The 141,671-nt window shown below is 47.4% G+C and overlaps 4 protein-coding genes and 2 pseudogenes across 9 annotated transcripts; 4 read left to right on the top strand and 2 right to left on the bottom strand.

Annotated features, from left to right (window-relative positions):
- Nucleotides 1-11,478: 11,478 nt before the first annotated feature.
- Nucleotides 11,479-15,061, top strand: KRT18 (keratin 18). Its single transcript, XM_070410176.1, has 7 exons — nucleotides 11,479-11,958; nucleotides 12,690-12,772; nucleotides 13,087-13,243; nucleotides 13,750-13,914; nucleotides 14,019-14,144; nucleotides 14,282-14,505; nucleotides 14,866-15,061. Exons 1-7 carry the CDS (start codon nucleotides 11,542-11,544, stop codon nucleotides 14,984-14,986), a joined length of 1,293 nt encoding a protein of 430 aa, XP_070266277.1. The 5' UTR covers nucleotides 11,479-11,541; the 3' UTR covers nucleotides 14,987-15,061.
- Nucleotides 15,062-28,418: 13,357 nt separating this feature from the next.
- Nucleotides 28,419-30,583, bottom strand: LOC139006420 (eukaryotic translation initiation factor 2 subunit 3 pseudogene; annotated as a pseudogene).
- A 7,357-nt stretch (nucleotides 30,584-37,940) lies between these two features.
- On the top strand, nucleotides 37,941-38,371 carry LOC139005503 (protein mago nashi homolog pseudogene; annotated as a pseudogene).
- Nucleotides 38,372-73,616: 35,245 nt separating this feature from the next.
- Nucleotides 73,617-105,636, top strand: EIF4B (eukaryotic translation initiation factor 4B). Of its 4 annotated transcripts, none has more exons than XM_070410173.1 (15): nucleotides 73,617-73,773; nucleotides 85,355-85,492; nucleotides 86,735-86,943; nucleotides 90,214-90,330; nucleotides 92,279-92,333; nucleotides 92,942-93,076; nucleotides 94,495-94,638; nucleotides 94,736-94,909; nucleotides 97,859-98,087; nucleotides 98,966-99,078; nucleotides 100,931-101,144; nucleotides 101,918-101,973; nucleotides 102,532-102,637; nucleotides 102,922-102,994; nucleotides 103,570-105,636. In XM_070410173.1, the coding sequence occupies exons 1-15, from the start codon at nucleotides 73,761-73,763 to the stop codon at nucleotides 103,648-103,650; spliced, it is 1,857 nt and encodes a 618-aa protein (XP_070266274.1). In that variant the 5' UTR covers nucleotides 73,617-73,760; the 3' UTR covers nucleotides 103,651-105,636. The 4 variants fall into 4 exon arrangements, with proteins under 4 accessions (XP_070266274.1, XP_070266273.1, XP_070266276.1 ...); XM_070410172.1 differs by having other exon boundaries at nucleotides 102,529-102,637; XM_070410175.1 differs by having other exon boundaries at nucleotides 73,619-73,773; nucleotides 98,966-99,063.
- Nucleotides 105,637-109,737: 4,101 nt separating this feature from the next.
- Nucleotides 109,738-126,076, top strand: TNS2 (tensin 2). 2 transcript variants are annotated; one of them, XM_070410170.1, is made up of 30 exons: nucleotides 111,698-111,725; nucleotides 112,517-112,735; nucleotides 114,395-114,503; nucleotides 114,927-114,964; nucleotides 115,838-115,876; nucleotides 116,187-116,225; nucleotides 116,388-116,437; nucleotides 116,669-116,840; nucleotides 117,076-117,126; nucleotides 117,440-117,562; nucleotides 117,648-117,712; nucleotides 118,508-118,591; nucleotides 119,338-119,450; nucleotides 119,538-119,598; nucleotides 119,867-119,942; nucleotides 120,192-120,321; nucleotides 120,419-120,484; nucleotides 120,554-120,667; nucleotides 120,847-122,055; nucleotides 122,193-122,343; nucleotides 122,449-123,038; nucleotides 123,161-123,250; nucleotides 123,554-123,679; nucleotides 123,878-123,970; nucleotides 124,097-124,174; nucleotides 124,308-124,385; nucleotides 124,825-124,993; nucleotides 125,088-125,156; nucleotides 125,298-125,327; nucleotides 125,456-126,076. In XM_070410170.1, exons 1-30 carry the CDS (start codon nucleotides 111,720-111,722, stop codon nucleotides 125,592-125,594), a joined length of 4,377 nt encoding a protein of 1,458 aa, XP_070266271.1. In that variant the 5' UTR covers nucleotides 111,698-111,719; the 3' UTR covers nucleotides 125,595-126,076. The 2 variants fall into 2 exon arrangements, with proteins under 2 accessions (XP_070266272.1, XP_070266271.1); XM_070410171.1 differs by lacking the exons at nucleotides 111,698-111,725; nucleotides 112,517-112,735 and adding an exon at nucleotides 109,738-109,882.
- A 224-nt stretch (nucleotides 126,077-126,300) lies between these two features.
- Nucleotides 126,301-141,354, bottom strand: SPRYD3 (SPRY domain containing 3). Of its 2 annotated transcripts, none has more exons than XM_070410168.1 (11): nucleotides 141,270-141,354; nucleotides 139,839-139,985; nucleotides 138,752-138,827; nucleotides 138,136-138,260; nucleotides 137,401-137,536; nucleotides 136,166-136,351; nucleotides 129,649-129,798; nucleotides 129,154-129,211; nucleotides 128,184-128,303; nucleotides 127,929-128,101; nucleotides 126,301-127,585 (listed from the first exon to the last, which is right to left on the bottom strand). In XM_070410168.1, exons 1-11 carry the CDS (start codon nucleotides 141,344-141,346, stop codon nucleotides 127,451-127,453), a joined length of 1,383 nt encoding a protein of 460 aa, XP_070266269.1. In that variant the 5' UTR covers nucleotides 141,347-141,354; the 3' UTR covers nucleotides 126,301-127,450. The 2 variants fall into 2 exon arrangements, with proteins under 2 accessions (XP_070266269.1, XP_070266270.1); XM_070410169.1 differs by lacking the exon at nucleotides 141,270-141,354 and adding an exon at nucleotides 139,117-139,223 and having other exon boundaries at nucleotides 138,136-138,659; nucleotides 139,839-139,916.
- Between the last annotated feature and the right edge of the window lie 317 nt (nucleotides 141,355-141,671).

Raw genomic sequence — 141,671 nt, 5'->3', positions numbered from 1 at the left:
CTTATTAAGCCTGATGCTTGTTTTGTTCATTGATATATTCCAAGCACCTAGAAAAGTATTTATCACATTGCAAGTACTCAATAAATTATTTGTCAAATGAATACATGATGAGTGTGGTCAATGGAAAATTGACATGTGAATGGGAACTGACTTAGCAGAGCAGAGAAATCCAGAGATGCCTATGATAGAAGGACTAACAAAAAAAATCTGTCCAGTAAAACCCGGAGTTGGAGGCACCAAGCACCTCTATAGGTGGGGCCATAAAGCAGGGGTTGTTAACAGATTATAGAATCCTTTCCCCACCCTGGCAACCAGGTAACTGCTTCTTTCCCACCTTTACCACCGACTCTGGCAGAAGATCAGAGAGAAAGACCTCTCTTTTGGGAAATTAACTGGCCCAAGATAAAGACCCACAGACTGACTTTGCAGGATTAATAAGCAATGTCTAAAGGTGAAAAGTCAAGGAAAAGAGCAGGGTAGGTTTTGTGGCACTGTCTGATATTTAAACCATGTACGCGTATCACCTTGACTAAAATAAAATTAGACCGAAAAAAGAAACAACTTGGGGACACTTACTTTGTTTGGCATCATCAAACAATTAACTCTCTTTCCCAGATAACCGAAAATTTTCTCTGAAAGCCATACTTTTTCCTTCACTTTTTATTATTGAAATATTTGAATGTACATAAAAGAGAATAATATAATCCCCAAGTACCAATCATATAGTTTTAAGTTATTTTTTAAATTTCTAATATTGCTTCTTTGTTTTACTAGAGAATTTTAAAACAAATTCCAGATATCATGCAATTTCTCCCCAAAATACTTCATATATATCTTAACAAATAAAAAAAATTAAAAAAAGAATAAGAGCAGATCCTAAGAAACCTGAAACACTCATCAAAAAGACTATATGCACCCCTATATTTATAGCAACGCAATTTACAATAGCTAAGACTTGGAAACAGCCTAACTGCCCATCAGCGGATGAGTGAGTAAAAAAATAATGGTACATTCACACAATGGAATACTATGCAGCTATAATAAAGAAAGAACTCTTACCATTTGCAACCGCATGGATGGACCTAGAGAGTACTATGCTGAGCGAAATAAGCCAGTCATAGAAAGACAAATATCGCATGATCTCACTCATAGGTGGAGTCTAATGAACCAAATAAACTGATGGTCAAAAATAGACACAAAGTCACAGAAGCATGAACAGATCATTGAACCTCAGAGGGAAGGCTGGGGAGGGTGGGTGGGAAGAGATCAACCAATGAACTTGTATGCATAACCTGTGGACACAAACAATAGGGTGGGGGGGTGTGAAGGACAGAAGCAGGGTTGGAAGAGTTTCATGGGGGGAAAAGGAGAACCTTTGTAATACTTTCAACAATAAAGATTTTTTTTGAAAAGAATAAGAGCAGAAATCAATAACCTTCAAAACAGAAAAACAGTAGAAGAAACCAATGAAACCAAAAGCTAATTCTTTGAAAAGATAAAAAATAAATTCCAAGGAAAAAAGAGACAGAGAGAAGACACAAACCGCCTATATCATCAACGAAAGAGGGATATCGTTATAGATCCTATAGACATTAAAAGGATAAGGGCTGCCCTAGCTGGTTTGGCTCAGTGGATGAAGCGTGGGCCTGTGGACTAAAGGGTCCTGGGTTCGATTCCAGAAACGGTCACATGCCTGCGTTGTGGGCTCGATCCCCTGTAGGGGACATGCAGGAGGCAGCTGATTCTCTCTCATCATTGTTTTTATCTCTCTCTCCCTCTACCTTCCTCTCTGAAATCAATAAAAATATTTTTAAATAAATAAATAAATATAAAATAAAAGGATAAGGGCTGCCGGGTGGTGTGCCTCAGTGGTTAAGCATTGCCCTATGAACCAGGAGGTCGAAGTTTGATTCTGTCTCATCTTCAGTAGGGGGTATGCAAGAAGCAGCAATCAAATGATTCTTTCTCATCATTGATGTTTCTATCTCTCTCTCCCTCTCCCTTCCTTTTTGAAATCAATAAAAAAAATACATTTTTAAAAAAGGATAAGGGAATATTATGAACAACTTGCTAACTATAAATTAGACAACTTAGATGAAATGGACAAATTCTTTAAAAACCACTAACTACCAAAGCTCATCAAAAAATAATTAGGTAACCTAAATTGTTCCATATTTATTTAAAAAATTGAATTCTTAGTTTAAAAACTTTCAACAAAGAAAATTCCAGATCCAGATTGCTTCATTGGTGAATTCTACTGAACATTTAAGGAAGTAATAATATCAAATCTGCATAAATTCCTTCAGAATATAGAAGAGGAGAAAACAGTTTATAACTCATTTTATAAGGTCAGCATTATCCTGATACCAATGGGAGACAAAAACAATACAAGAAAAAATATTGTAGACTAATATCCTCCATGAATATCAATGCAAAATCTTTACCAAAACATTAACAAATCAAATCTAGCAATAAATAAGAAAATACATCATAATTAAATGCGGTTTCTCCCAGGAATAGAAGGTCAGTTCAATATTTGAAATCAATTAATGTAATTCATTTTATTAATAGGCTAAGAAAAATCATGTTCATCTCAATCGATGCAGAAAAACTATTGACATAATTCAACATCCATTCATGATTAAGAACTCTCAGAAAACTATGAATAGAAAGGAATTTCCTTGATCTAATATATAGCATCTATTAAAAACCTATAATTAGCACACAAAAAACTATAACTAACATCATTTTTAATAGTGAAAGAAAGAATGCTTTCCCCTCAAGGTTAAGAACAAAACAAACATATTTCATCTTACCATTTCTATTCAACACTATATTGGTGGTGTTAGCCAGTGCAATAAGTCAAGAAAAATAAATAGAAGGCATACAGATTGAAAAAGAGGAAATAAAGCTGTCTCTATTTACAAATAAAATTATATTCTACGTAGCAAATCCCAAAGAATCAACAAAACAGCTACCATAAAATAAGAGAGTTTAGCACAGTTGCAGGATAAAATGATCAATATACAAAAATAAATTATATTTCTACTAGCAATGGAAAATTATAAATTGAAATTGAATACACAATATCATTTACAATCAGATTTAAAACATAAAATACCATACAATCAAGCAAAATATGTGCAAGATTTATGTACTAAAAACCACAAAACATTAATGAGAGAAATTAAAGAAGACCTATATGAATGGAGAGATGTATCAAGTTCATGGATTGTAAAATTCAATATTATTAAGATGATAATTTTCTCTCTGAATTGATCTATAAATTAAATTCTGTCCCAGTCAAAATTCCTGTAAGCTTTTTCTTAGAAATTGAGAAACTGATTCTAAAAGTGTATATGAAAAAGGGCCTAGAATAGCCAAAACAACTTTGAAAAAGAGGAAAGTTGGGCTCACACCATCTGGTTTTATAAAGCTACAGTAACCAAGACAGTGAGGTATCAACATAAGGATAGATATATACATTAATGGAACATAATCAAGTTCAGAAATGAACTCACATGCCAACATAGACCACTGGAGAAAGAATAGTCTTTTTAACAAATAGTGCTGCAACATTTGGAATCCTCATGAAAAAAAAAATTAACCTCAGTCCATACTTCATATCATAGACAAAATTAACTCAAAATGTAAAACCTAAAACTATACAACTTCTAGAGGAAAACAGAGAAAAAATCTTATTGATCTTGGGTTAGATAAAGATTATTTAGATTGAAATCGAACAGAAAAAAAAACAGAAAACTTAAAGACAAAAATTGATGCCCTGGCTGCATGGCTCTGTTGGCTGGAGGATCATCTAGTACACAGAAAGGTCACAGGTTCAATTCCCAGTCAGGGCACATACCCAGGTTGCAGATTCAATCACCGGTTGGGGTGCATACAGGAGACAACCAATCTATGTTTCTCTCTCACAATGACATTTCTCTCTTTCCTTCTTTCTTTCTTTCTCTCTCTCTCTCTCTCTCTCTCTCTCTCTCTCTCTCTCTCCATCCCCATCCCTTCCTCTCTCTCAGAAAATCAATAAAAAGAAAAGAAACTTATCCTCAGGTGAGGGTTAAAAAAATGATATGGAATTTTTTCAAATTTTAAAACTTCATCTCTTCTAATAATATTGTTAAGAAAATACAAAGAGCTGAAACCGGTTTGGCTCAGTGGATAGAGCGTCGGCCTGTGGACTGAAAGGTCCCAGGTTCGATTCCGGTCAAGGGCATGTACCTTGGTTGCGGACATATCCCCAGTAGGAGATGTACAAGAGGCAGCTGATTGATGTTTCTCTCTCATCGATGTTTCTAACTCTCTATCTCTCTCCCTTCCTCTCTGTGAAAAATCAATAAAATATATTAAAAAAAGAAAATACAAAGATAAGCCACGGATGGGGAGAAAATATTTGCCAAACACATTAACTCAAATGAATCATAGGACAAAATATAAAGCCTAAGACCATACAATTTCTAGAAGAAAATACACAAAAAAATCTTTATGACTTTCAGATTAGGAGACTTCTTAAATGCAGCACCAAAGCATGACCCATAAAATAAAAACTTGATAAATTGAACTTCTTCAGAATTAATAACCTCTCTTCAAGAGACACTGTTTAGAGAATGGAAAGACAACCAGAGACTGGTAGAAAATAGTTATAAATCTAGATGCATAAAAACTCTAAATTTCTAATAACTTTTTTAAATGTATTTTTGCCCTGGCCTGTGGCTCAGTTGGTTAGTGTTGGGGTCCAACCCCAGCGGGTCCAGGGGTCCCCAAAGGTGTGGACGGAGTCGGCGAAGAATGAATGACATGGAATCTGGGTTCAGTTCATCAGCAGAGTTGGGTTCTCTAGCCAGGATCTCCAGCCAAGTTCTGTAGCCATGTTCTCTTGCTAGGTTCTCCAGCCAGCGTTTCCAAATTCTCCAGCCAGGTTCGGTCGCCAGGTTCTGTCGCCAGGTTATTTTGCCATGTTCTGTCTAGGTTCTCCAGTGAAGTTCTGTAGCCAGGTTCTGTCCAGGATCTTTTGCCATGTTCTCTGGCTAGGTTCTGGTTAGGATCTGACGAGGTTCTGATAAGGAGCTGATGAGGAGCTGATGAGGAGCTGATGAGGAGCTGATGAGGTTCTGATGATTATTGTCTTGTTACATCCATATTTATACCAGCCAATTTTAATCCTGTCAATTTCTATTACAAAGGTTAGGGCGTTTCTAATCTCCATTCCAGGGAGTAAAGATTATGTAGCTTAACTACCCGCCTGGCACTTAATTAAGGGGTTGTATCCCCTCCCTAACCTCAGGGAAAAATCCCCACCTGTCAGAGAGGTGACCTTGGTTAAAACACATAGCGCTAAAGGGAGCAAACATATTAAGAACTGTATGCCATATACGCCAGGTCCCTTGAAACATATGCTGTGCAGATGTTTCTTCTCTGCAGCGACTGTGTCAAGCAGCAAGGATGGACCGGCTCCCGGCAGGTTAGATCATGTCTCATACACTGAAAGGTCACAGGTTCAAATCCCGGTCAGGGCACATACCTAGGTTGCAGGTTCAATCCCCTGTCAGGACATATACAGGAGGCAACCCTTGGCTGTTTCTCTCTCTCTCTCTCTCTCTCTCTCTCTCTCTCTCCCTCTCTCTTCCTTCTTCTCTCTCTAAAATCAATAAAAAACACATCTTCGGGTGAAGATTTTTTAAAAAACCAAAACCAATGTTTTTAAATGAGCAAAAGATTTGGATACTTCATCAAAGAGGTACAGATGGCAACAAAAGCACATGAAAAGATGCTCAACATCATTAGTCATTAGGAAAATATAAATTAAAACCACAATGAAATACTACTACACACCACCAGAAAAGCCATAATTAAAAGAGAGAGAGAGAGAGAGAGAGAATATACAAAGTGCTGGTGAGGATGCAGAGCCACTGGAACTCTCTCGTACATACTGGTGGAAATACAAAACGGTACACCTACTTTAGAAAACACATTGGCAGTTTCTCATAAAGTTAAACATAACTACAGGGACAGATCAGTGGTCATCAGAGCTGGGAGTGTGTGAGGGAGATTGACTATAAAGGAACACAGTGGAACTTTTGAGGTGATTAAAATGTTTTATATCTTGATTTATGGGAGCAGTTCTACAACTGTATCCATTTATCAAAACCTATCGAACTATATACCTAAAAAGGGAGAATGTTACTGTATGCCAATTGTAGCACAAAATCTGAATTTTAAAAAGCAGAAAAATAAATAAATGCAGGAAGATTATACATTCAGCCTTAGATTTTTTAAAAATATATTTTTATTGATTTCAGAGAGGAAGGGAGGAGAGAGTGATAGAAACATCAATGATGAGAGAAAATCACTGGTCGGCTACCTCCCGCACACCCCTACTGGGGATTGAGCCCGCAACCTGGGCATGTGCCCTTGACCAGAATCTAACTCAGGACGCTTCAATCCACGGGCTGACACTGAGCCACCAGCAAGATTTGATAAATGTATGATTTCTTTGACTCCTCCAATTGGGGATAATATCCAGTGACCAGCAGGAGACACAGGTCTGAAACTCAGAGGAGGGGACTCTGTTGGAGGCTGTAACAGGTCCCAATGCTGATCGTTTTATCTGGTAAGCCTTCTCCTTGACCCCCTTGCCTCCCTAGTAAATTCTTATTCGTTTTTTTGTGTGTGTGGTTTTTTTTAAAGCTCTGCCTAAGCATTCCCTTCTCCATGAGGTTCTCCATGATCCCAATTCTTCAACACCTAAAATATAAGCTTCATGAGAGCAAGCTACCTTATCTGGCTTTTCTTTATATCCCTAGAGCCTAGAACATGGCTGGCATATGGTAGGTGTTTTACAAATAGTGAATGAGTGGATGAATTATTCCCTCCTTTTCATAGCACGTACACACTTTATTTTGTTTGCCCAATTATCTGTGCCTTCTAATGATCACCTATTTCATTATTAATTTTTAAATGTATCTTTGTATTTCCCAGCTCACTGTGGAACTGAACCAAACTGAGAGACTCAAGCCTCCAGGCTGATGGTTCTTCCAGAAGGAGGCAGGTGAGCACTCTGGAACAGCGCCTGCGGTGCTCCAATTCCTGTCATGCACATTTAATTCCTATAAAAGCAGATAAGGAAACTGAAACTCACTAACTTGGTCACCTGAATTGACCAAGGTCACTCAGCAAGCAAACAGCAGAGTTCAGATACAAACTCAGATCTTTCAAACTCCAAAAAAGTCTATGCTCTTGTGCCATCCTCTCTTCCTTGAATCCTTAACGTCATGATTTTCAGCACCTTCAGCCACCCTCAGATGACATCATCTGCTCTGATCCCAAAGTCTGATAATCCTTCTCTGTGCCCTATACAGCTGCTATCATCCATCATGTCAATTCCCAACTCCCAAATTCTTTTCCACTGATGTCTTCTGGTTTCCTTTGCTCTCCACTCAACCCATCCCAAGAGTCTGTCATTTCAGTAATGTTTTAAGCCTGGATTCCTTTGCTCCTGAGTTTCCACCACTCCTATCCTCTCATCTCTCAGTGAGAGATGCCCCAAGATACAGAGAGCTTCTTGTGTAGTTGGTCTCATCATAGAACCATGCTGTGCAACCTCCTCTGGGACCTCAAAATCACTCATTTAACCTTTCATGCTTCCTGGTAGACCAAGTGTCTCAGCACGTATGCGGCAGTCTCCCCCGCCTCTATTCACTCTTCCCATTGGTAGAGAGAGTTGTACAGGGAATAGAGGAGGCTCCTAGAAGAGCCAGATTTTGGGGAGTCCTCTCTGAGCTTTAGCACCGAAGATTCCTGGGCAGCCACATGCTCCTCAGCATTGATCTTTTCTTCCTTTTTCCCTGGGGAATAACCCTTGGGTACAAACCCAATTGAAGTATATAAAAGTGTCACAGCCTTTTTTGACTTTCCCAACCTGGCCTGAGCCCTCAGAACCCTTTCCCCACTCAACACTCGACAGTCCTCCCCAGGGCCTCCAAACGGGGCAGGAGCACCGACAGATAAATTCCCAAAGTCTTGAGAGATTCAGACTGGGTCCTGCACCCAACCCAACTGCAACCCACATCATCGCACCTGCCTCTCCCAGCTCACCCAGTACTCCCTTTACATTAATTGTTTGACTCAAAATCATTCCCAGTAGCCCTTAGGGTCCTTCTGTGGGAGGCCCACTGGCATGTGCTGGGCTCTCCACTGAGGGGTCCTGGGGAGCCTCCCAGGCCACCCTCTCACCCACCTGGCTGCCTCCAACCCTCCCCAGTATAGGGCTTTCCAACACATCTTTGGAGAAAAGGATGGGAATCAGCCCCTTCCAATTTAGGCTCTAAGCCCCTCCCCTCCCTCTTACCTCAGTTGCTATTCTAAACTATTCTCCCTCAGTTGTTCTCTCTCCTCAAGGGTGAGCAAGACATTTCCAGTCTAATGATAAAGCAAAACCTGAAGGTCTCTAGGCCTCATGATTCTGCCTAATCCCCTAATCTTCTACCATCTAGTTTCCACGGAGCTCTGGCTCCTGCCCTCTAAGAGAGAATGTGGGGAGGGGGAGGAATGAGCTGACCCGCCCTTATCAGGATCATCTGTCAGTTTACTTAGTAGTTAAACCTGCCTCTCAAGTTCCCCACTGTCCCTGAGCAGGACATCGGAATGCAGAATGCGGGACAGCATCCCCACCCCCTTCCTTCAGATCTCCCCTCGGCTGGGTCTCTTTAAGTGCCTTTTAACTTTGTTCTGGGAACCTCTCACCAGGGCCCCTCCTGCTCCACCTTCTCCCTGGACCAGCCTCCCAATCACCTCTTCCCTCTTTCACCGTGCCTTCCACCCCCTGCCTCCCACCCCCCACTCTGTCTGAGAGGCCCAGTGCTGGGAATCTGGGGACCGAAACTCCTTCCTAATGCCCCCCTCCCCAGCTGTCTGTCAGAATGACAAAGACCTGAACTACAGAGGAATCTGGAAGTGGTAGAAAAGGGCAGGTTGGTGCTGGAACCAGAGGTTGGTATTTGCCCCATGCTGCAAGAGGTCAGGAATGCAGCCACTGACATCAGCTATGAGAGATAAGATCCATTGGCAGCTCTCCCCCTCCGGCCCCTGGACTGAGCCTCCACAGACCCCAAAAGGTCCTGAGCAGTTGGAGTGAAGAATCAGAGAAGGAGCTGGAAAAGAGCTTGGATAAGAATCTGGACTCTGGGTCTGATCCCCAGTGGAATTCAAAATCCCCCAGGGGTCTTAAGTGACCTAGAGAGAGCCCTTACATTGTTGAGCTATCTTTACAATTAAATTGATCCCCTGCTTCTCTGCCCTCCAGGATGTGTGGAGACTTACTCTGCAATAAGTAATTAGTGTTTGTTTAATAAATGAGAGGGTGATAATTAACATTTACACCCAGTGCCATCCAAAGAGATAGGCTTTATTATTCCCCCTTTAAAGTGAAGAAACAGAAGTTCAGAGTTGTGACTTCCCCAAGGTCACACAGCGAGCAAAGCACCCAAATTGGCTGACTTCAAACAGCGAAAAACAGCAAAGGCAATCAACCCCATGTGTAACATATACCCTTTACCATGCAATTCTGCACAACACGACAATTCTGGAACCTGGAGGTGACAGCGGGAGAAACTCCTTTGTCTGGTACCTCCAATCTCCCAGAAACCTTCCATGTAAAAGGAGTGGCATTCATTTGTATACTGTTCTGCATTCCATTTGCCTTTTGGCCTTCAGCAGGCCCTGACCCTCCCCTGGCCAACTCAGCTCCCACTGAGTATTATGGGGCTTTCTCCACTAGAAGGTGGCAGAGCTGGGACAATCCAGGGCCAAGCCCCCCACATGTGAGATGCCTTGCCCCCAGGCCCCTTTCCCTTCCAGGCCTACACTCCTCCCAGTTCCCACCTCTTCAGGTCAGCTGGCAGCTCAATAAGAATCAATATGCCCTAACCGGTTTGGCTCAGTGGATAGAGCGTCGGCCTGCAGACTGAAGGGTCCCAAGTTCGATTCCGGTCAAGGGCATGTACCTCTGTTGCAGGCACATCCCCAGTGGGGGGTGTGCAGGAGGCAGCTGATCCTGATCGATGTTTCTCTCTGATAGATGTTTCTAACTCTCTATCCCTCTCCCTTCCTCTCTGTTAAAAAATCAATAAAATATATTAAAAAAAAAAAAAAAAAGAATCAATAGGCGTACTCCAGAGCAAAGAGCACAAACAAGTGTGTAATGCCAGGCCATGTCGGACAAACAAGCTGCTAGTGGGGACAGACTTGAAGGCCCAGTACCTCAGGACTCCCCCCCACCCCACCCCCAGATCACTCAGCAGGGGCTGGCCATCTAGTCAGGGTCACAGGAAGCAGTGGGAACTTCCCTACCTCCATCCTTTTCACCATATCCTGACCTAAGCTTCCTGGAGGAGTCAGCCCCCTGGGGAGAGACTTGGGCTCCAGGGAGCCTTTTGAGAAGGGGCACAGGAAGGAGGAGGCCTGCAGAAAAGTCCTAGTAAGGGGGCCTGGCCACCAGGCCGAGTCTCAACTAGACTGTCTCTAGGTGTGTGTGTTTGTCCTCTTAGACCCCACACCATGTGAGATACATTACAATCTTCATGAGGGAGTTTAGTCTGTTAGTCCTGCTGTTCTCCCAGCAACTAGAACAGGGCCTGATGCACAGTAAGTGCCCCAAAACTATTTGTGGAACTGTAAGTGTTCAGGAAGTATTTGTTTACCCAAGGGTGTAGGCCAGGCTGATTCAAAAGTGTGCAGAAGTGCCAACGTGTCCCCTGTTCCAATCGCAAAGTATTCCACGGGTCCAGGCCTCCATGGGAGCGAGCTGAGGGGAGAGGGAGTGGGTCGGGTAGTGAGTATGTCTTCAGGAGTCTGAACATACTCAGTGAGTGACATACACGTGTATGATCTGGGCAGGAGTGTGTGCTAGTGAACATGTGCAGGTGGGCGTGTTTGGGACCCAAGTGTGGTGGGGGTCGAGTGTGTAAACCAGCACATTTGAGGCTCAAGATTGAGTCTCTCTTCCTCTTCCACAGCCCCCACCTTTTCTTCCTCATGGCTTCTGGGGCTCCAGGATCCCCCCAAGATCTCATCAACGGGTGGGGCTTGGACTGCCGGGCCCAGAACATCCGTGGAGACTCACACCCCACTCAACTCGCTCATTCCCCCAAACTCCCAAATTCTCAACCGGTCAGGAGCTCCTCTACCTGGGAAGGGGTATAATTACGTCATTTCCTGCCCTTAAATCACAGCTGCAGGGCCAACACCACCTGCTGCCCTTGTCCTTCCCGATTGTCACCTCCTTTCTAGGGGATCGCGGGTGGCCTTGGCAGGGCTGTGCTGAGGGGGCTTAGGCAGGGTCTGAAGCCGATAAGCTGTGTGTCCCCCGCGGCGGGCCACCTGTGGCTGGCCCGCAGCGACGGGGCAGGGGCGGGGCCCCGCCGGGTCCCACCTCCTCCCTGGGCCATAAAACTTGAGTCGCGGATCTGGCACTCACTGCCGCTGGAACGTGAGTCTCGGCTTCTCTTCTCGCCTTTCTCCCTGGACAACATGAGCTTCAGCACCCGCTCCAGCTTCTCCTCCAACTACCGGACCCTGGGCTCCGTGCAGGCGCCCAGCTACCGGGTCCGGCCGACCAGCAGCGCGGCCAGCGTCTATGCAGGTGCGGGGGGCTCAGGCTCCCGGATCTCCGTGTCCCACTCCACCAGTGTGCGGAGTGGCTGGGGGGCCGGGGGCCTGGCTGCGGGGATGGCCGGGGGTCTGGCGGGCATAGGAGGCATCCAGAGCGAGAAGGAGACGATGCAATGCCTGAATGACCGCCTGGCCTCCTACCTGGAGAGGGTGAGAAGCCTGGAGGCTGATAATCGGAGACTGGAGATCAAAATCCGGGAACACCTGGAGAAGAAGGGGCCCCAGGTCAGAGACTGGGGGCATTATTTCAAGACCATCGAGGACCTGAGGGCTCAGGTAAGGGCGCATGGAGGGAGCAACCCAACTCCCAGCCATGTTTTTCCTCCACTTAGTACCGTACTTCCTCCCCCTCTCCCAGGGATAGGAATTTTAATTCCCCCTTTCTATTTCCACCCAGCCTCCTATTGTCCAGCCAGGGTGGTAGGAATGCCCTAGATTTCCATACATGCCCCTAGCCACAGGGACCCCAAGGGTGGTAATTGCATGGGTGGGTCCTTTCCCTGGAGATTGTGGGAAGGGGAGACCAGAGCTTGAGAAGTGAACAGCATCGAGGGAGGTGAGACTAGGCCCATACAGAGGACCAGACACTGACTGCTGGCCAAGTGGGGACAGTTGGAGGGTTAAGCGGATGTGGTTAAGGCTGAGTCATCTTAAGAGTAAACTAGAGGCCTACCTGGGGGGGGGGGGGGGGGGGGGGAGGACAGGGAGTAGAGCAGGTACACTAGGAAAAAAAGTGCCAGCAGAGGGCTAGAGGACTTGTATAGTAGCTGCTCACTTCAAGCAAGCCAGCCACCAGAGGCCCCAAAGGAGGAGCAGCAGGAGGCGGGTGGGAGCCCTGGGATTTGAGACTCTAGGAAAGGAGAAAGGAGTGTGAGGGGCACAGGTGGAAGGGGATAGTCTCTGGCTATTCTTGGGACCAGGAAGTTTTCACTGAGCCATATAACACACTCAGCCCAGCCCATCATTGACTCCGCATTCACGGAGCTATCTTTCTCATCAATCCCCAGATCTTTGCAAGTTCTGTGGACAATGCCCGCATCGTTCTACAGATTGACAATGCCCGTCTTGCTGCTGATGACTTCAGAGTCAAGTAAGGCTGGGGGGACTAGGGAGCTAGGGCTGGAGCTAGGAATGGTCTGCTTCCTGATCTGGGTCAGCTAAGGGCTCACAGTGGGATCTTGTTCAACTGTGGGTGGGACTGGGTGGATGAGAGTTAGGTTCCATCAGTTTATTCATTCATGTAACTCAGTTTAAGAACACTGTCCCCCAAGGGCCAGGAATGGCATTCAGAGGATTACCATCTGATTCCTGACTCAGTTTCTGGTTTGCAGTGGGCACAATGCTGCTCTTAGGAGGTGGCATGGGTTGAGAAGTTTCTGGATCTGATCCCCTGCACTCCCACAGGTATGAGACAGAGCTAGCCATGCGCCAGTCTGTGGAGAGTGACATCAATGGGCTCCGAAAGGTCATTGATGACACCAATATCACTCGGCTGCAGCTGGAGACAGAGATCGAGGCTCTCAAGGAGGAGCTGATCTTCATGAAGAAGAACCACGAGGAGGCAAGCAAGGGCCACTGGCCAGGCCAGGAACCAGGGGTCAAAACGAGTCCCGGGGAATGATGGGCAAGCAGCCTTGCAGGGAAGTTTAGAACTACCAGCCTGGGCTCTTCTAAATCAGACTATTGCCATCTGAGTTACAACATGATGAGGTCAAGAGGCCATGGGTGAGAGAATGAGAGGAGGATAAAGGCAGAAGCAGCTAGCACCAGGAGTGAGGGGTGATGGAGGAGTGAGAGCAGGTGGGGCTGGAAGGGCTTCCCAGAAAGAAGTATAAGGAGCAAGTTTGTAGAAGGAGGCAGAGAGTGAAGTGAGGAGAGAGAAATCACTTGTGAGTGCATGGGCAGGGAGTGGGTGGCGTTTTACCTATCCAGCGTAGAAAGCCAGGAGAGATTCCCCTTTTCTCTTCTCCAACTGATCCTGTCGGCCTGGGAGAGGCAGTCACAGCTGAAGAGCCTTACTAGAACTCAACCCTGAGCCCCTCCTCACTTTTCCTCTCTCTCCTCTAGGAAGTAAATGGTCTACAAAACCAGATTGCCAACTCTGGCTTGACTGTGGAGTTGGATGCCCCCAAATCTCAGGACCTCAGCAAGATCATGGCAGACATCCGGGCCCAGTATGACGAGCTGGCTCGGAAGAACAGAGAGGAGCTAGACAAGTACTGGTCCCAACAGGTACAAGAGGGAAAGAGTTGGATGCCAGCTGGGCACAGAGGCCCAAGGGGTGGGAGGGAGGCAGACAGAGACTGAAGGACCTGAGGATCGTACCCACCCTGCAGATTGAAGAGAGCACGACAGTAGTCACCTCGCAGTCCGCTGAGGTACGAGATGCTGAGACGGCGCTCACAGAGCTGAGACGTACGGTCCAGTCCTTGGAGATCGACCTGGAATCCATGAAAAATCTGGTAAGAGCCCTCGTTTCACCTGCCCCAACTCCTCCAAGAGTGAAGTCCTGAGTTCTGAACTCTCTGCGGAAAGTTGTAGACACTCCCTCCACTGTACCTCAAGGCTCACCAGACCCTTTCCCCTGTGGCCCCTGCAGAGGGCCAGCTTGGAGAACAGCCTGCGGGAGGTGGAGACGCGCTATGCCATGCAGATGGAGCAGCTCAACGGGATCCTACTGCACCTGGAGTCAGAGCTGACCCAGGCCCGGGCTGAGGGGCAGCGGCAGACACAGGAGTATGAGACCCTGCTGAACATCAAGGTCAAGCTGGAGTCTGAGATCGCCACCTACCGCCGCCTGCTGGAAGAGGGAGAGGACTTCAGGTAAGTGGGGCTCTCCTCCCACCCACACAAATTAGGGTCAAGATAACACCTCTCCCCAGATCCTGAGCTTTTGAAAGCCCCACTGGGCACTGAGCTGGTGCTCTGTGAGTGCCCCTCTGTCTGCAAAGGAGTTAACAGTTACAGAGGTTCCCTCCTGGAGAAGAGAATGGACTAAGTATTGCTCCTAGCCATACTTAGAGCACAGATGGAATTTGACCTTGGGTGTCCCTTTTATGGAGGAAGTGGCCCAGGGGAATTTTAAGATAAAGGCACAGGGGTAGGAGGGTTTTTTTCCTCCACTTTCCTTGTCTCCCTTCTCTGTGGGGCTGTTTATGACTGGGGTTTGGTCTTCTGTTACAGCCTTAGTGATGCCCTGGACAGCAGCCTCTCCATGCAATCCATTCAAAAGACCACCACTCGCAGAATTGTGGACGGCAAAGTAGTGTCTGAGGTCAACGACACCAAAGTTATAAGACGTTAACTGTTAAAGGTAGCAGAAGTGGGGTGCCCCTTGGGGAGGGGCAGGAGGCCAATAAAAAGTCCAGAGATCATTGAACATTGCTTTGTGTCTTCCTTGGCTATTTTCATACCGTGTGCAGATCCCCTTACCTAATAGTCCCATCTCTGAGGCAGGAATCACCTCTGACTCCAGGGGTTTTATACAGGTGGGGGAGTGGGCAGAGGAAGGGTGTGGGTTATTAGAAACACCTTCTCAGTGTAAGAGGGGGGAATGGGCCAATAGAATTGCGGAATCTTAGCCTTGAAGAGACCTGGTAATCATAGGGTCCCTGCTGTTAGGTGCTCCTTAGCAGAAATCAGCCAGAGAAGGAAGTGGAGCCAAGGACTAAGAGCAAAGGAAGGGAAAGGCAGGATCAGACCACACAGCTGGGTCTCCCCACCCTTGCCACTCTGCCTCCTTGACCCCCTGCCCAGTGCTTCCCACCCACGGCTTCACCTACCCTTCTTACATTCAGCCCCCAAACCTATGGTCTTCTGTGTTCTGCTCCTTCTGGTATATGACTTTTAGCCCACTGGAGGTCTGGCTAGAACAGGCGTAAATGCAATCATTTCAGGTGAAAGACTATTTCAGTGATCCCCATCTAGGTAGGTAGTGCCCCTAAATAAGCACCCACTTAGGTAATTAAAAGCACCTTAAAGCTAACTGAAATGTCACAGCTCGGCTTTTCATTGGAAGTGTCATCTAGTAGTGAAAACAATGGATGTTTAAAACTAATCACATGCTTTGATTGGGATGATAGTTTACCTTTTTAAATTAGCATACTGTATAGAAAAGTAACATACCAAATCCAGGGGAAATAAGATTAAATACTTCCCATCCCACTCCCCAGGGATAACTATTGCAAAATAGTTTCTTAAACTGGACATACTAACACATTTTACTTTACACTTGTGGGGTCACACTGTTCTGTGCCTAGATGTCTTAAACTCGGCCGTCCTATTTCACAAAATATCATGGACGCCTTTCTGAAACAGTATGTGTAAATCTACCTTTTTTTTTTTAACCCAAGTTATTAGTCCAATATTGGCGGGGGTGGGGGTGGGGGGGCGAGGGAGGGAGGTATGGAATTGCAGTGATTACACATTCTGTCACCTGTTTTGGTGGCATTTTTTATGACTTTTTTTCCTACCCATTGTCCAGTTGAATGTTTATATCACACAAATATGCTCTCAATCTGCAATAAAGATTACTATGTTCCAAATTTTTTCCTAAATCAGGACCGTGATCAATTAATATCCAATCACGGTCACCAAACCAATTTGACAGGTGATATCTAGGTCTTTCTTGACCCTTGCCTTAGTAATTTTGTCATCCATCTAGTTTGAGAGACATCATACAAAAAATCTAACATCATTTTACATAAAACATTGCAACTGCATAGTAATGATGTTGTGGTCATTATTTTAGAAGTGCCCTCAGAATAATTTTCTCTCAGGTCTCAGCAACCAAAATTTGGTGGTGAAGGGGCATTATATTTAATCTCCTGTACATCAAACACCTTTTTTTTTTATTGTTGTCTAGTACTCCTGCATGTAGAGTACAAATGTGCTTAACCCAAGTCTTCTAGTAATGGGTGTCTTGGTCTTCAGTAGTTTTCATTTATGCAAAAATGCTGCAATTAATGTTAATTAATATGCAATTAATATTTGTGATTAATAGGTATGCTCTCTGAGCATACCCACAGGATAAATTCCTAGAAATGGTATGCTGGCCTACCATATTAACAAATATTTATGAAGTGCCTATATTGTGCCAAGCCCTGTGCTAGGCATTGAGTGTGCGGTGGTAAACAAAATGGGTATTGTCCCTACCTCACGGAGCTCACAACCTAACAGCCCAAAAGTATGTGCATTTTTATTGTCTTTCAACAAATACTGGCTGAGGACCTACTATGTACCAGCCAGTCTTCTAGGCACTAGGGGTACATCAGTGAACATAGCAGACAAAATCCTTCTCCTTGTGAAGCTTATATTCTGGTGGCAGGAGATAGATAATAAACAATAAGAATAATATCACATGCTAGCAGGTAGCAAGTGTTATAGGCCTGGACAGAGCAAGCAAAGAGGGTTGTAGAGGGGAGAGGCAGGAAAATAAAAGGGGGATGCATGATGATCCAAGGTAATGAATTTTTTACTAAAACAGAAATCTCAGTGTTTACTGAGAAATACAATATGCATACTCTGCGGTCTCTAGCAATATGGGGGTCCTTGGTGGAGAAAAGTAAAGACTGTTTGAGGCCCAGAGGACAATGCCAGGACAGGCAGCCCCTATGAGTGGCGGAGAAGCCCCCAGAGGGACAGGTAGGAATCTTTATTACTGTAGGGACCTGAGAGAAGGTGGGTCAGGAGAGCCTGCGAAGTGAACAGAGCAAGGGCCGCTCTTCCTGAGGGAGGGCTGAGCTGCGTTACATAAGAGATTATCTTGGAAATTCTGCGAGCAGGGACCCCTGTGGCCTCTGGGTGCCTGGCTTCTACCACCTGGAGGAAATCATCCAGCCAAAAGCACGGTGCCCTGGTGAAGTATTACTCGCCCTTCTGAAAACATAACCACCTGCCTCACTTGCTTCTGTTCCCTCTCCAGCCCCTACATTCTCCACCCCGCACTCCAATCTTTGCAGGAATCTACAGGAGATGAGTCTCTGGGGAAGACAGTTGAGCTTTACTTTCTGAGATTTGTTTTAGGGAAGCATTTGGAGTTTTCCTGTCCCGCCCACCCCTCCGTTTTCCAAATGTGTAAGTATAACATAGAATGTGCTTGCTCAGACACACAGAGGCCCCAGAGGTCTGCTGAGCACCCCCAAAGGGTTGCACCGGCCTGGCTGGCCATGACTGAAATTTAGTCAGGAGGAATCCAGCCTTCCTCGGGGCCCCTAAAAAGGAGAAACTGATGGATGTCTCAGCAGCCAGATGTGGGACAGGGAGCACACAGGCCCGAAAATAGACTGACCCCAGCAAAGGTGATGGGATAAGGACCTGCCTAAGGGTGAAGCAGAAAGTCCCTGGCAGAGCCTGAGCAGGGCTTGCAGCTGAGTCAGGCTGATTGAAGTAACCCGAGACGACACACCTGACATAACTATCCCTCCATCAGACAATGTCCCACAATTCCCAGGGCGCTTATGCATTTGATCCTCATTACAATCCTGTGAGGTATGCAGGGCAGTGGGTATTACTGGCTCTGGCTCAGAGGTAGACGCTGAGATTCACAGAGATCATGTGACTTGTCTGAGGCCGCTGCACTAGAAGCTTAAAGCAGAAAACCATATCCCCAGGTTCCCAGGCCCAAGCTCTGTCCTCCATTTATTATAACTTAACCCAGGGTTTCTCAGCCCTGGCTGCAATTCAAGTCACCAGGGTTTTATAAATAATACCAAGGCCCACACCCCATCTCCAGAGATTCTGATTGAATTGTCCTGGGGTGAGGGTCCAGGCTCCCAGCTAATGTTAAAAGAGTTCCCTACGTGGTTCCGATAGGCTGACAAGGTTGAGAGTCAGACTCAAACTGTACCTCAAGTCAACACCATGGCCTGCTCTCCTGATGCAGGCCATGGACAGGCCTGTTTTTACTTTGTTTTATTTGTTTTGTTGTGGGTTTTTTGTTTTTGTTTTGTTTTTTAATATATTTTTATTGACTTCAAAGTGAATATGAGAGGGAGAGAGAGATAGAAACATCAATGATGAGAAAGAATCATTGATTGGCTGCCTCCTGCACACCCCACAGTGGGGATGGAGCCCACAACCCAGGCATATGCCCTAACCAGGAATCGAACCATGACCCCCCTGGTTCATAGGTCGGTGCTCAACCACTGAGCCACGCCAGTTGGACGACACCCCTGTTTTAAACAGCACACTGCCCAATGCCTTTGGGGAAATCTTCCTCATCCCATGGGAAGATGACTGTGTGGGAAGGGACCCATTTTGTCCCTCAAATGCCAAATGGGAAAATTAGCAATTCCAAGATTATAACATGGAATTGTCTGTCCCCTTTCACTCATCTCCTGTCTAGGTGCAATCCAGACCAGATACTAAGCTAATAAATGGTACTGCAGAGGCCAAATGGCTCATATACTGCCATTTGTGGGGGGTTTTAAGGCAAAAACAAGTACATACATAATATATATATATATATATATATATATGCACATACATATATATCTAGATAATATTCATATGTATATATCCTTGTATATGCAAAGATCTCTGGAAAGATACACAGGAAATTGGAAATTATGGTTGTCTCTAAAGAGAGAAGCTGATGTTGGGGAAATCAAGATGGGAGGGAGACTTACTTTTCTTTGCATATTCTTTTGTTTAAAATATATTTTATTGATTTTTTTACAGAGAGCAAGGGAGAGGGATAGAGTTAGAAACATCGATGAGAGAGAAGCATCGATCAGCTGCCTCCTGCACACCCCCTACCATGGATGTGCCCGCAACCAAGGTATATGCCCTTGACCGGAATCGAACCTGGGACCCTTCAGTCTACAGGCCGACGCTCTATCCAGTGAGCCAAACCAGCTAGGGCTCCTTTGCATATTCTTTGCACCTTTTGAATCACACATTGCTAATTCAAATACAAAAAAAGTTTTGTTAACTTTTATAATGTACGTACAGGAACCTACAGACCCCAGGGAAGAATTGTTGTACCCATCTTTGTTTCTGTCCTACTCCATTCATTCAATGAGTCATTCAACAAATATTTTTTGAGCAGCTACTCTGTGTCAAGAACTGTTCTAAGGAGCTGGGGATACAGGGATAAATAAAACAGACCATCCTTGCTCTTGTGGAGCTTACATTCTAGCAGAGGGAGTCAGATAATAAATGATAAATATCATAAGTAAATTATATAATTGTTAGAAGAGGTATTATGGGGGAAAATAGAGCAGGATATGGGGAATCAGAAGTTGGGGGATGTATTAGTTTCCTATTATTGCTGAAACAAATAACCATAAACTCAGTGGCTTAAAACAACACACATTTGCTACCCTACAGTTAAGGAGTTCTGAAATCCTAAAATCAGTGTGCGGGCAGGGCAAAAGCTCTAGGGAAGAATTGGTTTCCCTTGCTTGTCCAAATTTCTAGAGGCCATCTGCATTCCTTAACGTCTGCTCCACCTGTTATCTTCAAACTCAACTGCATACCTTCTTCAAGTCTCTTTCTTTCTCCAACATCTGCTTCCATGCCATCACGTCTCCTTCTCTGACTCAGACTCCAGCTTCCCGCTTATAAGAATGCCCTTTGAATTGCATTGGGTCCACCCAGACAATTCATGACAATCTCCCATCTCAAGATCCTTACCCGTCATCATGGCTGCAAGGTCCCATTGCCGTATAAGGTAAAATATTCACAGGCTCTGGGGGTTAGGCCTGGACATTTTTGAGAGAGGGGTAATTGTTTTGCCTATTACCCCTAGGGGAGAGGGGAGAGGGGAGAGGCAGGTTGCAATTTTAAGTTGGGCAGTCTGGACAGAAAGTGGCATTTGAGTCAAAACAGAAGGAGATAATGGAATTAGCCTTGCATAACTGGGGAAGCAGGAGTAAGGAGAGAATCTGCCCGGGGTGTGTAAACAGCATCCCTCTGCCCTTGACCCTCACATTTAGTCTCCACTTGTGTGTGCCTTTAGGTCCCCTGGGAACCCAGAGGAGACTGAAAAAGGGTGGCCTGTCAACTACATCACTGCAAAGTTCTCCCCACTTCTCTCTTGCACACCACACTGCCACTAAAGCCCCTCAGAGGCCCCAGTCCGAGTCCAACTGCTTCCTACCTGCTCATCTTTTCAGCCCATGGCACCTGACCCTGAAGCCCGGTGCTTTTGGAATCCATGCCACTGTACTCCCCTGGTCCTGTCTCTGCCTAGCTGCATCCTTTAAAAAAAAAAAAATTATATATATAATTGATTTCAGAGAGGAAGAGAGAGATAGAAACATCAATGATGAGAGAGAATAATTGATCGGCTGTCTCCTGTACGACTCACACTGGGGATTGAGCCCGCAACCCAGGCATATACCCTAACCGGGAATCGAATTGTGACGGTGAAAAGCCACGGCCAGCGTGGCTTTCAGGTTCAAAGGCTTGGAGAGAGAGCTGATGCACAAATTCACACACAAGACAAGAAATGTTAATTTTGAAATTATGGGGGGAAGCCAGTTCCACTGAGTCTTCCTTCCTGTCTGCTTTTATTCACTAGAATACACAATTGCCTTTTAGGAATACAAACAGACATATCAATGGTAATGTTTAGTAAACAGTAAGATTATCAGGTGTTGGGGGAGTTTGCTTTAGGCCACTGAGTCAGCAGTAGGTACTAAAATGCAAATTCAGCCGAGACCGGTTTGGCTCAGTGGATAGAGCGTCGGCCTGCGGACTCAAGGGTCCCAGGTTCGATTCCGGTCAAGGGCATGTACCTGGGTTGCGGGCACATCCCCAGTGGGAGATGTGCAGGAGGCAGCTGGTCGATGTTTCTCTCTCATTGATGTTTCTAACTATCTATCTCTCTCCCTTCCTCTCTGTGAAAAATCAATAAAATATATTTTAAATAAAATAAAATAAAATGCAAATTCACCCTGTGAATATCAAAGGAGTCCAGGTCAGCCTTCTGCGGACTTCTCGCATTTATATTAATTACTGTTGTTCTTGGTTTCCAGCAGTAACCTCCAGCTTCATAGGTCGACACTCAACCACTGAGCCACGCTGACTGGGCTGCCTGTCTGCATCCTTGGCTGGCCCTCTGACATAGGCATTTCAGCCATCCTCAGCCCTTCCTCTCCCTGAGCAATCTTATTTTTATTCCTTGACTCTACTGTTATCTCTGAGCAGATAGCTTAATATTTATCTCCAGCCCTAGTCTCTCTGGAGCTTCAGAACTATATTTTCCAGCTGCCTCTGTTTCATTTTGCCACACAGCATACTTAAATATTTATTTCTCACCTCCTTCATGAGGTTGTAAATTCCTTGAAGGCAGGTACCTTGTTTTATTCCATTTTGTTTCATCCTGAATTAATTATAACAGCACAGGCAATTTTAATAACAATAACATTGAATGTTTTTATGTGTCAGGCACTATGCTAAGTACTTTACACATATTGATTTAATTCATTTTAACAACCACCCTATGCGAAGAGTAGTATTATAAGCCTCATTTAACAGATGAAAAAACTGAGGCTCAGAATTCAAACCAAGGCAATCTGGCTGCAAAGTCCAAATGCAGGGATCAGGATGGATTGTCACTCAGTTCATTCCAAATCCATGCCTTTCTGCTCCAGAGGTCATAAAGCTAACACGTACCATTCTCAGACACCCTTGCAGCTAGGATGTGAATTGTGTTCTGCTGGTTAGATGGAATTCAGTCATATTTGGAAGGTGTAAGTGAGACAAAGACCCTCTCCTGCTGCTCTGGCTGTTTCTGCTGGCAAGCGTGGTCATGGGGTTGCTGGCTTTGTCTGGAGCCATGTCCAGTGTCCAGTCATTTGTTTTGGGAGTACCAAGAGGCAGCTGTATCAGGAGAAAGCAGTCGCTTCCTGACTATGGGTCACACGGCAGGAGTATGTCTATAGGGTCAGACTATGCTAGGGTGCTTTCTGTTTCCTGCGACTAGAGTCAGGTCTGAGACCTTCAAGAAGGAGATCTGGGAGCAGTTATCTGATTTGACTGGGTTTGAAGGCAGTGAAGTCCCAGGTACCACATGTAATGGCAAAACCAGTAACTTCACTTACCACCTGGGGCTACCTGGAAGGCAAGTCGTTGGCAGACACAGCTGTTACAAGAGACCATAATGGCAAGGAAAAGGAAACAGAGGGCTCTGCTGTGGTCTGGCAGCTTCGGCTGCACTGGTGAGCTCAAAGAAAGGAAATGGAAAGCTCAAAGTTCTAAATTCTTGGCTCAAGAGGACCAGGCTGTTTCTAAAACTTCCTAAATGGATTTTCAACTCCTGCAGTCACAGGCAGATGCACTGGAAACCAGATGCTGCAGGTTGTTGAACTACATAGAAAGTTGAAATCACAAGCACGTCTTACATAAAAGCCAAGGCCTTGAGGAGGATCCTAAGAATGGGCAAAGGGGCTTTGGGATATATTTCAGGATGCTAACTACCCAGGCCTCCCTAAATCTCACTGGCTGGCAAAGGCAGCCTCTCCTTCTCTGTCCAATGAGGCTGGTCCTGTCTTGCTTGAAGACTGTACGGGCCTCACCTATGGTAGCTAATGTTCAATGGGATGTCTTGAGTGCATAGGCAGGGAAACAAGCACAAAATCTGACTCTAGAGGAGAAGACACACAAACCAAAAGATTTTGCTAATTTATGTACACACAAACTTGAGGAATATGTGTGGGGTTGGATCCTAAGGGTGCTAAACCAGAGAGGAAGAAACACAGATTTACTGGTAGATTGGACTGAATTTAGGGATAGGATTTATTTATATGAGCTCAAAGATTCCAAACTCAGTGTTCTGACTCCAGCAACTCGGACTGATTTAACCTCTTTCTTTCATTGACTGACTAAAACCTGGACTCAGTAGTGGCATACAATAAATGAAGCTGAGTTACCAGAAGCCTGACAGCATGATTCAGAGGAAGGAATCCAAAGAATGAGGGAGAGGGATGTGTTGGAGCATATTTATCACATACAATCCACTCACTTGCTCCTAAATAATTTCTCTAAGAGTCCCTAGGGAATGTTCCCTTCACTGCGATATTGAGAAATACACATGTAAGAGATGTTTTCTTAGTTATTGTTTTTCTTTGTTTGATTTTTGGTTTTTTAACCCTCACTGGAGGATATGTTTTTATTATTATTATCATTATTGATTTTGAGAGAGAGAGAGAGAGAGAGAAACATTACCATGAGAGAAACATTGATGTGAGAGAAACATTGATCGGTTGCCCGCTCCCCCCTCCCCGACGTATGTGCCCCAACCAGGTATCGAACCCACAACCTAGATATGTGCCTTGACCAGGAATCAAAGCTGCAACCTTTTCTTTTCTTTTTTTTAAAATCCTCACCAGAGGAGTGAGAATATTTTTCCATTGGTTTTAGACGGAGGGAAAGGGAGGAGGAAGGGGAGAGGGAGAGAGAAGGAAGAGAGAGAGAAATATCAATTGGTTTCTTCCACACACAAACTGACTGGGGGTGGGGATCAGATCTGCAACCCAGATACATGCCCTTGACTGGGAATCAAAACTGAGACCCTTCGGGGCATAGGCCAACACTCTGAGCCACCTGGCCAGGGCTTTTATCCTTTTGTTTTGTTTTTGTTTGCACGCTCTAAAGGATAATTTTAGTAGAATACATTAATTTCTATTCACTCAAAATTGCAAAGGAAAAGCAACATAAAATATAAGGCAAAGGGAAGCTGGTCTTCAAGAAATTGTGTCTTCAAGTTTTTACTGATATAACAACACTTTCAAGTCTAGAGCTACTCAAAGATGAATCATGAAGATAAAAGGGGAAAAAAACTTATTTTCAAACAGGTTAGGTGATATGTGTGCTACAGCAAAAGCTGGTTGTAGCAAATAGTTTTATTTCAAACCTGCCTTGATATGTATAGTAGACATTATTGGAGAATGATTAATTTCTGGTAGATTCAATCCAACATTATGCCAATTTTTGCATTTATTATAGATCTTATTTTAGTATTAGAGGTTAAATTTTCCTCACCAAAAAATGAGAATAGCAACTACTACTAAAGTTATGAGCTACGAAATCCATTCCCCAGTATTGCTTTGAAAATACACCTGTAGAGAACCAAGATGGCGGCGTAGGGAGCGGACCTGTGTGTGCTGCTCTCTCACAGCATCATTGAAACTATCAACTATGAAGTAAACAACCGCCACTCAGAACCATGGGGAAGTTGGCCCAGTGGGAGATCTACAACTGGAGGAAAAGAAAGAAGCGCAGTGAGACTGAGTGGGAGCTACGGAGGCACCAAAACCAGAGGTACGCAGTCACACGCCACGCGGGCTGCAAATGGATTCTCGGTTTTTTACGAACCCTCGAATCCTCTGGGCTTGCTCGGGGCGGGTCTCTGAGGCCCCAGATCCCACAGGGAGAGGCGGCCACGGCCTTGCAGTGGTCGGAGAGCGAGGGAAGCTCTGACGCGCGGCTGCTCGCCGGCACCGAGGGACAAGAAGTCCTGGTGTCCCGGGGAGGTGAGGGGCGCGGAGACGCCGCCATTGCTATTTCCTCCACGCTGGCGACTCCCTGTGACCCCGCCCTACCCTCAGGGCTGTGCCAGAGGCACAAGAGGGAATGACTGTGCTTTTACAAACTCTCAAATCCACTGAGCTGGTTCGGGCGGGTCTCTGAGGCCCCAGGCCCCAAGGCAAGAGACTGCACGGCCTTCCAGCGGTCAGAAAGCAAGGGAGGCTCTGGCGCTCAGCTGCTCGCCGGCACTGGGGGACGCAAAGTCCTGGAGTCCTGGATAGGCAAGGGGCCGCTGAGTCTCTGCCCCGGCGACTCCCTGTGACCCCGCCCTACGCAATTTACATTCCCATCTGGGCTGTGCTAGACTCACAAGTAGAAACGCCTTTGCTTCTGCAAACTTTCAAATCCACTGAGCTGGTTCAGGCGGGATCATGAAGCACCAGACCCTACGGGGAGAGGCAGCACGGCCTTGCAGCCATCAGAAAGCGAGGGAGACTCTGTTGCACAGCTGCTCGCCGGCACTGGGGGACACAAAGCCCTGGCAGAGAGTCAAGGGGCCACGGAGACTCAGCCAGTGCTATTTGCTCCGCCATGGCGACTCCCTGAGTCTCAGCCCTAATCAATTTACATCCCCATCCAAGCTGTGCCAGGTGCACAAAAAGACCCACCTGCGCTTTTGCAGCCTATCCCAACAAATTGCAGACTTCAACTGCTCGCAGCCATGAGAGACACACTCAAGAAGCAGACCCAGGAGAACCAGGATGGCGGCATAAGGAAGAGACCTGTGCGTGCTACCTCACACAACATCGAAACTACCAAATATCAGACAAACACCTACCATACAGAACCATGGGAAAGTTGGCCCAGTGGAAGCTCTACAACTGGAAGGAGAGAAAGAACATTGAGACTGAGTAGGATGTGACACCAAGTACAGAGCCCAACCCAACAAACTGCAGATTTCAACTCCTCGCATAGAAAGAAGCGCATTGAGACTGAGTAGGATGTGCAGAGGCACCAAGTACAGAGCCCATCCCAGCAGGCTGCAGATTTCAGCTCCTTGCATCTGGGAGGGACCCAATCGGGGGGCAGAGTCCGGTCCCGGGCCGGCCAGGGCTGGGCCTGACTCGGCTGGCACTGTGGAACTGCTGTACCAGCAAGCGCACAAACATGCCCACTGGTCCCAGTCTCTTGTGGGGCGCTGGGGGACAGCAGACAGGCAGTCTGTGCACTTGGTGGAGGGCAAGAGTGCTGGATGTTCAACCACCAGGAACGCCTGGAGATTTTGTCTAGTGGGGAGCCGCCGGCAGGGGACAGAGGGCCAAACTTCCTGTTTCCCCGGTAAGGCTGGGATGGCCCCGGTGAGGTTGGGATGGCCCCGGTGAGGTTGAAACAGCCCCCGTGAGGTAGGGACGACCCCAGTCAGGTCGAAACGGCCCCGGTGTGGTAGGGACGACCCTGGTGAGGTTGAAACGGCCCCCGTGAGGTAGGGACGACCCCAGTCAGGTCGAAACGGCCCCGGTGTGGTAGGGACGACCCCGGTGAGGTTGAAACGGCCCCCGTGAGGTAGGGACGACCCCAGTCAGGTCGAAATGGCCCCGGTGTGGTAGGGACGACCCCGGTGAGGTTGAAACAGCCCCGATGTGGTAGGGACAACCCCGGTCAGGTTGAAACAGCCCCGATGTGGTAGGGACAACCCCGGTGAGGTTGAAACGGCCCCCGTGAGGTAGGGACGACCCCGGTCAGGTCGAAACGGCCCCGGTGTGGTAGGGACAACCCCGGTCAGGTTGAAAAGGTCCCGGTGTGGTAGGAACGACCCCAGTGAGGTTGAAACAGCCCCCGTGAGGTAGGGACGACCCTGGTCAGGTCGAAACGGCCCCGGTGTGGTAGGGATAACCCCGGTCAGGTTGAAACAGCCCCCGTGAGGTAGGGACGACCCCAGTCAGGTCGAAATGGCCCCGGTGTGGTAGGGACGACCCCGGTGAGGTTGAAACAGCCCCCGTGAGGTAGGGACGACCCCAGTCAGGTCGAAATGGCCCCGGTGTGGTAGGGACGACCCCGGTGAGGTTGAAACGGCCCCCGTGAGGTAGGGACGACCCCAGTCAGGTCGAAACGGCCCCGGTGTGGTAGGGACGACCCCGGTGAGGTTGAAACAGCCCCCGTGAGGTAGGGACGACCCTGGTCAGGTCGAAACGGCCCCCGTGAGGTAGGGACGACCCCGGTGAGGTTGAAACGGCCCCCGTGAGGTAGGGACGACCCCGGTGAGGTTGAAATGGCCCCCGTGAGGTAGGGACGACCCCGGTCAGGTCGAAACGGCCCCAGTGTGGTAAGGACAACCCCGGTCAGGTTGAAACGGCTCCGGTGTGGTAGGGACGACCCCAGTGAGGTTGAAACAGCCCCCGTGAGGTAGGGACGACCCCGGTGAGGTTGAAACGGCCCCCGTGAGGTAGGGACGACCCCGGTGAGGTTGAAACGGCCCCCGTGAGGTAGGGACGAGTCCCCGGTCAGGTCGAAACGGCCCCGGTGTGGTAGGGACAACCCCGGTCAGGTTGAAACAGCCCCGGTGTGGTAGGGACAACCCCAGTGAGGTTGAAACGGCCCCCGCGAGGTAGGGACGACCCTGGTCAGGTCGAAAAGGCCCCGGTGTGGTAGGGACAACCCCGGTCATGTTGAAACGGCCCCCGTGAGGTAGGGACGACCCCGGTGAGGTTGAAACAGCCCCGGTGTGGTAGGGACAACCCCGGTCAGGTTGAAACGGCCCCCGTGAGGTAGGGACGACCCCGGTGAGGTTGAAACGGCCCCCGTGAGGTAGGGACGGCCCCGGTGAGGTTGAAACGGCCCTGGTGAGGCTCAGACGGCCCTGGTGAGGTTGAGACTACTCCAGTGAGGTTGGGACAAATAAGGGGGACCAGTATGGACTGATGAACAGGGGTAGATACAGAAGCAGAGCAACATTGAACAGAATGTTAAACTACAGTGGGAAGCCTGGGGAAGGTTGGGGGGGGGATTAAGAGACCAACTGAAGGACTTATATGCATGCATATAAGATTAACCAATGGACACAAGACACGGGGCCGGGGGGGGCGGGGGGTAGGGGCCGGGGGAATGTCAAAGGGGGGAAAAAAAGAGACATATGTAATACTCTTTGTAATACTTTAAGAAATAAAAATTATTAAAATAATAAAAAAAAAAAAGAAAATACACCTGTAGGTTACTAAGGGAAAAGCTGCCTTTATCCAAATATATTATTTCACTGAAATTCTTTAGTCATGGTCTGCTGTTGGCTTGATTGTTACCCCTCTTCTTATTTTTTACCCCAACCAATTAAACACCAGTGTTCCTCAACTCTTTAGCTAATGATAATTTTTTCTCCTACTTCTGTGCCCACAGGATTCACCAAAATGATTTTGCCCAATCGGCTTTGACTGCACTAACTCTTCCTCCAGTAGCCAGGGATCCTTTGTTCACCATGGGCACTTCATTCTTGGATAACGCTTGCACCTTTTCTGCTTTCTTCTCTCCTTCAGTGCATACACCTACAAGCCGTCTAAGCAGGAAATAGGAGATTGCCAATTCTGTGAAGACCTCAGGTAAAGCTCCAACTGCACATGGACCTGCCCCACCATTCTATCAGCCCCTCACAAAGTGGGGTCAATTTTTGTTCCAACTCCAATAAGACCTCCTGGAGCAGCATACTGAAGATCATTATGTTCCACAAACAGTGATACAATTTTGGAAAAGATCAGTTTACATGAGTTTTCTTTCCTTCACTATCTTTGGAAATAATACCAGGTCTGAATTCTATCTCCTGGCCCATCTTTGACACTTCTTTTAGAATACTGCCACCAGCCACACACCCCCTCAAGGTCATCAACTTCACAGACAGGTTTGTTGACTCCTAAGGATCTAATAACAATAAGTCGGGGTTCTGAAATAGACTCTTGGTGGTACTAGAGTTCTTTACAGCTCTACTAGTAACAACTCACATAGATTTTTGAGTTTTCAACTTCACAGACAACTTCAATATTATATTTCAGCTGAGCAGAAATTGGAATAACAGGAGCTCCTTCTGCTACTGTACTTTGTACAAACGCAAGGATCTGTTGTTCATAGTGTTCTTTAGCCTGGCTTTCTTTTACCACATCAATTTTATTTTGTAGAATTAAAATATGCTTCATTTTCATGATTTCTATAGCAACCAGGTGTTCAGAAGTCTGAGGCTGAGGACATTTCCAGTTACCAAGAGGAGAGTTGCAGCCGTCACTGCTGCACCGTTCAGCATCATAGCCATCAAAATACCATGGCCAGGACAGTCAACAAAGGAGACGTGTCTGAATAATTTGAAGTTTCCTTTGGTCTCTGGAATGTCTGTAGGAAACTCATTCCGTGCACTACTTCCAGAGGATCTATAACGGTGATGGCGAATCTATGTCACCTCTGACACTTGAACTCATTTTTTTGGTTGATTTTTCTTTGTTAAATGGCATTTAAATATATAAAATAAATATCAAAAATGTAAGTCTTTGTTTTATTATGGTTGCAAATATCAAAAAATGTCTATATGTAACACGGCACCAGAGTTAAGTTAGGGTTTTTCAAAATGCTGTAACGCCAAGCTCAAAAGGTTCGCCATCACTGTTCTAGTGTAATGCTGGATTCGATTTCCTAAAAGTAACCACTAAGGATGGTCTGAAATTAAACTTTAACTAAAAGCAGTTATAGTGGGTAGTTACGTTCTAGGCTGGTATCTTCACTGCCAAGGTCAACCTTTACCTTAACTGAGCCTGTCTGTCTTTTTGCATCTATGATAACATACCCTTGAAATGTCCGGGTAACTTGTAACTTCCCTTTTTCTGGAGCCCCTGGGGCACAACCTAATGTGCCTGGGGCTCCAGGACAGACACCACAAATTCCTTCATTATCATGTTAATTGTTCCTGCACCCACCTAAGTATGTGTCCATCATTTTACTTTTTATCCAATCCCAGGGGTTTCCCTGCTTTGCTTTATCCCACCTCTCTAGTCTATCACCAATGGATTTCATGTAACCCACCTACGTCCCTTTCCTTTGATTGCAATGTATAAATACAGATGTAACCCGCCATTCTCCGGAGCATTATCTCAATTTGTTGAGGTTCTGTTTCCGGCATATGTCACAGTTTGGCTCAAATAAACTCACAAAAATTCTTTACAGGTTTCAGTGGTGTTTTTACATTAACAAGTCCCAGGACAAACTGGAAACCAGGAGACTTTTCCAGCTAGTGGGATGCGGTGAAGGGGCGGCCCTGCCCTGAGTGCCAGCCCCAGACTCCGTGAGGCCACTGGAAGCGGGGTAGGCCCTGGGCCCGCAGGGCTAGGGACACTCAAGCGCCACCTGCCGACTCCATGTGGCGCACGGGGTCGGTGGCGGCAGCACCCTTCGGGTGCATTGTGAGGGCCGAGGGTGTAAAGACGCCGCAGAAAGTAAGTGGGGAGCCGGCAAGAATTCAGCTTCCCCACGCGGTTGGCTCAGGAAATGAGCCGAGACAGCGGACAGCGCAGAGCCAGGAGCAGCTTCTCCAACTCCAGAGGTTTCTGTAAAGAGAATTTTGGGAATCCAGGGTCCCGCTTCCTGCCCGTCTCCACTCTGGCTGAACCAACCTAGTCCTGTGCGCCCCTCGCTCCAGGACTTTGGCCCCTTTTCTGGATTCCTCCCCTCACCCTTCCGATTCCCACCTTGGCTGTGGCTTTCAGGGGATTCCCACCCCAACACAAAGCTTCTTTTTGTTCTTGCAGTTCCTCTTGGCCCCTCAGCCCCGCCCACGAGGAATGCGGCCTTGGATGAGGCCTTGGGCGTGATCAGGTTGGGGGGGGGGGGCGGCGGGGGCAGCAGATGCCAGGGCAGCGGGCTGGCCAGGTGTCTGCTGCAAGGAAATGGGGAGTGAGGATGGGCTCCACACCCGGGAGTGGCGGAGGCCAGCGCCTCCGAGAGGCAGACTTCGACCTAGACTGCTGGGCTCAAACCCCTGGGGGCAGGCTCTTTATCCGCCAGTGCCTTCCTCTCCTGGTTCCTAAAACAGAGCTAAAAAGAGTGCCTGCTTCTTGGGGTTGTTGGGAGGATTCAATGAATTGACATATGCAAAGCTTTTAGGAGCCTGTCTAACCCACACTAAATGCTGTGTAAGGCTTGATATCATTATAAGTACTTAAGCACCAGAATTCAGGGTCCTCTTCCCAGGTTCCATAACTGCCTCTTTCTCCCTGCCTCTCTGAAGTCCTGTCACAATCTGGTTATGCTCACAGGTCCACAGGAATGAGATAGTCCCCTCACTGCGGCCCAGGTGCCTCTCCCCTCTCCCAGCCCTTAGCTCTCCTTGGTGACAGGACCTCAGCAGAGGGATGTTCTGACCTCACCTGGTCTGAGTCACACACCAGAGTGAGCAAAGCTGGGCAGCTCTAAAATCTGAGTGCTTGCCCCAGCCCTGTCCCTACCTTCATGATTCTGAGTCAGCCACCTCCTGGGCCTCTTTTTTTTTTTTCCCCCCATGAGTGAAATAAAGATTTTCCTTTCTTGAGCATACACTTATAGACACAAGACACTGGCCTGGCCTGGCCTGCCCTATTTTAAGGGTTGTGACAATCAACCTGGAAAACAATGCAATTGGAAATGAGTCATGACGTTCCATAAAGTTCCACACATTCTATAATCCTGGAATTGTGGGAGGGCTTCCAACTCACTCCACGCTTATCTTGCTGCTCTCCCATCCACCACCCAGGTCAGATCCAGGAGATTAGGGACTTTTGTCTGTTCGTGCTCAGATGTGACCCCAGCACCTAGCACAGTGTATAGAATAGGTGTTCAATAACTATGTGTGGAATGAATGAATGGTTCAAATTTGGTCTCTCGAGATAGGAATTTTATTTATAGCCTCCTTGATGTCAGGCCCCTGTGTGAAGACTTTGAGATAAGTTTTAAGTGACTCTAGATAGTGTCAATTGGGCACTCTCGTTATTAGAATGTTATTTCTCCTACTGGGTGAAAACCTGCCTCCTTCTAACCTTCTAAACTCAGCTCTGCCCTCTAGAGTTACACAGAACTCCTCCATAAGATTTCATACCTGAGTGGTTATTATTCCAATCTGTGGAGAGGGGGCCCCAAGCAAAATCTGTGTAGGATTTGCTCCCCTGCTGGCCCTACCTGCCCGGGATGAGCTGGGAAAGAGTTTTCTACACAAGAACATCTCAAGGAATTAGAATCACAGTGATCCTAGGGGGTTGGGAGTCTGTTTCTTCCAAAGGCCCTGGTCAGAACATGATGAAATGGATTTTCCACTCTTTCTCCATTTATAGGCAAGATGGAAAGAATTTCTAGAACCTGGAGAATGGAGCCACAGGAGAGAAAGGGGCTGTACCTGAATGGCCATGTGGAGCAGAGCCCTCCTACCAGCACTAGCCATGAGAAAATGAAAATATACAGTTGAGCCAACAGCTTAAAATGGAAATGAAGATAGAAGTACTCTTAAACAACAAGTACTGAAGATGCATGCCACTTTAGAGCCAAGTTTTCCTCTTATGGGTGTGTTTTTTTAACAATATTACACAGCAGTGGAAAAGAATAAAATATAGCTACACATTTCAGGTTGGATGCATCTCAGAAAATAATATTGAGCGAAAAATTCAAGTTGCTAAAGAATTCAGTGATTTCATTTATATCAACTCAAAACATTCAAAACTAAACTACAGATATCAACATATGTGACAAACTACAAGAAAAAAGAAGGGAATGATAACCCAAACTTTAGGGTAGAGGTTTCCTCCAGGAAGGAGCAGTATGACATCATGAAATGTCACCTGGAAGATTTCAAAAATGCTCAAAACAGTCTATTTCTTATCCTGGGTGGTGGCTGGGTGGTTGTCAATTTTACTGTAATTCATCATACCTTATACACATGGTATAATTACTCTTTTGTATCCATTCAGTTTTGATAAAAACAATTAAAAATAAGTTGAGAAAAGGCATATCTTGATATACAATAAAAATTTTTCCTGTAGCCCTGGCCTGTTTGCTCAGTGGTTAGAGCATCAGCCCATAGACCAAAGGGCTCAGGTTCGATACCCATTCAAGGGCAGGTACCTTGGTTGCAGGTTCCTAGGGCCCCGGTAGGGGTGCATGCGGGAGGCAACCAATCAGTGTGTTTCTCTCACATCGATGTTTCTCTCCCACCCCTGCCCCCTTCCACTCTCTCTAGAAATCAATGGAAAAATATCTTTGGGTGAAGATTTAAAATAAATTTTTTCTGTAAAAAAAATGATGAAATGACTGTAGCAGGAGGAATTGAAGGTAAACTTCTGGGGATTCTAGGGCATTATAATGCCCTGAGCCTAAAGCACACAGAATTCTCCCCGAACCCCACCCCCCCACACCCCCCCACCCCCCCCCATCCCCACCCCACCCCCCCCACCCCCGCAGACAACAGGGTCTAACTGGCTGACCTTTCTCCATCACTCCCTCCTCAGCAATCTGAAGACATTCAGTTACATTGCTGAGCTTCCTTAAGGCCGTTTCCACACATGCCTGTGTTTGAGTCCTGCTTATTTCCACTGCTAGAGCTAATGATTTACATTCAAGGCCAGATAAAACGGTTGGGGAGCCAAAGGTGGGAGGGATGCGGGAGGCACCAGGGGTGGAGAGTGAATTTCAATCCCTTGTGGCCCATGATCTCCCCCAAGTTAGTTCCCTTTGCCAGACTTACAGCTGTTCCTTTCCCTCTTTTCCTTCCAAAAGCTACTGCAATTTCTTCTAGGAACCCTCTCTCGCCTCATCACTCTTCTATTCTCTATCCCCATCAGTACGCCCCACCCCACTAATATCTAAGCAGTCTTTTTTCAAACTGAGGGGTATGAGCAGAAAGAGTTGACTAACCAGTATATAAATATATTTTTAATGAAATAAGTAGAGTAGGGTAGAACAACTAGACCAGACTGCCTCCCATGTGGTAAGAGTGAATATTACTATTACACTGTTTCCTGAAACTCTTAATAGAAATAGATGATAGATAGATAGATAGATATAGATATGACTGCAGATTTTAATAAAAAAAGTTTAAAAGCCACCGTCTCGAGCACTTGGTTCTCTCATTTTGAAGGTCTAGTCTGAGTCTGCATATATGACCCATTTGCCTTGTCTGTTCCTCTTCTTCCTTCTCCTGCTTCTACACAGTATCCAATAGAATAATAAAACTTCCTGCAGTAATGGAATATATACTATATCTGTACTATCCATCATGGTAGCCACTAATCACAAGTGGCTATTGAGCACCTAAAATATGGCTAGCATGCCTGAGGAAATACATTTTTTTGCTATATTTAAGTCATTTAATTTACATTTAAGTCGCCACAGTAGTGGCAAGGGGCTAATGGTTATCATACTGGACAATGCAGTGCTAAACTATAAGTTCCCTGTCGGCAGAAACTAGGCTATATTGCTCACTGTTGTACACCTGGGACTTAGCAGTTTCAGCATATGTTAAATCACCATTAAACAGTAGGGGGAACTGTTTTTGAGACAAAATGAAGTCTCCCTTACCTACAGCATTTGCCAATTTTCATGGTGTAAATACTCTCACTGTGGTCAATTTCAAGCTACTAGTGATTTAATTCTGGCAAGAAAAATTCCTGAATTTAACAATCAGCTCTCACTAGCTTTAAAATGAATGAGTGAATGAATGAATACATACATGAGAAAATAACCTACCAGGATGGGGCTCTATATGCAGCACACTTAAGGGAAGGAGGAAGAAGAAGAGTAGAAGGATCTTTTTTTAAAAGATTTTTTATTGGTTTTTTGAGAAAAGCAAGGGAGAGGGAGAGAGAAAAATATCTATGTGAGAGCAAAACAAAGGATCAGCTGACTCCTGCATGCCCTCTACCAGGGATCAAGCCAGAAACCCAGGCATGTGCCCTGAGTGGGAATAGAACCTGCAACCTTTCATTGAATGAGGCAATACCCAAGCAACTGAGTCACACCAGCCATGACCTACAGGGTTCTTTTACAATGTCAATAGGAATATTTCTTTGTAACTCCTCCCTCTTTGTACCAAGAAATAGAACCTAGTGGGAGCATGGCTGAACTTCCTCGGTGTTTGGCCCCACTTCACACCCCTCACAACTTTAAGAAATTCCAGGGGCTTTCCAACAGACCTTATAAGTCATTCTAGCCCAGTGGTTCTCAACCTTGGCTGCACATTAGAATCACCTGGGAATCTTTTTAAAATCCTGATTTCTGGGCCTCATCCTCTGGAAATTCTGTTTCTTTGTTACTAATATTGTGGCCCCACCCATAACAAAGAAACAGAATTTCTGGAGGATGAGGCCCAGAAATCAGGATTTTAAAAAGATTCCCAGGTGATTCTAATGTGCAGCCAAGGTTGAGAACCACTGATCTAGCCAGAGTAAAAACCTGTATGTTACAAAAGCTATTGACTGAATATTAAAGCATGTAGAACAGATACTAAGCTCATGTAAGGGAGTCGCTACCATTTTTTCTTTTTAAAATATTTTTTATTGATTTCAGAGAAGAAGGAAGAAGAAGAGAAATATAGAAATATGAGTGATGAGAGAGAATCATTGATTGGCTACCTCCTGCATGCCCCCTACTGGGGATCAAGCCCAGAACCCTGGTATGTGTCCTGACTGGGAATCAAACTGTGACCTCCTAGTTCAGTGGTCGGCAAACTGCGGCTCGCGAGCCACATGCGGCTCTTTGGCCCCTTGAGTGTGGCTCTTCCACAAAATACCACGTGCGGGCGTGCATGTACAGTGCGATTGAAACTTCGTGGCCCATGCGCAGAAGTCAGTATTTTGTGGAAGAGCCACACTCAAGGAGCCAAAGAGCCGCATGTGGCTCTCGAGCCGCAGTTTGCCGACCACTGTTAGTTCATAGGTCAATGCTCAAGCACTGAGTCATGCCCACTGGCCGGGCATCACTACCTTGTATTTTTTTTAAATGTCCCAGGCACAGAAATCACTGAAGCCTCCCTCAGTCACTTAAATAGCCTTTGTAATAGGAAGGTGCTAAACTGTAAATCTCACTGTCCTTTAAGAATGTTCAGGGCAAATGTTTAAAGGCCCCAAGCATCATTTTTACCTCACCTTTGAAGGGGTCATCCCTGCATTCCACACATGTTCAAGGAAGGAGGGGCAGGTTAGCCCTAACTGATTCAAAACACAGAGTGTTCAAATAAAAATTCAAGCAACAAAACACAGAATGTTCAAACAAAAGTTCAAACCATAAAGCATAAGATGAGGACATAAGAAAGGTCACAAGGTGAATTTAGAGTCAACGAATAACACAGCAGTCAATGCTATAGGTCGGTGGTTCTCAACCATGGCTGCACATTAGAATCACCTGGGAATCTTTTTAAAATCCTGATTTCTGGGCCTCATCCTCCGGAAATTCTGTTTCTTTGTTATGGGCTGGGGCCACAACATTAGTAACAAAGAAACAGAATTTCCGGAGGATGAGGCCCAGAAATCAGGATTTTAAAAAGATTCCCAGGTGATTCTAATGTGCAGCCAAGGTTGAGAACTACTGCTATAGGTGTTCAAAGGAAGGATGGTGATCATGATTCGAGTGGCAGCTGGGGGATGCTAGGACTTGTGCAGTGAGAGAGGTGTGCATTGCACTTGAGTGAATAGAGAGAACAAAGTCCCTAAGGCTCAACTGTAGCACATAGTAGGTACTCAATAAATACATGTTGCCCTAGCCGGTTTGGCTCAGTGGATAGAGCATCGGCCTGCAGACTCAAGGGTCCAAGGTTCGATTCTGGTCAAGGGCATGTACCTTGGTTGTGGGCACATCCCCAGTAGGGAATGTGCAGGAGGCAGCTGATCGATGTTTCTCTCTCATTGATGTTTCTAACTCTCTATCCCTCTCCCTTTCTCTCTGTAAAAAATCAATAAAATATATTTTTAAAAAAATAAAAATAAAAATAAATAAATAAATAATACATGTTCATTGAGTGACTAGGGCCCCAGAGAATCTGAGTCTGCTCTTGGCAGTAGCAGGGACAAGAAAGAATGAGTGGGCAAATGGCAAGCCTCAGGCAGTTCATCACCATGGAGATAACCTTGAGCTGGCAGGAGTAGCAGGGGCATAGGTGGGGCTAAGCTGGGCCAAAAACAATAACTAAAGGTCTGTCCCTGCTGCTACTATCCAGGATGCCAACCCTCCAACTGCCACAAGGCCCAGGCCTAAAAAGAAGGTGACATTCTGCCTGCAGAACATGGCTCTGCCCAGCCAGGGTCTCAAAGGCCTGCTGCCTGCTGCCTGCCTTGGCACTGCCTTGAGTCCTGTCTGGCACCAGGCCCAGCCACACTCTGCTCCTCAGAGCTATCATGTCCCTGTGTTGGCAGGGCTAAGGATAGCTGGACAGTCACAGCCCTGGTTCAATCAAAGCCTTCCTGGGGTTTCCTGGAGCTCTCTCTCATGTGCCACCCACTTCCAGGACTCCATCGCCCCACCCTAGCCCTTCCCAGCAAGCTCTCTGGCTTATTCAGGCTTCCATCAAGTAATACACAATTCATCCTTAAAAGGCAGTATTGCCCAGCCAGTGTGGCTCAGTGGTTGAGGGTCAATTCCAGGTCAGGGCACATGCCTGGGTTGCAGGCTCGATCTCCAGTGTGAGGCATGCAAGAGGCAGCCATTCAATGATTCTCTCTCATCATTGATGTTTCTATCTCTCTCTCCCCCTCCCTTCCTCTCTGAAATCAATGAATATATATATATATTAAGGCAATATTATAGCCATGGAGAGTGACTTTTATCTGCATTACTACGTGGGTCACAGGGCAAGTTTGGCCACGAATTTCTGGAATTTGAGTTCCAACTGGGTGGGAAATGAAATATGCCAACAACAGCAATTACAAAAATGATGTCATGATCAGAAAAGAGGCTATGTACATAGAGTGCGATGGAGGAACTGAAGAGAAAAATTGATGATAGTGAAATTACCAAAGAGGATGCTGCTTTGTGGCCTCCCCCTGACCGAGTGGGCCCGCAGGAGCTTGAAATCGTCATTGGAGATGAACACATTTCTTTCACAGCATCAAAAATTGGTTCCCTTGTTGATGTCAATCAATCCAAGGACCCAGAAAGCTTATGAGTATTTTATTATCTTGTCCAGGACCTGAAGTGTTTGGTCTTTATTGGATTACACTTCAAGATTAAACTAATCTAGATTGAATATTGGTGTGGACACAAGGGGTGGAGCGTGTGGGAGTAGCTGTTTTTAATTACCATTATCAGGAAATTTTTGTGCAAATCAGGGCAATATTTTTTTATAAACTATAAATGATTATCTTTAATAAATGCATAACAAAATGCAATTTTTATTTTATAGAAAAAAATAAATTAAAAGGCAGTATCATATTGTTCAGTCTTTTATCCAACAATTCCAAACTCCAGAGAACTCTGAAGACCAAAAGTTATTTGTAATTCACTTCCATGAGGCTATTTATAGTTTTCACATATTCCACTTAGTGTGAATGTTGATCCATTTCATTGCAGAGATATTCATGTCTGATTCCATGATTCCAGGTGCCACCTCAAGCCTCACTGTGGTTTCCCTTACACAGTATATGCACTACGTGTCCTTTCTGAAATCTAAAAGATTCTGAATCCCAAGAGTCAACCGGACCCACGGGTTAGGTGAAGGGATTGTGGACTGACAGCAAAGCCCAGGCTTAAGTTTTACAGCAAAAGGATTTCAAGCTTGAGTGCCTGCTCCTCAGAGCTGCTGGCAGGAAAACAAGATGGCGTGGGGGGACTTGGCCAGCTCGGGCCGTGACTATCTACTGACTGGGACGCAGCGCAGTGTTTCAATGCTTTAACAAGAGCAGCGCAGGGGTATGCCAGCTGCCCAGGAGGTAGGGCTTCCCCTCTTCCAGGGGCCAGACTACATGCTCATCTCCTCACCTGTTTCCTTCAATATTTAAATGAAGCTCTGGTCGGGGATGAAAGAAGTGAAGCGTGTAGCACACTTAAGGAACTCAGTGGGTATCGGCTACTTTGTTCCTTCATCCAGTAAGTGTTTCTTGACCACTTTGTACTATCTACGTCCCTGGGGAGCAAGACAATCTTAAATTACAGTGTGAACTCAAGCAGGAAGACAATGTGCATTTGCAATTAGAAGCAAATTGGACTGAGTAGATTAAAGTCAGATTTCAGAGGGGGAGAGTTTGGCCTTGAGAAAAGGAAGCCTGTTGGGTAAGAAATGTGCCCTGGGTGGTGTTAGGAGACCTAGGCCAGGTCCCACAGACTCACTCTGCAACCATAACACTGTCCTTTCCTCTCTGGCCCCAGTCTTCCTCATCAACAAAATGTAGACTTAGCCTTCAACCTACTCTCAGTTCCTTCCCACTCTCTGTGATGCCGAATATCTGAAGGACTGTCATCTAAGAGAAGAGAAATCAGACCTAATCTCTGTGACTCCCAGGGGTACAACCAGACCAAGTGTGGAAGCTGCAGGAGGCAGATTTCTGCTCAAACGAAGGACGTCCTAAAATGTTGTCCTACAGTCAGGAGGGCTGCCTGCCTCATCCTCACCCCAGAGAGGCAGTCCCAGGTTTGGGCACTGGGCAGGGAGTCAGAGCAGACAGCCATGTGGTCCTTGCCCATTCAAAGGATCTGGGATTCCATAAGCTGGACCTCCAGAGAGGCCTGGTATTTGTAGAGCATTTGCCAGCTTCCCAAGTGACAATTTCATCTCATTCCATCCCTGGGACAGGTCTAGAAGACAACAAGGCAGGAACTCCCAGTCTTTAAGGAGGTGTTAGGCCCAGGACCCTGGGTGGAGAGCAGAAATATTCTCCTGGGTGCCTGGATGTTAAGGGAGGGGAACTTATAGTCATTTGTGCACATAAAACATAAAATGCAAATTGTATACCAAAGAGCAGAATATAATCAGTGGGAGTTTAGTGGTGACAAGGGCTGGCAGGGGCTAATGGAGTAGTTTGAGTCCTCACTCCCCTCTGGAGTGGAGGGGGAATGCAGCTGCTGTCCTGGAGGAGTGTAAAGTGGGCTGACCCTTCCACAGGGGCTAAGGTCCCGCAGAGTCTGCTCTGCTTTGTCGCCAGAGAGGAGAGGTGCACTGAGGGTTACAGAGAAGGACAGGCAGAGGAAGGGCCTTCCTGGAGGTGGTGGGCACATGTTGATAGGTAAGGATGAGTGGAATGTAGAGGGCAGAGGATGGGCACCATGAGTAAGGTCTTGAAGAGTCACCTGCCTTGGTCCATGAATACTCTCCTTCCAGAAGTAAAGCAGGGGCCATTTTTGGAGGGGACCTGGGGATCACAGAAGTGGGGACACTGTTTAATCATGAAAATGCCTACCCTGGCCCACATTTGGAAGCATGCCATATATATATATATATATATATAAATAATTTCCTGAGCCACACAGAGGCCAGATTGCACCTCTGCCTTAAGACTGAAGGTCCTGTAGACAGCACTCTTGCACCAAGCTCAGAGCTGAGGCTGGCACCCCCCACCTTCCCAGCCCTGTCCTGAAAGAGAAGTGGGATGGGTCAGGGGAGCAGGACGTGAAGAAAGACAAGTGGGACACAGCGGGGTGGGGATGAATGAAGACTCAAAGGTCTGGAATCCTAGCACTCCTGTTAAATGTTATTTCCCTTCCAATAATAGCAGCTCCAAATGGTCCAGTCCCAGATTCCCAGAGAGATATCCCTGGATAGAAGTAAATCATAGAGCTCAGCCAACACCCTCACAAGAAAAGTCATTGTCTCCATCCCCCCTCCTCAGAAGCATTCTCTCAGACCCAGGAATCAGTGTGGGTCTGCATCCAATGGACTCCCCCACTCTCCCCCCAACCCTGGCTTCTGGAGCAGGAGAGGAAGAAAGAGGAGGGATGGAGGTCAGTGAGGCCTGGGTCTGGGGCTCACAAAGAGAGAAAGGAGACATTCAGGGGAGCCTCTGGAGTGAGCTGAGCCTCTAGGATGTCCCCACAGATCCGATGAGCTCACGCCAAACCATCTCCTTTGCTTTTGAATTTCTGCCCTCAGCTCCTCCATTCCCCACTCCCATCTTCTTGGGCTGGGCCAAGGTGAGAGCGTGGAGAAGGCAGGTAGCACGCAGTGAACTGGGCTCCTCCCTGCAATCAGAACAGTTCATCCCATCTTCTACCTGGGAGGCAGGGAAGGCTTTGAGGTCTAAGTTCCACTGTGGACAAAATCACCAGGTGTAGACACAAGGTCTGAGAATCCCAGACTGGGAGACGAGGGACAGTGTCTCCTTCCTGGCCTGCTGAGACCGCGGCAACAGCTGAGGGTAAAGAGTGGGGGAGGTAAGAGAGCACGGGACCCTTACTTCTCTCCCATGAACAACAGTCCACACTTTGCTCCCAGAATTATCTTTAAATCTGCATCTGTCCCCCTCTCAACGCTCACCTGCCTTCATTGTAAACACCTTTGATGGCTTCCCATTGTTGAAAGTATAAAATTTTCTCCTTGCCCTTACATTTCATCTCTCCCTATATTTGTCTTCCTACCTAATGCTCCAATCCCCTCCTCTAAACCCTCTGCTCCACCTGAACTGACCCCAAACCATGTTTTCTAAACTGCCTCCTGCCACTTCCTCTATTTACTGATGCTCCTCTATTTCCTCCATCCCACACCTTCCTCAAGGCTTAGCAAGAATGACACCTCCTCCCTGAAGCCTGAACTCTAGCACTGCTGCTGGTGTCCTCTCCTTCTCTGGACACCTCACATTAGCACCACACATTGAAGTTGTTTTTGTAGTACTTGGGGTACCTGGCGCCATATGTGGGTGGCACTGATTATTTAAATGGACATTTTGTTGGCCCAATCATGGCACCTGCTCTAGAAGAGACAGGATAGAGAAGCCCATAGCAGGGATCAATAACCTGTAGCCTGAACCAAGAGATGTCTATGTAATGATTAAAATGAAAGGTCTCACGTGTTGTAGAATTGTGCACCTGAGACCTGTATAGTGTTTTTAACTGGTGTCAACCCAGTAAATTCAATTTAAAAAAAAAAAAAGGTCTCCCTCCAGGTTCAGAAGCACAGGCCCTGTACAAGCCAAAGAAGCCATAGGAGGGACCCAAAGCTGGAGATGAGGGCTGACATGGGGACATAGAAAGAATATGGGAGGCAAGTTCTTCCCACTGAAGAAGATAAACTTCAGGGACTAAGAAGACAGAAACCAGTTCCTGGGAAAGAATGTGATACTCCTTCTAGAAGGAAAAAAAATGGAAGCTCTGGAAAGGAAGGGTCCTGATCTTATGTGATATTTACATTCCAGGGGCTCCAGCGGCTTCTTCTCCTCTTTATTAGACAATACCTCCAAATAACTCCTGTAGCCAAAACCTCACTGAGATCTGAAATATCAAATTCTTGCATTTTCTGTGTTGTCTGTTTTGCCAATGGCTCTCTGAACTTTGGCAGATTTCAACAATTAAGTCAAGTTGATGGCTTCCTTGTATTTTTTTATTCCAATCCTATTAATTTTAATAGATGAAGATGTTATTGTGAAGATGAAGAAATTATTTTCAGTATGTTTGTGCAAGTAATTTCCACTTATTGCTTTGTGTAATTTTATTAAAAGTAAAATAAAAATTAAACTAAGGTTTTTCTGGGATAGTCATTAAAAAAATAAGAAAATACCTGAAGATCCCAGCTACGTGCTGGAAGAAAGGAATTCAGGTGCCTCTCCTGACCTCCACCCCAGTCCTGTTCCCTCACCTCTGACCTCTGGGCTTTCTGTGAGGATAGACTGCTGATGAAAGCAAGGGCTCTGTCTGCATTTCTGTTTCTTTGTGTACATTGTGCTGATCCTTTAAGCTAGTTTTCTGGGGGCAGATAACGTAAGAGGGTCTGGAAACTTTCAGGGCTCCACTCTTGCAAGGAAAAAAAAGAGAGAGAAATAGCCCTAAGAGAACTAGCAGCTTCTCTCATTGAGTCTGACACACACACCACCCTGCCCTCATCGTTCTTACTCTACCACTGTGATGTCCACTATGCTATTTTATCCACTCGCTCGTCCAGCTGTCCATTCAAAATCACTTATTAGGGTCTACTATACATGAGTCAGGCACAGTACTGGAGTACAGACACTTCTGTGGGAGTCTCCATTCTCACTAATATATGATAAAAGCTAGAATCCAGCTATAAACATGCTGTGAGTGGGTGGAGACAATGTTTTGTCTTGTAGACGTCCCGGTAGCAGTTACATCTGAGCTGGTCCTTGAAGGATTCATGCCAGGTGAGCCTCTCAGGCAGAGGGAAAGGCAGGAGCAAAGACCTGGACACCATCAGTTGACCTTCCTCTTTCTCTTACATCAGATTTCTCTCACTCCACCAATTAGCATTCAACCCTGTTCTAGTGCTGCCCACCTTAAAACAAGTTTTCTGGGCCACCTTCCCAGCAGCTCCTTCTCTAGCAACCTGTCCCTTTTCACAGGCTCACCCTTTCCTTACCCCTGTTCACGCCTCAGCCCACTCCAGGTTGGCCTGGGCTCCTATCACCCCAGGGAAATTGCATTAGCTAAGGTTCCCAGAGACTCCACCTTGTTAGAATCACCGGACACTTGACATTCCTTCTATTCCTGGACCCTTGGCTTTCAACAGCTGAAACACCGTCTCTCCCTGGCCTTCTTGACACCTCAATTCAGGTTTTCCTCCAGGTATACCTGGTACCTTCTCAGTCTCTTCTCCAGCTCACTTCCTTTATCTGATCTATAAACATCGATGTTCCTCATAAACATTGATGTTCCTCCTGCTGAGTCCTAGACCCTCTTCTCTAATTACTGTGCACTATTTCTTTGAGCAATCTCATCCATTGCCATGGCTTGAATTGTATTTTCTATTTCCAGACCTTCCTTCTGAACTCCTGAACAGTCTATGGAATTTTCTATTTGATGCCTCCTTTCAGATGTGTCTTAGGCATCTCAAATTTAACCTGTTCAAAATGGAATTATTGAGCTCTGGCCAGGTGGCTCAGTTGGTTGGAGTGTCATCCAGTACAGCAAAAGGTTGAGGGTTTGATTCCCTGTCAGGGCACATACCTAGGTTGCGGGTTCAATCCCTGATTGGAGCATGTATGGGAGGCAACTGATCTATGTTTCTCTCTCATATCAATGTTTCTCTCTCTCTTTCTCTCCCTTCCTCTCTCTCTAAAAATCAATTTAAAAACATATCCTCAGATGAGGACTAAAAAAAACTGAATTATTGACCTTAGTCTTCCCACCAGTTCCTTCTTAATTATTGCTCACACCCAAAACCTGGGAATCATATTTGAACCCTCCATCTCTCTTACCCCACCCCCTGCATCTAATTAATTATAAAGTGAAGTCTAGTTCCAAAATATATCCATACCTATTCCCTTCTTCTCATCTACACACCTTGTCCAGGCTGCAGCCATCTTTCCTCTGTACTACAACACCTTCTTCTCGTGGTCACAAGCAACCCCTCCACACACCATCCAGCACGGTCTTCTCACCTACTTAGAATCCTTCCATGGTCTCAGAAATGCCCTAACTACGTGGTCAGGGCATTCTCTCCAGCCCCAGCTTTTCCAGTCTCCCCCTTGTTGACCAATCCTCAGCCCCACTGGGCTTCACCCGGCTCTTCTAACCAGGCACACTCCTCAGTGCCAGGACTTGGGAGTGTGGTCCTCTTTGCCAGTCACACTTGATACACCCATTCCACACACACACGTTGCCCCTCACTTAGCTCCTCCCCACCTCATCCACAGGGATCTTTCCCTTACCTTCCCAGGCTTTGGCTAAATGCTCTGATATTCAGTGAATATGGGAGAAGGAAGGACAGAGGGAAAGAAGGAAACGACATGGTAAGAGGGCGAGGCTTAGAGCAAGCAGGGCAGGGCTGAGGGATGAGCCTGGAGAGGTACTTTGAGCTGTACCTTTAAGCGTTTCGTTTCAAGATCTGCACCTGTTTGAGTTATTCTGTTTTGTCCCTAGCACTTCATTGTTACCATGTTCCGTTTCATTGAATGGCAGCTGATGGCATTGTTGACTGGTAACTCCAGCTGGCCCTGAGGAAGCAGCACGACTCTTAATCTCCCTCTGCCCCCTGGTGGCCTTCCCGGTGCAGATGGCTGTTCCTGTCTAACCCAGCACTATTATGCTGTACTCTGACTTTCTGCCTTACAGCACCACCATCTGGCCAAAGCTGCTAATAGTTGGCTTCTCCACCCGCATTCACCACCACTTTCTTTTCAATATTCCCAGTGGGCAGAGTTCTTAAGAGTCATGACCTCTTGGAGCACATGCGACATTAGGGGACTGAAGTCCCTCCCAGAGCTTTATCCCAGGCTTGAAGTTCATTCTAGAGAGCCATGCTAGAGATGTGGATAGAATGGCAAATGATCATGGGCCATGACATCTCCCTTGTATCCAAGCTATCCCAACTTTCCTGGCCCTTCCCCCAATCTGGTCCTCCACACACAGACCTCTCATACTCCTGCACTCTGCATGGAAAGTCAGGGGTCTCCTACTAGGTACATTTCCAGATTATTAATACAATCTTTGCTCTTGTCCATCTAACTCTCACCATCCTTTTGTTTTATTTTTTAACACCCTTTTAAAAATAAATGTTGTTGTTTTCCTTATTATAACAGAAGGGTGTGTTAATTGTTGAAAATTAGACAACACAGATGAGTAGAAATAATAAAATGTTTAAAATCTCCAGAATACCACCATCTAGAGATAACGATTACTAATACCTTGATGTATGTCCTTCAGGATTTTTTTTAATCCTCATCAGAGGATTTTTTTTTTTTTTATTTTAGCGGGAGAGGATGAGGGGGAGAAAAACATTGATGTGAGAGAGAAACAACAATCTGTATGTGTCCCAACCAGGGATCAAACCCACAACCTAGCTATGTGCCTTGACCAGGAAAAACACACAGCCTTTTGGTGTGCCGGATGACGTTCCAATCAACTGAGCCACATGGGCTGTCTTCAAGATCTTTTAACATACACTTGTTTCTGTTTCACCAAGGTGAGATTGAAGTGTATCCATCATTTGTAATCTCCTTTTTACACATGTAATGGGAATTTCTTTCCTCATCAACAAATATTCATCTACATTGATTCTAATATTATTTTTTTAAATATATTTTATTGATTTTTTACAGAGAGGAAGGGAGAGAGATAGAGAGTTAGAAACATCAATGAGAGAGAAACATCAATCAGCTGCCTCCTGCACATCTCCCACTGGGGATGTGCCCGCAACCCAGGTACATGCCCTTGACCGGAATCGAACCCGGGACCCTTGAGTCCGCAGGCCGATGCTCTATCCACTGAGCCAAACCGGTTTCAGCTCTAATATTATTTTTAAGAACTGAATAGTATGCCTTCAATGAATGGATATAGCATAGTGTCTTTCATTAATGAGTCCCCTCGTTTTGGATATTTGCATTGCTTTTAGTTTTCTGCCATCACAAAGTGACCTGCAACAAACATCCCTGTGGCCATTTTTTAAGTAATTTGAATTGTAAATGTTTGTGTGGATGGCACATCACGCTGTAAAAACTGTGAGGACACCAGAGATAGACCTATTCGCCCTTCTTTCCCTGATGGAGAGCCACACTTCCCGTCATGACAGTCCTCGTCCGTCCTCACCTCTCCCCTCTGTAAGTACTGGGACGAGTAGACTCACTTCTAATATAACTGCCACACACCTCAGCTCTCAGACATAAATCAGTACCCACCTATAATTTAGTTTCAAAGTAAGGTGATATTTTTACCGAGTGTTTAGGCCCTTCATAATAACACCTAATACTGACCAGGGCTGTGCTTAGAATTTGAAATAAATAGTCCATAAGCTTCCCAAAATAGATGGTCCCATTTTATGGAAGAGGAAACTGGGGTTTAGGGCAAGACCAAATGGCATAGTGGAAAGAGCTTTGAAGTCAGCCCAGACCTAACTTTGAATTGTTTATTGATCAGGAGTCACAAGCTGTCAGCCCACCCCATGGATGTGTCTCAGACAAGACATTAGCATGAATGCCTTTAGGCGGGGCATAGGCTCCTTAGTCTTCACAGTCTGCACCATTCTCTGTGACTGTGGCTTACACCACCTCACGTTTGCTTCTCTGAACCCTGGCAGCATTTGAATTTGGAACTCCCTGAAAATATTACCCCATTTGATCTTTTTTTAAATTTTATTTTAGAGAGGAAGTGAGAGGGAGATAGAAACATCAATGATGAGAGAGAATCATTGATCAGCCGCCTCTCAAACCTGCCCTTGACTGGAATTGAACTCAGGACCCTTCAGTGCGCAGGCCAACGCTCTATCCACTGAGCCAAACCAGCTAGGGCCCATTTGATCTTTAGCAAGGACCTTGTAAGGAGGGAAGGTCTGTGGGAGTAGTCCACTTAGGATTAGGCAATAAGCCAGTACATTGTCTATAGAGAATTTTAAAACTATCAATAAAACTGATTAAAAGTCTGTTTTTATTATCTTCATGTGTGGGCAATTCCAAACAAGATCAGTGATAAATTCCCTGTGAGAACATCTTTTGTTGGTATAAGTTATAAACAATTGCTGTAATTCCTGTTGAGTTTGAATAATAGAGGCCCAGTGCACGACATTCATGCACTGGGAGGGGGTGGGGTCCCTCAACCCGGCCTGCACTCTCTCACAGTCCGGGACCCCAAGGGGATCGGGCCTAAGCCGGCAGTCAGACATCCCTCTTGCAGTCTGGGGCTCTCACAGTCTGGGACCCCTCAGTCCTTACCTCCCACCAATAGCAGAGGCAGGAGAGGCTTCCACCACCGCCACTGTACTCACCAGCCATGAGCCCAGCTGCTGGTTGAGCGGTGCTCCCCCTGTGGGAGTGCACTGACCACCAGGGGCAGCTCCTGCATTGAGTGTCTGCCCTCTGGTGGTCAGTGTACGTCATAGTGATGGGTTGTAACACTGTTACATCAATTTGCATATTAAGGTTTTATTATATAGGATTATATAGAATGGGTAAGCTTCAAATTAACATACTTTCATTATTTACCTTTTAATAAACATACTATTCTATATGGAGTGAATACTCAATGTTTTCCACTATACCAATTTATTTTAAGAAAAGTTTGTAACAGTTTAGAATTGTCCAAGCAGTCACCCAGCCAGCTTTTGTGATAATACATAATCCTGGATTTAAACAGTAGATGACAAATACACAACTACACACACAGTGATTGTAAAAAAAAAAAACACAAAAAAAACCTTGACTTGCTCCAATTCTGTCATTCTATGTGGTCAGTTAGAACTTTCATTTGTGTTTGAAATTTAAAATAATGACAATGCAAACTGAAAGGTATAATATTTTTGTTTGGCAATGCAATCTTTACTTCATACATGAAACATTATACTGGATTTGAATAGTATCTTTGTTTCTTTCCTTTTTTATATTTTAGAGAGGGAGAGAAGAAGAAGGGGAGAGGGAGAGAGAGAGAGAGAGAGAGCGAGAGACAACCATCGATGTGAAAGAGATACATCAATCAGTTGCCTCCCATATGCACCCCAACTAGGATCAAACTGGCAACCTAGGTATGTGCTCTGCACGGGACTATGCTCCAACCAACTGAGCCACACTGACCAGGGCTGAATAATATCTTTTAACTTAAGCAATATTTTTAAATTGTTAATTGTTCTAGAGCTGAAAAGTGAATCAAAAAACTAATAATTCTTACTAAAAATAATTTTGGCCTTTAAAGGAAGAAGTGTCAAATACTCTATATACCACTGGAGAAAGACATCATTTCATTTTTTAAAATATATTAATTAGAATTATTATAGATGAATCATTTATTTCTTGGTTAATTAGTATTGTTATTGAATGAATAATGTTTGCCCTATGATTACTGTTTCAGGGTTCTCCAGAGAAACAGAACTAATAAGATATATAGAGAGATATATAAGACATTTATTACGGGAATTGACTCACACAATTACAGAGGCTGAGAAGTCCCATGATCTGCTTTCTGCTAGATGAAGAACCAGGAAAGCCACTGTGGTGTAATTCAGTCCAAGTCCAAAGGCCTGAAAATCAAGGCCTAATGCTATAAGTCCTGGTCTGGATTCAAAGGCCCAAGAATCAGGAGTGCCAATGTCTGGGGGCAGGAGAAAATGGGTGTCTCAGCTCAAGCAGAGTAAATTTGCCCTCCTTTGCCTTTCTGTCATATGTGGGTCCTCAGTAAAATGGATGATGCCTGCCTTCCCTGGTAAGGATGGTCATTACTCAGTCCACTGATTCAAATGCCAATCTCTTCCATCAACAACTCACGGACACACCCAGAAGTAATGTTTTACCAGCTACCTGGGTATCTCTTAGCCCAGACAAATTGACACATAAAATTAATCATCACAATTATAAAGTTGAATAGTACAAAAGATATACAATGAAAAGTAAGTCTTCCTCCTAGCTTAGGCGCCCAGACCCATACCTCATTCCAGATACAACCATAATTTACAGGTTGGTTGGCTGGTTGGTTGGTTTTTTAATATTTTTTTTATTGAGTTCAGAGAGGGAGGAGAGAGATAGAAACATTAATGATGAGAGAGAATCATTAATCGGCTGCCTCCTGCAAAACCCACACTGGAGATCGAGCCCACACCTGGGCATATGCCCTGACTGGGAATCAAACTGTGACCTGGTTCATAGGTCGACACTCAACCACTGAGCCACACCAGCCGGGCATAATTTACAGGTTTTTTAATGTGTAGGTAGATATCATTTTAATCTCACTGAGAATATTGAGACTTACAGAGGTTGTGTGACTGACTAGCTGATAGAGCTAACAGACTGAACTAGATCTTTCCCTTGACACCACACTGCCACACTGACATCATCCGAGTTCATATGTATGTCTACAGTGTGCATCCTGGACTGAGGATCCTAGGAGAAATAGCACCTCCTTGGGAAAGTACCCAGCACTGAGCCACTGGGCACTATAGCAGGAGGCCTGGGATCTGGCCTACAATCAAGCATCTGTGTGGTGCTGGACAAATCTCTTGACTTCCCCCTCTGTCATTCTTACTTACTCACTGGGCTAGGTTGGCACTCAAACAAGCTAAGTAGAGAGATATCTGGAAAGTGAAAGTGACATAGAGATTCAAGGAAGGGAGGAGAAAAATATTAGGATAAGGTTAACTTTGTACTTTAATTTGAGCACGTGTCCGTGTTCGGGTGTAAACTTCCTGGAAGTGTGTTATTTGTTTACTGCCTTTCTTCTTTTAAAGAGGATTGGCTTCTACTTCTCGACAAGTGCCCAACCCAGTGCAGATAATGAGCCTGTCAAAGGGGCTGCATGGCACCTAGAAAGTTCGGGGCAAATCAGATACCCAAGTAGTAGTGATACTTCCTTGCAGGAGTACCACAGGCTCCCAACCAGCTGGGTGCAGGACAGCTGAGCTAGATCATTCAATCAGGAGGAGCAGCCTATATTCCCAATGGAGAGCACTTGTCCCCCTCCCCTGGCTGACATTCTGTGACTGCACAGACAGTACTCTATCAGATTAGCCGTCACTGCAAAACAAAACACCCGCAGACTTAGAGGCTTAAAACAATAACCATTTATTTACTCACAAATTTGCAATTTTTTGCTGGGCTCAGCTGAGCAGTTCTTCAGCTGGTCTCACTTGAAGTTGTTCACGCAGCTGTAGTCACCTGGACCAGGATGGCCTCGTTCACATAAAAGGCGGTTGGCTGGGGCTGTCAGCCAGGATGGTTTGGTTCTCTTCCATGTAGGTCTCCAGCAAAACAGCCTGCATTTCTTATTTGGTAGTGGCCAGCCCCAAGAGAGTGAAAGCTGCAAGGTCTCTGAAAGTCTAGGCTCCAAAAGTCACACGTCACTTTTGACATATTTAATAGCTAAAGCAAATCACAAAACATTTCCAGATTCAAGGAGTAAGAAAATAGACTCTACTTCTTGATGAAGAAGATGCAAAATACTTTGGTCATGGTTTTCAATCTAGTATACACTTTATAATCCACCATTCAATAATCCTCATCAATCAGCCAGCCCACACTGATTAAACATCTAATATGCACCAGATATTGTGCTAGATGCTAAAGAATAAAAGAATTCTGTGCAGAAAAATTTTTGAAAGACTTTGAAATGAGCAAAAGATACCTGAGTGGTTTTTCTGGGCTTTGTCCAGGGGACCTTCAGTGTTATTTAAATCTGTAGGGGCCTGTACCTTTAATTTTTTTTTTTTTTATCAGAGATGCAATTCAGATGGGCTTTTAAAAAAAATTGGTATTTAGAGAGAGAGGAAGGGAGAGGGAGAGAAACATCGACATGAGATTGAAACATCAATCAGCTGCCTCCCACACATGCTTCAAACAGGGATCGAACCTGAAACGCGGGCATGTGCCTTTGCAGGAATCCAACCGGCCACCCTGTGGTACACGGGAGGACGCCCAACCAACTGAGCCATACCGGCCAGGGCTTGACTTTTTTTAAGTTTATAAAAATGGTTTATGTTAAAGATTCCCAATTAGGACTTCAACATCTTATTTTCAGATATACCAAGAAGATAATCAAATGTTCAGTATAACCTTTGTTTTTAACTAGATTCATTTACAACTTTGTAAATTGGAAAAACTGACTTTAATACAAATTATTTTGTCCAGAGAAATGCAAATGAACTCTGTCCAATTACATAAAATTGGTTCCCTCCCAGTAGAAAAGATGATTCCAAATATTACATTTTCATACCTGTAGGATATTAACCAGTTTTGTCCCTATTAGCACATTCATTTCAGCATTCCTGATAGCCTATAAAGTCTGCTCTTCAGATTCTTCTTTCAATTGGTTTTAACAAATTGTAGGTTCCCTCCTTAATTAGTGAGTTAAATAAAATCTTTGATGTGTGCTCACTTCACATTTGCATGAGAGTCATTAGAAAATTATCCTATAATATAGTTGCCTCATCTATAAAATAGTAATAACAGTATCTCCCCATGGGGTTGTTGGGTGGGTTAAATTAAATTAAATTAAATATATAGATATATTAGCATAGTACCAAGCTCATAAAAAATGCTTAATAAACATATCTGCTTTGTTGTTATTTATACTATTCAAAGAACTTAGAATTTAGTTGGGAAATCACACAAAGCAGAGAAGAGTTTACATACATCGTTAAGCTCTAAACCAGTGGTTCTCAACCTGTGGGTCGCAACCCCTTTGGTGGTCGAACAACCCTTTCACAAGGGTCGCCTAAGACCATCCTGCATATCAGATATTTACATTACGACTCATAACAGTAGCAACATTACAGTTATGAAGTAGCAACGAAAATAATTTTATGGTTGGGTCACAACATGAGGAACTGTTTTTAAAGGGCCAGAACGTTGAGAACCACTGCCTGTGGCAAAGGTTACTAATCCTGGTATTCAAAACAGGGCAATAGAGTCTGGAATCATCCAGGATGGCTTCCGGGAGGAAGAGTGGTCTTATCAGTGGTTCTCAACCTTCCTAATGCCACGACCCTTTAATACAGTTCCTCATGTTGTGACCCAACCATAAAATTATTTTCGTTGCTACTTCACAACTGTAATTTTGCTACTGTTATGAATCGTAATGTAAATATCTGATATGCAGGATGTATTTTCATTGTTCTCGACCCACGGGTTGAGAACCGCTGTTTGATCCTTGAAGGACGAGGAGGATTTGGATAAGGAAAGAGAGGGGGAATGAGATCATCCCAAACATGGCAAGGTCAAGATGGGAAAGAGTATAACTTGACCAGGCTCTGTGATTATTTCATCCCTAGCACTGCCCCGTTGCATTTACCTTTGATTTGTCTGTTAGAGAGTACGTCACTATTCATTTCTCATTTATCCACAGACATACAATAAAACTATTAATTGGTTGAATTATTTTCTTACCAATACCTGCCAAAAACACACAATTAACTATAGATTTGTAAACTCCTGAGGGGGCCGTTAGTTGTTTCTCAAACATATTTCAGCATTAAAACGTCTGAACTGGTAAGTGAAAGGAAGGGGAAAGAGAGAACCTGTCTCTGCCACTGTCAAACAAGCCTGTCCTAATAAGCAACCCCAGACTACTTTCCTGCCTGGGTCCAGAGCTGGATTCAGGTTTGAAACACTACATGACAACTCTCTAGCCAAAGTCCTCCCTAGTTTCTCCTTTGACTAACAATCTCAAATCCAGGAAGTGGAAAGTATGGCATCTTTGGTGATAGAGTTTGGACTTGGGCAAGAAAAATCCCATCTACACTCCTCAAGCAGAAATCCTCATCAAAAAGAACATTTAGCCCAGACGGTGTGGGTCAGTGGTTGAGCATTAACCTATGAACCAGGAGGTCACGGTTTGATTCCCTGTCAGGGCACACGCCCAGTTGCAGGCTAGATCCCCAGTAGGGGGCATGCAGGAGGCAACAGATCGGTGATTCTCTCTCATCATTGATGTTTCTATCTCTCCCTTCCTCTCTGAAATCAATAGAAATATATTTTTTAAAAAGAACATTTTATAGCCCTGGCAGGTTAGCGTGCGGACCCAAGCACCAAAAGGTCATGGGTTCCATTCCTGCCCAAGAGCACTACCTGGGTTGCAAGTTTGATCCCCAGCCCTGGTCAGGGCTCATGCAGGAAGCAACCAATAGATGTGTTTCTCTTACATCAATGTTTTTCTCTTGTTGTAATGTACCCCTTGAATCACACAAGGACGCCTCAAGAAGTCGAATTAAAGAGTCACATTTATTGCAACCCAGGACTATGAGGGGGCATTTCGCTCTCCCAGATCTCATAGTGCCCGCCCCAGCCCCAAAACCAGATTTATACAGGCAAAGATCACAAAGGTATTGATTACATCCCAAGGTTTGGAATGAGGAACCTGGTTCGCAAAAAAGCAGTTTACTTAAGCATGTTATCTAAATTACAGTTTTTGGGTCTCCGGAACACTGAATCAACAGGGACACGTTAACTGGAGCCCTCTGACCTTAGGATAATTGTGCTGTCCCTCCCAAGTAAAGTAAAATGTGCTTTCTAAGACCAGTATAACCACAACCAGTGGGATATTCACATTACAATCAATAGGGTATTTAATCGAATAGGATGATTTATATAATTCAGAAAATCAAATAACTTTTCTATTATTTTAGCAAGCAAATAAGTACAGAAACCAACCGGCAGGGTTAAAGTTAAACTATATTTTCTACCTGAGATGATTGCTACCATACTTCACTCTCTTCCTCTCCCCCTCCCTCACTCCCCTTCCACTCTCTCTTTAAAAAATATGCTCAGGTTGAAAGGGCGAGGGCTACGCCCTCCATCTTGCCCCGGATCCTCCATTTTGGGGCAGCAGCCATTAGCTATGTGCTCAGCAAGGAGCTTCTTCCCGGAAGCCCAAGCCTCTGCTAGCCACACCTAGGATTTCTTTAAACTAACCAATGATAATCAAGGGAAGTGCGCACCATAGATACGACCACATCCTGTGTAACAAGACACCGACTTGCGCCTGGCCAATCGGCAGGGCCCACAGTCCTCTCTCCTCCCCTTACTCCAACGCCCCTATAAAACCCCTCTCCCCACAGAGCTCTCTCTCTCTCTCTGCCTCCTGCTGCTGCGTTGGTGAGTGTGGTGGATGGGGAGCTTGAGCTAGCTCGAATAAAGACTCTTTTGCTTTTGCATCGGACTCGGCTGGCTCCCAGTTGGTCCTTTGGGGATCCTGAAATCTGGGCATAACAAGGTGAAGATTAACAAGGAAGAGGAGGAGAAGGAGGAGGAGGAGGAGAAGGAGAAGCAGAAGGAGAAGGAGAAGAAAAGGAGGAGGAAGAAGAACAATAACAACAACAAAAACAAGAACAAGAACATTTACAAGGTAGAAGATCTTGGAGGAGAGAGAAAAAAAATGTATAAAATACCTCCGGGGGGGGGGGGGGGGAGGGGTGGGGGGGAGCCCAGCTGGTGTGGCTCAGTTGGTTAGGTGTCATTCCATGCACCAAGAGGTCATTGGTTCAATTCCCAGTCAGGGCACCATGCCGGGTTTCCGGCTCAATCCCCAATAGGAGGTGTGCAGGAGGCAGCCCATCGATATCACTGATGTTTCTATCTATCTTTCTGTCTTTCTCCCTCCTTTCCTCCCTCTCTAAAAATCAATAAAAACATATTTTTTTTAAAAATACCTCCTGGGAAGTCACAGTTTGATTCCCGATCAGGGCTCCTGCCCAGGTTGTGGGCTCGATCTCTAGTCAGGGGTGTGCAGGAAGCAGCCAATCAATGATTCTCTCTCATCACTGATGTTTCACTCTCTCCCTCTCCCTTCCTCTCTGAAATCAATAAAAAATATATATTTTTAAATACCTCCTGGGGTTATAATCTAATTAGGAGGATGGAATAAACCAAGTGCACAACTAAATAGGAGACCAGGCCAAGAAGATGACTTGGGAAAATGTGTTGGAATAGGTAGGATTTGGCAAAACTGAGAAGGTACAGCTATTCTAGGTTAAGAGAATAGTAACAGTGGGAAAGCCCAGTGTCTACTCTGGGCAAGGCAAAAGTTGGAGGCAACAGATAAGGTTGGAATGAAGTATGGTAGCAATCATCTCAGGTAGAAACTATAGTTTAACTTTAACCCTGCTGTTTGGCTTCTGTACCTATTTGCTTTGTTTAACAATAGAAAGGTTATTTTGATTTTCTGAATTATATAAATCATCCCATTCGATTGAATGTCTTATTGATTGTAATGTGAATATCCCACTGGTTGTGGTCATACTGGTCTTAGAAAGCACATTTTCCTTTACCTGGGAAGGACAGCACAGTTATCCCAAGGTTAGAGGGCTCCATTTAACATGTCCCTGTTGACTCAGTGATCCAGAGACCCAAAACTGTAATTTAGATAACATGCTGCTTCTGCTTCTGTAAACTGCTTTTTTTTGTGAACCAGGTTCCTCATTCCAAACCTTGGGATGTAATCAATACCTTTGTGATCTTTGCCGATATAAGTCTGGTATTTTGGCCATGTTATCACTATGAGATCTGGGAGAGCAAGATGGCCCCTCATAGTCCCAGATTTGCAATAAATGTGACTCTTTAATTCGACTTCTTGAGGCGTCCTTCTGATTCGCGGTGTACATTACAACAGGAGAAGCAAACTAAAAGCAGATTATGAAGTGCTTTCAATGCTAGGTTGTAGGGCCTTGGAAAGAGGTGAAATATGTACATTAGTCAGCGTTCTCCAGAGAAATAGAACCAATAGGACAGGGGTGGGCAACCCCTGGCATGCGTGCCAAATATGGCACGCCAGTAACTTTTGCTGGCACGCGAAACCCTCTCTTATTATCTTCCATTTACAATTTTTTTCTTAATATCAACTTTTTTATTTTTCAGATAAATTCAGTGTAGGTGCATCTTAGATAAATGAATAATTTTACATAACAAGTTATCTTAAAGACCATAGACATGGATTGACAAGAGAGGGGAAGAGCAATTTCTATGCCTCTGCCTTAACTCTCCCTGCCTTCCTAGATCTGACCAGTGTTTTGGTTTCATCCACATACACTTGTGAATCTTTGTTCTCAGTGATGAATTTTGTTAAGTCTCATAATAGGAGTAGCCTGACGGATGAAAGTAGTAGCTCGTGCATATCTCTGAAGGTCACGAAATATAAACCTGATGTAAAATCTCTGTCATCAGTGATGCAGCAGCAAAAGTCCCACTGATAATATCAAACGGAGTCATAAAGTTTTCTGTTGGATTATCAGTGTATATGTATACATTAAAAAAATAAATGTATTTTTCATCATCATATATTGTGTTTTTGTCACTCGAATGAATTTTATTATTTCTTCAAGGTTCTTCACATACATACACCTTAAGAGATATCAAGTAGGCGTAACATGTTCTCAAAAAATTAGGGTTGGCACGCAGAAGAATTTTGAGTCAGAGATTTTGCTGGTTTTGGCACGCACTCACAAAAAGGTTGCCCACCCCTGCAATAGGATATATAGAGATATATAAGATAAGATTTAGTATAGGAATTGGCTCATGCAATTATGGAGGCTGAGAAGTCCTGTGATCTGCCATCCCCAAAACCAGGAAAGCCAGTAGTATAATTCAGTCTGAATCAAAAGGCTGGAGAGCCAGGAGCACCGGTGTCCAAGGTCAAGAGAAGATATATATCTCAGCACAAGCAGAGACACTGAGTTCGCCCTTCCTCTGTCTTGTTCTCTTCAAGCCCTCATTGGACTGAATGATGTCCACCAATACTGGTGAAGGCGATGATGCTTTTATTCAGTCTACCAATTCAAAGGCTAATCGCTCCCAGAGATACCCTAACAGAAACACCCAGAAATCATGTTTACCACCTATCTGGGCATCTCCTCCCAGTCAAGTTAACACTTAAAGTTAACCATCACAGAGCTCTGTTTTAGAAAAGTTGATGCAGGCACTCACTGTGTGCTGGGTAGACTAAGTGGAAATGAAGTGGGACAATTCCTGAAGCAGAGGGAAAAGGAGTCATAACTAGAGCAAAGACAGTGGGGGTGGTACAGAATGGAAGGATGGGAGAGGTGTTGGAATTTCACCCCCAAAATCCTTATTTCTGGTTGAGCTTCTAAAAAGTGGAAGATCAACAATGCTGGGCCCACATTTCACTTGATAGTAGGAGTCTGGACTGAGTTATGACCACTGCCTTTAAAGAAGATGGATAAGGTAGGCTAAGCTAACATACCAAAATAGAAGGGTTTTAACACAATGAAAATTTGTTTTTTGTTCAAGAAATTCCAGGGTGAATCAGGCAACTTTCCTGGGCAACTTTCTTCCTAGCAGTGACTCAGAGATCCAGGCTACTTACCCCTATGGCTCTATTTCGATTTGTGTTCCCCATGGTCACATAAGCCAATAGCAAAAGTATGAAAAGTGTCTATCTGGACAGGGCACACATTACTTCCACTGACAGCCCATTTGCCAGAACTACTCATGTGCCCCGCAGCAAGAAGCTCATGGATACTGAGTGAGCAGTAAATGTCTCTGCCACCGGGAATACATGCTCTGCTTGCAGTATGCCCTAATGCCTGCCAGTGTACTTTAATCATTCACATTACCTGCCGGGTTCCTGGAGGCACTTTGCATTTGCAGCCTTCGGTACAAAAAGAGAGGAAGGCTGGTGAGAGAACCCTGTGAAATGCTACCAGGGAGTAGCTATCTATCATAACAGAACCCTATACCGGCCAGATGTCTTCCTGCCCTTCCTCACCTCCCAAAGGTAGTTGCTATACATGACAGACCCTGGGAGGTGACCTAGCCATACCTTTCCCACTGAGGGGATGCCTGCTTCTTCTCCAAAGGTGAAGATTCAAAATGTTTTTGTATCACAACTATTTGCATATTTCAAATTCCTCACAGTCAAGACTCCTATATTCTATCCACTTTACTTCCCCTTGCACTGTGCTTCCTCTGTTTACCTTTGTTCTGTGAACAGAGCTGCAAGGAGAACCTGCATTAGTAGGCTCTGGACAGTACGGATCCCCATGGAAAAGGTTACTGAGGAAGACTCAATGTATGCGTTGTTCCTTTAAACTGTTTGTTTTATATATCATCCCTCCACTCTGGTTTATTATTATTATTATTATTATTATTATTTATTATCTGTTCCTTTGTTTCTGCCTTCTTGGGGATTATTTTTTTAATATATTTTATTGATTTTTTACAGAGAGGAAGTGAGAGGAATAGAGAGTTAGAAACATCGATGAGAGAGAAACATCGATCAGCTGCCTCCTGCACACTCCCCACTGGGGATGTGCCCACAACCAAGGTACATGCCCTTGACCGGAATCGAACCTGGGACCCTTGAGTCAGCAGGCCGACGCTCTATCCACTGAGCCAAACCGGCCAGGGCTTCTTTGGGATTATTTAAATAATTTTTGGAATTCCACATTAACTTATTTGTTAGATTTTTAATTATAATTCTTTGTATTATTTTTGATGCTTGTTCTAAGATTTAGAATACAGCCTTAACATTTCACGGCCTACTAGGATAATATTTTATCTCTTCAAATAGAAGAACCATCATCTTTATGCTATAGTTGTAATACAGGGTGGGGCAAAAGTAGGTTTAAAGTTGTAAGTATGCAAAACACAGTTTATTCTTATATTATTGTTTATTACTAGTAGCCCATTGTGCGATATCACATGCAGTAGGCCGCCCACTGCTTCCGTGGGAGCCGGTGGGAGCCAGTGGGAACCGCAGCGCGCTGCCGGGAGCCATGCTGCTTCCACGGGAGCCATGAGGCTTCCGCGGGAGGTGGAATCGAGCCACCAGTGCCCACGGGAGCAGGGAAGGAGCCACACCAATTCCGCAGGAGGCAGGAGGGAGTTGCACTGCTTCCAGGGGAGGCGGGCCCACTGTCTCCTCTCCGGGCCTGCCTGCACTTGGCCGCAGAGGCTGCAGGCCAGCCCACCTAGGGAAACAACCTTTCTCAGAGAGGTGACATTGGTTAAAACACATAACGCTAAGAAGGGGAGCAAACATATTAAGAACAGTATGCCATATATGCCAGGTCCCTTGAAACATATGCTGTACAGATGTTTCTTCCCTGCAGCGACTGTGTCAAGCAGCAAGGATGGACCGGCTTCCGGCAATTTTTGATAAAAATTCTAAGCAAAGTGGGAATAGAGGGGTCATGCCTAACATGATAAAGACCATATATGGCAAACTTACAGCAGACATCACACTCAATGGGCAAAAACTAAAACCATTTCCCCTAAGAACAGGAACAAGACAGGGATATCCTCTTTCACCACTCTTATTCAATGTAGTAGTGGAAGTGCTAGCCACAGTGATCAGACAAGAAGAAAACATAAAAGGCATGCAAATTGGAAAGGAGGACATAAAACGCTCATTATTCACAGATTACATGGTATTATACATAGAAAACTCTAAAGATTCCACCAAAAACCTACTAGATTTAATAAATGAATTTGGCAATGTAGCAAGATATAAAATTAATAGCCAAAATTCAATGGCATTTTTAAAAAAATATTTTTTTATTGATTTCAGAGAGGAAAGGAGAGGGAGAGAGAGACAGAAACATCAATGACAAGAGAGAATCATTGGTCAGTTGCCTCCTGCTTGCCCCACACTGGGGATCATACCCGCAACTTGGGCATATGCCCTGACTAGGAATCAAACCTGACTTTCTGGTCAATGCTCAAACACTGAGCCATGCCAGTGGGCCGATGGCATTTTTATACACCAATAATGAATTCTCAGAAAGAGAAACTAAACAAATAATTCCATTTATCATGCAACAAAAAAATTAAGATACTTAGGAATAAACATAACCAAGGAGGTAAAAGACTTGTACTTGGAAAACTACAGGACATGGAAAAAAGAGATAGAGAAGGATATAAACAAGTGGAAGGATATACCATGTTCATGGGTTGGCAGAATTAACATCATTAAAATGTCCATATTACCCAAAGCAACCTACAGATTCAATGCAATCCCTATTAAAATATCAACGGCATATTTCACAGACTTAGAACAAATACTCCAAAAATGTATATGGAACCAAAAAAAGACCCGAATACCCACAGCAATCTTGAGAAAGAAGAACAAAGTTGGAGGGATCACAATACCAGATAACAAGTTATATTACAAAGCCACTGTAATCAAAACAGCCTGGTACTGGCACAAGAACAGGCATATCAATTAATGGGACAGAACAGAGGCCCCAGAAATTGACCCAAGCCATTATGCTCAATTAATATTTGACAAAGGAGGCAAGAGCATACATCGGAGTTAAGACAGTCTCTTCAATAAGTGGTATTGGGAAATTGTGAAAAAAATTAAACTAGACCACCAATTTACACCATACACAAGAACAAACTCAAAATGGAATAAAGACTTAAATATAAGTCGTGAAACCATAAAAACCCTAGAAGAAACAATAAGCAGCAAAATCTCAGACATCTCTCATAGCAATATGTTTGTGGATACATCTCCAAGAGCAAAGGAAACTAAGGAGAAAATAAAAAAAAATGGGACTACATCAAAATAAAGAGCTTCTGCACAGCAAAAGAAAGCCCACTGTATGGTAGAACATATTTGGCAATGATACATCTGATAAAGGGCTAATTTCCAAAATATATAAGGAACTCATAGAACTTAACAAAAGGAAGACAAACAATCCAATTAAAAAATAGGCAAAATACCTAAATAGGCACTTCTCCAAAAGGATATACCGATGGGCAAGAGACATATGAAAAATGCTCAAAGTCACTGATCATCAGAGAGATGCAAATTAAAACAACAATGAGGTATTGCCTCATACCTATCAGAATGGCTACCTTCAACAAATCAACAAATGACAAGTGCTGGTGAGAATGTGGAGAAAAGGGAACCCTAGTACACTGCTGATGGGAATGCAGACTGGTACAGCCATTATGGAAAATAATATAGAGCTTCCTCAAAAAATTAAATATGGAACTGCCATTTGACCCAGTGATCCCAGTTCTAGAAATATATCCTATGAGACCCGAAACATCAATGAGAAAGAACGTATGGGAGGAGGAACTAAATGGCGGCACAGATACACACCTGTACTTGCTGCCTCACACAACCACATCAAAACTACAACTAAGCCCTAGCCGGTTTGGCTCAGTGGATAGAGCGTCAGCCTGCGGACTCAGGGGTCCCGGGTTTGATTCCGGACAAGGGCATGTGCCTGGGTTGCGGGCATATACCCAGTGGGGGATGTGCAGGAGGCAGCTGATTGATATTTCTCTCTCATCGATGTTTCTGACTCTATCTCTCTCCCTTCCTCTCTGTAAAAAATCAACAAAATATATTTAAAAAAAAAAAAAAGAAAAAAAAAAACTACAACTAAAAGACAAAACAGACATCATCCATAACCATGGGGGAGCTGGCTGAGTGGAAGTTATACAACTAGAAGGAAAGAGAAAAGCGCATTGAGACTGATAGGAGGTGTGGAGGTGTGGAAGTGTGGAGGTACGGAGGCATGCGCAAAAACAGGCTGGCAACTGGATACACTGTTGTCTTTTTCAATTGGGAGGGAGATACAAGCTCCCAATTGCTTTGAACTCCAGTTCTGGGCGAGACTCTGGGGACCCAGACTCATACGGGGAGAAACTGGACTGTCTGGCATCGGGACAGGAACAAGAGGGCGGCTTTCTCACAGAAGTGCTAGCAGCAATCATTGTTCCTGCATGGGGCCATGGGACACAGAAACCCAGGGACCTCTTGGAGGCAGGACTGACTGGTAGCCATTGCTGTTTGCTCTGCCCTGATGATTCCTTGAGACCTCGCCCCACCCAATTTACAACCCCACCCAAACTGTGAGCAGAGACTTTTGCATATGAATGGCCTGTTCTTTTGCAATCTAAAACCTAACAAACTGCTGCTGGATCAAAGAGTGCCTAAGCTTCCAAAAGAAGGCCTAAGGCTTGACAGAAGCCTGCATTGTTTCACAGCTGGACCTCATCTGGGCACTTCCAAACCCAAACCAAGAGGAGGAACCTGCAGATCTCTCTGTAGCTCCTGCTGGGTAGCCTCAGGCAGTGGCTGACTTTACACCTCCTTGGAGATCCAAGAGCCAGTACACCCAGTGGTCAGAGTGAGACCATACCAGATTACAACTCTTCACATCCATAAGCAACACACTCAAGGGGCAGACTCAGTGAGACCAAAGCTCCACTGAAGCAAGTCCTGCCCCATAAGTGTGTCTCTAGCACAGCAGTTCTCCCATTGTAGACATAGCTGGTCCTCACAGCCAATTCAATTCCTCCCAGTGATACCAACAGCAATCAAGACTTAACTACAACAAGACTGTGCACACAGCCCACAAAGAGGTGCACCAAGAGTGTCCACCTCAGGTAATTAGGGAGGCTGAGCCACTGAGCCCTATAGGATACCTAGCACACAAAGCCACTCTATCAACACAGGGAAGCAGCCAAAATGCAGAGACAAAGAAACAGGTCACAAATGAAAGAAATGGAGGAAAGCAAACTACTGGCTATACAGTTCAAAACCACGGTTATAAGGTTACTCAAGAATCTTCTAGAAACCTCCGAGAAATTTAGTGAGACCCTCAAGGATATGAAAAAGGACCAATTAGAAATTAAGCATACACTGACTGAAATAAAGATTAATATACAGAAATCCAACAACAGACTAGAGGATCCCAAGAATCAAGTCAAAGGTTTGAAATACAAAGGAGCAAAAAACACCCAAACAGAGCCATAACCAGTTTGGCTCACTGGATAGAGCGTCGGCCTGCGGACTGAAAGGTCCCAGGTTCGATTCCGGTCAAGGGCATGCCTGAAAGGTCCCAGGTTCGATTCCAGTCAAGGGCATGTACCTTGGTTGTGGGCACATCCCCAGTAGGGGGTGTGCAGGAGGCAGCTGATTGATATTTCTCTCTCATCAATGTTTCTTTTTTTTTTAAATATATTTCATTGATTTTTTACAGAGAGGAAGGGAGAGGGATAGAGAGTCAGAAACATCGATGAGAGAGAAACATCTCATCGATGTTTCTGACTCTCTATCCCTCTCCCTTCCTCTCTGTAAAAAATCAATAAAACATATTTTTTTTAAAAAGATTATGTGCTCTCTTGAGGGGTAACACCCCCTTCAAGGGATATCACTTTCCATATAAAAACAAAACAAAACAAAAAAAAACACCCAACCAGAAAAGCAAAAGGAAAAAAGAATCCAAAAATATGAAAATAGTGTAAGGAGCCTCTGAGACAACTTCAAGTGTACCAACATCCGAATTATGGGGTGCCAGAAGAAGAGAGAGAGCAAGATATTGAAAACCTTTTTGAAGAAATAATGACAGAAATTTTCCCCTACCTGGTGAAAGAAATAAACTTACAAGTCCAGGAAGTGCAGAGAACCCCAAACAAGAGGAATCCAAAGAGGACCACACCAAGACACATCATAATTAAAACGCCAAGGGCAAAGACAAAGAGAGAATCTTAAAAGCAGCAAGAGAAAAACAGTTAGTTACCTACAAGGGAGTGCCCATACAACTGTCAGCTGATTTCTCAACAGAAACTATGCAGGCCAGAAGGGAGTGGCAAGAAATATTCAAAGTGATGAATAGCAAGAACCTACAACCAAGATTACTCTACCCAGCAAAGCTATCATTTAGAATTGAAGGTCAAATAAAGAGCTTCACAGACAAGAAAAAGCTAAAGGAGTTCATTACCACCAAACAAGTATTATATGAAATTCTTTAAGAAGAGGAAGAAGAAAAAGGTAAAGATAAAAATTATGTACAACAAAGTGACAACAAATACATATCTATCAACAAGTGAATCTAAAAATCAAGTGAATAAAAAATCTGATGAACAGAATAAACTGGTGAATATAATAGAATCAGGGGCATAGAAAGGGAGTGGACTGACAATTCTCAGAGGGAAGGGGGTGAAGGGTGTGCGGGAAGAGACTGGACAAAAATCGTACACCTATGGACAAGGACAGTGGGGGGATTAGGGCATGGGGTGGGGTGGGAACTGGGTGGAGGGGAGCAATGGTGGGGGGGGGGAAGAGGAACAACTGTAATAATCTGAATAAAGATTTATTTTAAAAAAGAAAGAAAGAATGCATGCACCCCTATGTTCATAGCAGCACAATTTACAATAGCTAAGATCAGGAAATAGCCCAAGTGCCCATCAGTAGATGAGTGGATAAAAAAGCTGTGGTACATTTACACCAGGGAGTACTATGTAACAGTAAAAAAGAAGGATCTCTTACCCTTTGAGATAGCATGGAGAGACCTGAAGAGTATTATCCTAAGTGAAATAAGACAGTCAGAGAAAGACAAGGATCACATGATCTCACTCATATGTGGAATCTAATGAACAAAGTAAACTGATAAACAAAATAGATCCGGAGACATAAAAGCATGGAACAGACTGTTGAATCTCAAAGGGAAGGTGTGGTGGGTGGGTGGGAAAAGATCAACCAAAGAACATGTATGCATATATGCATACCCCATGGACACAGATAATAGGGTGGTGAAGGCCTGGGGCGGTGGGTGGGAGCAGGCCAGAAGGGATCAATGGGGGAGTGGGGACATATGTAATACTTTCAACAATACAGATTTTTTAAAAATAGAACCCCTATATAATACTAATATATATTTAAAATTAACCTTACACATTCAAAACTCAGTGATAAAAAGACTTACTTTAGATAAATACACATTGTTAAAGTAATAATAAATTTTGCTTGGATTGTGTGGTCATAAAGCAGAAAACAATGACAATTTATTATTTCAGCTATACAAGCTGAACAAAATGGAAGTAACTGGCATATGAACCATATTCTCTTATTAATGGACTAGAGGCCCGATGCACAAAATTTGTGCAAGGGTAGGCCTTGCTTCCCCTAGCTGCCGGTACCAGCGTCCCTCTGGCACCCGGGACCTGGGCTTCCCTCCAGCTGCCAGCAGGAACCAGGGAACCAGGCTTCCCTTACAGCCCTGGCTTAGTCCGGAAGGTTTGTCCAGAAGGACATCTGGAAAGATGTCTGGTCTAATTAGCATATTATGCTTTTATTATTATAGACTAGAGGCCCGGTGCACAAAAATTTGTGCACTCGGGGGGGAGAGGGGGTCCCTCAGTCCGGCCTGTGCCCTCTCGCAGTCTGGGACCCCTCAGGAGATAACAACCTGCTGGCTTAGGCCTGCTCCCGGGTGGCAGAGGGCAGGCCCAATCCCTAGGTGCAGCCCCTGGTCGGGCTCAGAGCAGGGCCGATTGGGGAGTTGGGGCGCCACCCCCTGTCATGCACAGAGCAGGGCGGATCTGGAGGTTGCGATGCCACCCCTAGTCACGCTTAGGGTAGGGCCGATTGGGGGGTTGGGGCACCACCCCCTGTCACACTCAAGGCAGGGTCGATAGGGAAGTTGCGGGGCCACCCCCTGCCACGCACAGAGCAGGGCCGATCAGGAGGTTGCGGCGCCACCCCCTGTCATGCACAGAGCAGAGGCCATCAGGGGGGTTGGGGCTCTGTACCCTGTCACACACAGAGCAGGGCCGATCAGGGGTTTGGGGAGCTCCCCCCTGTCACACACAGAGCAGGGCCGATCAGGGGTTTGGGGAGCTCCCCCCTGTCACGCACAGAGCAGGGCCCATCAGGGGGTTGAGGAGCTCCCCCCGTCACGCACAGAGCAGGGCCCATCAGGGGGTTGAGGAGCTCCCCCCTGTCACGCACAGAGCAGGGCCCATCAGGGGGGTTGGGGCTCCATACCCTGTCACACACAGAGCAGGGCCCATCAGGGGTTTGGGGAGCTCCCCCCTGTCATGCACAGAGCAGGGTCAATCAGCGGGTTGGGGAGCTCCCCCGTCACACACAGAGTAGGGCCGATCAGGGGGTTGAGGAGCTGGCCCCTGTCACACACAGAGCAGGGCCGATCAGGGGGTTGGGGCGCCGCCACTGTCACACTCAGGGCAGGGCCAATGGGGAGGTTATGGCTCTACCCCGCCTCACATAGAGCAGGGCCCGTGGGGGGGGTGGTTGGGGCGCCGCCCTCTATCACCCACAGAGCAGGGCCGATCAGGGGGTTGGGGCGCTGCCCCCTGTCACACACAGAGCCGCAGGGCAATCAGGGGGTTTGGGCGCTGCCCCCTGTCACGCTGATCCCAGTGCCCCGAGGCCTCGAGGCTCCGCTGATCCCCCCCCAGCAGGGTCACAGATCCGGGTCCCAGACCGCACAGACAGCCTTGCCTGCTGCCGCCTGCCTTCAGTATGCAAATTAGCCGCCATCTTGTTGCTTCAGGGTGGGGGTCCCCACTGCTGTGCCTGGCCAGTCTGGGTGAGGGGCTGAGGGCCGTTTTCAGGCTGGTGGGCGACTGAAGCTCCAAACCTCTCCTTTTTTTCTTTTTTTTTTATTCTGGCATTTATTTACCTTCTATGGCTGTCACTGGAGCTGAGAGCCGGCTTTCTCTCTGAGAGCCGGCTTTTTCTCTCGGCTGAAAGCAGGTTTCTGGCCTTTGTTTTCTGTATTCAAAACAATGTTGCGACTCCAGCTCTGAGATCCCGGCTGACTGACAGGAGGTTTCTGGGGTTTTGTTTATCTTCTATAAATGTTACAATGTTTCCAACTGAAGCTCAGAGGCCAGCAAGGCAGGCGGGGAACGTTGGAGTCCTCTGTCACTGAAGGAAGCAAGCCTCCCTGTTCACATCAGCTGCCTGGCTGCCGGCCGCCATCTTGGCTGACAGTTAATTTGCATATCTCCCTGATTAGCCAATGGGAAGGGTAGCAGTCGTACGCTAATTACCATGTTTCTCTTTTATTAATGTAGATTAGCTTAGTCCTGGTTATCTGAAGAATGTCTTTGCCAGTTTTACCAGGAGAAAGATCATAATATCCACAATTAGCATCACCAATTCATAAAATGACAAAAAAGATCTTTGAAATCATCTAGTCAAATACCCTCCTTTTGCAGATTAGAATTCTAAGGCTCAGAGAGGGACAGGGAATGTTTTATATAACTAAAATGTTTTAAAATAGCCAAAACCGGTTTGGCTCAGTGGATAGAACATCAGCCTGTGGACTGAAGGGTCCCGGGTTCGATTCCGGTCAAGGGCATGTACCTGGGTTGTGGGCACATCCCCAGTAGGAGGTGTGCAGGAGGCAGCTAATCGATGTTTCTCTCTCATCGATGTTTCTGACTCTCTATCTCTCTCCCTTCCTCTCTATAAAAAATCAATAAAATATATTTTTTTAAAAAATAAAATAAAATGTTTTAAAATATATTTTTATTGATTTCAGATAGGGAGAGAGAGAGAGATAGAAACAGCAATGATGAGAGAGAATCATTGACGGGCTGCCTCCTACATACCCCCTACTGGAGATGGAGCCTGCAACCTAGGCATGTGCTCTTGACTGGAATCAAACCCAGGACCCTTCAGCCCGCAGGCCGACACTCTATCCACAGAGCCAAACCAGCTAGGGCTATATAACTAAAATTTATTAATGTAGTTGAGGTTGTTGTTTTTTTACAGGAAGGGAACATTTTCGTTTTTGTTTTTTAGAGGGAGGAAGGGAGAGAGAAAGATGTGAGAGAGAAACATTGATCAGTTGCCTCCCTTACGTGCCCTGACCAGGGATCCAATCAAAACCTATGTATGTGCTCTGACTGAGAATCAAACCAGCCATCTTTTGGTGTACAGGATGACACTCCAACCAACCGTGCTACATGGGCCAAGGCTGTAGTTGAGATTTTTTTAACTGCCATGTATAATTATTTGCTATTTATATATGTTTATTTGTGTGTGTTGTGTGTGTATATATAACAGGATGGTTTTCAAAAGAAAATCTGGACAATTTCAACCAAGTTATTGTGAAAACCTCAAATATTAAGTTAAGCCAATTAGCTTAGTAAATTCAGTCTCTGGAAAATAAACATATGCATTTGCTTGTTTGCTTTGTTTTAACCTAGTTTCCAAACATTTTTTAGTTTGAAAAAGTCTAAAAGAGGAAACCTTTTTTGTTCTTTTCCTATGGAAGAAACCATTGGTTTTAAGGGCTACATTTTCCAGTTTGATGAACACTGAATGAACCCAGGTATATGAATCAATATGTGCTATGATAGCCTCAATAAATATAATTCCTTAAAAGTCTGACTGTAGCAACAACAAATATATACTGAGCACTAATAATGTTCCAGATGCTAATGCACAGAAAACACAAAGATAATCAACATGAATTCTGCCCTTGAGGAGTTGATGGAGGAGGAGTGAAGGCAATTCAAGGAGGAAAATCACAAATGCCAAAAGAAGATACAGGTGCAGTCCTGGGGGAGTTCAGAGAAAGAAGCTTTAAAAAAGCTTCCTAGAAAATGTGACATTTGAAGAGCCTTGATTATTGACCCATTTGGTAGTGAATGAGGAAAGAGTATTCAGGCAAAACAAAGAGCAAAGGGGGGGGGGGTGTTGGGGTCCAGCCCCAGCAGGTTCAGGGGTCCCCAAAGGTGTGGACGGAGTCGGAGAAGAATGAGTGACATGGAGACAGCGTTCAGTTGATCAGCAGCCTAGCCAGGATCTCCAGTCAAGTTCTGTCTAGGATCTCCAGCCAAGTTCTGGTGTTCATTGTCTTGTTACATCTGTATTTATACCAGTTGATTTTAATCCTGTCAATTTCTATTGCAAAGGTTAGGGCGTTTCTTATCTACATTCCAGGGAGTAAAGATTATGCCGGAAGCCGGTCCATCCTTGCTGCTTGACACAGTCGCTGCAGGAAAGAAACATCTGCACAGTATATGTTTCAAGGGACCTGGCATATATAGCATATTGTTCTTAACATGTTTGCTCTCCTTAGCGCCATGTGTTTTAATCAAGGTCACCTCTCTGAGAAAGGTCGTTTCCCCAGGTGGGGATTTTTCCCTAAGGTTAGGGAGGAGATACAACCCCTTAATTAAGTGCCAGGTGGGTAGTTAAGCTACATAATCTTTACTCCCTGGAATGGAGATAAGAAACGCCCTAACCTTTGTAATAGAAATTGACAGGATTAAAATCGGCTGGTATAAATACGGATGTAACAAGACAATAAACATCAGATCCTCATCAGATCCTGATCAGTTCCTAACCAGAACTCCGACCAGAACTTTGGCTGGAGATCCTGGCTAGAGGTCCTGACTAGGCTGCTGATCAACTGAAGGCTGTCTTTGTGTCATTTCTTCTTCGCCGACTCCGTCCACACCTTTGGGGACCCCTGGACCTGCTGGGATTGGACCCCAAAAAGATTATGTAGCTCAAGCATGATTGTTTGTAGTTAAAGTGATTAACTACCCGCCTGGCACTTAGTTAAGAGGTTTTATCCCCTCCCTAACTTCAGGGAAAAATCCCTACCTGGGGAAACAACCTTTCTCAGAGAGGTGACCTTGGTTAAAACACATAGTGCTAAGGGGAGCAAACATATTAAGAACAGTATGCTATATATGCCAGGTCCCTTGAAACATATGCTGTGCAGATGTTTCTTTCCTGCAGCGACTGTGTCAAGCAGCAAGGATGGACCGGCTTCCGGCAGGGGAAAAAAGAATAAGTTAGAAAAGCACAGGTGTGCATGTTTGGAATTTAACTGCAGACAAGGGAGGATAGCAGAAAAAAAGTGACTTGGGTTGGAGTATACAGGTCTTGAATGTCCGCCCAAGCCAATTAGAGAGAGTCATGGAAAGTTTGTTAGCAGGGGAATGTATTCAGAACTATGCTTTAGGAAAATAAATCTAGTAGCTACACATTACACGGATTGAAGCAGGAAGACTCATTAGGAGACTAATGCAGAGGTCAGGGTAAAAAATGATAAGGAAAATGGAGAAGAGGACATGAATATGAGACATTGCAAGTGTCAGGAATTAAAAGTGATTTGCAAATACCAATTTCTGACCCATAGAAACTGAGATAATAAATGTTTGTTGTTTTAGGGTAATTTGTTATATAGTAATCAATAACTACCGCAGTTTGTTTCTTCTGGATTCTTCAGAACAAATGCTACAAAGTGGTGGTTGTAGACTTATCTTGAGATTTTAAGGTTGATGTTGTTGTTAATGCTCACCAGAGAATATTTTCTTCCCATTGATTTTTAGAGAGAGGGGAAGAGAGGGAAGAGGGAAGGAGGGAAAGAGAAGCATTGATGTGGAGACACATCGATTGGTTGTCTCCCTCAAGTGCCCTCTCCCAGGGCTGAGGATCCAACCTATAACCCAGATATGTGACTTTGACTGGGAAGCAAAACCTCGAACCCTCCGTGTGAGGGCCAATGCTCTAATCACTAAGCAACCTTTTGGTGTACAGGATGACGCTCCAACCAACTGAGCCACCTGGCCAGGGTCTGAATCATTATTTTAAAATAGTATTAATAGTATTAACTTTCGAGGGCCATTGTGAGGGCTATGCAAATTAGTTTTTTAACTGCCTGTATTACCATGAAATATATGGGTGCTTAGCAAATGAAAGTCTCTCCCTACCTTGTACGTCCCTACCTTATTTGGCTTTTCTCAGAACTTTCTGAAATCTGTCCCCAATAGAAATTGGGTCAATGCTTTTTTTGCTTAATTCTCAGATATTATTCCATTTTAATGATCCAAACCAGAAGAAATATAAAATCTCAGGCTCACCCCAGTCCTACTGAATTGGAATATGGCTTTTTACAAACTCTCTTGGTGATTCACAAGCACATTAAAATGTGAGAAGCACTGAACTGGTAGCCACCTCAAACTTAATATGGCCAAAACAGAGCCCACACACCCTCTTCAAATCTGCTCTATGCCAGGCTTTGCCATCTAAGTAAATAGCATAACCCATATGTTCATGCCAAAAACTTGGGAGTCATCTTTGACAGCTCCCTCTCCTGTGCCCTCCATGTATAAACAATCACCAAGCCTACTTCCAAAATAGGTCTGCATCTATCCCTTTCCATCTCTGTACTCATGTCTGGGCCACCATCTTCTCTCACCAGGATTATAGCAGCTAGGGCTGACTTATCCAGTAGTCACAGCTGGCACAGTGCCTAGTCCCCACCATTAAGGTTAAATAAAATGTTTTCGTGTGTTATTTATATATATAAAAGGCTAATATGCAAAGTGTCCCCTTGGGAGTTCAACGGGGAGACCGGGAGTTCCATTGCTGGCTATAACGTGTGCTGACCACCAGGGGGTGGCACAGAATGAAGGCCCTGGCCAGCAGCCAGAAGGCCTTGTTTGGCTCTGATCGACAGCCAGGCTTAGGGATCCTACCCGTGGCTCGAATTCCATGTACCGGGCCTCTAGTATTAATATATTTGTCTTTATGCCAATAATCATAAAATATAATTTTTAATATTGCTTTTATGGAGAAAGAAGCCTATAAAGGCAACGTGCCTAGAGTCTACAAAATGTTATAATGGGGCTGAGCTGGTGTGGCTTGGTGGTTGAACACTGACCTATGAACCAGGAGGTCACAGTTCGATTCTAGGTCAGGGCACATGCCCAGGTTGTGGGCTCGATCCCCAGTGTAGGTGTGCAGGAGGCAGCTGATCAATGATAGTCTCTCACCATTAATGTTTCTATCTCTCTCTCCCTTCCTCTCTGAAACTAACAAAAATATATTATTTTTTTTAAAAAAGAAAAGTCATAATGGGGCTCTGGCAGCAACAACCTTTTAACTAACTGGTCTTTCTCTTCCATTACTGCATCTGTATAATCCACTCTCCATTCAACAGTCTGAGTATTCTTGTTGTGGCCTCTCTTTTTTTGCATTAAAGTATAACGTCTATAAGTAAAATGCACATATTTTAAGTGTACTATGCGATGAATTTTTACATAAATACACACTCATAACCACCAACCACATCAAGATACTAATCCTTCTCAAATTTTTATTTCAACTAATGACATGCCCTTATACAAAATCTTCCATGCTCTCCCAACCCACTTGGAATAACATCAAACTACTAAACCTGGTTTACAAAGCCACACGTGACCCAACCTCTACCTAGTTCTCAAACTTCATCTTGTACCCCTCCCTTACCATGCTCCAGCTACCAGCCTTTAAATTCTTCAACGTGCCAAGATGTTCCAGCCTTGGAGCTTTTGACCTAGCTGTGCATCCTCTGCCTTCTCCTAAAGCTCCTCCTGAAGATGTTCACAGGGCTGGCTATTTGTAATTCAGATCTCAGTTTAAATGTCACTACCTCAGAGGCTGGCCTTCCCTGATAAGGCAATCTAGAGCTGCACCCAGTCACCTTTTCTCAAAATCACCTTGATTACGGAGTGCTTATTTTTCTCTTACTGGACTGCAACCTCCTTTGGGGAGGTTTTGTTATCTCTTGTACTTCAAAAAGCCAGTTAACAGTACCTGACACATGGTAGCTACCCAATGAAATGTTTCACTGAATGAAATGCTAATATGACAAATAATATACGATAAAGTGTAGCATTAGCTGGAGAAGCATGGATAGCACGCTTCTGTGAAAAACGGAGCCTGAGTTTGACTGAACCAAGCCAGTCAGTGAAAGGATTAAATGAGGTAAAAACCCATGGCAAGTAAGTGGTCCCTATCTTTTACTTTCTTATTCCTTCTAAATATGCCCAAATAGAACCATCCTTACCGAGGATTATGGGCTTGTTTTGCTTCAACAAACAGAAATTTAAAAAGAAACTCCGAATCCTCGCCTTCAGAAAACCAATTGTAGCACACCCATTCTGAGTTCCAGCCCGCTTCCATTCCTCCCAGGGTAGCCAACGCGGCCCCGCCCCTTCCGCTGACCCCACCGACAGGAAGTCCGGCCACCAGGAGACCCCGCCCCGGGCTCCAGGCCCTGCCCCTGGTCGGCACGTAAGGCTACGTAAAGCGTTAGGGGTTTCGCGACAGCCCAGGCCCCACCCCTTAGGCCACACGTCGCGTAGGTCTTCCCGTAGGACACTGCGCCACCGCACACGCAGCTTTACGAACCCAGAACAGCAACGCCCCGCCTCCTGTCTCACTTCTTCACCTCCCCGCCCCCTCCCAGTTTCGCGACTCCTAGCCCGGCGCTCCCGCTATAATCACGTGATTGCCTCATCCGGGTCCTTTGCGTTCTCTCTCCCTCTCCCAACATGGCGGCCTCAGGTGAGTGAGCGGCCGAGTGCGTCCAAGGACCGGGTTCCCAAGCCACTCTCCGAGCCTGATCTCCTGATTCCCTGGAGTCGGGGAATCGGCGGCACTGCTTCCCTTGGGATTGGGAGGCTGCGGCAGGCTGGCGACTTGGCCCGGCTAGGTTACCGCCTCGGGATATTTAAGGGGGAGGGGGAGGGGAAGGACACCTTTCCCCTCACCCCCTTTCCACCCCATCTGCGCGAGGTTGGAGCGGGGAGTAATGATGGACTCTGGCTTGAGTTGGAACGGAGAGGAGGCACAGAAAGATCGGCGGGAGGCGGGAGGCCTTCTCGGAGACCCGAAGCGCTGTGCCAGCGGGAAGGCGTGGAGGAAAGGAGGAGGCGGTTGGCGCGCGGACGGGTGCACGCTAGACCAGGGCTCCCGGGCGCGAGGCCGTTGCGGACGGGAGTGGGGGCAGGGGGTGGGGGGGTGGGGCAGTTAGAACCCGAGCGCGAGTAGCTGGAGGGGCGGGAGGTGGCAGTGGTGCGCGTGCGCGGGAGGAGAGCTGAAGGTAGTGGAGACGGGCGCGCCTTGAAAGCACGCGCCGGAGCGCAGATGGCAAGATTTTAGGCGCCTGTGTTGTTTTATGTCCTTCCACTTCCCCTTTTGGCGTGTGGCCCGGCCTGTGGATTGCAAGGGTCTGCGTTAGGCTTGGAGGTTGAAGTTAACAGTTAAGTGGGATTGGGAAACCCACTGGTGCACCCACGTGTTGGAAGAGAGGAAGCAGGGTGGAGTCAGATTCCTAGTAAGTCAACACATTTTTACTGAACGCAAACTAGACTAGCATGGTTCATGGTGTTAGAGATACAGTGATGAGCAAGATCAGATCCCTTGACAGCTTCCATTTTGGTTGAATTTTTATACCTTCAATGGTGGGATTCAGCTCTTTTTTTAATTTTTTTCTGAGATAATTGAACAACTAGGAATGGTTTTAAAATAATACTAGTTGCTCGAGTTGGTTTCTGTTTAGACTTCTTGGAGGGAGGGAATATCACTGCCATGCAATTCTATTTACATTTCTAATGAAATTAGCAGTGAGCTGTGCAGCATTTTGTAGCATTAATTTGGTTTTGGGGACATAAACGGTGGGCATTCCTAATCTGAGGATTCAACCCACAGGGATGGAAAATATTGGGGGGGGGGGGGGTGTTGTGTTGCTGGCGTGTACTATGTAGTTAGCCTGTACTGGGCATGTATAGACTTTGTATTACTCCCTAAACAGTACAGTGTAACAACTCTTTACATACCATAACTTTGTATTAGGTATTAGAAGTAATTTAGAGGTGATTTAAAGTAAACGGGAGGATTTTGTAGTGTATATGCAAATACTATGCTATTCTGAATAAAGTACTTGAGCATATGAGGAATTTTAGTATCCACAGAGGCCCAGGAACCAACCCCCTACAATACCAAGGATCGACTAGTTCCTTTTCCCTGGCCCAACCTTGAATACTACAAAATATTTATTGAGCCCCTGCTGTCTCTGGACACTCATTTACCCCCAAGAATTTATCATCTCTTATTACATAGGAGACTAAGGATTGTGTATGTCTTTGGAGAATGTTGAGGGAATTGAGATGCATTTGAACATCATACCTTTTCATCAATGTAGCACTAGACAATTAACCAAGCACTTTTATGTCTCTTGTCTCGTTTAATGCTCTGAGATAAATGTAGCTAGATGGTGGTATCTCTCCCAGCTGAAGAAGATGAAATTATTTGTTCAAGGTCATACTGTATGCAGGTGGCAGAGCAAAGTCGAAATCTTTGAGACTCCTGACTCTTCTCCATTATCAACTTGGAAATAACAAGGTTGGCTTCCATGTCATAAGTTCTGGGTGCTGCCCAAAAGCTTCATCTGAAACAAAGTGCTTATTCAGCCTGCATTTGCCATCATAACAGCTTAGTGTCATATTTAGTGAGAAAGCTATACTCCCTTTCTCTGTAACTTTTGTGGAATTTTTTAAAGTGGAAGACATGTTAGCTATTTGTGTCGTTGATTTCACAGAGTTGAGTGAAAATCAGAAGGGTCAACGGGATTTGCTTAGTGATAGCTCCTGTTCCATATTTACTCTTCCTTGGAAGCTCTCATCTCCTTTAATTCCTAAATCTCTTTAGATTGTGAACTATGCTAGTATCTGACAGTCTGCCCTTGAAGAATTTGGAGTTTATCAAAATTCTTTACCTACTTTGAATCTTTTCCAATTAATAACACTAATTTTGTTGAGTGACCAGTATTCCCAGATATTGGTCACTCAACCAATATGGCTGTGGTGATTCTATGTAATAAAAGGGTGACATGCAAATTGACCCTAACGGCAGAATGACCAGAACGACTGCTAGACCATTAACTATGAGGCGCACTGACCACCTCTTTGTCCTTTTCCGAGGCCGGCAGGCTCCAATCGCCTGATGGCAAACAAGGAACCAGGGATGGGTGCCAGGCCAAGGCCCCCGCCCTGCCAGTGCCCGGCCAGTTGCCCCACACGCAGAGGGTGACCCATTGTGGGGGTAGGGCCAGCAAGTGGGCAGAAACAGCCCACCTCTTGGTCCCTTCCCCCGGCTGTCAGGCACCTATCACCAGATGGCAAAAGGGAACCGTGGGTGGGTGGCGGCAAGGGGCAGGGCTGGCTTTGGGCAGCTGGGGAAGATGGTCCTGATCGCAGGCCAGGCCTAGGCACCATACCTGCACACAAATTTCGTGTGCCGGGCCTCAAGTAAAACTATAAAATTCTCAGAGTGTAATTTCAGTATATTTCTTGATGTTAAATGTTTGATACAGGTTAATTTTTGGGACTAAAATGCTTTAAAACTGGAAATCGTATTTATATATGCCCACAAAAGGCCTTTTTCATTTGCTTAACACTTATAAAATGCCATTATATGTGGGATCTTGTTTGATTGTTTTTTATAGAAAGAGGATTGTGTCCAAAGATGGTTTTTGTACATCACTTGGTACAGCTGAACCTTATAGTTAGTTAAAAATAGTTACATTGGTTGCTATAGATGCTGTTCACATATTACCTATTTTCAAATCCCATCCTCTATCTACCATGTATGTTACTCTGGGAATAATATACTCAGAATCAGAAGGCCAAAACTAAAACTTAATGAAAATCAAGTACAAATACAGAGAGTAGTGTCAAAGTAAAATGTTTCTAAGTAAATGTCATTTAAATATACACTTTATACAGCCTTGATATATAATTCACATACCATATATGTATGGCTTAGAATGCAATATCTTACTATTTGGTATTAGTCTCAAAACAGCCTAGAATTTATTCTCTTTTCATGATGGTGTGAGAAAGAATGAACTTCAGGTGGGTGTGTTTGTTTGTTTTTTGACCAAGTGCTTATTTGTAATTAAGTATGTGTATGTACATTTTTAAGTGCATATACCAAAGTCAGTTTCTCAGATTTGTGATAAATATTGCTTTGGTCCTAATGGTAGGAAAATGCCCAAAGCAAGAAGTTTTTCTTAAATTTTTATAGCTCCTCTCTTACAGATAATCTCCAAGTACTTTGTGTAGTGGTTAGCATGATGTGTTTATTTTTTATTTTTATAATTATCAAATTGAGTGGAAAGGTGAGGAAGGGGCAGTAGGCATTTTCCTCAGACTGTCAAGATGAAATTGGGCAGAGAAGAAGGGTTCATATTTACCTGAACCCAGGGGTTGAAGTAATGGAGCTTATTAGTTCTGACTTAGTCTTTATTCTCTACTCTGCTGAACTATAATGCAGTAAAGGTAAGGCCTCTCAACATCATGATATCGCTTGTATGAAACCTCTTCAGTCTGGGCTCTAATTACTGTAGTTCTAGATACTCTTGTATTTGGGTACATTGATTGCATTTATACAATGCTGTTTCTTTAAGGACACATTTGTTAATCACTATTCTTTCATTCTGGAGGATATGGCGAGATTCACTTCCTTTAAAAGAAACAGCTTATCCATTAGCAGTCATTTATCCTCACCCCTCCTCCAACATTAATCTGTTTCTTTGTATTTACCTGTTCTGAATATCTTATACAATATGTGGACTTTGTTATTAGCTTCCTTCACTTAGCATGTTTTCAGGATTCATTTGTATTGTAGGATGTGTGGGAACTCAGTCCTTATTGCCAAATTGTATGGACATCTATATTTTATTTATCCATTCATCAGTTAATGGACATTTGGGTTGTTTCCAGGTTTTTTTTTGCCTAGTATGAATAATACTGCTGTGATCTTATACAGGTTTTTATGACACTTTCTGACTTTCTTAGCCTGTGGTTACTAAAACATTCAAAAGAGTTGATAACCCTATAAAATAAGTGGGACTTAGTCTGACAGGATCTAAAATTAAGAAACCTAATTTTTTTTTTTTTTTTTTTTTAATAATTTTTATTTCTTAAAGTATTACAAAGAGTATTACATATGTCTCCTTTTTCCCCCCCATGATATTCCCCCGGCCCCTACCCCCCGCCCCCCCCGCCCCGTGTCTTGTGTCCATTGGTTAATCTTATATGCATGCATATAAGTCCTTCAGTTGGTCTCTTAATCCCCCCCCAACCCTCCCCAGGCTCCCCATTGTAGTTTAACATTCTGTTCAATGTTGCTCTGCTTCTGTATCTACACCTGTTCATCAGTCCATACTGGTCCCCTTTATTTGTCCCAACCTCACTGGAGTAGTCTCAACCTCACCAGGGCCGTCTGAGCCTCACCAGGGCCGTTTCAACCTCACCGGGGTCGTCCCTACCTCACGGGGGCCGTTTCAACCTGACCGGGGTTGTCCCTACCACGCCGGGGCCGTTTCGACCTGACTGGGGTCGTCCCTACCTCACGGGGGCCGTTTCGACCTCACCGGGGTTGTCCCTACCACACCGGGGCTGTTTCAACCTGACCGGGGTTGTCCCTACCACACCGGGGCTGTTTCAACCTGACCGGGGTTGTCCCTACCACACCGGGGCCGTTTCGACCTGACTGGGGTCGTCCCTACCTCACGGGGGCCGTTTCAACCTGACCGGGGTTGTCCCTACCACGCCGGGGCCGTTTCGACCTGACTGGGGTCGTCCCTACCTCACGGGGGCTGTTTCAACCTCACCGGGGTCGTCCCTACCTCACGGGGGCCGTTTCAACCTGACCGGGGTTGTCCCTACCACGCCGGGGCCGATTCGACCTGACTGGGGTTGTCCCTACCTCACGGGGGCCGTTTCAACCTCACCGGGGTTGTCCCTACCACACCGGGGCTGTTTCAACCTGACCGGAGTTGTCCCTACCACACCGGGGCCGTTTCGACCTGACTGGGGTCGTCCCTACCTCACGGGGGCCGTTTCAACCTGACCGGGGTTGTCCCTACCACGCCGGGGCCGAAGAAACCTAATTTTTGACAAAGCCTTGTTACTCGAACTCCCCTTCCTAAATAAGAGATTAAGAAAGGTGCAGGAGTAGACGGCATTGTACAACCAAAAAGCTTTATTGCTTATAGTACTTTTGTCAAGTGTGTTTCCTTCCACGTCCTACGTGGAGTAGGGTTCGGTATCTGAAAGAGGAGCCGCACAACAAATGAGAGAAAAAGACACGAAATAATTTTGCAATATTGGGGGACCAGGCGGGCAAGTCCAACTCAAGGAGAGGGCCTATCTCAGGCTGCTCTAAGCTTTTATTTGATCTGGGATAGCCCTAGGGTAAGGAGGTTTGAATGACACATGGATTAGCTCATTGGTAGACAATTTCCAGAAATAGGTAGAATATCTGATCAACAAGGATCTACACCAGTATCTAAGGAATTAAGGGAACTAAGGTGGGGATGCTTCAGCTATTATTACCTAAATTAACTGGGTGGTGCAGTTCTTACCTTTGCTAGGACTTCAAAGGTTACTAGCTTTTGGGGGTCTCTGTCTAAACTCAGCTAGTGAAGACAATGAATGGACTCCGGCAACTTTAAGATGTCCTCTGTTTTGAAATACAGAACTATCAGCCAGTCTCTGGATTTTATCACTCCAACAGCTGCCAATTGTGTTTCTATTACCAATACAAAGAAAGCATATTTTCTACATTCTGCAACCTGATAATCCTGAATACTTGGTTTATTGCCGTCACTTTGCTGCTGCTGTACTTTATGTTGGGCTAACATTTCCTTTTATTTGTCCTTTTATTTATTGTGAAAATAACACTTAGAACAGTGGTCCTCAACCAGGGGCAATTTTGTCTCCCCCCAGGAGGCATATAGCAGTGTCTGGAGGCATTTTTTATTGTGGGGTGGGGACTTTTTTATTGGCATCTAATGAATAGAAACTAGAGATGCTAGTAACATTCTGCAATGCACAGGACAGTCCCCTCAACAGAATTACCTAGCCTACAATGTCAGTGGTGTAGAAATTGAGAAACTGACAGAGTTAAGTTGATTTGTTGTCTTTATTTTTTTATATATCACTAGAGGCCTGGTGCACAAAAATTTGTGCACTTGGGGGGGTGTCCCCCAGCCCAGCCTGTGCCCTCTCGCAGTCTGGGACCCCTCAGGAGATAACAACCTGCTGGCTTAGGCCTACTCCTGGGTGGCAGAGGGCAGGCCCAATCCCTAGGTGCAGCCCCTGGTCAGGCTCAGAGCAGGGCAGATTTGGGAGTTGGGGCGCTGCCCCGTCCTGCACAGAGCAGAGGGGATCGGGAGGTTACGATGCCACCCTCAGTCACGCTCAGGGTAGGGCCGATAGGGGAGTTGGGGCACCGCCCCCTGTCACTCACAGAGCAGGGCAGATCAGGGGGTTGGGGCTCTGCACCCTGTCACACTCAGGGCAGGGCCAATGGGGAGGTTATGGCTCTACCCTGTAACACACAGAGCAAGGCCCCTGGAGGGGGGTTGGGGCGCCACCCTCTATCACCCACAGAGCAGGGCCGATCAGGGGGTTGGGGCACCGCCACTGTCACACTCAGGGCCGGACCGATAGAGAGGTTATGGCTCTACCCTGTCACACACAGAGCAGGGCCCGGGGGGCGGGGGGGATTGGGGTGCCGCACCCTTTCACACACAGAGCAGGGCCGATCTGAGGGTTGGGGAGCTCTCCCCTGTCACACACAGAGCTGCAGGGCGATCAGGGGATTGGGGAGCTCCCCCCTATCAGGCACAGAGCAGGGCTGATCAGGGGGGTTGGGCGCTGCCCCCTGTCACACTGATCCCAGTGCCGGGAGCCTCGCTGCTCCACTGATCCCTGTGCCGGGAGGCATATTACCCTTTTACTATATAAAATAGAGGCCTGGTGCACGGGTAGGGGCTGGCTGGTTTGCCCTGAAGGGTGTCCTGGATCAGGGTGGGGATTCCCCACTGGGGTGCCTGGCCAGTCTGGGTGAGGGGCTGAGGGCTGTTTTCCGGAAGCGGTTGACTGAAGCTCCCAACCGCTCCTTTTTTTCTTTTTTTCTTTTTTTATTCTGGGCCAGCTTTAGCTCTGAAGCCTCGCTGCTGAAAACATCGATACAATGTTGCGGTGGCTGGCTGAAGCCCGGCTGAATTTCTGGGGTTTTGTTTAGCTTCTTATTTGCAACATAGTACATAGTTGCTTAGAGTTGCAGCTGAGAGGCTGGCAGCGGCAGGCAGGGAATGTTGGAGTCTGCAGTCACTGAAGCAGCAAGCCTCCCTGCTCCCTTCAATGCATGGCTGCCGGCCGCCATCTTGGCTGACAGTTAATTTGCATAAGGATTTGCTGATTAGCCAATGGGAAGGGTAGCGGTCGTACGCTAATTACCATGTTTCTCTTTTATTAGTGTAGATAACAAATTGTGTTTATTGAGAATGCTAGAGATGTATTATTTCTTGTTTAAGGACATGTAGTCTTAATTTTGAAAAATACTTTCTTTTTAAAATGTCTTAAAAATACATTTTTATTGATTTCGGCGAGGAGAGGAAGAGATAGTAACATCAATGATGAGAGAGAATTATGGGTGGGCTGCCTCCTGCACACCCCACACTGGGAATGGAGCCTGCAACTTGGGCATGTGCTCTGACCAGGAATCAAACCGTGACCTCCTGGTTCATAGGTTGGTGCTCAACCACTGAGCCATGCCAGCTGGGTTTAAGATCTATTATTTAACCTATATGAGTCTAAAAGAGCTTCACAAGTGGTCGGCCCTCTACCTTCAGGTGTCTCATGGGCAGATGTCACCAATTGTTAACGGAAAAAAACATTAGGGGGGGAAAAGGTATGCTATGTAGTTAGGTCTGCAATGGTTGCATGTGTATAGACAATATACACTTTTTTCTTGTCATTATTCCCTAAATACAGTTTAACTATATAGCATTTACATTGTTTTTGGTATTATAAGTAATCTATAAATGACTTAAAGTATATGGGAGGATGAGTTAAAATACATCATTTCATATAAAAGTCGTGAGCATCTGAGGATTTGGGTATTCATGGGGGAAGGAGCTTGGGACTGTGGATACCTAGAGATCACTGTACCCAGTGCTTGTCAGTAAGTTACGATTGTAATTGAGGCAGCAGGCAGGCAGAGGATTTAATAAAATTTCTGGACACGTGTTTCCTCTATCCCCTCTTAGCCCATGTGGGTTTGGTCTTAAATTGGGGCTTGTTTTGTGAGGTTGTTGGTTTAACTTTTTAACCAATTGGATTAAAGAAAAATGAGAGTTACGTAGATCAGTTGGATCATTGTGGCAAGGGATTGATAAACCTTGAGTATTAAAAACAATGTTTTACCTTATAAAGAGAAGAACTTTGATGAAACCCCAAACATGTTGTGGGCCTAGATATTGGAGGAGCAAAGGGCATAGAGGATTTAGAGAACATAGTTTCTCCGTTTTGGGAATAAAATAGAGTGAAGCAAACATTGGCATGCACTTTAGACTTGTTGATTTTGCTATTTAAAGGCTGGTTTCTTTAAATCTGCTGCTTATATTGTGATTGAGTCAGTTCTGCTAGATTTAAAGAAACTTAAGTTAGAAACCTTATGAAATAATTTTTGCCTGAACTAAATGAAATCTGTCGTCATCCAACATGGATTTCTCAACCAGAAATTTTTAGAGTGGGCAGTGACAAAATCAGGGGAAATGGAGATGTATGATTTGAAAAGGCATTCTACAACAGTGCTTTAATATTTTTTAGTAATTTGTTTTGCTTATTATTTTTGGAATTTCAAATAACATTGAAGGAGACTTGTTTGTCAAGAGTCAAGGGGTAAAAATTGAGAAATCCTGATCGAGAAAGTTGATTTAAGCCAAAATCAGACCAAAGGGCAAGTTAGTTTCAGATTCTGTAGTTTTATTAGATATGTATGTAGAACAAAGGGTAAAGGGATACCTTAATCAAATTCTTATTAATCTTATGTTTAACTTGGACGAACCACTAGTTCTATTTTTGTTCCAATAACCAGGCAGGTTAATAATTGATCATACCTGATGACATAGATTAAGTCCTGTGAGGGTAAGGTGCTCTAGCTAGTATCTTACTAGTCCCAGACAGTGTATTTGAACTAGAGGGCATAGAGAAATCTAAAATAAGCCTATATACTATAAGTTTTCTACCTCACAGGTATGCTTTATGTCTTATTCAAATTAGCTTTTTAAACTTTTCCCTAGGCTTTTGCATATGAGCCAGGAGCAGTATCACTGCTATAGTACCCAACCTCTGCATAACTACTTTCTTTGGAAGCATAAAACAGATCCAGTATAACCTGGTTGATCATAAATTATACTTTTGGAGAAGGAATAGTATTAATTCACTTGAGAGAAGCATGGAAACTTCACATTCAAGGCCATCTTTCCCTGTATTATTGCAGCCAGGTTCATCTGGCTTGCACATTGAGACCATAATACTTCGAGTTCTTGCTGTGTCCAAAAGATTGTTCATAACATTCATCGCAAACAGGACTTTATAGGATTAAGTTGGACTTTAAAAGAAAGGCAGATACCAAGTGAGAGAGCACCCTTTTTAGTTAAGCAAATGGTGCATCAAGTTACAGATTTTTCTTGGATTGAAAATTGGAGATTTGGAACATGGAGGATGAACTCATGGCTATAAAAGCCATGAAACTGATGTTTGTTACAACAAAGCTTCTTACTTTTACCATGTAGTGACTGCTCTCGGGAGCCAGTTCTAGAACTTAACTTAGTCCTTTCAGCTCTCTGCATTAGCTGTTGATTGATGCCATCTCAGAAGTGCTGAGGACTAGATAGTCAGAGAGCCAAGGTCAGTCCAGTAAATGGAGTCTTGGAGATTCTTGAAGATTTCATGACTGGAAAACATTTAAATGTGTTGATTCTTAGGGATTTCTTAGTTATTCCCTTTAGTACAATATCTCGTTTTCATATGTAGTGTTAAGGTAGGGGAGGAGATAAAAAATTTTTTCTGGAGGGCGGAGAGATCCAGCTATGTATATGAACCTTACCATTTTAACACTTTCAAATGACAGTGAGTACAACATGTTACCATGATTATTATAACCTGCCATGGAACTAACAACAAACTGCTTAGAGGCTGGGGCCCCTTTGGGAAGAGCCCAGAACTTGGTATGCAAAACCCTGGGTTTAATTCTGGCTCTGCCATCCAGTAGTTCTGTAACTTCAGCATAGTCATTTTGTCTCCGAGTTTTTGTTTCTTTTTCTGTAAATTTTTATAGCACTGATTCCTACCTCATATGGTTATTTTACAAGTATCAGACAATCTTCAAAAGTGTCATACAGCCCAGTCGGTGTAGCTCAGTGGTTTAGTGTCAACCCAGGAACCAAGAGGTCTCCAGTTCAATTCCCAGTCAGGGCACATGCTCGGTTTGTGGGCTCTATCCCCAGTAGGGACCATGCAGGAGGCAGTTAGTTGATGATGTTCCTCTCTCATCAATGTTTCTATCTCTCTCCCTTCTCTCTCTAAAAATCAATAAAAACATCTTTTTTTAAAAAAGTAAACAGTAATAAGTGTCATACAGAATGTTATAGGGATAGGAATTTTGTTTCTATTTCTTTGTATCCCAGGAACAACAAATGTTGTAACCTGTTTAAAATGCAAGTAGTTGCTAAATTAAAAATCTCAAATTATATGAGTGAATAGAGTAGGGAATAAAAAGGTTGCCCTCATCCTAGCCTTTCTCCACATAAGGCACACTTGAAAATCCTTCTAGACCCTTTTTCATGCATAAAAATAATGTGTATTTAAACAAAGGGACTTAAATAAGTATTCTGCAACCTTTTTTTTTTTTTTTACTCTTTCGGCTTTCTGTGCCAGTATATTGTGTTTTCTTATTTACAAATGCATAGTATTCATATAAATGCCATCATCCAATCCTTTGATAAACCTTTATGTTGCGTTGTGTTTTGTTTGAGATGGGGAGAGAAAGAAACATGGATCAACTGCCTCCTGCACACCCCCTACCAGGGCATCAAGCCTGAAACCTGGGCATGTGCCCTGACTGGGAATTAAACCAGCAACTCTTTGGTGCATTGGACAAGGCCCAACTAATAAGCCACACCAGCCAGTTGCTTTCTTTATAAATATATTTAACAGTAGTACATTGTATAACCCTGTAAATACCCAGGTATTGATTAATAATCTTTCTGCCCTTTTTAAAACAGCAAAAAAGAAGAATAAGAAGGGGAAGACTATCTCCCTAACAGACTTTCTGGCTGAGGATGGAGGAACTGGTGGGGGAAGCACTTATGTCCCCAAACCAGTCAGCTGGGCCGATGAAACAGACGACTTGGAAGGCGATGGTAATTTTCCTTTTTCATTATCTCCTAGACAAAACCTATTCCATAATAGTGGTTCACATTTGTAATTTGAAAGAACTCATTTTGTAGAACCTGAAATACTATGTTTTTGTATTTTATGGAATTTTAGGTTTAGGCTGTGAGAGTTTGTAATAGGGACTAAAGTTGTGACTCAAGAAAGCTAGTTCTGGCTCTTGCATGAACAAATTTTTCTTAAGGCACTATCCTTTTTAAGTCATTCATTTGAAAAGTAAGAACTAGGTTGTTTCCTTTTAGGTTTAAACTTCTATGATGTCCTCATAAAATAATACTGCAATGTAATCTATAAGCTGCTTATACTGAGAGTCAAGAAAATTCATTCTAGGAGCTGTTATTATGAAGTCACAGTGTCTCTGGGTAAATAAAAGTGGTCTGATAAAAAGGTATAGGAATGGTAACTATGGTGGAGAAATATAGCAGAGTCATGGGATGTCATTTAGATAAGTTTTATACTTTGAAGGACTAGGCAGGAGCTACATATAATTGGATATGGGATAAATCTGATTACCCATGTTTTTTGTTTTTCTAAAAGCTTTCATTGTAGACTGAAGAATAATTTTTCTATTGTAACCTATTTTCATAATTTCATAGATTGTACTTAACATAAGTGTTGATACCTGAAGTACAAATTCATGGGCAATGCTATAGGGACAGAATTAATCTTTTTTTTTTTTAAATAAAGGGAGGATAAACCATGAAGAAAATACTTTCTTTAACTGAAAGGCTAGAATGAGAGCTGTTCATAGTGGTTAAATACATTTGGCGTGAGAGAGACCCAGGTCGGAATCCTAGCTCTACCAGATTACCAGCTACTGCTCTACCATCTGTGTGACCTTAGTTTCCTGAAATCTGAGTTTCTTTCTTTAGAATGGGGAACAATCTCACAGGATTGTTAAAAAGATAAGATGGGATGCAATGAATATGACATCTCTAGCACATAGTAATATTCCATAAATAGTTGATATTCTCTTTCTCTTTGCTACATAAAGAATAAGAGTCACCATGATTCTGTTAACTAAAGCCTGGGCCTTGAAATACTTAGAAACAAATAGTCTTGAGTCTTTTTGTGTTGTTTTTCTGATTGTAATATTACCGTTTCTTTCTTGGGGTAGCTTATTTAATGCTTGGCATTTAGCATAGGTCCTCTTATTGTACAATGGCAGTGAGGGGAGTTTCCTCTAACTTATGTCCACTTTTCTATCCTAGTTTCAACCACTTGGCACAGTAATGATGATGATGTGTATAGGGCACCTCCAATTGACCGTTCCATCCTGCCCACTGCTCCACGGGCTGCTCGGGAACCCAATATTGACAGGAGCCGTCTTCCCAAATCGCCACCCTACACTGCTTTTCTAGGGAACCTGCCCTATGATGTAACCGAAGACTCCATTAAGGAATTCTTTAGAGGATTAAATGTAAGTCTAAAGGTTTAGGCAGCCCTAACTGGTTTGGCTTTGTGGAGAGAGCGTCTGCCTGCGGACTAAAGGGTCCCAGGTTTGGTTGCAGGCACATCCCCAGTAGGGGTGTGCAGGAGGCAGCTGATGATTCTCTTTTATCGATGTTCCTAACTCCATCCCTCTCCCTTCCTCTCTGTAAAAAATCAATAAAATATATTTAATAAATAAATAAAGGTTTAGGCAATTAACTAGATACAAAAAGTAGCATTATTGATAGTGACTTCTCTGATTTTCTATGTTGAGAAAGATTCTAAGATTGTGTCTAGACTTGGAAGAAGCGGGTGTATAATTAAATGTTTAGGCTCTTTGGCTGAGAATGTTCTCATCCAACACCATTGGACAATCTTAGAAAAATTAACGGTACCTTATTGATACAGGGAGAGTCTCTCAAACCCTATACCCCTTCTCATTAAGAAACTTAAACGTGAGATACCCTGTTAAATGTTAAAAGGTCCTCTTTTCTAGAGTAGAAAGTTTCTCTGAACTCAGCCATTCTGTTAATGACATTCAGGCTTACATCAAGATTACTAATTTTTTGTAAGAACATATTTAACTTAGCGGATATATTAGTATAATTTATATTAACAAAGTTTGCTTGCTTTAAAAGCTTAAGATAAGTATTTTTTAAATTTATTGGGGTAACATTGGTTAATAAGATTATATAAGCTTCAAGCGTCCATTTCTATGATATATGGTCTGTATATTGCATTGTGTGCCCAACACTCAAATCAAATCATCTTCCATCACCATATATTTGGTCCCTTTTACCCTTTACTATCCCGCTCCCCTTCCCTCTAGTAACCATCATACAGTTGCCTGTTTCTGTTTCAGTTTTATATCCCACATATAAGTGAAATCAAATGGTTCTTAGCTTTTTCTGACTGACTTATTTCGCTTAGCATGATATTCTCAAGATCCATCAATGTTATTGCAAATGGTGGTTTTTCATCTCTTCTTAATGGTATGTTTCAAAATGCTGGTCTATAAAGTTCTAGAGCAGTGGTTCTCAACCTTCCTAATGCCGCAACCCTTTAATACAGTTCCTCATGTTGTGGTGACCCCCAACCATAAAATTATTTTCGTTGCTACTTCATAACTGTAATTTTGCTACTGTTATGAATCGTAATGTAAATAACTGATATGCGGGATGTATTTTCATTATTACAAATTGAACATAATTAAAACATAGTGATTAATCACAAAAACAATATGTAATTATATATGTGTTTTCCGATGGTCTTAGGTGACCCCTGTGAAAGGGTCGTTTGACCCCCAAAGGGGTCGCGACCTGAAGGTTGAGAACCGCTGTTCTAGAGTATAGAGGTCCTGAGAAGTTCTTTTTTCAAACTTTGATTAAAAAATACTAAGGGCCGAAACCGGTTTGGCTCAGTGGATAGAGTGTCGGCCTTCGGACTCAGGTCCCGGGTTCGATTCCGGTCAGGGGCATGTGCCTGGGTTGCGGGCACATCCCCAGTGGGGGATGTGCAGGAGGCGGCTGATCAATGTTTCTCTCTCATCGATGTTTCTAGCTCTCTATCTCTCTCCCTTCCTCTCTGTAAAAAATCAATAAAATATATTTAAAAAAAAATACTAAGGACTTTAAAAAAATGAAACAATGAGCAGCAGGTTTTAGTTCTATTAGGTTTTTCTCCAGTCTTTGCCAATGAGAAAATACTTAAAAGCAGCTGCTCCCTCCTATTTTGTAGTTGGGTTTTTTTATGTGATTATATTTTTTAATACATTTTTATTGACTTCAGAAAGGAAGGAGGAGAGAGATAGAAACATCAGTGATAAGAGAGAACTATCAATCGGCTGCCTGCTGCACGCCCCTTACTCGGGATCAAGCCCGCAACCCAAGCATGTGCCCTGACCTGGAATTGAACCATTACTTCCTGGTTCATAGGTCAACACTCAAACACTGAGCCTCACTGGCCAGCCATTGATGTGATTATTTTTGACTGCCACCTACAAATTTTCTTCTCTGTTTAATTATGTAGACCAGGGGTCCTCAAACTTTTTAAACAGGGGGCCAGTTCACTGTCCCTCACACCGTTGGAGGGCCGGACTATAGTTTAAAAAAAACTATGAACAAATTCCTATGCACACTGCACATACCTTATTTTGAAGTAAAAAAAAACAAAACAAAATGGGAACAAATACAATATTTGTATTTGCATGTGGCCCCTGGGCCGTAGTTTGAGGACCCCTGATGTAGACCAACTAAAAGGTTGACCTGTTCTTGATTTTTCTCTAGTGGCCTCTTTCTCTAGAATGTTGGATAAAATCTCTGGTCTATTCGGGCTTTCCACCTTTATGCTCAGGAACTGGTCTTTAGCTACTTCCCTTTTCATGTTTTGTTTCTTTTTCTACTGTATTATGAGTTTAATTAAACTAGAATTTTTAAAAGACTATAATAAAATTTATATATCAGACACCAGAATAAATATCAAATCACTGGTACAGAAGATAAACTTGAATATAGTAAATCAAAAGGGTAAGGAAAACAGATGTGGATGACGGAAAGGAGATGGTGGGAAAATAAACGAATTTGAAATCGATCTTAAAATTGGACATAAAGAGGGCTTAACCTATTGTAAATAATTAATAAATAAAAAATAGTGCCAGGGATTTTTTTATGAAACTTTAAAGGAAAAAATCTTGCATTTACAATCAGAAAACACATGTTAACCTCAAATTAAAACCATGTCAGTGTGAATTTTTTCCTGTGCTTCAAAGAGTAAAAATTGAGTGGTTTGCCATCTCAGAATTCAGCAGAGGGGTTAGGGATGAGGGAGTTTACAATCCAGTGTTTGATTCTATCAAATTTTTGTTAATGTATGAAGACAATAGTTCTCAGATAAGTAAGGTTTCTGCAAAATATACTGCCCAGAAAATTTTTTGGCAATAATTGAGTTAAAGACTAAAATAAGCTAATTGTGGAATGGGCGATACAAGGAATACACTGAACTCGTGTTGTTTTTGTTTAGTGGTGTTTTTTTTTAAGGGTTAAATTTATATTCAAGTTGAAGAGGTTTGATAGGGTATACAATGAAGTCTGTCTTCTATCTCTTTGCAATGGTTTCTTGCTTGAAAACAACCAGGTTCTTCTGTATTCAAAAAATTTTATTGCATATAATAATGTATGGTGGTCAAAAGAGGCGAATGAACCAGAACACTGATTTGTGAAACATTTTTTGTTGTTTTTTTTGTTTTGTTTGTTTACTTCAGATCAGTGCAGTGCGTTTACCACGTGAACCCAGCAATCCAGAGAGGTTGAAAGGTTTTGGTTATGCTGAGTTCGAGGACCTGGATTCCTTGTTCACTGCCCTGAGCCTCAATGAAGAGGTAAAGAAAATAAGGGTGGAGAGTTTGAGGGGTGGGAGCTGACAAATCTAGTGTTTATCAAACTGGTATTTTTTTATGTTGGGTCAGTAACTGTTTCAAAGGTTCCCAGAATACCTATAAAGAAACGCCTGGGTTATTTAACAATGTAACACTTAAAAGTCACACCACACTTCAGCAAGATCCACAGGCCCCAATAATTCAGGGTGGTACTTAGGTGGAAAACTATGGAAGAAATTCACCACACCAAGTCTTTAATAGAATCTCACATTCGCTCATAGCTTTGCCTTAGATCTGGTGGCTTTGGTTTTTCAAAGTAATGTGACCAAATCAAACCAAATAGAAAAATCATATTAATCAGTTTAGTATTAAAAGGCATTTTCTCATTTCAGGGAAGTAATGGTGTTTCATTATAATTTTAAGAGGGTTCAGAAACATTTCCTATTCAAACGTCCTTTGTAATAAATACATGCTCTTAGGAATCTTTTACAGAAGAATGACAGTAAACATTCAGTCCTGCTTTTTATCATTGCCCATAGATGTTTTTCTATCCAGACAAATTGGCAGTTAAATAGGGAGAGGAGATTCAGCTGTTAATACATGAGAGGGAAATAGAGATTAAATCTAATTGTAATACAGTTATTACATGATTGGTGCTATGTAGTGATTCTTCGGCAGGATACTGAAGCATTTATTTGCCTTTTAGTGATGGAAGTTTGTAATCTTGAAACTTCTCTTTTTACTTCTAGTGGCTTTAGAAATCAAACTAATTATATCTGGGAAGAAAAAAAGACTTTTTTTTTCTTTCTCTTAATTCCAGAAATCCCTCATTATTTGTTGAGAAGGCAGTTTCCAGTGCCATTTGTGCCATAATTCTATGGTCCAGATCTGCCATTTGACGTGATTAAAACCAACACCTCTTAAAATATTTTCCTACCTCATAATTGAGTACCACTTTGATAATCTGAAGTAAATGCTAGTTAGAAATAAAAATTCACTTATATAGTTAAATATATGAAAAGCTGAAGTTATTCCAAAATAATTCTTCTCAGATCATTTTTTGGATCTTATTAATATTACTAATTTTTAACTTCTCAGTCTGGATTTTAAGAGAATAGCATGGGAGGACAGGTGCTGGGTGGAGGGGGTCAATGGGGGAAAGGGAGGACATCTGTAATAACATCTAAAGAATAATAAAGATAATTTTTTTAAAAAAAGAATAGCATGTAGTAATTATCTGAAGTTTGCTGGAATAACTGTTAAAATGTTGTCATGGTCCTAACTAAGGAGCTGCTGTGTATTTAGAGATTTTATTATAGTGGTATTTAAATAATTCTGGGTATTTTTAACTAAAATTCACTGTTATCCTTCTTCAACTGTAGATTCTACTGCGAAATGAGGAAAAATCAGCAGTAGAAATAATTGGGTTCAAAGTATATAAATAATGTGGGCAAGGGAAATCAGAGGGTATCCTGGAGGAACTGATTTACCCAAAGGTAATATTAAGTGGAAGAATTTAAGATTATACAGAGACATGCTTTAAGCAACTTTGTGATACATAGTAGTAAGGGCTCTGTAAATGTTTGAATGAATAATTACTCTGGACCCAAATGTGTCTTTTGTTTAGCTGTCTGGGGATTATTTTTAACTTACTATACTTGGTATTAAATTGCCTTTGATAGTTGAAAAGTTAAATTAACTCTATTCTGTGAAATTTATCTTTATAAAAATAAGTTAATTGACCTGACATCATTTAAGCCCAACTTAACTAAGTTTTCAAGTCTTTATAAAGGATTCTTTAGCCAACAAATTGGAATGTTGGGTAGATTACAATGTTTTTCCTTTATCTTCCTTCCCCCAGTGCTTCTGCTATGCCCAGATGTTCAAGGTCACTCATAGGATTTGTGCATAATGGGGCAAAAGGTTGGTTAATATGGTCCTATGCTCTCAGTCTCTAGGTAACAGGAGAATTCGAGTGGACGTTGCTGATCAAGCCCAGGATAAAGGTAAGGAAGCTGACAAGTTCTCCTGTTTTGTTATTGTCCTTTCCCAGAAAATTTTAGTAGAAGTAGATAGTGGTAGCCCTACTTTAATCTAGATTAGTACTTAACTAAGGATGATTTTGCCCTTAGGGAACATTTGTTGATGTTTGGAGACATTTTGGGTTGTCACAACTAGGGAGTACTACTGACATATAATAGAATCCAGGGACTAATCCAATAATGCGTAGGACACCCCCCCACAAGGAAGAATTGTCCAGCTCAGAATATTAGTAGTGTTGAGATTGAGAAGCCCTGATTGACATAGGTATTAAATGTATAATAAATAGATTAGTTACCCAACAGCACATTGGACACAAGAGGGGCCTAATTTATGTATATATCAGGGCTCCTCCTAATACAGAAGTTGAGAGATAAGCATTAAGCCAGTAGGAATAAATGTGAGGAAATATATCACTCAGTTGAATTGGAGAGTGCACTTGTGATAACTTTGTGACTGTGCTGTGGTATGAGCAAGAAATAAAGTAAATTGAAGGGAGTTTTCTACGCATGCAATTAATATTGAGCAAATGTTTTTGTGGACTTGTTTGTTATTTTATTTTATATATCTACAGACAGGGATGATCGTTCTTTTGGCCGAGATAGAAATCGGGATTCTGACAAAACAGATACAGACTGGAGGGCCCGTCCTACCACAGACAGCTTTGATGACTACCCACCTAGAAGAGGTGATGATAGTTTTGGAGACAGTAAGTTCATTTTTATCAAGTTCATTTTTTCTGTGTTACTTTCTCTCTTTTTTTAGAGACAGTTGTTAATAAAGAAACCCAACAGATTCTACAAAGTAAAGTACTTGAATTAACATGACTCCAGCAAGATTGATGGGTTTAGAGTGGTATTTAGTAATTCCTCACTTGATATAATTGATAGGTTCTGCAACTTTTAAGTGAAACAGCATATAATGAAACCAGTTTTACCATAGGCTAATTGATAGAAACAAGAGTTAAGTTCTACATTATTGGAGAATTTGCTGTACAAAAATTCTTTGCATTACTGGAAGCAGTCAAAATGTAAGTTTATAAAAATACCTTTTAAAATAACAAACTTCATTCACTTCAGAAATACTAAATGTTTGCCATATGCCAGATATTGTTCTAAGTTCAGGCTAAAGCAGTGAACAAAATAGACAAAAATCCCATCTTCATTGGACATTGTTTATACTAGGGAAGAGAAACAGTCTATACTAATAAAAGGGTAATATGCTAATTAGACCCAGAGACCTTCTGGACAAAGCCATGGTGGCGGGGCCGAGGCAGAGGCAGTTAGGGGCGATCAGGCCAGGAGGGAAGGACAGTTGGGGGTGATCAGGCCAGCGGGGGGGGGGCGGGGTAGTTGGGGGCAAGCAGGCCAGCAGGCAGGTGAGCGGTTAGGAGCCAGTGGTCCTGGATTGGGCCTATCGGGGCTGTCTCGCCCAGTCCCGATAGGGGCCGGGCCGGACAGGGCCTGCTGGATGGGAGAAGGGACAGGGGCTATGCCAGCAATCGGACATCCCTCTCGCAGTCCAGGACCCCTCGGGGGATGTAGCAGTGCGCCAAGCAGCAGGTAGCCAGGGAGGAGACCAAATCGGGGCTGGGCACCGCACTGCTCACATTCATCCCGACCCACTGCGCCTGCTGCCATGGAGTCAGAAGAGGCTCCCACTGTGACAGCTGCACTCGCCAACCATGAGCCAGCTTCTGGCTGAGCAGCACTTCCCTTGTTGGAGCACACTGACCAACGGGGGACTGCTCCTGCATTGAGTGTCTGCCCCCTGGTGGTCAGTGCGCATCATAGCGACCGGTCATTTCACTGTAACAGTCGCTTAGGCTTTTATTATATAGATGTTTTAGTATCTAAATCTTTAATCCTGAAAATTCATTATGGAATATATATTTTTCTCTCCCCTAACTTCCTCCTAAATTGTTAGCCCAGCAATGTGTATTGGATTACTAGAGAAATATTTTTGAATTCAATAATACTTCAATTCAATACAAATTCTTCTATATAGTGTGACATTTTTATAAAAATGGATACAGCAGTGAATATGAACTCAAACCAAATTGGCCTAATTGGCTCTCTTGTTTCTTTAGTATCCAAAAAAAATGTTACCTGTCTCTCTTTTCTCCAGAGTATCGAGATCGAGATCGTTACGATTCAGACCGATACCGTGATGGGTATCGGGACAGTTATCGTGATGGCCCGCGCCGGGATATGGATCGATATGGTGGCCGGGATCGCTATGATGACAGAGGCAGCAGAGACTATGATAGAGGTCATTATAAAACACCGTTAAGTTAAATTGCTTTTTTAAAGAACTTCTCGCTTCCCTCCAGTGTGATGATTACAATTTGGGGTATATTTATTTACAGGCTATGATTCCAGGGTAGGCAGTGGCAGAAGAGCATTTGGTAGTGGGTACCGAAGGGATGATGACTACAGAGGAGGCGGGGACCGCTATGAGGACAGATATGAGAGACGTGATGACCGGTCATGGAGTTCCAGAGATGATTACTCTCGGGATGATTATAGGCGTGATGATAGAGGTAATCGTTTTCTTTTGCTTGCTTAATGGGGCAGACCACTGCACAAACTGATGGGAAAATTCTCAGTTATGTTCAAACCCCTTAAGTGGACACAATTTATATATTGTGAAGGATGCAGCAGAGTGTAATGGAAAGAGCATTGGATACACATGACATAATGGAAATAAAGCAAAATATTTCTAACTTCCTTTAGTATATAGATATTTGGGTTAAAATGTATTAAGTAAACTAAGTTGGAAAGGAAAAAAACAATCCTAGCCTTTTAACAACCTTTTATCAGCCCTGACTTGGTGCCAAGTGCTTTATATATATCATCACCTATAATCCCCGAGTTAAGGAAGGTAGACCTAGACAACTATCAAAACACAGTGGGGTGACAGAAGTCATCAGAGCCATATTGAAAGTCCAGCACAGTACAGTCTTTCCTCCTCCCTCAAAAACACAAAGCAAAAATAGCATTTCCAGTTTTTTCTACAAAATCTTTAATTCTTAAAAGCATTGCTGTTATCTGTTTTCAATCAAGGAATCTTATCTAATAATAGACAAACATGTAAATTGACCATACCTTTGCTACGCTAACCAATCAGGAGAGTGTGCAAATTAACCCAACAAAGATGGCGGTTAATTTGCATACATAGGCTCCAAGCGGCGGAGTGAAGTCTGACGGCCCCGGGACCGGCTCCAGCCGGAGCCCGGCCAGAGCGAAGGCCTGGGTCCTGGGTGCCAGAGGCAAACCGGTGCCAGCAGTCAAGGGAAGGGAAGGCCTATTGCACGAATCTCTTTGTGCAACAGGCCTCTAGTGTATAAATCAGGGGTCCTCAAACTTTTTAAACAGGGGGCCAGTTCACTGTCCCTCAGACCGTTGGAGGGCCGGACTATAGTTTAAAAAAAAAACTATGAACAAATTCCTATGCACACAATTAGCATATTCCCTCTTTATTGGCTGTGGACACTGCCATCTGCGATGGTGTGAGGGTCAATTAGCATATTCCCTCTTTATTAGATAAGATTATAAGAATTTGTGTCTGCAGTTATCACTTTACTTGTGAGAAAAGTGGAGGCTCAGATGTGGGCCTCAGGTCCTCTTTGGCTCCTGACCTGTTCCTTTCATGCCATACCTTCCCTCCCCCAATAGCTGTTCACCTGATTGATTGATTGATTGATTGATTGATTTTTTCTGGTGGCCTTACCCCTTTTCTAACAGATTTCCCTGACTCACTTCATTCTTCACTCTGGCCCAAATTGTCTTTCTGGAACAGTATCTAATTAGGTTATTCTCCTTCTTTTGAAAACCTTCCTAGTCATGGGCCCTGGCTGGGTACCTCAGTTAGTTAGAGTGCCACCCTGATATGCCAGTGTTGGGGGTTCAATCCCTGGTCAGGGCACATATAAGAATCAACCAGTGAATGCATAAATAAGTGGAACAACAAATCGATCTTTCTATCACCCCTTCCTCTATAAAATTAATTTTTAAAATATTTAAAAATTTCTTACTCTCCATGGTCTGAAAGATCTCTCTTTGTCTGTATTTCTAACATAAAGGCCCTTCACTGTTCTGCCTCCAGCTTATCCCCTCAGTGTTGTGTCTCATCCCTTTTACATCTGCCCTATTAGGTGTGCAGTTCTCAAGACTCAGGCGTTAGCACTTTAAAGCTGTCCCAGTCTTACAACTTTCATATGAATAAGTCTGTTTTGTAGAACTTAGCATATTCTTTTTTGAATGTTAGAGGACATTTATTCAAGTTGGGGACAGTAAAATAAGAAAGGGCTGGGGAGCCCTAGCTGGTTTGTCTCAGTGGGGTAGAGCATCGCCTGTTTACCTAAAGGTCCCGAGTTCGATTCCAGTCAAGGGCACATGCCCGGGTTGCAGAATCAATCCCCAGTAGGGGCCGTGCAGGAGACAGCTAATCAATGGTTCTCTCTCAACATTGATGTTTCTATCTCTCTCCCTTCCTCTCTGAAATTGATAAAAATATTTTTTTAAAAAAAATTAAAAAGGGGATTGGGGAAGTGAGCCTAGGCTGAGCTGCTTTGGCTCACTAAGAGGGATCCTTGGGGACAGATTCAGGGGGTTTGCCCAGGATGAGCTGCACTGCTCATTGCTCCCTGGTTGCAAGCCTCAAGGGTCCTTTAGAGTTTTGAAGATGCACACCTGTGGGAGAAGAGGGGAGGGAGAAAGGCACGGGCTTGCTCCTGGGAGGGAGAATGCACATAGGCTTTCTTCTGTATCTTTGTGTGTCTGAAATATGTAGGATAACACTGAAGTTGAGAAACATGGCTTCCTTGAAACACTCGACCTTGAGAAATGCTGATGACTTGAGTCAGACTCCCGTAGAGCGTATTCAGAAGCTCAGTGTTGCAGGCTCTGCCCTGTGAGTCACTGTCAAATGTATATTATGCACAGGGCAAGAGTATAAGACTGGATAGAGTCTGCCCTGCATATTGTTACAAGCTCTTAACCTACTGAAGTAATCCATCTTCCACGGACCACTGGTGGGTGGTGAGGTCCACAAGTTTGGCGACTGCTGGTTTAAGGAAACCTTTGGACCAGCGGTTGTCAACTGGTGGTCCATGAGGTCTGAAAGGTTGGCGACCGCTGTTCCAGACCACATTTTTGAACAAGATACTTTCATGTTATAGTCTATTGTGGTTGAAAATTTCTTCCCAGGTAATAATAATCATGATAAAGGATTGTTTTTATCATGTAAATTTTTACCATTTTTAATCTTTCCCTTAGTCTGGTACTACATCATGGATGTGGTAATGGAAAGAATGATTGGACTTGGTTATTCAAACCACCCATTTTCTAATCTCCCTCCTTACCTTCTCTGCTGAATTGGCTAGGCCACTAATCTGAGTCCCATGTAAAAGCTATGTCTGGGAATCTGGCTTCCAGCCATCAGCTTCTAGTTTTGAAAACCTATTACTTAAGAGTTTTATTTGATGTAGGTCCCCCCCAAAGACCCAAACTGAATCTAAAGCCTCGGAGCACTCCTAAGGAAGATGATTCCTCTGCTAGCACCTCCCAGTCCAGTCGAGCAGCCTCCATCTTTGGAGGGGCAAAACCTGTTGACACAGCTGCTAGAGAACGAGAAGTAGAGGAGCGGCTACAGAAGGAACAGGAGAAATTGCAGCGTCAGCTGGATGAGCCAAAACTAGAACGGCGGCCTCGAGAGAGGTGAATTTCCCATCTCTGAATCCAGTGGTTCTTCGTGGGGGCATTACATCTCCAGGGTACTTGGGAAATCTGTGTGGATGCTATTGGTTGTCCTTATCGGCATTTAGTGTACATGGTCTGGGGCTGCCAGGTGGTCTGCAGTACATGGATGGTTTAACCAGTTAAGAGTCATTGCCTATCCTTCACACTTTTCAAAAGGCCTACTCAGTTTAACCTGCAACAGATATAAATTGGTGGTACTTTAATACAGAAGTCAGCAAATTATGATCTGGGCCTTTGTTTATAAGTGAAGTTTATCTGAGCCTTTAAGAAAAATTTGCAAGCCCTGCTTTAGTATATAAAGTAAAACCCCACCATGGTGAGTGGGCGGATTTACCTCATGAATTTACTAGGGATAAAGTAGAGAGAAGATGTTTTACTATTTTTCATTTTTTTACTTGTATGTATGTTGGTTACTTAAGATACTAAAGGAGTCATCACAGGTGGCATTGGCTCTAATAGGTTAGAAACCTATAACAATGTTCTGGACAACTAGGCCTAGTTTTAAATGACTTGCAGAATTATATTTTCAGTAAGGGTGGGCAGTGTTGTAGATTATGTAGGAGAATGTTCTTAACCCTAGCCCAGTGGTCGGCAAACTGCGGCTCAAGAGCCACATGCGGCTCTTTGGCCCCTTGAGTGTGGCCACGAAGTTTCAATCGCACTGTATGTGCGCGCCCGCACATGGTATTTTGTGGAAGAGCCACACTCAAGGGGCCGCAGTTTGCCAACCACTGCCCTAGCCAATGCAAAAAGTGGTCATTCTTGGGGGGTCAGCATGAGTTCAAGGTGGCCTTCACTGAACAAATAACATGTATTTTGTTAAATCTTGTATACAGACACCCAAGCTGGCGAAGTGAAGAAACTCAGGAACGGGAACGGTCAAGGACAGGAAGTGAGTCATCACAGACTGGGACCTCAGCCACATCTGGCAGAAGTAAGTCAGACCAGGGTGGGTATCATATTATTGCCATTTTCCATAACCTATTCATAACCAAATTATGCAGAGACTTTGGAGTGTTAATTTCAATCCTGGACTCTCTATTTGGATTAGTTCAGATAGGTATTAGTTTTACATCTCCTGCTCTGAAAAATCTGAGAAATGGGCACCAGGGGAAGACTTAGATGATCTGTTTAATAATTTTCCACTAAAGAGTACACTTAACTATTACATTTGTCCCTTCATTTATGTATTGACATCTGAGTTTTGTTTATTCAGAGCAATCAATGTTTCAAGTGATGATATTCTGCTCTTGATTCTTTCTTCCTCCCTTGAATTTACTGCTTGGTCATAAGCATGTTTAGTGCTTTGGAAACGGAATGGTTCAATTATAACACCCCCCCTTCCCTTAGTGTAGTGATTCTCAACATTCCTAATGCTGAGACCCTTTAATACAGTTCCTCATGTTGTGGTGACCCCCAATTTCATTGTTTACAAATTGAATATAATTAAGGCATAGTGATTAATCACAAAAACAATATGTAATTATATGTGTTTTCCAATGGTCTTAGGCGACCCCTGTGAAAGGGTCGTTCGACCCCCAAAGGGGTCGCGACCCACAGGTTGAGAACCACTGCCTTAGTGTAAGCCAGTGTTTGGGGGCGGGGTTTTGTTTGTTTGTTTGTTTTTGTTTTAAGGCTTCTTCTCCCACCTCTAAATTGATTTGTACTTGAGCATTTCAAAACATGGCTCAAGGCTGGGGTAATTTGGAAATAGTTGTCCACATGCTGTAGAAGTTTCCTGGAAATTATTCGTGCTGGAGTAGACTCTTAGTAACAGGATATAATGCCTCTTTGTACCCAGGTAGGAGTATGATAGTTGGGTTGATTTATAGCCCTACTTCTGAAGAGCTTGCACTTAAAGTGTAAAAAGAATCTGACAACATAAGCTCCTAGTCTCGAGACATTTTGTGTATGTTGAGCCTATAAGTTCATCAGTGGTTTCTGGGGTTTGCGGATTTAACATAGGTCCCCTTTTTTTATTGTTTCAAGTATTACATGTCTCCTCCCTGCCCCCATTAACCCCCCTGCCCCCTCACACTCCCACTGCCCATGTCTGTGTCCATTGGTCATGCTAATATGCATGTATACAAGTCCTTTGGTTGACCTCTAATCTCTCCCCCTCCCCTCGCCTTTTCTCTGAGGTTGGACAGTCTGTTCCGTGCCACCTTGTCTCTGGATCCATTTTTGTTCATCATTTATGTTGATCATTATATCCCACATATGAGGGTGTTTTTTTTAATTGATTTCAGGAAGGGAGCGGGGGAGAGATAGAAACATCAATGATGAGAGAGAATCGTTGATCAGCTGCCTTCTGTATGCCCCACACTGGGAATCAAGCCCACAACCCAGACATGTGCCCTTGACCGGAATCGAACCCAGGACCCTTCAGTCCACAGGTTGACCCTTTATCCACTGAGCCAAACTAGCTAGGGCCATAGATCCCCTTTACACACACACACACACACACACACACATCATCATCATCATCATCATCATCATCATTCTCCAAGTACAACCATTTTAACAATGAGATTAGAAAAGCTATCATCCTAAAACAAAGACTGCTTGCTCATTTCTAGGAAAGGTCAGGGGCTATCCCTGGAGAGTCATTTTTCCAATTTCTCTTGAATCAGTGAAACATTTTCTCATATTTTGGGAGCCAAGTTAGAGACTGTATTTAAGAAAAATGATAGCAGTAAATATGGGCATAGAACATTTCCCACTCTGTTGAGATCCTAATAGATGGTTGTACAATAAGCCTATTTTTGATAATTTGACCCTCTCCCACTCTGACTTCACAGATGCACGAAGGAGAGAGAGTGAGAAGTCTCTAGAAAATGAAACATTCAATAAGGAGGAAGACTGTCACTCTCCAACTTCTAAGCCTCCCAAACCTGAACAGCCTCTAAAGGTAATGCCAGCCCCTCCACCAAAGGAGAATGCTTGGGTGAAGCGAAGTTCTAACCCTCCTGCTCGATCTCAGAGCTCAGACACAGAGCAGCAATCCCCTACAAGGTGAGTCAGCTTGGAAACAGCAGTTGGTTAGCTGTAGAATCTTTTTTTTTTTTTTTCTGTCCTCACTGGAGGATATATTTTTTCCATTGATTATTTTTTCTTTTTTTTTTTTTTTTTCTTTTTTTTAGGAGAGAGGAGGGAATGGAGGTGGGGAGAGAGAAACACTGATGTGGGAGAAACACACGGGTTGCCTCCTGCACAGCAGGCCCTGATGTGGCCCAGGGATCGAGCCAAAGTATGTGCCCTTTGGTCTGCGGACTGGCGCTCTAACCACTGAGCAGACCAACCAGGGCAGCTGTAGACTCTTAAATGTTGTGATGTCATGATAGAAAGTGCTCTGAGGGGGGCTGGCCTTAGATAGCACCTAACCCTGTCTACTTTATTAGTTCAGATTCAGTGGTATAATGGAGCTGGCTCCTGAGCACCAATGGTTCCATTTTCTAGAGTTTTTATAGCTAGTTGACATTCCTTTGGTGCCTGAAAATCTGCAAATACTAGACTCAGAACCCATAGCGGCCACATGTTGGCAATGGGAGGGTCACTTCCATAAGTCTTAGGATCCTCATTTGTAAAATAGAGAATAATATTAGCCTTGCATGACTGTGATGATTCTAAAGGACATGGCAATTAGTGTTCAGATAATGCTTTTGTTGTTGCTGTATTTTCACGTGTCACAGCGTTATGTGTTTTTGGTTCTCTATGAGCTTGGAGAGTGATAAGTTTCTTCTCTTCTTTAAGACAACTGATGATGTGATCACACGTTTTTCTTCTAGCGGTGGGGGGAAAGTGGTTCCAGCTCAGCCGTCTGAGGAAGGACCAGCCAGGAAAGGTAAGATAAAAAGGAGAACAGGTTTTGTTCAGCTAGAGGCCTAAATTAAAAGGCCTATAAAGTCATGAAATACTGAACTTCAGTGTATTTTGCACCAGGTTTTGTGTTAAGGTTCTTAGATTGTCTGCCTTTTCTTGCCATTAGAGGGCAGGAGTGGTCTCTAGAGAAAGCATGGAACCCTGCCCTTTCCTGGTAGAACAGGGGGCGGGGGAATCGGAAGGAAAATACCATGCTCAGTACAGATTAGAAATGTCACCATCTGCAAGGCCAAGGTCACTCGCAACACAGCATCATAGCCCTTATTGCCAGTTGGCTTTTTGTGATGGCGTAATCCTACAGTGGAACTTTTTAGTGGGTCTTGATGTCGGGGGAGGGGTGTGTGTTATATATAGAGAGTACGTGGGAAGAAGGGCTTAGGAAGGAAGTCTGGGTTGGGGTGAGGTTTAATTTCCCTGGGTACATAATGAGCACATTTTTCTCCAATCCTTAGGAAACCTAGGGGAGGGAGGGTAATTATTTACTTGCCTTCCATTTATTTTTGCATTTCCACTCAAGCAGATGAAAATAAAGTGGATGGGGTGAGTGTCCCAAAAGGCCAAAGTGGGAACTCCAGCCGTGGTCCAGGAGATGGAGGGAACAAAGACCACTGGAAGGAGTCGGAGAGGTAAGTGTGTTCTCTTTCCTGTCGTTGGTAACTATTGTCTGAGGCTTAGGCATCCCTGTCTTTGTAATTAAGAAGTTTTTGGTTCTCCAAGCATTGCCAGATCTCACACTGTGAACAAACTAAAATCAATCACTATAAACAGTTACAGTTCTGAGAATCTAGAAATAACACAAAGTGTCCAGGTATCAAGACCTGTTGACTGGAGCTGCCTGTTGAGTGCTTCAGAACTGCTTACGGGTTTGGGGAGTCCTCCTAAGGATGTGGCCTTACACTCATCTCTGCAGGAAAGATGGCAAAAAGGATCAAGACTCCCGATCTGCACCTGAGCCAAAGAAACCTGAAGAAAGTCCAGCCTCCGTAAGTGTCAACGGCCTGCCCAACTCTACTTCCCTTAGCTTTTCCTGTTGAGCCCCTTACATTTAGGGCTATAAACAGTGATTGGAAATAAGGCACTGCTGCTCATTTGACATAATGAAAGTTTAGCATTTTTCTCTGTTCTGCCTTTCACTACTCTCACCCCTTTTTCAAGATGAAGGGTCATGTGTGACTTGGGTCAGAACATGTGTGCATGCCTTCGACAGCTCTCCCCGGCTGTGGAAACGCGTCAGTAGAAGCTAGTGAGCAAGCAGGTGGTTGCGGTCTGGACTAAAGTATCAGAATCCAGTTTCTTGGAATTGTTTTTAAATATTTTTTTAATGATTTCAGCGAGCCTGGGAGAGAGATTCAGAAACATCAGTAGTGGGAGAGAATCATTGATTGGCTGCCTCCTGCATATCTGCAACCTGGGCATGTACCCTGTTCGGGAATCAAACCTTGACCTTCTGGTTCATAGGTTGACTCTCAACTACTGAGCCACACCAGCTGGGCTGTTTCTTGGATTTTGATGTGAGAATTTAAGGCCTTGGTCACTTTATCACTCTTCTCTGTTACAGAAGTTCAGTTCTGCAAGCAAGTATGCTGCTCTATCTGTGGACGGTGAAGATGAAAACGAGGGAGAAGATTACACCGACTAGACCTCTACATCCTGTTTTCTCCAAGTCTCTCTCTACTCTGGAACGTTCGAGAGCAAACCAAACCTCTAGCCAGACAAGACAAAATAAAACTCACATCTCCTGGAGACTTCTTAACTTTTTTTAAAAAAGTGAAATGAAATGAAATTTTTTTGCATGCTGCTGCAGCCTTTAAAGTATTGAACTAACTGGAGAATCGTCAGTATAGCCAGAAAGACAGACATATTTTAATGGGAAAGTTGTGCACTTTTATGACACATGCAGTCGCCCATGTGATTAGTGCCTAGGGGGCCTCCATTTAGGAAAATGGCAGTGACAGGGATGCAATGTCTGGAATCTGGTTGGGCAGTAGGGCAGGTATGAGGAAGAGGATGAGATTTGTACCTTTAATTCTTACTATCCTAATGTGGCATTTATGAATTCTCAAATATCTGAATAAATTCCCTATCCTTGGAAAGGTAGGTTTAGTCTCTGAAGTTTTAGTCTCCAGGAGGCTGCCAGCCCCTCCTCTTATTTAATTCTGAGTTACTGGGGCCAGCCTAGGGGGAATGCCTTCATTTTTACCCCCCAGGGGGGTAGCTGGGAGTGAGTCTACAGGCCTCTAAAGAATAGGACTGCTTGGTGACCAAAATAAGTGGGGAAATCGTGGTTTGAAAAGAAGCTTTGGGGAGGTGATGAATTATTTTGAACCAGAAATAGGGGAAAATGATGTGACCTCCAATAAACACATGAATGGTTACTTCCTGGAGCAGGAAGCACTTAGGGGTGTGGGAATTCCCAAGTTTCTTATGTGTCCTGGTTTTTCCCTTTCTTAAACACTATCCTTTCTCAACGTTCAAATACCCACATTCTGTTGAAATCTTGAAGCTTTTAAATTTAGACTGTTTTGTGTTCCTCATGCTACTCTTTCCTGTTACCTCCCAAAAAGCAGCTTCTGTTGAAGCCACAGACCTAGTGCCCCAGGCATCTGGATCCGCCCCTGGGAGCTGTCAAATGAGGAATCACTGCTCTTCTCAAGTAAATCCTGGCTCCTTTGCCTTTGACTCTCCTGTTCAGTCCTGACCCCTTTCACACCTCAGAAAACTAGAATGAATGGTCTTAGGTGGTAAGGGCGGTGGATAAATAGGGACAGTTAAACTGGGAGCCTTTCTTGTGACCTTGATTGGGGTTTTGTTTGGAGGCTTTTAATTTTGCGGGTTTGGGGGGGTTGGGTTTTTTTTTTTTTTTCCTACAAGTTTCCTTTTCTCCACTGAAATCCCACACCAGTGTTTGGATTTATAATGTGGCCTAGATCAGTGTGGTTTTGTTTTGTTTTTAGCTTCCCTTGAAAATAAATGATAATGGAGAGAACTCTTTAACAAGGTCCTGGATTCTCTTGCAACACAGTAGCTTAACTTGCCTGCTTTTATGTGTACCTTTGTACTGTCAGCTCAGTAGGTGGAATCCTTATGGGCAATATTGGTACCTACAGAGAAATGAGACCTTGGTCTCTTGTTTGCAAGCCCTTCTCCCATCAGTCCTAGGTTAGAGCTTGTCCAGCTATGCGGGGGTGTTGGTTTACGAGTGCTGCAGCAGGGGGCATAATGAATCATTTACCCGGTGGACATAAAAAACATACTAGTTAAGTAACTAACTGGCTTGGATGGCCAGGAAATGGCTTTTAGAGAGACCCGAGGTTGAAAGGGTTTTTTTTAACCATTTGCTGTAGATGATGAAAAGGTAGGGTTTGCCCTCTTCAAGTCTACTCCTTCCAAATAGTTGTGTCCAAAAAAGCGGTTCTTTCCCACTCCCCTACCATGTCCCCCATTAAAACAAACAGGGATTTATGTCCTACTCGATACATGTAAAATTTGTACAAAAATATCTTCTATGAAAATGATTTGTAATCTGTAGACTTACTACCTGGGAGATGTCTTGAGATGTGAATCCCATCCTTTGGGTTATGGGGGTTTTTTGTTTTCTCCAAATAAATCTGATCTTTAAAGTTCATTTTTAATGCTGAAATTCTTTAACGATACACTCCATGCTCCCAAGTCCTTTTTGTGGACTCCCCACGGACAGTCTGCTACCCTGCCTTCCCATCTCCGAGTACCATTTTGTGCAAGTACAGAGGGTAGGGTTTACAAGGGGAATTTATCTGGTCATTGAGGCCCAAGAACTAGAAATTCACATCAATTCCCCTCCAGCATTTTTGCCTGGTGTTAACTTTTAATATCATTTGAGCATATCTGCATTCCGTTTCCTATGCTGTTTGTTTACTAAGATGAAGTGTGAGCCTCTGGGGATAAAGCCTCATGTCCTTGAGGCAATGCCTCCATAAACCTTGCCCTTCGGCTATTGGAAGATTCGGCCTCTTTTCCTGGGTTGAACTGCACAGGCAGAATGGAGTCTAGGTTACCACTTTTTTAAGATTTATTAATTGATTATTAGAGAGAAACATTGATATGAGAGTGAAACATTGTCTGCCTCCTGCACACCCCAAACTAGGAATCGAGCCTGAGACCCGGGCATGTGCCCTGCCCTGGAATTGAACCAGTGACCTGGTGCATGGGACCAAAGCTGAACCAACTAAGCCACACTGGCCAGGGCTAGGTTACCATTTTTAATCATTGCTCAGACTTTGTGGGAATTTTCCAAACAGAGGGACAAGCTGTTCATTGTTGCAAGGGCAGGAAAGAGGTTAGGAGAGTGGCAGAGAATCCTTAAGGTCACAAGTGGGTGGAGCACAGAAAGCCCAGGAAACCTCAATCAGTTCTGGGGACTAGAAGCCAAGAGGAAAGGGTTGGGGGAAGTGAAGGGAGTTGGGAGCGTAGTTACACAGTGGCTTTCCCCTGGGCCGACCAGCAGCTGGTGTTCTGGTTTCTTGCTGGTACACTGATCTCTTCAAAGTTGAGAGATAAGAAAGAGGCTCACTGTACAGCCTATCCATGTGAGTGTCGGTAGGAAGGGAAAAGGCCCTGCCCAAGCTGTCTGGAACCTACATGGCCGTGCTTGCTTAACTGCCGCTTCGGCACCACAGTCCGTCACACTCTCCAAGCCTTCATTTGATCCACTCCCCTCGCTGCACTACTGAGGTTTGGGAGAATGGTGATGGGGAGTGGGGCATAAAAGTGGGAAAGGCTAACATGAAGGAGGTTCAAGTTGGTTGAGCAAAGGGCAGGGAGGAAGGAACCCCCTCTCCTACGTCCCAAAGGATAAAGTCTGGGGAAAGGTAGGCACTGGTACGCCCCCATCCGATCAGAGCCCTGCAGCAGAAATGCATCTTAGGCCTGGCCAGCCTTTGCTGCTAATCTCAAACAACCAGAAGGGTGTGGGCATGACATTCGACTTTACAAGGATCGATTTTAGGCTGGTTGGGTCCCATGTGTATAACGGACCATGTAGCCTACTTTCTCCTAAACAGAATCAAGCACTAGGCTCCGGATCCTAAGGCAGTGAGGGTCCCAGTCAGTGCTGCGGGCATTACCTCAAGTGCTAAATGAGCTCACAGCATCTGGTTTCGCAGGAAGTGGGAGAGCTACACATCTGCTCCTGGGAAGCATTATTTCTCAAATAAAACTTGTTTCTCAGCAACCATAGCAGCCCCTAGGGCCACAAGTGAAGGGGGGACTCGCCTTCCCTCACCCTCCCACCTCACCAGAAAGAAGGGGTTTGGAAGAGGCAAGCTGTGCTGCTCCCCGCCCAACTGCAGCAACCTCGGGTTGGACAATACAAGCTCTGTCCTCAGCCAGGAGATCCGCCTCTGGGTCAGCTCTGCTCTTCCCCCCACTCTTCCTGGTTCCCAGCGTCCAGCCCTCCACAAGTTCCCCTGACCAAGAGCTCTTCCAACCCTCAATACCCTCCTCCTATAGTCCCCACCCCAAGGATCTCAACACACTGGGTCACAGGCATGGGATCACCCCAGACCATGGAAGAGGAGGTTCAGCCTTCGGTGCCAAGATGGGCTGCCCTCTGCATAATCAAGGTAAGAAAACCTGCATGGAGGGAGGGTGAGAAGGTGTTCCTAAAATTGTTTCTTTACTAACATCATCCCGGCTTTCTCCTCCCTTTCCCCTTTCTTCAGCTCTTGGTCTGCCTGGCTGGCCCTATGTGCCACCCATTTGTATTTCATTCCCACCAAGCTACCTCCTGTATAATTTTTCACTCTCAGCCTCTCATCAGCTTCCTTTCTGCAGCCTCCTTCCCCCACACTGAAAGTAGGCATCAAGTCAGAGCGGGTAGTTCAGCTACCCACCTTAGGATCCTCTCCCAATTCCTGGGAACCTCAAAAGCGGTTCCTCTTGAAGGGCAGCAACACCAGCTTGAGTGGAAGGCTCTAGTCCACCCACAGCTCTGAGATTCAATCAAGTGCCTCTTGGCTGAGTCCCAATCTCTCCTTAGGTACCTTTAGAGAGTAGAACCTACCCCCTTAGGGCCCACCAAAGACTCTAATAAACCCTGGGAAAGGCAAGATGTAAAAGAACTAGCATTTGCTCCGAAGAATTGAACCAATTTTCATATCGCATATATCTCAATTACATAATCAAATCTTGCCAAAATACAGAGTGACCTTCAGCCCGACCCCCTCCAGTAGCCTCTGGTCCCTGTTGCTCTCCTAACCCCTGTCTGTCCTCCCAACCTCTTCCCTCCCCAGCTCCATTCCAATCCCCCAGTCCCTCCCTCCAGACCCCAGTGACTGCTCTAACCTTTGGACTGCCTGTTGGACACCAACTCAGCCAAGAGCAGTAAGATCATGGCTCCCTAGTCCCAGCAACATCCACCCCTCCCAAATGCCAGTCTCTGGGGGACCCACACTGTCACCATGTGCTGCTTCACAGCCTCTTCCCTGCCGCCAGATTGGGCAGATTGGAATCAGGTGCTCCACCCCCCCCGTAATCAGAACCAGACTTCCCAGCTCTTGCCAAAGGCAGGCTGAGCATTAAAAGGATGGAGGGCCTTAGAGTTGATGGCACTGGCTGCTTTGAGCAGACATTGGGTATTGAGCCCTAGGCCTTAGCTTCTGAAAGCCACCTCCCCCTGGACGCTGCCCCCGCCTCCCCGCCCCCCTCCCCCCACTGCAGTTTTCATCACGGAAAATTCAGTAGGGAGGGAAGGAAGGGAGAAAGGTTCAGCAAGTGCTCACAGCTATAGTACATTGGGGAATTGGGAATGGATACAGATTCAGAGCTTCTAGAAAGACATCCCTTTCCTTTACCGTCCCCTCCAGGGTGGCACAGCTCAAACCTGCCCCACCGCCCCGTAAGTCAATTACAAGAAGTTACTACCCAGTGGCAGATCCAGACACTGCAAAAGAAGGGAATGCTATTAAACCACAGAATGAACTTCCACATCCACTGGAAGCCTGGGACTTGAGTCAAATGTGAGGACGACTTAATAAAAGTCTCCTAGGGAGTGGGAGTGACTGTCCAGCTCCAAAGCAAGGCAGTGGATGGGCTGCCTGGAGTTGCTTAGCAATGGTGGTGTGTGTGTGGAGGTGGTGGGGTGGGGGGTGGTATTGAACTTGGCGTGGAGGTCCTCACTGTAAGTCCTTTGGGGAGAACAGGTGACACCTGAGAAGTCTCGTGTGCGGCAGAGGGCCAGGGAAGGGTGTCCAGAGACTTGGAACACAGGTGACCCAGGTATCTGCACCTGAAGCTAGTGCCCCTGTGGTTAGGTGGCGCTAGCCCCACCAGGCCACGCGCGCGGGTGGGTCCAGACTTCGGGGTCAGGCCTAATCCCAAGTACACTCCTGTGGAGGGGCCGACCTGAGAGAGGCCGAGGCAGTTCTCCGTCCTGTCTCTAGCACCTTCTGGGCCTACGCCCACCTTTTCTTCTGCGTCTGTCTGGCTCGTGTGGGTTCTTTGGCCTGTGTCCTCGGTGTCCACCTTCCCCCAAATCTCTCAGGCTCTTCCCATCTCCTAGCGCCTCTGCGCTCCTCCTTCCTCCCAGCTCTTTGTGAGCGGGGTTCGCAGAAGGTGGGGAGAGAAGGGAGAGAGGAGGACGAGGGGCGGGAGCGGGCGGAAGGTGGGGATTGGAGCGGGGCAGGAGGGAGGGGAGAAGCGCGGGAGGGAGGAGAGGGCGGCGCGGTTGCGGCGGGGCGGGAGGGAGCCCAGGAGCGCGGCGCCCGCTCCCGCCTCCTGCGCCTCCCGCGCGGCCGCTCGGCGCGGGCCCAGCCGGGATGGGCTGGCCCGGGGGCTCCCCCTGCTGCTGCTGCTCCGCCCCGCCGCGCCCCCGCCCCGCCGGGCGCCCCCCGCAGGTGAGTGGCCGCGCCGGGCGGGAGGGCGGCGGCCTGTGCGTCACGGCTGGGGGGGGGGGGGCAGTGCCGGGGGCGGTCGCCAGGGGGCGCGGGGCCCGGGGCTGGCGTCCCTGGGCTGGGGGTCCGAGATCGCGCGGGTCACGGCGAGCCCAGACAGCTGGCAGCCAGGAAGGTGACCAGGGGGCGGGGCGCGGGGCGCGGTCAAACTCCGGTCGGGGCCGTCACGCCTTCGCGCGTCCTGGTGCGCACACGCCGGGGACCCAGCGCGGCCCTGTGCCGCCCCGCACCGGGCGCCGCTCCTGGATCGCCGTGGGGCACGCTCCCCCACACGCAGGCCCGGGACCGCCCTGGCCTGGGAGTGCCTGGGAGGGCTTTCCTTTTCTACGTCACATCGGGGAAACTGAGGCAGAAAGCAGGCCTAGAAGAGGCTGATTTCACTTTCCAGCCCCACTCCTGGCCCCTTGTGCTACTGCTCAATTCTGCAGACCCCCCTGGGCACACCCTGAGCGCCGCCTGCCTCCCTCTCGCCTCCCTGCGCCTCACCCCTCCTCCGTGGCGGCCAGGCTCCCAGCCTCTCGTCCAACCACAGCTATTTCCAGGAAGGGGGAGTGTGGGTGGAGGGGTTTCTCCAAACAAACCCCAGGCTTCAGAGTGCGATGGGGGCCAGGCTGGGGGAGAAGCTGACAGGCTCTGGAATGTTCCAGGCAGGAGAAGGGTCCTGGGGTCTGGCCATGCCTTCCCAGGCCTGCCCCAATGAGCCACTTCTCTCCGCACGGCTGAGGGTTCCGTGCTCTCCCATCTCCATCTTCCCCCAGAGCTGCCTCCCAGGGCGGGGAAGGACCCAAAGCCAGGCTTCCCCGGACACCCAGAGGGGTTAGTGAGGCCCCGAAAGGAAAGGGAGGGCCAGATGTTGGAAGACCTGCTGCAGCTGAGGGTGACTTCCAGGTGAGGGGACCTTCAGCCCCCCTGGAGGGAGCAAGTAGAAAAGAGCACCTGAAGGGTCCTGGTCAGGATGTGAGCAACTGGAGCAGAGAAAGGCCACCCACCTACCAGTGTCCCTCCTCCCCCAGCAGCGCGGGGACTGGATGAGGCCAGGCCCAGTTGCCCACACTGGCCTGGGGCCTGGAATGTCCTGGGACCCGGCCAGAGCTGGTGGGGTGGGAGTGGGTTGCAGAGCCGGTGCCCCTCTCCAGTTACAGGCTGGGGGCCCAGGTTTGCCGCACAGATGTCTCCCTCTGGGCAAGGTACCCTGGGGACAGACTTCCTGACCTGGAAGGAGAATTAGAGCTTCGAGAGAGAAGCCTCAGGCAAGGCCCAACCCAGGCAGGTCCACAGAAGTGTCCTGAGGGGGCTCTGATAAGGGGAGTCATCCAGAGAGGGCAGGACTAGACCAGCCCCAGGGGCAAGAAGGAGGGAGGGAGGGAGGGGGAAGTGTAAGGACTTGGTGGGAGATGCCAGAGCTGGGGGAGCTGCCTGAGCACTGGGACATTCAGTAAATACCATGCAAATGAGGGGGTAGATATTTGCACGTTCTTTCAAGTGACAGCTCTTGCAGGTCCCAGGGGCTGCTGTCCGAGGCTTGGGGCTGAAGACCCCAGAGCATTAACCCCTTATATTTTTGGAAGATTACTTTCCCCATTTCCAAGGCCCCAAACCACCTCCTTCTCTTGACTCCTGGGACAGGAAGTTGGCCATGTTCCCAGGAGGGAGGCAGGAGGCCCATGGAGGGGTGTGGAGTATGTGTGTGGGGAGTGGGGGGGGCGGGACTGGGGGGGCAGTCCTGTCCAGTACTCAGGTCCTGGGACAGCTGAGGAAGGAGAGCAGAGCTGGGAGAGCCATGAAGGTAGTACTCAGGCTTTGGGGGAGGGGCAGCCCGAGGGCCTAAGTGGCAGAGCTCCAAAGAGGGGCTAGGGGTCTGAGAAGTTGGGCAGAAACAAGCCCAAGAAATGGGTGAGTGGGGGACTACGTCAGGAGCAGAGCATCTGCGGGCTGTCAGGAGCAGGGCCCCAGATGCCTTGGGCTGGGGCAGGAATGGATCACTCCTGTGGGCAAAGCAGCCTCCGGGCTGGAATTTGCCTTCCAGCCTGAAGGGGAGGGGGTGCGTGCTTCCCTTTTCCACTTCACCACCAGTGACACTGAGGCAGGAAGCTGGCCCTCAGTCCCATTTTCCCTGATCCGCAGGATGCACTCCGGATCCTAGGATCCTGGGCTGGCCAGGATAGTGATTCTTAGGGCCCACCCCACCCCGCTCCCAAACGCCAGAAGTCCCCAGAGAGCCTGAGAGTTCAGGCTGGGAGGTGGCCCGGTCAGGACTCCGTGTTCCCTGCTGGCCCTTGAGCCCTGCCCTGAGACCTAAATTCCCACCCTGCCCCCACCCTGCCCCACCCCTGGGGAGGGGGTGGGGAGCTGGATCTCAGGATCATTGCAGATCCCTGGATAGGATGGATTCCTAGGTATAGGGCAGCTCCAGAGCAAGAGGGGTGGGGGTGGGGGGGCAAAAGATCTTGGGCTGACACTCCCAGCAGGGTAGATCCTGGGAATCTGATCTCCTGGCCTCCCCCACATCCTCCCCCCACCCCACTTCCTGGAGCAGCGACCTGCCCCCTTCCCGCCTGTACTCCCCTCCGCTTCCAGGGCTGGGCTTCTCCTCACTCCAGCCAGACAGCCTACCCTCCACCCAGGGGAAGCGGCTGCCTCCGCCAGGCCGCTTCCAGGAAGCCCCGGGCCTGGCCCCAGCATTGTTCAGGGCCCGCGGCGGCACCCAGACAGCCGGACACCATGAAGTCCAGCGGCCCCGTGGAGAGGCTGCTCAGAGCCCTAGGGAGGAGGGACAGCAGCCGGGCCACCAACAGGGTAGGAGTACCCACCAGCAGGGCAGAGGAGGGGCGGGGTGGAGGTGTGGGCAGTGGGGGAGGGGACTAGGGGATCAGATTACCAGGCCAGACCCTCTTCTCCAGGCTTCTCCCCTTACTCTTCATCCCCGTACTCTGCCCCTTTGGGGTGGCCAGGGCAGAACCGTATGTTCTGGCTCCTCGATCACCTTCCTGCCCCAGCACAGGCCAACCCTGGGGGGTCCCGGCCCCTACACCTGCGTCTTGGTACACTTCACTGTAGGACCTTTCTGGTACTTACACTGGAGCTCCAGAGCAAGGCTCCTTCCCCAAGTTGAGACGTTTAGGGGGAATGGCGTGGGGTGGTGAAGGAAGGGAGGGAGGCAGCCAGGTCTCAGGGTTGCCTTAGGCACAGGGGGTTTGCTTTCCACTCCTCTGTGTGTGCCGCTCATGCCACACCAGTTTCTTAGTGGGTCCAGCCAGGTTGGTCCAGTTTAGGAGCATTCGGCTGCTGGTTTAATCCAGCTGTTTCAGGGACAGGCAGCCAAGAGACCGGAGGTGTTGCCTGGGTCGCCAGGCTGGGGGGGCCTGGAAGCCCCCACTTTCGGGGGGAGGGGGGCCTGGAGGCCCTATCATTCCTTTTCTCCACATTTTTTCAGCTTTACCCCAAAAGCAATACTATATATAGAGAGAGAATACTATATATCGAAGGGAAGAAGGGGGCAGAAACTTGAACTCCAGAAGAGAAAAAATGGGTAGGAGAGAGGAGGCAAGGAGGCAAGTGGTCCTCAGACAGAATGGGAGGAGTGAACCACAGGGGAGGCATGGGACCGAGTTAGGCCTGAGTCATAAGGGGGCATCTCAGCCTCCACACAACATCTGACCCACCCCTTCCTCCATTCGATGCTGGAATCCCACTTGAACCTCCTCAGATGACAGGGTGCTTACTACATCCAGAAGTAGCAAGGCAGCTAAATTTTTTCCCCGGTGTCATGCTTCCAGCTAAATATTTTCCCCAGTGTCATGCTTCGGTCTGCCTCTCCCTCCAGCATTACCACCCGCCTTCTTACACAACTTCTGCCTGCAGCTTCAATGCACAATGAGTAAACATGTTGTTCTTGGGGGGGGACGGGGGAGGGAGGGCATGTCAGCTGCCTAGAGCGTGGGGACAGCAGGAGCCAGGGGACCAGGACTGGCTGCGGCCACTCCTACCAGGCAGCCCGGGTGCTGCTGAGTGACTGTCCTCCGACATTCATGTCTGGACCCCCTGCTGCTCACTCTGCGCATGAGCCTCCATCTGGGGAGGGTAAGATGGGAGGAGAAACAGGGGGCCTCATGGAGGAGAGTAAGAGAGCACCCTCCACCGGGAGGAAAGCTCTCCTTGGGGTGGGGGGGCCGTGACCACAAGCGGATCACACACCAGGGCCACGTGAAGGGCCTAAGTGATCCCTCGGGGAGGAGCTGACCCAGCGAGGGTGTTGCAAGGGGCCAGATTCCATGCACTGTCAAGGACAGGCCCACAGCTGGCCGGAAACAGCTGTGGCCAGTGTGTCCTACGAGTTTAGGGACTTCAATCATTCGGGTGGAGGAAGAAAGGGACCAGTGCAGTGCTAATGCCAGCCCGATCCGAGATGGGCCCACTGGGAACGGACACCTGTCTGTGTCTGTCCCCCACCCCTAGCCTAGGAAAGCTGAGCCACACAGCTTCCGGGAGAAGGTTTTCCGGAAGAAACCACCCGTCTGTGCAGTGTGTAAAGTGACCATCGATGGGACGGGCGTGTCATGCAGAGGTGAGGTACCCTGTTCTGTGGCTCTGAGAGCTCCACCCAGCACCACTCTGTCTCACAACGCCAGCTGGCAGAGCCACGAAACGTAAACAAATGTGCATACTGCCCCTTGCTGAGCAGCATGGGCACCGAGAGGCAGCTGCCTCCCTTCCAAACAGCCCTTGCTCCCCATGACAAACACCCCCAGGAACCCAGGAGACCCCAGTACAACACCTTCCTGCCCTGACCTGTGACGGGGGCTTCCCTCCCTCCCTTTCAGCTCCCCCCCATCCCGGCCTAGGCAGTAGTACCCCACTGCCATTCTCTGCCCCTGCTCCTGAAAGTCACAGGGTGTCTGGTTCCAGGGCCTGGGGAGATGGGAGAGGGTCACCCTTTCCACTGCCCCAGAAGGCCCTGCTAACCCTTCCCCTCCCTATTCCCCTCTAGTCTGCAAGGTGGCCACACACAGAAAATGTGAAGCAAAGGTGGGTACCTGGTTGGGAGAAGGGAACTGGGGTCCCTTCCTCCTCGAAACAGGCTTCTCCAGCCACACTGGCATCAGCCCTCCACCCCTCTCGTCATTTGGGAACCCCTGCTGAGGTGGGAGAGGGTGCTGTTCTGGGCCCTTTAAGAACCACCCTACTCCACCCCCTGGAGGTCTGGCCCAGGCGAGTGGACAGCTAGACAGCGTTTGTCTTGGTGCTGTGCCCAGGCTGCAGCTGGCAAGAGAGTGGGGGTGGGGAATGAATGAGGAGGAGGAAGGGTGGGGTGGGTGGGTGGGGGAGCAGGACTTCAGAGACTGGGCAGCCGGATAGGCCGTGCCTTCCCTCTGGGGAAGGGGCCTCAGGATGCCTGTGTGGGTCTCGTCCTAGGCCCTGGAGAGGCTGGGCAAAGGTGCAAGCTGTAGACAGTACACACTGTCCACTGGGGACCTGAGACAGCCCCATCCCTGAGGAGGTTCCCTGGTCCCCCTCCTGCAGTATGGGGGTTCCCAGGGCCCTGGAGCCTGCTTGGGGGAGCTCTGTGCCCAGGGGCGGGGTCTCCTGGTGAAAGAGGCCAGTGTCGGTCCCTGGCCATGGCCTGCCTGCATGGCTCTATATATAACTCCTGCCCTGCAGCTGGATGAATGGGGGTCTGTGTGGGCATGGGGCTGGGAGCCAAGAGCAACAAGTGGGGGGCCTGGGCTGAGGGACCTAGAAGCCAGAGGGGAGGCTCCCTTAAATAGAGGAACTTCAGCGGGAGCCTGCACCCATCTCCTGACAGCCCCTCCACTTGCTGAGGCGGAGGGTGGCCCCATCCCTAAGCCAGGAGAGCCCACGTCCCCAGGAGCTTAGCCCCTCACTCAGGTCTCCTTCCAGGTGACTTCGTCCTGCCAGGCCTTGCCTCCTGCAGAGCTGGTGAGTGTGCTCTGGGATGGGAGGGGGAGGCAAGGAACCTGGCTGCAGGGTCCAAAGGTCTGGTGGCCACGGGTGGGGGTGGGAGGGCAGGAGGTTACCTTGAATGGACTGCTGTGGGTATTGTTCATCCTGAGGTAGAGGGAAATTGTCTCAGCCCTCTCTCTCCTTCTCCTCCGGCCTCTGGGCGCTAGGACTCTCTCCCCTTGCCCAGTAGAGCCCTGAGGGACACTGGCAGGTCTCCACTCTCCCCAGGCCCAGACAGGCCCTTGCTCCTACCCTAACCACGCCCTTCTGCCCCGCCTCCCTCTAGCGGAGAAGCACGGCCCCTGTGAGGCGCATAGAGCACCTGGTAAGGTGATGCTGGAGGGGGCGGCGAGGGGCGGAAGCAGGTAGCTGGGAGTATGGGAGTAAGGACCTACGTTTCTTCTGAGGACAAAAGTTCAGGTCATCTAGAGTGGGGGCGGGGGACACCCAGAGAGACGCTTGCTCATCATCTCATCTCGTCCTCCAGGGATCCACCAAGTCTCTGAATCACTCAAAGCAGCGCAGCACTCTGCCCCGGTAAGTGCGGGCGCCAAAGGTGGTCCCACCTGAGCCCTTTAGCTGTCCCCACACCTCAGCCCAGGACAGTGACCCCAACCAAGTTCCCGGGACAGCCCCACACGCCCAAGCGGTCCCACCCACCCTCGGACCCGGAGGCCTCACCTGCCGATGGTCAGACACCCACCCATCACACCAGCGCCCTGGGGGGAACCCGCCCCATGCCCCTCACGCAGGCTTCACACCTTTCAGGAGCTTCAGCCTGGACCCGCTCATGGAGCGCCGCTGGGACCTGGACCTCACCTACGTGACGGAGCGCATCCTGGCCGCCGCCTTCCCCGCGCGGCCAGACGAGGAGCGACACCGGAGCCACCTGCGCGAGCTGGCGCACGTGCTGCAATCCAAACACCGGGACAAGTACCTGGTGAGGGGCGGGGCCTGGCGCAGTCAGCCAATGAGAGGTCTGGGAGGTCTAGATGGGCTAGCTGCGCTCTGACGTCACACCCTCAGAGGCGGGGCCCGGGGCAGGCTCTCGTGGGCTCTGGGGCAGCAGCCTCCTCATTTTGGAGAAAGACTCAGGGTCACAGCGGGTGTCACCACCTTCATGCATCACCGCACCTCCCTGCATCAGGTCTAAAGCCTCCCCCCTTTTCTTGCAGTTCTTCAACCTTTCAGAAAAAAGACATGACCTGACCCGCCTAAATCCCAAGGTAGGAAGGCATTAAAGCCATTAAACTGAATCATCCCCACGCAAGAAGCCCCCAGCCTCCTGGTTATTAACAGTAGCAACTGGTATCTACTTCACTCTTAAGCACTTTATTATGTGACATATTTGAGTCACCCCAAAGCATGGTGCAACAGGTATCAACCCACTGTACAGGTGAGCAAAGTGTTGAGGCTGCTATGGACAACCAAGAGGCTGACCTTGCCCCGGACCCATACACCCTGTCCCTTTTCCATCCATCTCTCTTGGCTGTGGCCCCCACTCCCAGTTTCACCCCTGCACCCCCCACCCCCACCCAGGTCCAGGACTTTGGTTGGCCTGAGCTGCACGCACCCCCCCTGGACAAGCTGTGCTCCATCTGCAAAGCCATGGAGACCTGGCTCAGTGCGGACCCACAGCATGTGGTCGTACTGTACTGCAAGGTGGGCTGGGACCTCGGGTTTGCAGGGCCGGGATGCCCTCAACCTGGGGCCCCAGCAGGCCCTGGATCCCTGTCTCTATCCTCAGGGGAGCAAGAGCAAGCTCGGGGTCATCGTCTCTGCCTACATGCACTACAGCAAGATCTCTGCAGGGTGAGGCTCCTGGCCCTTGAGTGGCCCCTTCCCCTGTGGCCCTTCCTCCAGCTGGTCCTTGACCAGCCCATCTCCCCTGAAGCCCACCTCTGTGTTCAGAGAGCCATGTGCCACCTCCTTTTTCTCACTTGTACTTCATCACAGTTCTCTGGGGCTGCTGTAACAGTGCCACAAACCAAGTGGCTTAAGACAACAGGAATTTATTGTCTCAGTTCTGGAGGCTAGAAATCTAAAATTGAGGTGTCAGCAGGGCCTCCCTCCCTCTGAGACTCTGGGTAGAATCCTTCCTTGCCTCCTCCTAGCTTCTGGTGGTGGCCAGCAATCCTTAGTGTTCCTTGGCTTGTAGCTGCATCACTCCAACCTCTGCCTCCGTCATCACGTGACCTTCTTTCTGTATGTCTGTGTTTCTTCTCTTCTTCTAAGGACACCAATCATATTGGATTAAGGGCTCACCCTACTCCAGTATGACATCTTAACTAATTACATCTGCAACGACCCTATTGCCAAATAAGGTCACATTCTGAGGTATATATCTTTTGGGGGGGACACAATGCAACCCATATCATGGCCTTATTGCCCCATTTTACAGATGAGGAAACTAAAGCTCAGGGAACAACTGTTTGAGGCCCAACAACTAGGAAAGTGACTTATGTGGGGTTTCTGGTTCTCTTTACCACTACAATAAGTTTTCTCTAGATTTGGGGGTCGCCTCTCTCATCCTCCCCTGGGGCTTAGAGATGGGAGACCAGGACGGAGACCAGCCCCTCATCCCCTGCACCTATTTGCTCTCCCCAGGGCAGACCAGGCGCTGGCTACTCTCACCATGCGGAAGTTCTGCGAGGACAAGGTGGCCGCAGAGCTGCAGCCCTCCCAGCGCCGGTGAGCAACCTGGGTGGGGACAGCCGGAGGAGCAGTCCCTCCATGGCTGCCAAGGTCAAGTTTTTCTCATTCACATAGCACACTTTAATGGGGCACCTGGATGTGCCAGGCACTGTGCCAAGTGCTGAGCATTCAAAACAAACAAGATTCTTGTTTTCACGGACCTTACATTCCAGTGAAGTAGAAGGCAAGATCATTTTGGATGATGACAAGTGCTATGAAGAAAATAAAGCTGAGTCTATGACAGAGACTTGCAGCCCGGCTAGTGGGGTTCAGTGGTTGAGCATCGACCTATGAACCAAAAGGTCACGGGTTCAATTCCTAGTCAGGGCACATGCCCAGGTTGTGGGCTCGATCCCCAGTAGGGGGCCTGCAGGAGGCAGCCAATCAATGATTCTCTCTCACCAATGTTTCTATCTCTCTATCCCTTTCCCTTTCTCAAAATCAATAAAAACATACTTTTTAAAAAAATAAAAAGAGAAACTTGCAGGTCTGTCTCTAAGGTCTGGGGGAAGAGCATTCTAGGCAAAGGGGGGCAGCAAGAAAAACATCTTAAAGCAGCAGGAAGGATTGAGGTTAGATACAAGGAAGAACTTTCTGGTGGCTGGAATGGGAGGGAAGTGCTTAGGAGAAGGGCAGGCCTTCTCAGGGTGGGCGGGAGGTGTGCACAGTTGAAGTGCTACAAGGGGACCTCCAGAGGAAGGGGCTTATGTTTTTCTTGACATCTCCCCCCCCCCCACCACCAGATACATCAGCTACTTCAGTGGCCTGCTGTCTGGTTCCATCAGAATGAACAGCAGCCCTCTCTTCCTGCACTATGTGCTCGTGCCTGTGCTGCCAGCCTTTGAACCTGGCACAGGTGAGTCTGCCTGGGATATACTCCACGGGGGGCTGTTCCCCCACTCCCTTCACTAAGTCCTCCTCATGTGCCTTCTTGCCCTTCTAGGCTTCCAGCCCTTCCTCAAGATCTACCAGTCCATGCAGCTCGTCTACACATCTGGAATCTAGTGAGTGCTGTGTTCCCAGGCCTCTGCTCCCCCGGGCCCCAGCTCCCTGTTTCTCCAGCCTCCCCAAACACCTGGGCCTCCAGCTCTAGCTACTGTGCCTGAGAACTAACACCATCATGGGATCCATTTGACAGATGGGGAAGCTGAGGCTCAGCTAAAGTTCTCTCACTCAGGGTCAGACTCCCATCTCCCAACTCCCTTCTGACTCTTCACAGCCATACTGAGCCTGAGGGCCTCTGACTCAGCTCTGCCTTCCCCTCTCTTCCAGTCACATTGCAGGCCCTGGTCCCCAGCAGCTTTGCATCAGCCTGGAGCCAGCCCTCCTCCTCAAAGGCGACGTCATGGTGAGGGGCCTCGGCAACAAGAGGAGTCTTGGAGATGGGCCAAGGGGTGGTATTGTCATCTCCTGCCAACAGCACAATCTCTAGTGAATCATGAATGCAATCCATATTGGAGGGCGAAAAGGAAGTCCCCAAATGGGGGTCACCTTGAGGCCGAGGCAGGGCAGAGCTGTGGGCAGGCAGTCCCAAGGGTGGAAACACAGAGGAGGTGGAAGTGGACATGAGGACCTGACCCCCGTCTCCCTCACCCAGGTGACGTGCTATCACAAGGGTGGCCGGGGGACAGACCGAACCCTTGTGTTCCGAGTCCAGTTCCACACATGCACCATCCACGGACCACGGCTCACCTTTCCCAAAGACCAGCTGGATGAGGCCTGGACTGGTGAGTCGGAGACAAGTGGTATGAAGGCTAGATCCCAGGAGAGGGCAGGCAAGCAGGCAGGTGGGGGACCTGGCTTTTCCCTGTCCATTCCTCACAGATGAGAGGTTCCCCTTCCAAGCTTCAGTGGAGTTCATCTTCTCCTCCAGCCCTGAGAAGATCAAAGGTAAGAGCAGGGCCAGGGGGCAGGGCTGAAGGCTGAGTGCCCGCTTCTCACCACTTGGGCCTTCCACAGGCAACATCCCACGGAACGACCCCTCAGTCACTGTCGACTACAACACAGCAGAGCCCGCTGTGCGCTGGGACTCCTATGAGAACTTCAACCAGCATCATGAGGACAGTGTGGAAGGTGTGTGCAGCAGGCCCACAGGTGGGGGAGGGGGAGAGGTTGGGGGGTGCATTCCTTCCTCCCCAACCAGATCCGCCTCCCAAGAGACACCCCCTGAGCAGGAGTCTCCAGGGCTGTCCCCTCTCATTAACTCTCTCTCTCTCCTTTCCCTGCCTGCCACCCTTCCTCTCCCCACTCAGGCTCCCTGACCCACACTCGTGGCCCCCTAGATGGCAGTCCATATGCCCAGGTGCAGCGGGCCCCCCGCCAGACTCCACCAGCGCCTTCTCCAGAGCTGCCCCCAGCCCCGCTGCTGTCCGTCAGCAGCGACTCCGGCCATTCATCCACACTCACCACTGAGCCAGCGGCAGAGTCCCCTGGCCGGCCGCCCCCCACAGCAGCTGAGCGGCAGGAGCTGGATCGCCTCCTGGGAGGCTGTGGAGTGGCTGGTGCGGGCCGGGGGGCCGGGCGTGAGACGGCGATCCTGGATGATGAGGAGCAGCCCCCTGCCAGCGGAGGCGCCCACATTGGAACATACTCGGGCCACAGACCTCCCCTCAGCCGCCACTGCTCCTGCCGCCAGGGCTACCGGGAACCCTGCGGGGTCCCCAATGGGGGATACTACCAGCCAGAGGGAACCCTGGAGCGGCGGCGCCTGGCCTATGGATATGAGGGGCCAGCCCAGGGCTATGCCGAGGCCTCTGTGGAGAAGAGGCGCCTCTGCAGATCCCTGTCCGAGGGGCCATACCCCTACCCCCCTGAGCTGGGGAAACCGACCAGCGGGGACTTCGGCTACCGCTCCCCAGGCTACCGGGAGGTGGTGATCCTGGAGGAACCTGGTCTGCCTGCCCTGTGTTCCTGCCCTGCTTGTCAGGAGAAGCTGGCGCTGCCCACCACAGCCCTGTATGGGTTACGGCTGGAGAGGGAGGCTGGAGAGGGGTGGGCGAGTGAGGCCAGCAAGCCTCTCCTGCACCCCGTGCGGTCCGGGCACCCACTACCCCTGCTGGTGCCAGCTTGCGGGCATCACCATGCCCCAATACCTGACTACAGCTGCCTGAAGCCACCCAAGGCAGGCGAGGAAGGGCATGAGGGCTGCTCCTATCCCATGTGCCCAGAAGGCAGGTATGGGCATCCAGGCTACCCTGCCCTGGTGACATACGGCTATGGAGGAGCAGTTCCCAGTTACTGCCCAGCGTATGGCCGGGTGCCTCACAGCTGCGGCTCTGTAGGCGAGGGCAGAGGCTATCCCAGCCCTGGTGCCCACTCCCCACGGGCTGGCTCCATTTCACCGGGCAGCCCACCCTACCCACCATCCAGGAAACTGAGCTACGAGATCCCTGCAGAGGAGGGAGGGGACAGGTATCCGCTGCCTAGCCACCTGGCCCCAGCAGGACCCTTGACATCTGCAGGTGAGGGGCACTGGAGTGGGAAGTGCCCGGGGCAGAGGAGGGTTCTAGACTATGGTTGGGAAGGAACAGAGAAAAAGAGCTAAGCCAGACAGAGGCCTGTTCCTGGGTCACAGCCTCTACTCTCCCCTTCCCTGCAGAGTCGCCTGAGCCAGCGTCCTGGAGGGAGGGCCCCAGCAGGCACAGCACCCTGCCTCGGTCTCCCCGAGATGCCCCGTGCAGCACCTCTTCAGAGATGTCTGGTCCCTCCACACCCCTGCACACCAGCAGCCCAGTGCAGGGCAAGGAAAGGTAGGCAAGCACCTCTTTGCTCCAGACACTGAAGGCTGGGGCTGGGGGGCAGCTCACAACTGGGGCTCTGAGGCCCTGCTGACTGCCTGCCCTCCCTCCCCACAGCACCCGACGGCAGGACACCAGGTCCCCCACTTTGGCACCCACTCAGAGACTGAGCCCTGGCGAGGCCTTGCTGCCTGTATCCCAGGGGGGTGCTGAAAAGCCTCCTGAGCTGCCAGCAAGAAGTGGGCTGGAGCCTCCGGCCCCCAGTCCTTTATCCCCGACCTCCCCGCCCAGCTCACCCAATGACTGGCCTCAGGAGAGGAGTCCTGGGGGTCGCTCAGACAGTGGCAGCCCAAGGGGCCCTGTGCCCACCACGCTGCCCGGCCTCCGCCATGCCCCCTGGCAGGGCCTTCGAGAGCCACCGGACAGCCCGGATGGGTCCCCCCTCACCCCTGTGCCTACCCAGATGCCCTGGCTTGTGGCCAGCCCTGAGCCACCTCAGAGCTCACCCACGCCTGCCTTCCCCGTGGCAGCATCCTATGATCTCAATGGCCCCACCCAGCCCCCACTTCCTGAGAAACGCCACCTGCCGGGGCCTGGGCAACAGCCAGGCCCCTGGGGCCCAGAGCAGGCATCACCACCAGCCAGAGGCACCAGCCACCATGTCACCTTTGCACCTCAGCTCCCAGATAACACCCCTCAACCTCCAGGTATAAAGGCCTTGAGGGAGGGGGTGTGGGGGGCCACCTTGGGAGAGCCCTTTTTCCCAGGGACAGGCATGGCGTAGGCACTTGGGAGCCCTGGGACCAAGCTCAGTCCTTCCCTGTCCTAGAGCCTCCCCTGCAAGAGAGCCAGAGCAACGTCAAGTTTGTCCAGGATACATCCAAGTTCTGGTACAAGCCACACCTGTCCCGTGACCAAGGTGAGAAGCCAGCCTGGCCACCACTCCCACCCTCCAGGGCTCTGTCTGGGCTTTGCCCGATCCAGCCTTCCAGTTGGCGCCCTTACTGCCTCCTCACTAGCAGGTGATTCTCGGCTTTGTGCCCAAGGAGGTTTAGACTTGATGTTGTCAATGCCCTCCCTGTTGATTCTAAAGTTCTGTACCCATGTGCCCAACACTGCCCCTGCTGTTAGGACAGGGTCCTGGGGAGCTGGCTGGCAGAGCCGAGAAGTGGCCACATGGGGCTCAGCCAGCCACTGTGAACACTTCTCCTGCCTCCCCCAGCCATCGCCCTGCTGAAGGACAAGGACCCTGGGGCCTTCCTCATCAGGGACAGTCATTCATTCCAAGGAGCCTATGGGCTGGCCCTCAAGGTGGCTACACCCCCACCCAGTGCTCAGCCCTGGAAAGGTACAGAACACCCAGACCCACACGAGAAGGGGAGTGGAGCGGGGCTGGTACAGAGGCAAGACAAGGGGTGGTGGGCCATGCCACTTCTCGGTGGGAGGGACAGGAAGTGACTCTCACGCTCTGGAAAGAATCCCAGCAGGATAGAAGGCAGGAACCTGGAATCTGATAAAGCCTTTCTCTCCCCTCCCGGCCTCTCAGGGGACCCCTTGGAACAGCTGGTCCGCCATTTTCTTATTGAGACTGGGCCCAAAGGCGTGAAGATCAAGGGTTGTCCCAGTGAGCCCTACTTTGGTGAGAAGCTGGGGCTGGGGAGGCTACACTGGATTGGTTTAGGGAGGCCAAGGGATTTCAGGAGGGTGGAGGGAAGGTTGGGGCTACCTGCGGGCACCCCAGGACTTCTCTCACCTCTCGCTGCAGGCAGCCTGTCCGCCCTGGTCTCCCAGCACTCCATCTCCCCCCTGTCCCTGCCCTGCTGCCTGCGCATTCCCAGCAAAGGTGGGTGTTTTGTCTGTCCATCCACCTCTCCCCACCCACTGCAGCCTGCCTTCCCTTGGGATGGCAGAGGGAGTTCTGCAGCTTCTTTTGAATGCCACTCCCTCCTGACCTGCCTGCTGGCCCTTCCCTTCAGATCCTCTGGAGGAGACCCCAGAGATCCCAGTGCCTGCCAACATGAGCACAGCCGCAGATCTCCTGCGTCAGGGCGCCGGTAGGGACCTCTCCCTCCCCCTTCCTCTCCCTGGGCACCAAGGGGGCACTGCAGATACAGGCATAGCACACTGAAAGGCCTTGAGATGGACAGGCTCTGGCAGATGCTTTTAAACCCATAAAGGCAGGGGGAGCCTCATATTTGTAGGGAGGTTGGATAAGGGGGTCCTCAGTCTGGGTTCTCAAAGTTTTATGAACATGAGAATCCTGGGGAGGGGGCACGTCAGAATGCAGATTCTCAGGCCTCATTCCAGCATCTCTGGCTATAGATCTGGGGGTCATAGAATCTGCTTTTTTAATAGGTTACCTTTGTGATTCCAATGCATTTTGAGCAGAGCTAGCCAGGGACAGTACAAGAGCTGGTGGGGTGGAGGGGTGGGGAGACAAATCTCAGGGCTGACGGAGCCAGTGCTCCCCCCAACTCTCTTCTTGCCTCATAGCCTGCAGTGTGCTCTACCTGACTTCAGTGGAGACCGAGTCACTGACCGGCCCCCAGGCAGTTGCCCGGGCAAGCTCAGCAGCTCTGGGCTGCAGCCCCCGCCCAACACCAGCCGTAGTGCACTTCAAGGTCTCAGCCCAGGGCATTACCCTGACAGACAACCAAAGGAAGTGAGTGTGTGCGCTGAGCTCCTGGGGAACCCCAAACATAGGCCCTTGGGAACCCAATTTCTGGGCGTGACTCCCCCCTCCCTCCTCTTCACAGGCTCTTCTTTCGCCGCCATTATCCAGTGAACAGCATCACCTTCTCCAGCACTGACCCTCAGGACCGGAGGTGACACTCCCTTCCAGCCCTTTCTCCCCACAGACCTGTCCCCCGTCCCATCTGGCCCTGCAGACCGGTCCCCTGGCCCAGCTCCTCCTTTGGTAGCCATTCCCTGGGGTGCGTTCCTTCATAGTTCTTTTCCTTCTGCAGATGGACCAACCCCGATGGGACCACCTCCAAGTAAGCTTCCCATTAGTGCAATCTCTTCCCTCCACGGGGTTGACGTGTCTCCTTCCTCCCAAACCCGGGCTCTGTAGTCCCTTGGGGAAGGGTGCTGAGCCCCCACCTGACCGCCTTTGTATCCCTAGGATCTTTGGTTTCGTGGCCAAGAAGCCGGGAAGCCCCTGGGAGAATGTGTGTCACCTCTTTGCAGAACTTGACCCAGATCAGCCTGCAGGCGCCATTGTCACCTTCATCACCAAAGTTCTACTGGGCCAGAGAAAATGAAGGAAGGCCACCAGCTCAGAGCCCACATCAACACTGCGTCCCTCCCAGCATCCCACAGCCCTCACTTCCCCTGGCCTGGACCCAGGAGCCCGCCCTCTCCCTTAGGAATAGGCAGTGGGCATCAGCCTGGGACACTGCTCTCCTTCCCCGCCCCCAGCCTGCTAAGCTAAGTGGACGGGCCCATGAGATGACCTTGCACGTGAGCAGATGGCAGAGATGGGCATGTGAAGGGTGAGGAGGCATCAGCAGTTGAGCTCTGGAAGAGATCAGGACAGCCCCACCTGTACAACGTCAGCCCTGGAGAGGAGCCAGTTCTACCCAGCTGCAGGTCCCAGCATGGCAGGGAGAGGGGAGCAGTGTGGAGAGCTACGTACTCCCGCCTCTGCCTTCTCCTCTGAGCAGAGAGATCAGAGTGGGATCACATGAAAAGGGGGGGAAAGAGTCTATTTTTGTCTAATAATAAAGAATTTCTATAATGTTTACTTGGAGTCGTGCCTATTCACAGGAAGGGCAAAGTCCATGTCTTCCAGGGGCAGACAGAGCTGTCAGGGGGCATCCCATCTTCAGAGCCAGGTCCATGGAGCACACGCAGCCCCATCCTGGGCCTCACACTGGTCCACATGTCCCAGTGAGCAAGCTGCCCTCGGCTGCCCCCACCTCAGCCCTATGTACTAGAAAGAACTCCTGTGTCCTGGCCATGCTGATAAATATGGAAACTCCATCTTTATTGGCTGTATAAACATCTCTGTCTGTACATACATTTCATACATCATAGTGCAGGGACTGAAGGGAGGGCCCACGGGGCAGCCCCAGCAGCACAACAGCTACCCCCCCTTTCCCCAAAGCCCTATCCGCTCTGTGCAAACCAAGGCCAACAGCTTCTGCTCCTGCTTCCTCCCAGGAGAAGTCACTGTATGGAGAGGGGGTCAGAGGTCAAGGGGCTAGGAGACGAGGTCTTGGTGGGGGAAGACACGCATAAGTGCTGGAATCAAACACTGAAGCAAAACGGACAACGGGCACAGGCAGCAAGCAGGGGAGGAAGGGGAGAAGAGTCCAGCTGCCCTTGGGGACCCCCCGGTGAGGGCATTGGAGTCCGCCTCTCTACCACAGGAGAGACATGCTCAGCCTGCATCCCAGGGAACTAGACAAAGGGGGGGCCACTGGTAGACGAAGGATGGCACAAAGGCCTCAGTCTCTGCCCCCCACCTGACAGCCCCTCTCTCACACCATTAAACACCCATTTATGTGTGTCCACCTGGGGGAGCCGGAGACTGATTCTCTGTGGACCTCTGGTGCCTGAAAAGGTGGTGAGGGAGAAAGCGGTTCTCAGGAGAAAGGACAGAGACTCTAGGGACAGCAGTGAGTGGAAGGAGAGAGGGCCCCTGGCCCAGCCAGGGGGATGATAGCAGCAACTGATTCCCATCATGAGGACAGGGAACAAAAAAGAAGAAATGCAAAGAGAAATACTGTGGGAAATGGGGGAGGGGCTGTCTGCTCCACCCTCTGCAGAGCCTCAGGCCCAAACAGCAGCTGAGGCAGGTGCTCACTCCTCTCCACCCACATGGGCCAGTGGGGACAGTGGGACGTGGAGCCCCTGACCAAAGCGAGTGGGACCCACCGATAAAACACTATATTTGGGTCTTCCCCTGTCCAACCAGGGACTAGGGCCCAGGGACTGATGATAGGGGTGGCACCGGGTCAGAAATATGGGCTTGGCAGGGGCCTAACCTAGTAGGGGCAGAGTGACTATACCCTTGGGGCCTCAGGTAAAGAAATCCTCAGGGAAGTCAGGAACTGGGTACCCGGTCCTGTAAAGGGGCAGGAGAGAGAGAAGGGGCCATTGTGTGAGAAAATCCCTAGCCACTCAGGGGGTGCAGGTCCACTTTGACTTTCTCGCCACAGCTCAGCATTCCGATGGTGGGGAAGAAGCCCCCAGAGGGTACCACAGCATCCTTCTTCCCAATGATCTTGCCATTCCGAGTAAAGAAGACCTGGGGGTGGGGTGGGGAGAAGAATGGAGCAGGCAGCTCTGGCCTCTTCTCTGAGGATGTACCAGCTAGCTACACAGGACTGAACCCCACTCACTCCCAAATCGCAGCATAGCTGGCGGAGAGACTTGGGGTGATGCAAGAAGTGACCACAAGAGGGCGTCCTAAGGCTGGAAACCAAGTCTCTCGGCAACTTGGCACTCCCAATGCCTCAGAACATGAACACACCCACAGCAAGGCCAGGCCTTCCCTCTTCCCTACCCTGGTTCCACTTTCTATTCCCAACAATACCAGCCCTCGCCCAGGCCCAAGAACCCTAGTCCAACCCCAAACCCTCCACACTCACCACCACCTTCTTGCCCTCATGCTCCTGCTCTATCTCTTCCCCATCATCTTCCTCTTCCTCTTCCTCCTCTTCCTCTTCCCCTTCCTGGTGCAGGTACATAACATTCCGGACATTCCGGACGGCTCGGGCAGTCGGGGACAGAATCACTGTGTCACAACTGTCATCACTGTCACCTAGAAGACCAGAAAACCTGAGCTCCTGGAGTACTGCCCCCACCCTCCACCTGACCAGCCTGGTTGGCCCCACCCCACTCACCCTCACTGTCCAGAATGTAGTCCCGCGGGAACATGATCCCACAGCCCATAATGTCCCCTTTGTAACAGCGTGGCCCAAAGGGGTCCCCCACACCGCTGCCATGGAAGATCTTCCCATCATCTGTTGGGAGGGGAGAGAGCATACAGTGAAGGAGGGGCTGACACTCTACACCCCCCCCCCCCCACAAGCAGCCCCTGCTTGAAGTTGATGTTTCCCTACCCCATTTCTCTGGCCCAGAGGAAGGGAGAAGACAGGTGAAACAAAGATGTAGAGACAGAAGCGGGAAGAGGGCTCCAGATTAAAAAATAGAAAGAGCCCAGCCAGTGTGGCTCAGGGTTGAGCATTGACCTATGAACCAGGAGGTCATGGTTCAATTCCTAGTCAGGGCACGTGCCCAAGTTGCGGGCTTGATCCCCAGTAGGGGGTTTGTAATGATTCTCTCTCATCATTGATGTTTCTATCTCTCTCCCTCTCCCTTCCTCTCTGAAATCAATAAAAATATATTAAAAAAATATATATAGAGAGAGAGAGAATGAGGGCCCACTTCAAGAGCTAAGGGAGAGAGTCCTCAGGGAGCTGGTCAGAGAGGGGAGGGGAGCCAGGGATGGGGGAGGTGGTACCAGGAACTCACGGTTTGTTCTTTCTAAAGAAAGGCCCAAAGGAAGTCAAGCTGACCAAAAAAAGAAAATGCAGAATCTGCAGGAAGGGCACAGAGGGAGCCAACTCAGAGGCCTGGAATGTCCAGTTTGGGCCCAGATCCCCACCCTTGCTCTGCACCCCGGGCTTGGAGGGCTTGGAGGAAAAACAGATGAGGAGAAAGCAGCTTTGGAAGGAAAGCAGATGACGGCAGGGAAAAGCTCTCCAGCCAGATGCTGGAGGAGAGGCCACTTGTGAGGGGTCAGGAAAATGGATGTCCCCGAGTCTCTACATCTCCCACGACCCCAGCTTCCCCAGGGCAGCCCCTGCTCACCTGCATGATAAGCCACAGACCCTCTGCTCCAGCCAGGGTGCCTGTTCTTGGGATAATCCTGCACAAAAAAGAAAAAAGGAAACCTGTGGTACAATGCACAGAAGAGGACAGGAGGGAGTAGCATCTGAACCTCCCGTCTTCTGGAATAGGCTACAACCCAGACGGCTGCTCACCACCCCTGCAGCCTCACCCCTTCAAGAGCTTGAGGTTGCAGGGGAAGCAGAGAAGGTAAGAGGGGTTCTTGGCTTTCCTGGTCTGGGTTGCAAGCTGTGCCCACCCCACACCCAGGGCTCAGTGTGTATGATGCAGTCACAACACTCTCAGGTCCTAGGTCACTTGGGGTCTGTACCCTTACACAGCAGACACACACAACCAGGCTCTGTCCCAGGTTAAGACCTGCCCTCTGCAATCTGGCCCCCAGATTTCCCAAGATCCCCCAGACCCATCCCCAAAGCCCCAGAGCTAAGCAGCTCCACAGGCAGAAGCAGTGCCCACCTTCCGGGCCAGCCCCAAGGCGATGTAGCATTTCTCTCCAGGGTCTACGATCTCCACCTCGAAGTAGTGGCTCCGAGTGCTCAGTGGGTGCCGGGCCTGGGCCAGCCCTACATCAACGATGCTCTTGCCCTTGCCCAAGTACTCCAGCAGCTGTGGGGGAGAGTCGGGGGCGGGGGGGGGTAAGGAGGCAGGCTGACACCGCCCTGGAAACCGGGTCCCAAGGCCATTTGGGGACCAGTTTCCTGATGCTGCACCTGCCTGCCTACTGAGCCTTGTTTTGCGGGAGATAGAGCAGCACAGCAATCCAGATGGCTGAGGGCTGGGAGCCACACTAGGCTACGAGTACACCATCACTTCCCTGAATAACCCTGCTGGGAAAGGTACACCCAGGGCCCCTGAGCAAGAGAAAAGGCGAAGTGAAGACGAGGCTCAGAGGAGACCTGACCACTTTCATAGAGGGCCTAATGGGGACAGGTAAGGTGCCAACTCTAGATGTTTGGGGGAGGGAAGAGAAGCTCAGAAGCCAATTCCGTCTGGGATGGAACTGAAATAATTTCTCAAGGTTTTTGTTTTACTTGACTTCAAACAGAGCTGTTCATAGCTGGGGTCAGGGAGGTGCCGAGGGGAGCCAGAACTCAGGAGGACAGCTCTACTCCTTCATTTCATGTGAGGGAGGGGAGCAGCAGAACAAAGCTAGGAAGGCAAGTTTTCCAGTTCCCAGCCCCTTGTGGCTCTTTGAAGCTGGAGCAGAGGTGTGGAGAGGGGACGAGAGGAGAGATGACTGAAGGGCTCTTGGGGCTCTTCAGTCCACAATGGTCCTGCCTGGACATGATGGGGCGGCAACCCTCAATCTGGGAGGATTTATTTATCAGTTGTCATGGTAATAACAGAACTATGACTCAACCCCATTCCCTCTTTCCCCACCTTCAGCACCACCTGGGATTCCTTAATCCCTTTTTAATTAGCCAAACTGCCCCTTAAGACTTTATTCTACCTTCCCACCTTCCAGCCCTGAAGAATACACATTCCCTGGGGACCTCCTTCACATATTCCTGGAAGCCTTGGGATGCTGGCCTCTCACCCCACCAAAGAGCACCTGCCTGAATGGGAAAGGAACTATGTCACCCGCACCTACAAGGAAGCCTGTCTTCAGCACCCCTTCAGAGAGGAAATACAGGGACTTGGTCCCCTTCTCAGCTCTGGATTCCCAAAGCCCTGCCTCCTCAAGTCCATCCTCCCTTCCTCACCAAAGAGAACTGGAGGTGGGGGTTGGGGGCGGGATCAGCATAAAAGCCAGAGATGTACAGACCACCTAAATCCACACCAGCCGACTCTTCTCTCCTTCCTGCAGCCAGGGCCTCACACATCTTGGGTTACACTGGCTCTTTTCTATTCCACTCCTAGCCCAGTCTTCTCCATACATCGCACTGCTCTTTTTCATCAGAGAGGGGTACCTTGCATCACATTCTGAACTTCTAGACACTAATTAAGACCCACACTGTTTAGATTCTGTTTATGGGCCTCTGCGTGTTCTCTGCTCGGCCTGGGTTCCTGCTCTGTACCTCTCCCCACAAGCCAGAAGGGTTGTAGCTTGATGCACACTAACGAGCTTCCATCCCACCCAGTCCGAGCTGCCCCCAGGCCACCCTCCCACCCAGCACTGCAGAACTGGGTGGGAGACCCCACAGCTGCCCTTGACCCACTCCATCCAACTGGCCTCAGCATAGGAAACAAAGTGTTCTCCACTCCAGGGCCAAGAGACAGCGGATCCAGACCCTAATCCTTGGGAAAAACCCGCCCGACCGTTCTCTCTAGCTCAGCCCTGAGAAGAGCAGCACTGCAGTTTCGTCTATGGATAGGATGGGGATGCTTCTTTAAGCCAAAAGGCCAGGAAGATGAAACACACTAACACGGGACTCTAAAACCCACTCCACACCACAGAGCAGTTCAGGCAGACTGCTGATGGCCTGCAAGACTAGATTCCTGCACAGTCTGCCCTCCTCAAGAGAGGAGCCACCCACCCCTCAGGTCAGAAGCCACACCAATTCATCTGGTCCTGTTGGATCCACTCACCTGCTCCTGGGAAAAGTCCCCCTAAGCTTTCCAGAACCTTCTCGGAGAACTTAAGGGATGGAGTGAGGGCAAGTTTGGCCTCCCTGACAGATTCTTGCTTCAATGCACTCCTCCCCTCCTTAGACTAGGGCTATTAGGCACCTAGAGGAGAATCTTAGTTGCTAGAAGCCTGATGCTGGTCCCTTAATCTGTGCCTCAGATGCCCCTTAGTTTGAAAGAGAATCAATCAGACCAGGGTTCATATCCTAACTCCTATTACTTACTAGCCACTAACCTTGAGCACTTCTTTAAGCCTAAATTTCTTCATCAGTAAAATCAGGATCTTTAAAAATAGGTGAGAAGACGAAATTAAGTGTCAAGTGCTTAGCACAGAGCCTGACACCCAGTAGGAGATCAATACACATTTCTGCCTTTCCATAAATCAGAAATGGGGGTTATACTGGAACAGGCCAACATATCAGTGCTCCCTAAACATTAATAGTCACCCCAAAGCTACAGCAGACTGGAAATGCCAATCACAAATTAGGAAATGATCTTTCATCTCAGCCTTTACGTCCAACTGGAACAGTCCCTTAGGCTCCCAGCACTAAGTACTGTTTGCCCAAGACAAATGACTACTTCCCAGAAGACTCTACCCCAACTGACCAACTGTCCTCCCCCCAGTGTTTCTCTTAGACAGTGCCCAATCTGCAGGAATGTTCCTCTATATCTTTGGTGGAGGTAGAGGGAACCCTTTCCTTGGGGCTCTCATACCCCCTGCCTCTTATGTGTCCCTCCAAACACAACCAAAGCCTTGAGAGGCCAAATAGGTGGACTCAATGCCAGAGTGGAGGCTACAGACCAGAGTGCAGACAGCCTACTTCACTCCCCCTCTCCTTGTACCAGTAGCACTTCTCAGCCTGTGCTCTCCTACTGGTATCTGCCCTCCTCTTGCCAGCGGAAGCCCTAATCCCTCTTGACAGGAGCAACGAAAGGCTCAGTGCCCTGAGGGCCTAGAGGCAGCTGAAACAAGAACCAAGAACATGCTCCCCACCAGCCAGCTCAGGCCCCAACACGGTCTCCTCCTGAGTTGGGGCCATGAAGGGCCCCTGGGAGGGTGAGGCCTCATTCACCCCCTTTGTGTACCAAAGCTGTTGCCCCATCACTAAGGAGTTGTCAGAGGAGCTCTGACTAGAAAACAAAGACAGAATAAGTCTAATCTCCAAGCTTTACCAACCGCACCCCCCATCCTCCACTCATTAGCTTATTGTGCAAGGCCTTGGGGCATGGATGAGGTGAGGGGCAACACCCCCATTCCTGAGCAATGCAGCAGCAACACTCCAACACCCTCAGAGTTCCAGGAAGGGGGACTCTTTCAGAGGGGAAACTGAGGCCACACGAAGCAGGGGAAGAATTCCACTCAAGAAAGAGCCAGGTCTTGGCCGGTATGGCTCAGTTGGTTAGGCATTGTCAGGGAATTGTCCGTGCACCGAAAGGTTTGCTGGTTTGACTCCCAGTCAGGGTACATGCCCAGGTTGCAGGTTCAATCCTCAGTAGGGGGCATGCTGGAGGTAGCTGATTGATGTTTCACTCTCACATCAATGTCTCTCTCTCCCTCTCCCTTCCTGTCTCTCTAAATATCAATAAAAAAATATTTTTTAAAAAAATAAAGAGCCAGGTCTGACTAATATAGACACTCAGATTAAGCAAACATGACTGAAAATTAACACCTGTTGAATCTAGGTAGTGGATATATGAGTGTTCACTGTACTGGTTTTTCAACTTTTCTGTATGTTTAAAATTTTTCATAATGAATGTAGGAGAGACAAAAAGTCAGAAATTGAATTTGCTTTTCTTTAGGGGAAGAATCAGTGAGACGGGAGAAGAAAGGATGATTGAGATTCCAAAACTGAGAAAAAGGCTAGGAATAAAAGAATTCCAAGGCAACCAAATAAACTTACCCAGGAGGGCCTTGGCTGAAGGACAAGAGAATCCCTGGGAAGTAGGAATTGAGGCCCAGGAACTCCAGATTCATTTTAGGAGAAGGGGGCAGGAGGAAGGGGGATGAGTGGCGACAGGAGAGCGGGCTTGGACAGAAGGTAACAGCACATATTCGACAGTGGAAAGGCAGTGGGTGGGGGTCAAAGAATGAATATCTGGGCTTAGTTTTGTCACTAATTCACTTTTTTAAAAAGTTTAAATATATTTTTATTGATTTCAGAGATGAAGGGAGAAAGAGATAGAAACATCAATGGTGAGAGAGAATCATTGATCGCTGCCTCCCACACACCCAACCCTGGCGATCAAGCCCACAACCCAGGCATGTGCCCTGGCTGGAATCGAACCGTGACCTCCTGGTTCATAGATCGATGCTCAACCACTGAGCCACACTGGCCAGGTACTAATTCACTTTTTGACGTTTGAACAAGTCTCTTCATTTCTCTGGGACTGTTTTTGCATCAATAGCATAACATGATGTTTGGGGATGTGTGGCTGTCACAATTTCCAGAGGCAGAGATGCTAAGCATCCTGTCCATCAAGGAGCTGTCTCACCTAAAATGCCCAACAGCCTTCATACTAAGAAACCCTGGACTGGATGGCACCAAAGCCTCTCCCAAATCTTTATGGTTCTAAAGGGTGCTCTCCTGGGAACATCACCCAGGGCAGGATAAACAAGCTTCAACACAGCAAAGGTAAGGGCTCCCCAGAGAGGGGAATGATAAAACAGGAAAGACAAAGAGGAGAAAGAGCCATGCTGAACACAGAAATAGGAGGCACAGGCATGGTCCAAATGACCTCTCCTAGGCTCCTCTAGATGACACAACTTTGATTGCTGGATCAGAAATTCAGTGCATGATGACAAAAGGGAGGGGATCAAGAGACAAGTGGGATGGGAGGCCCAGGGAATGGAAGAAACTGGGTAAATCACCCTTATTTGAAAGATGGGGCAGTTGGCAAGATTGGAATAAAGGCACATTTCCTTCAGGAGACGCATGCCCAATCTGCCCCAGAGGAGCAAGTGTTCAGGGAGCAGTGTGCCCACCCTGCTAGCTGTTAGAAGCTGGAGTGAGGGTCTGAAAAAAAGAGCCAAATTTAACAGCTTATGTCTAAGAAAGAAAAAAATTCTTCAACGCATGGCCTGAGGGTGTTGGGGGAAGGGCAGAGAGGAATGAAGGCTATTTATAAATGTCTACAGGATTCTGCATCAATTAGGAAAGATTGCCTGGGAGGAGCCGGGAACAGAGTGGGGACAGGTCCAGGCAGGGAAAGGATGCCAGGAAAACACTCCTGAGGAGAGGTCAAGGACGAGAGCGGGAACACAGCCCTGGCTCAGTCCCAAGTTCAACTCTGTAGATGTTGTCAAAATGATGGGGGAAGTGGAAAAGAAAGAGAAGAGACAATGGTCTAGGAGTGGACACCGGAGGCCTCCTGACTCACAGACACTGCAGTCCTTGGACCCTAGTGTCAGAAGGGGGTGCAGAGTGTCCGAAGCAACAGGACAACATACTTTCTGCCATTTTCCTTGAGTTTAACTCACCTTGAACTCCAGAAGGGCGGGAGGGGGGCCTTGCTCATAATCCACTCCCCGCCCCAATCCCTCCACTGCTTCTGTTTTGCTATCAAAGGTTGATTTGAAAACAGCCTGGGTTGGGGTGAGAAGGCCAGAGGATGGAGAAAAGGTTGAACTGGGAGCAAGGGGGCAGCAGAGGGACAATTCGAAGTGGGAGGTCTGTACAGTCCACTAGAGACCAGGGCCAGACCCCGACTCAGCACCCATGCACTCCCAACCGAGCATGAGGTACAGAGTGTAGATGTGAAGGTGCATAAACGTCCCAAGAAAATTTAAAATCCAGGAAAAGACTAAAGCAGGCATGACAAGATGTATAAAAAAGCAAGCTGTGACATGTCAAGGATTCTCACTGACCTTTCTATGCCTCTAGTCTCACCCTCTATAAAATGTAGAGGGAAGACAGAAGAGATTAACATTGACGCTTACTCAAATTATCTCAAAGAACCTTTCCACATGAGCAGGACTTGTGACCACACTTGCCCCACAGCAGTGAATGGAAAGCCTGGGGAGATAAGCTGTGATCAAGCCCAACGGGGGAGCCAGGCATCCTGCCTCGCAATCAGGCCCAGCCTCTGAAAGGCAGGTGTGCAGGGCAGCAGGGCTCACCAGGTGTCAAAGGAACCAAAGAAGACAAAGGAGAACTACTACTTGTTCCGAGAGTAAAGCTCTCAAATGAAGGGGATGGGAAGAAAGCGAATCAGTGCTAAGAAGAAAACATAAAAAAAAAAAAAATCATGTCAAGACTCCCCCAGGCTATCCTGCCAAAATTCCCATTTTCCAAAACCTTAAAAAGACACTGTCCTCACCCCCAATTCTAAGCAATTCAGACATGCTTATGTGGCCCACAGGTGTCCTGCCCAGCCCTCCCGCCCACCCCCACTGCCCCTTACTTACAGTTCCACAGACTCTGACATCATGCAGCCGGCCCCATTCGTCCTCATAACTGTCCACCATCATGACACTGTCATCCTCACGGCCCAGCTCAGCCTTGAGGTGCAGCCGTACCTCCTCACCCAGGGAGTGCATGCCCACTGCTGGGAACAGCCCGTCTGGGGACATGGGCATGATGGTGGAGCCCACCTGCAGTGGGGGAGGGAGGGAGCTGCCGTCAGGCTCACTTTTGCATAGCTCATCTAATTCTTACAGGCTACTTTTGAGATGATGCAAAAAATAATTATCACATACACTGACAGACAGAAAAACAGAGGTGTCGAAAAAAATTTAAAGCTAAGTAGCCCTAACTGGTTTGGCTCAGTGGATAGAGCGTCAGCCTGCGGACTGAAGGGTCCCAGGTTCGATTCCGGTCAAGGGCATGTACCTTGGTTGCGAGCACATCCCCAGTGGGGAGTGTGCAGGAGGCAGCTGATCAATGTTTCTCTCTCATTGATGTTTCTAGCTATCTCTCTCCCTTCCTCTCGGTAAAAAATCAATAAAAATATATTTAAAAAAAAAAAAAGCTGCTAAGTACTCCTAGCCGAGCAAAGTATGCACAGAGCTAGAAGGCAAACACAAGGCTCTCAACTTGCTGCCAAATACGTTTGGTATGAGTGCGTGTGCCCGGAGGCAGGAAAGCGCTGAGGCCTAGGTGCTGAGGGAGTAGGACTTCTCAGCCTGGGTCTGAGGAAGCCATTTTCCCAGGGTGGGGTACAGAGCTGGTGGCTCTCCCTGCTGTGTGAGTTATCCCATCTCTTCCCTACAGCTAATCTCTCTTGGAAGAAAGGGAAGGAGAAGTGAAACAAAGAAAATAAACACAGAAAGGACATATCCTCGAAAGTATTCAAGTCAAAAACCCAAAGAGGACCTCCAGCTTATGTAGCCAGGCCATAATCTTCTCTTCTTTGTTCCTGCTCAAAACCCTCCCCCAATTCTGTCCCCCACAATTTCTGCTCCTCCTCCATTGTACTAACTGCCCCTCTGCATCTTTCATCTGGGTAATGCCCCAGCTTCACTTGGGCAGGGAAGTGTCTTCTCCTACACGCAGGAGACTTCAGGAGAACCTGAGACTGGACTAAAGATGGGAACTGAGCCTGTGGGTCCCTGGGCAAGCGCCAGCCAGCAGACTCTTATCACTCCCACAAATTCTTACACAGCTTCAAACTGCTTAAAACCAACTAGGGATTTCCACTTACCCGCTTCCCATTTTTGGTGAAGAAGATCTGAGCAGTCTGCACATCAAAGGACACAGGCTCAATACCGCAGCCAATCCGGTCCCCAGAGTTGCACTTTGATCCAAACTGGCGGCCCTTGGCTCGGCCATTGTACAGCCTGTGGACAGAGTAGCGCAGACACAGGGCCTGAGCTGAGCCTCCCAACTTCTCCCCAGTGCCAACAGCTGAGGCCTCACCTTGCTGCTCCCAGTCATTTTGTGACGACATCTACCTATGTCCTAGCACAAGTTCCACACTTCCTCTAAGTCTACAAACCTCCAAGAGTAGCCATTAGGCCATCTTCCTGTCCTGATCAGAAAAGTCTATGAAAATACCCCAAGATAGGTGAAGGAATGGCAAAAGCCACTCCGAGGTAGTCCTTTATACCTAAGACTAGTGGCCCTGTGCATGATATTCGTGCACAGGGAGTGAGGGGGGGAGTCCCTCAGCCCAGCTGGCACCCTCTCCAATCAGGGACCCCTTGGGGTATGTCCGACTGCCTGATCTCACCCCCAACTGCCCTCCCCTGCTGGCCTGATTGCCCCTAACTGCCTCTGTCTCGGCCCCCACCACCATGGCTTTGTCCAGAAGGAAGTCGGACATCCGGAAGATGGCCACTCGACCCAGTCTAATTAGCATATTACCCTTTTATTAGTATAGATTCCCTAACCCCCAAATCCATAGGCAGAAGGTTAGGTTCCGCAGGAGGCAACTCACTTGCCATCATCAGCATGGTAGGCTACAGAGTCAGGCAACCAGCCAGGCTGGTGATCCAAACTGTAGTACTGAGGGACCAGCCCCACAGCAATGGTGCCTCGGACACCACTGTCCACAATAGACACCTGGAGGGAGGAGAGCAGGGCACAGTTAGCACAGACGGGAAATGGGAGCTGATGCTCGTGTGGGGAAGGGAGGCTAGACATCAAAGGGGACTGAGGCTCAAAGAGACAACAGACATGGGAATCAGAGAAAAAGACAGGGCACTCAGAGAGGGAACTGGGAGAGTGGGGGCCTACTTTACCATGATTACTTAGAAAATAATTTCCAATTAGTGGATAGGACACGAAGTAGATGCTGGGCTTGGGTTAATGGATGGGAAAGGACACGGGTCAAAGTCTACTTAGATGAGGGGCAGGAGAGCAGAAGGGATGGCGTCACAGGACTCCAGGGCACCTATCTCTCAGATTAGGCACCATGCTATCCTGTGCCCTTTCCCCAGCCAACAGGTCAACAGGACAGCTCTGATGGAAAATGAAAAGGCCCAGACTGTGAATCTAGTAAAAAAAAAAAAAGGTTCTTGGAGCTTAACAATCTCACCCCCTGCTCTGCCCACCTCAAAATAATTGCTGTCCTTGGTCAGAGGTCGAGAAGCCACATAGCAGCCAACTTCACCGGAGTTTCCATGGTAACTGAAGGAGGAACGGGTGGGAAGTTCCATTAGCAACCTAGCCCAGGAGTTGGGGGAAGGGCCTCATCTCCAGCCCCCACCCTGCGAAGGCCAGCACAGAGGAGAATCCAGTAGGCCACACTTGAGGACATCTGCACAGACACCATAACAAGATCCTTGAGGTCCTCCCGCTGCCTCCAATCAGGGTCCAACCCACCCTGACCACCGCAAGCCTGGTTTCCTCATTTCCAGGGGGAGACGAAAGCAGAGCCTCCCTTAGCTGCTCACGAGGGGTCTCACAACTGTCTAACCTCAATCCCTCCTGCTGCAGCTCCGGCCCTTTTCCTCCGGCTCTGTCCTCGTGGAGCTGGAGAACGGCTGGCTGGCCTCTATCCTCTGGACCAGAGCCCTTCGTAGACTGGAAGACAGTTATGCAGTCCCCACTCCTCCGCTTTCTGGTTTCCAGGCTACATAGCACTACTCTCTTCCCCCCGTCAATGACAACTTTGTGAGTTAGGCTCGAAAGCAGTCGGGGAAGGGGTACAAGCCCGAAAGGAGAGAGAAAAGAAACACAATCCAAAGGGCTGTCGGGTGGTGAGCAGAGTGCATTACAGAACTGTCCTTCCCCAAACAGGAACTCCTCTGCCCTTGAAATGGCCACTCTTCACCTAAGGCAACGAGACACAGGAAGGAGACCCCTGGAACCTCCCCACAGTCCTCCTCTCCCACCCACAGGTCTGTTCTCTGCACAAGAGGGAGGACCTCACTCTCGGGCGCTGGGGCAACGCCCGCGACGCCCAGCAGCCTCCTGGCTCTCACAGGGCTGCTTCCAACGAGGCCAGGAGCGGGACCCCGAGGCACCGGCAGAAGCAAGTGCAGGGGGAGCGGCACACACTGCTCCCCTCGGAAAGGCCGCCACGGTAACAGCCTTCCCCTCCCAGGGCCGTGCGGACCCTCTGCCTCAAAAAGACGCCCGTTTTCATCTCCAAGATTGGCACAAGAAGGAAAACGTGGAAAACTCCCCCAAACTCACCTCAGGGTGTCTCCATCTACAAGGATGTGCTTGAACCTCTCCTGATACCGGAAGGCCCGGACCTCCCGAATCTCCCGGATCCGCCGGCGCCAGTTCAGAAACCGGTAGTGCAGATTGAGGTCATCCATCTTGTTCATGAGAACAAACCTGTGGGTGGGGAGAGAGGGACTGAGGAGGAAGCAGGCCCTCAGCACAGCATCTCCGCCCGTCTCACCAGAAACCTGGGGAGGGCGCTGGACCGGAAGCCAGTTGCCCAGACCGACCTCCACCATCTCCGTCCTCATCCTTTCATTCGACAAACATTTACAGTTCCAGGTGCTGCAGACACACTGTGCGCGCGATGGGGGGACGCCTGCTCTCACAGGGCTCCCACTGCAGTGTAAGGAGGCATGCGGATGTCACCATGTCAGACACCGGAGGACAGGCGGAGTGGGGGGATCAAGAACATGGGGTGACCCCCGTCTAAAGAAGGCCCTCTCTGAGGAGGTGACATCAGAGTTGAGAGGAGAAGGAGCCAGGCACGGGCGGCCAGGACGCAGGTCCTGGGGCGAAGGGAGCTGGCCCGCAGAGAAATAAAGGGCCAGGGTGGCTGGCACGTGAGAAACGGGGAAGATGACCCCGGAGGGGAGCGAGGAGGAGGCAGGGGCCGGATCAAGGCCCAGGAGACCATCGTGAGGCGTCGGTAATGTATTCCGAGTGTGACGGGAAGCGATAGGAACCTAGGGTTTGCCAGGTCTTAGAGATCAGTCAGGCTGTGGTGGGAGGACTGACGAAAAGAGGAGCGAGAGTGGTGGACGAATGGCGAGGTTGTGGCACCAGTTCCGATGCGAGATGGCAGCAGAGAAGATGGAGAGGAGCCGGATGACCTGGGTGTTTGAACCACCAATGGTGCTAACACATGAACGAACGAATGAATGAATGAATGAGTGAATGAATGAACGAACGAACGAATGAATGAATGAATGAGTGAATGAATTTTTCCTCGAAGCCAAAAGTGAGAAAAGGGTGAGGTGCTTTTCCTGTTCCCCAAACCCTGAGACAGGGGTTCCCTCAGGCCTGACAGTGCTTTGCACACAGTAGGTGCTTAGTGAGGGTAGGCCTAGAAGGGCAAGCACCTGCGGGCAGCCTGTGCCTGCCCTCCCTCGGCCAGGGCTGATCCCCAGAGCCCCACAGCCGAGGCACCGGCCAGCGGCGGCAGCACCAGCCCCGCCTCCACCGCACGGCCCGGTCCCTCGGACGAGACCCGAGGGCACCGCGGCCAGCCTGTCAGTGTGACGACGCCCAGCCTCCCCGAGCCTGGCACGGGGCGAGGGTCCCGACGGGGTGAGCCTCCGGGCAAGAGCGTCAGGCGCCGCCCTGGGCCCCCGCCTCCCGCCTCAGGCCCCGGGGAGACCCGGGATCTCTGGGACCCCGCCCCCGATCCCCGCCTACCGGGGCCGCCGCGTCCTCCTCATCCATAGGCCTCTCAGCGCGCACTCTAGCTCTTCGGCCGCCGCCACCACACACATCCGGGTCCCCGCCCTACCTACTCCCTAAGACCCGCCTTTCACTACCACCCTCGACCAATCCGAAACGACCTAGGACGACAGGCACCTGCAAGAGCCAATAGGAGGGCGCAGTCAGGGTCGGGCGCGGCCCGGTGAACCGGTTACCTAGCGCTGGGTGGGGTTGGCAAACGGCGGTGTCGGGGAGTGGGAGGCGGCGACGTGGCGGCGCGCGCGCAGCGCTAGGCGGTCTGGGCGCTGACGGGGCGGTAGCGGGGTGGCTCCTGGGCGGGCGGAGAAGGTAGAAGCGCTCGGATAAATACTTGCTAGTGTTTCCTGAGCCGTGGTC

This window comes from Myotis yumanensis, unplaced genomic scaffold (assembly GCF_028538775.1).
Source record: "Myotis yumanensis isolate MYYU_CA2020_CCGP unplaced genomic scaffold, mMyoYum1.0.hap1 SCAF_3, whole genome shotgun sequence".
NCBI classification, from domain to species: Eukaryota; Metazoa; Chordata; class Mammalia; order Chiroptera; family Vespertilionidae; genus Myotis; species Myotis yumanensis.
Note: the sequence above shows the minus strand (reverse complement) of the source record. Positions and strands in the feature narration are given on the sequence as shown.

Bases quoted from the DNA above. Each gene is read 5' to 3' on its own strand.
- SPRYD3 (XM_070410168.1), bottom strand. From the start codon at position 141,346: ATGTGTGTGGTGGCGGCGGCCGAAGAGCTAGAGTGCGCGCTGAGAGGC. The intron at 129,799-136,165 runs GTAAGTAAGGGG...TCTCCCCCACAG, and splicing joins ATGTCAGAGTCTGTGGAACT to CTGCTGGAGTACTTGGGCAA. The intron at 127,586-127,928 runs GTGAGTGTGGAG...CCCCACCCCCAG, and splicing joins ATGAGGGCAAGAAGGTGGTG to GTCTTCTTTACTCGGAATGG.
- KRT18 (XM_070410176.1), top strand. From the start codon at position 11,542: ATGAGCTTCAGCACCCGCTCCAGCTTCTCCTCCAACTACCGGACCCTG. The intron at 12,773-13,086 runs GTAAGGCTGGGG...GCACTCCCACAG, and splicing joins GCTGATGACTTCAGAGTCAA to GTATGAGACAGAGCTAGCCA. The intron at 14,145-14,281 runs GTAAGAGCCCTC...TGGCCCCTGCAG, and splicing joins TGGAATCCATGAAAAATCTG to AGGGCCAGCTTGGAGAACAG.
- EIF4B (XM_070410172.1), top strand. The intron at 98,088-98,965 runs GTGAATTTCCCA...TCTTGTATACAG, and splicing joins GAACGGCGGCCTCGAGAGAG to ACACCCAAGCTGGCGAAGTG. The intron at 102,995-103,569 runs GTAAGTGTCAAC...TCTCTGTTACAG, and splicing joins CTGAAGAAAGTCCAGCCTCC to AAGTTCAGTTCTGCAAGCAA.
- TNS2 (XM_070410170.1), top strand. The intron at 117,713-118,507 runs GTGAGGCTCCTG...TGCTCTCCCCAG, and splicing joins TACAGCAAGATCTCTGCAGG to GGCAGACCAGGCGCTGGCTA. The intron at 120,322-120,418 runs GTGAGTCGGAGA...CATTCCTCACAG, and splicing joins GCTGGATGAGGCCTGGACTG to ATGAGAGGTTCCCCTTCCAA.